This window comes from Mesoplodon densirostris, chromosome 1, assembly GCF_025265405.1.
Source record: "Mesoplodon densirostris isolate mMesDen1 chromosome 1, mMesDen1 primary haplotype, whole genome shotgun sequence".
In the NCBI taxonomy this organism is placed as follows: Eukaryota; Metazoa; Chordata; class Mammalia; order Artiodactyla; family Ziphiidae; genus Mesoplodon; species Mesoplodon densirostris.
The window spans coordinates 147,122,897-147,256,124 of record NC_082661.1 but is presented as its reverse complement, the minus strand read 5'-3'; the positions used below and the strand labels follow the sequence as shown (position 1 = coordinate 147,256,124).

At 42.2% G+C, this 133,228-nt stretch overlaps 1 protein-coding gene across 6 annotated transcripts; it reads left to right on the top strand.

Moving 5' to 3' along the window:
* The first annotated feature begins 11,602 nt into the window (after positions 1 to 11,602).
* On the top strand, positions 11,603 to 82,143 carry DCUN1D4 (defective in cullin neddylation 1 domain containing 4). 6 transcript variants are annotated; one of them, XM_060110073.1, is made up of 13 exons: positions 11,603 to 11,736; positions 25,546 to 25,664; positions 30,276 to 30,331; positions 31,028 to 31,098; positions 31,274 to 31,313; positions 40,059 to 40,173; positions 43,293 to 43,384; positions 51,341 to 51,411; positions 57,464 to 57,555; positions 64,071 to 64,179; positions 76,109 to 76,213; positions 78,388 to 78,490; positions 78,599 to 82,143. In XM_060110073.1, the coding sequence occupies exons 3-13, from the start codon at positions 30,316 to 30,318 to the stop codon at positions 78,652 to 78,654; spliced, it is 870 nt and encodes a 289-aa protein (XP_059966056.1). In that variant the 5' UTR covers positions 11,603 to 11,736; positions 25,546 to 25,664; positions 30,276 to 30,315; the 3' UTR covers positions 78,655 to 82,143. The 6 variants fall into 6 exon arrangements, with proteins under 6 accessions (XP_059966056.1, XP_059966048.1, XP_059966040.1 ...); XM_060110065.1 differs by having other exon boundaries at positions 25,546 to 25,685; XM_060110082.1 differs by lacking the exon at positions 11,603 to 11,736 and adding an exon at positions 12,104 to 12,202 and having other exon boundaries at positions 25,546 to 25,685.
* Positions 82,144 to 133,228: the final 51,085 nt, after the last annotated feature.

Below are 133,228 nucleotides of genomic sequence, written 5' to 3'. Positions count from 1 at the left end.
GATGCTAAGTGGCCCATTTGAGATCATATGTCCACTGGGAGTGGTAGGCACCCTGACTGGCAATTCCTATCAAAGCTCTTTTTGGTGAATGGTAGGGTGAGCAGTACCTCCAAAAGAAGAGGAGACTCTTCCCGGCGAAAGAGGGGAAGGCTGGGCAGAAACAACTCTGATGGCCCCCATACTGCCATTGACTTGCCGTGGGCTGGTCACTTCTGTCTTTGTTTCCTCACCTGTGAAATGAGGGAATGGGCTGAGCTCATCTCTGAGATCATCTAGCCCAATGTTCTCTTCCTTTTGTTCTGCTTCTGGTTTTGGTTCTGTTTCCTCCTGCCAAATTCTGTTCTAGTGCTGCGCGTGTTAAGTGGAAAAAAACATGACTGTGGGCAGCCTCAGTCAAGGAAGCCTTAATGGAGGTGAGCTTTACGCTGAGTGGGAAGGGTAGGGGAGTTGTATATGGAGAGAGAGGGAGGAGGGGAAGTTTTTCAGGGTGAGAGGCTGGCTGGGAAAAGTCTGTTACGGATTGGTGTTGAGCCATTTGTTTGCTAGAAGTCTTTTTCTTTTTTAAGAGTAAATAACTTTGTAAGGGGTACCATGTTAACTCAACTATATTTTCTCCTGAATTAGCTTATCCAAGAACAGCAAGCCGGTCATCCACAAGGATCTGAGGGAATGAGACATTGGACGGGTAAGTTTTGATCATCAAAATAGGTCCTGGGTACAAGCATTTCTCACGTGTATGAATTAGGCTGATCACCATGGGGTCGATGTGTACAGTTGACCCTTGAACAACATGGTTTGAACTACAGGGGTCCATTTTTATGTGGTTTTCAATAGATATACAAAAATATACATGTAGAATATTGTGTGCAAGACTTGTATTGAAGTGGACAGCCTACCTTACATAGGCACGAGGTGAGTGATAGTATAAAATTCATAATGTGTTAGTTTTCTTACTGTTTTATAACTCTGCTCTCAAAGAATTACATTACTGTACAGTATGCTTCTCTCTCTCATAATTGGAGACACTACGTATCAGCCTATCATCACAGGTAAGTGGTTTTTAAAAAACATGTAACAATGTTTCCGGCACTGTGTTATGAATATGACACTATATGCCATAAAAATTTTATAATGATTCATTCATTAGTGCATAGGTTAGGCTACTGGGAAGCCATCATATCAATTACACTAGGCTACCATAAAGCAATCATAATGCTGCTTCTTCATTATCAATGCATGAATCGTTATACCTGTAAATATATACAAACTTCTTTTTCACATTATCTCTTCATTTTTGATGCCTAGTGTTAGTAATACACATAACATCTACAGTGTTTTATATTATATGACAATATTGATGTAGGTGCTGACAGATGACTTGTAAACAGATGGTATAAACTTATAGTATAGATAAATACAGTACTGTAAATGTATTTTCTCATCCTTATGATTTTCTAAATAACATTTTCCTTTCTCTAGCTTACTTTATTGTAAGAATACAGTATATGTTACATATAATATGCAATATATGTTAGCCAACTGTTTATCAGTAAGGCTTCCAGTCAACAGTAGGCTATTAGCAACTAAGTTTTGGGGGAGTCAAAAGTTATATGCAAATTTTTGGTGCCCCCAACCGACCCCACCCCCAGTAGTTCAAAGGATAACTGTGCTTTGTACGTGTGCTGGTTGGGGGTGGAGGATAGCTTTGCTCCAATAGTGGGAGAGGGGACTCAGGGGGTCAGGAAGGAAAGAAGTGTCTCCCTTTCATGAAGCTTAAAATGCATGAGGCTCTTACATACACAACTAGCCCTAAACCCTTCCCATGATCATTAAGTACAATAACCTCTCGGTGCCTGTCTGTTCCCCTTCTAGGTTTTCAAGCAACCCCTCTGGTTTTCCTTAAGGATGCTGTTTAAGCTCACTTCAATCTTTGTCAGTCTTGTTCCTATTGGGGAACAGCGAGGTTTGCCTTCACTCCCTAAGGATGGGCCTTGTCCTGAAAGTGGGAGCAGTCTGTCCAAGAGGGCCATCCACCAGGCACCACAATGGAAGCTCTGGGAACCTGGGAGCGGGGCTGCAAGAGGGAGAGAAGGCTTCCAAGGGGATATGGCAAGAGGGGGGACAAGTGCACAGTTTGGAGCTGGGTTCAGTGGCAATCCTGTAACAACACTCTGCTACTTTGGGCCCTGCTCTCACACACCCCAACACATAGTCCTGTTGCCGCACCCTTGGATCTGTTACACAAGTAAGAGAATAAAATTCCATACCCTGGGGCTTCCCTGGTGGCGCAGTGGTTGAGAGCCCGCCTGCCGATGCAGGGGACACAGGTTCGTGCCCCGGTCCGGGAAGATCCCACATGCCGCGGAGCGGCTGGGCCCGTGAGCCGTGGCCGCTGAGCCTGCGCGTCCGGAGCCTGTGCTCTGCAACGGAGAGGCCACAACAGCGAGAGGCCCGCGTACCGCAAAAAAAAAAAAAAAAAAAAAAATTCCATACCCTGGAACTGGGGAAACTGTGTTTCATGTTACCACTAATGATGGACAGAGTGAACACAGGACATTGCCTGGACCCCAAGAACTATGCAAGATGTGACTGCCTACTGGTACTAGAAAAATCGGTCCAGCTTCCACATTAGAGGCCCTGGAGTGTGTGCTGGGGGAGGGGAATGGGTGGGTAAGCAGCCCTCTGTAAAATGCTCTACAAAGATGCAATACAGCAGTGACTGAAAATATAGATCCGAAGCCAGTCTGCGAGGGTTTAATTCTCCTGGTCCTGCCACTCACTAGCCGCAAGACTTTGGGCAAGTTACTTTACCTACTTGTGCCTCTGTCCCCTCATCTGTAAGATGGGTTTAACACAAGTTTCTAACTTGTGGCATTGTTGGGAGGGTTAAATGAGTTCATACAGGTGCTAGAACAGTACCTGGTGCCAAGTGAGTGGTACTTAAGTGTTTGCCAATATTTATAGTCCCCCCAAAATTGTCTGTGGGTTTGAAATGTTTCCCAAAGCTGAAGTTATAAACTTTGAATGGAGGTTTAGAACAGACTAAGGTTGTGGTGATGGAGCTTGGAAGCCAGAAAAAGTGATTGTGAGGATGGAGGGATGGAGAATAAAATGGAAGCCATTGTAAGGGCTCGAGGCTGGACTTTCAGGGTAAACCCACCAGACCGCGTGGGGCAGTGGGGGCAGGGTGGCTGGGAGGCCTAGAGCTCAGCAGGGGCTGAAGAGGGCCTGGGGTCCGGGAGGAGGGGAAGAAACAATTAAAGGAGAGACAAGGCACTGGGCGATTGTGGGCAGGGTAGGGCCCAGGGTCTGGGTGTGGCTGGCTGCAGAAAGAGCAGTTTTGACTGCAACCAGTTTGGAACTGGAGGTGAGCAAAATCTGAAAGAAAGGAAGTTTATTTTTGGCATCTCCTCTCCAGAGAACACTGCTCCTCTTTTGCTCTATGTCTGATACCTCCACACTGCCTTGAAAATGCTGCCCTCCAGAGCCAAGCCTCCCCTGTCCCCACCTGAAACTGCTCTCCTCCCCCTCCACTGCCCTCACAAACCTCCCATTATTTGAGCGCAGGCTCCCAAGTCAGCCTGCCTCGAGGAAAGCTAACAGAGTGGAACTCGTCTCTCACTAACAAAATTACTGATAGCCACGGACTAGTCCCTAAGGTGCCTTGATTTTAAAGAGTTCAAACTCGTAAACTAAAATGAATTTCTAATCTAGGAATTCTTAATTTAGGGGGCGATAGGGTGGGCATTGGTAGGTTTCTGGCCTTTGACAGTCTTCATTTTCAATGATTCTTAAAGGGAGTCTGTGATTCCCCAAATGTTAAGGGCATTTGCTTTGACCTGTTTTGGCTGAGGCAGCGGAATAAAGCAAAACGTAAGCATTCAGCTTAGTTGGAAGAAAACAGTTTTCAATTCTGTAAGTTAGTGGTGTGTCTGTGTGTGTGTGTTGTGTGTGTGTGTGCGCATGTGTCTCCAAATGCTTTTCTGTTTTGGAACCACAGATGTTTTCCTTAAGTGCTTGGATTCACTGCTTTCCTCCCACCAACGTGGCTCCGGTGGTAGCTTCAACTGGGGTTCAGGCGCGACTGTTGGGAGGTATGGGGTAGCCGAGGCAGGTGTATCTAGGTTGTAGGGCCTGGAATCGGCTTAGTCACGGGTTTTCGACATCCTACATCATCTTCCTTTCTAAAACAGGAAGTTCATACTTCCACAGCATGCTGTCATCACCAAGGAAGTGGGCATGTATTTCCGCAGCGCGCGTGCCCCTCTTCCCTCCCCCATTTCCTATTGCTGTCTGCCGCTCCACCCACTCTCCCAGAATGCTTCCCTTTGCCATAATGAGATGCTCGGCAGCCACGACGTCTGGAGATGGATGGGGCCTCCTGTACTGCCCTGAGAGGGATGTTAAAGATACTGTATTCATGGAAGCAGGCTAGAAAAGGCGAGGAGAAATGAAGAGCCTCCTTTCAACAACACACAGGAGCCGATGCTGGAGTAAAATGATTTTTCCTTCTGCCTATGCCCTGCTAGCTGGGGTAACTGAAGCAATGCTGTACTTATGAAAGTCACTCTAAAGGTCATGGATTGTTTAGATTCTACTGGAAAATTATACCTTCTGAGATTGAATTTAATGCGACATCATTAGGACTTGATTAGCTCAATGCGGTTAAGGTGGAAACACCCAATTCAGGTGTTAATGAATGTTAATGAACATGTGGTAATGAATGAATACATTTTAATTCAAATATCCTGTTAAATCTCTAGACAGGTGTGATTTCCATAAAATAAAAGGCCCTGGATAAAAAAGAGAGGTGTCGGTTTAGGCATCTTATAGTTGTGCTGGAGAAAAGATTAGTTAAAAAAAAAAAAAAAAGGCTTATTAATGCTACCCAAATAGTCATGTGTCAAGAAATCTTGAAGGTTAGAAATAGTTTCAAAAATAAATGAAATTTTCTCTACATCTAGGCGAGGCAAAAAAAAAAAATTCATTGTTAAATGAAATTGAAACACTGATGTCAAATCTCAGTGTAATTGAAAAATTCTTAGCTTTTCTGAGAGATCCCTAAGATGGCTGCTTCATAAAGGAATAAACTAGGATCTTCTAGATATTTAAACATACAGACTCATTTTTACCCGAAATAGTCCCAAGCATAAAAATTAGCCTACTGCATCTCACAAGACTGCATTAGGTTCACACAGAAGTATGTGATGCCATCACATAATTGGTGCTCAAGCAGTCATTCCTGCTCCCCTCCTACTTTTATAAATGCTTTTATATATTTTATCTTATTTATCCCTTGAAGGTATTACTCCCATTTTTTTATAGATGAAGGAACTGAGGCCCAGACAAGTTTAATGCCGGTTCAAGGGTTTAAGTGTAGGTAGGGCTTGAGTCTTAATTCAGGCTGGCCCAAGGGTAATACTTAAAGACATTTTGCCTTTGACTCTAGTATAGCAGATTTAAAATCTTTTATACCAGTAACTGTGGCTTTCAGGGAAATGTAGTATTACATCAAAGTACAAGGAAGAGAAATTATTCATTATGGGAACACAATATGTGTCTCTATTCAGGTAGAATCCCCTGTAATTTATTACGATCTGTTTACTCGTTTGGGATACCATCTTTCTATAGTCCCAGGAATTTCCTATATCCATTTGAACTTCCAGTATCAATCAGTTTTCATTAAGCAAGTTTTTAAAGAGTTTGAATGGCGGGCATTGATATTGGGTACTCACTTTTTTTCTTTACTGTATAAAGTCTCACATGTCGGTTCCAAACTAGACTAATTTCACACTGGTGGCATGTCCTAGTGAAGGACGCTCTTGTACGCTAATTCAATGTTCACCGTAAACTCTAGAAGGGAGGAAAGAAGCCCAGCTAATAGAACATAGTGACTGCGGAGTCAGGGACTAGCTCAGAGGAAAAGACAGATTTGGGATGACAAGCTGACTGCGAGGGGGAAGAGTATATTCCAGAATGTGCTGAGTTCCGGAGAGTGTCACACCGACCACAGCAGCTATCATTTATTGAGCATTACTATGTGCCAGGCACTTTTAAGAGCTTTACTTGTATTTACTCATTCATTTAATCCTCACAACACTCCTATGAAGTAGGTCCTACTATTTTCACTATTTTGTTGATGAGGAACCAATACAATTTTAATCCAGGCCATCTGGCTCCAGAAAGCCTAAATTCTGCTTCAGAAAAAAATGGCAAAAGCGCTCCAAGGCTAAAAAATGTCCAGTGTAGAGGTGGTTCCAGAAAGTTCCATCTGTTAAGGTTTTTTTATACTGGGACGCATGTTAGAGCCCCAGTGGAGGCAGATGAAAAAAATGGAAGTCTCTTGAATGTGCATTATAAGCCCACATGATAGAAGCATATCAATTTTATGAAGTAACCAGTAGTGACTGTTACTTGTTTGTGTTTAATAGTCAGTGTTCTGACCTCTAGTGTAAGAGCAAAGATTGTCCTTTTTGGTAACAATGAGGAAAATGTCTACTTCTATGCTTTTTCCTTTAACCTGATAATTGGGACCTGACTATATGCAGGTGTTGAGAAATGAAACCAACATTTTTATTACCCTAATAGCATCTGGCAAGTGGCTATTTGCAAAACTGTTCTATGTATGTATGTGAAAAGCAACATATGTTATAGTGACGTACGTAATTAAATTAAGAGCTGAAACTGGTTCCCAATAACACAGGCCTCAATGATTAAAAGGTTAATTTCAGTAGGCTGAAGAGGCTGCCCCCTCTCACTGATATATATTTATTACATTTAGTAGGACCTCATTAGATACTCTGGATAAATAACCTCAATAATAATATACCATGAAGTAGACAGCTGCTTCTGAAATAAGATCAAAAGGATAAAATAGATAAGAAAGGTGTAGTAACCTGGAAATAATCTTTCTGACTCATATTTTTCATAATATATATCTACAAAGGCAGCTTGAGTGGCTAGATATTCAACTCCAGAAAAAGGCCAGGTTTCACACACTATCTTTTAAAAGCACATTCATATCCATATTATTATATCCTTATAAATAAATCTCTTATGTATGTAGGGCATATATTAACCTGATTACGAAGAGCGAGAACTGAAGCCCAGCATGAGAACACTGTAACACAGGGAGTTTGGCTACTTAGGGGGCACTATTACTTACTAGCTGAGTGGCAAGTTATTGAAGTTCTCTAAGCCTCAGTTAACTTATCTGTAATTTGAGGATAATATTAGTACTCCATTGGGGGTGTTGTGAAGTTAGGTGGAATAATTAACAAGCAAAGCACTGTAAGAGTAGAGCTTATCACACTGGAAACACTAAAAAAAGCTGTCATCCTTTGGGTCAGCAAATTGTCAGTTGGTTATGAGTTTGGAGAAATAAACCATCCTGATCTCTATGGATATATTTACTCCTCCCCCCACCCCCCATATCCTGGAAACCCACTTAGCTGGACTTTTTGTAACTAGTGGAGTTCTACACACTCTCTCACTGTAATCTGAGGCTGAATTAATTCCTTCCTGCAGCTTGTTTTCTCATTCTCTTCACATCTCCACGGGGCACATTTATCTATTTGTCTGAGCAGGCCCAACTTTATTTCAGTCCTAAGGACTATGCCATTCTCCATTCTGTAACCCCAACCCTAATACATGCAGGAAAAGCAAGCTATAATGGAATTTGTGGAATTTGGGGAAAAGTTCTAAAATTTTATTAAAGAGCACTGCTATTCTTCCTCACTAGACTCTACCATATCAAATTTCAATCTCGGCTTAAGGTATTTAAAAATATATGATTAAAATTAATGTTGGGCAACAAATAATATGGAAAGATTCCAGTTAAATTAGGTATCAGTTGACACAAAGTAACTTGCTTTAATATTACCTTAAAGCAGCAACTGGGTGAAGCAAAATGGCATAGAGACTGCATTCCCAAATATCTCTACCCACCACAGTCCCAAGACAATTATTAACTTTTTTCTCCAAGGATATGAATATAAATGCACAGAAGCGTAACATTATTATCTCAGTAGATATACCCACAGGGATCGAGTGATTTGGGAATGCTACCAATGAGAAAAAATAGAAATGTATTATATATTTAAAAAATTCCGTAATGAACTTCATAAAAAAGAAGGCAATATTCCAGCTCTGGGGCCTCCCTGGTGGCGCAGTGGTTGAGAGTCCGCCTGCCGATGCAGGGGATACGGGTTCGTGCCCCAATCTGGGAGGATCCCATATGCCGCGGAGCGGCTGGGCCCGTGAGCCATGGCCGCTGGGCCTGCGCATCCAGAGCCTGTGCTCTGCAACGGGAGAGGCCACGAAAGTGAGAGGCCCGCATACCGCAAAAAGAAAAAAAAAAAAAAAAAAATTCCAGCTCTGAAGTGCAGAATTTGAAGTAGACTGATATAATAACTTTCAAATGGAAAGGGAGAGTTGTTTACCCACCTTTGGAATTTGAAGCCTTGCTAATTGGACAGTGCGGTGCAGGGGAAAGACCTGGTCTAGGAGTTGGGATACTTGAGTTTAATTAATGCTTTGCTATTAACTAGCTGAGTGACTTCGACTACATGTTTAACTCTTTTGTACCTCAAGTTTCATATTCCTAAAATGAGGAAGTTGGATTTGATAATCTCCAAAGTTCGAGATCTAAAATTACAGTCAACATTCAGTTCACTTTGAGGAAGAGTTAACTAGTGCCTACTATTTGAAAGCACTGTACTAGATGCTAGGGACATAAAGATAAATACAACAAGCTTCCTACCCTCAAAGGTTTATAATCTTATAGATTATTAAAATGACAGGGTAATATCTGCAGAATATTATGCAGTCATTTAATTATACCTGTTTTATTACTCATAACACATGTGGGGCAGGGAGGCTTAGCAGACTATGAGCTTTGCCTCTCAATCCTCAGGCTATAGCTGACTCACTAGAAAGATCTGAGTAAATTACTATCTACATCGGTTTTTTTCTTTGAAAATAATCATACTGACCCTGAAAGTGATGCTGGAAAATCACAAAGGTTGTATATTCTATAAATTTTTATGGACCGCATGTGCCAGAGGAGTGTTGGGTGCTGGGGCAAAACAGCTGGCAGGTACCTCATGTAGATTAACCATTATATATATTATTATACAGTTTGCTGCAAATAAATCAATATAGCAAATGACTACCTAAAGTTAATTGTGGCCTTATTTTAATTTAGAGGTCTCAAGAAACAAGTCCATTTCTGTGCAAAATAATGTGTCTCAGCCCTTGAAGTACCATGATAAGCAGTAAAAAGCCATACAAATATTACATATACAAAATATTATAAACTTGTGTAAACTATAAATGTTTCCTAGATGTAGAATAGGTTGAAAACACAAATGCGGTAAAGAATGCAGGAGTAGTTTTTCTGCTCAGACTAAGGACAGACATGCTGACAATTAGATCTGCCCCAAAAGATCTAATTTTTTTTTTAAAAAAGAAAGGGGTGGAGGGGGGAATCAATGGGTCTCTCTTTTATTTGGCGACAAGCAAGTGCAAGAAAGTTCATCTGTAATTTGTTCAGTTGTCTATCTTTTGCACATCTGCGTTCTGGCCGGAAGGGACTTTGAGGTTTTTCTGCAGCACATGAGCATCAGCGAGCTCTATCCTCTTATAGTAGTTCTTCTTTGTCTCAATAATCTCAAAGCCAAACTTTCTGTAGAAGTCAATTGCAGACTCATTGCTGATCTGGACATGCAGACAGATGTTGTCAAAAGTGCCATCTTTTTCACAGATGTTTAAGACATGATTTAACATTTTAGTTCCTATTCCTAGCCTTCGGTATGGTGCCAGACATCCTAGTGTCATGACGTAAAGCATCTTCTGATTCTGTGAATGATCCACCCTACAGCATACTGCACCTACTGCAATATCATTGAAATAGGCAAGTATTTCAGAGTCCAGTGGTACCTACCCACCTCTGCAGGGCCCAGCTGATGCTCTGTCAGGTTAAAGGTCACCAATGATGAGATGAGATTTTTGTCTTGTCTGAACTGAACCTGAAGTGGATAAATCAGGTTCAATTCTGAGAATCTATGATTAGATGAAGTGATCCATAAGTGTTTGAATGACAGAAACATGATAGATATAAAATTATAAGGATGTAACTTATTAATGAGACATTAGGGATTAAGAGGGATGGAGTATATTACAAGGGGAGTGGTGTGGGACAGAGGAACTGGTTTCATATTGTTCTTTCAAATATGTTGCTTTTAGTCGTAATATTTATGCCCTGATTTGAAACTTAAATTTCAGAACCCTGAAACTCAAAAGCCTTGGCTGTATAAGTCTAAAACGAAAACGACTGTTTTGTTACTGGTTGTTCTCAGTGTCATCCATCCTCTGAGGCAGGAGGGTGGATTGGCCGCGCTGCAGGATGGCGCAGGGCTTCTGCATATAGAGAAGCGGTGTTTGTGTGTTGTGGCTGGGATAGGAGGGGGGCAGTCCTCCGTTAATATCTCAAAATATCATTCCGCTACAATAATATGGTTGAGTGTGATGAGTTGGTTTGAAAGCCTTAAGAAAAAATGGTCGGAACTCATGAAAATGGTGCGTATTCTTGACTTAGGAAACTCAAATGGTCAAAAGTCACCTAAATTAACGCCTTCCTCTGCAACTAACAGCCAGTTTTGTTTTCTGGGCCGTTTCTTGGCGTTACTGACTTACGCGCTTACGCTAATTGTCCTTTGAGGGCTGGTAACTCGGCCCCTGGACTCGCCCCGACGTGCCAGACTGAGCCCGAAGCTCAGAGGGTGGCCCTGGGTTTCCTGCACGCTGTCGTGGGGGGCGGCGCACATTGTGTTCACCGACAACGCAGCATTCGAAGCCTTTAGAACAGCCCATCTGTGACGAAGGAGGAAGAAATGTGCTGTCTCTGGAAAAGAAGTGCATTTCGAAAACGAGGAGAGGATGGGTTGTTGTCCAAGAAAGAATTTGTTCCTCACCAGAGGGTTTGCTGGAAATGAAGACGCGGCGATGCTTTATCCAGTTTCTAGCTGTACGAAACGGCTAGCAAGAGAAGTCCCAGTTCAAGTTCGGGGCGGACTGGGCTCTTGCAGAGAGCCGCTCGGAGGCGTGGAGACAAGCAGGAGACTCCGACGCGTCGCGCCAGGCGCGAGGGAAGAGCCGATCCCCCTACTCTGTGCAGCGGGATGTAAGCCACCCCAACTGCTCTTCCCCTTCTCGGTTCTTCGGGAAACACTTCGCGTGCTTTGTTTCAGACGCCAACCCATCTTTCTCGGTTGGTCTACAGCTCCACCAATCCCGCCCGCCCAGGGCGGGGCTTCAGGGTCAAGGTGGACCAATTCCCCATCCTCGCCCCTACACGCGCTTTCGGACCCCCGGGGCTGAGTGACAGTGGTCGGGTCCAACCTGCTCTCCCAGAACGTGGCCTCCGCCAGGGGCGTTAGGGAACGAGGCGTCGGGACCAATCGCATTGAACCTCGGGGGGCGGGGCCTCTTTGCCAGCTCCAGACCGGCGCTCTCCGCACTCCTTTTGCCAAATGAGAGATGAGGGGGCGGTCGCTCAGTCAAGGTTCAGCCAGTGGAGGAGGAGAGGTGGGCGGGCCGGGAGTGCCTGGCGGCGGGTCCTCAGCTCCTAGCCGAGGTGCGGCGAGCCGGTGGGGGGACCGCGAGGCGAGCGCGGGAGCCTGGGCGGCGAGCGCGGTGTGAGCTACCCGAAAATGCACTCGGATGCCGCCGCTGTCAGTGAGTAACAGAGAGCTAGCCGGCCGGGATCGGGCGGCTGCCAACACTCTCCGCTGATCTCCCACAGTCCCCGCTCTGCGCCTCCTGTCCCAAAACGCACCGGGAGCCCCTGCCCGGGAGCCACCCCTTCCCCTCCCGGGGCCGGGGCGGGCGGTGACGCTGCGGGCGGCGCGGGGCGGGGGCGGGCGTGGGGGGAAGGGGCCGGCCTGCCGGGGGAGGGCGGAGGTGAGGGGGGGTGGGGGCTGGCTCCATTTCAGTGTTGGGGGAAGGGGGGGCGGGACGTGCGATGAAGGGCCGGGACCAGAGTGTCCCGGGTGAATGGAGGTGGAGGCGGCGGCGGGCGCTAGCGAGCAGGGCTGGGGGTTGGCACCGGCGGCGGGGGAGAGAGAGGGAGCGAGCGAGCGGAGCGCAGGGGTGAGGATTTCCTAGGGGCCGAGCGGTGCGGGCGGCTCCGTGAGAAAGGCGGGTGAGTGTTAGGGGAGCGCGGGGGCGGGGACAATGGGAAGAAGGGCTGGATGGCGGGGGTGGGGGGGGGAAACAATGGGGTGGGGGATTGGGGGCAGCGGCCGTGCGGGGCAGGAGGGCGGGCGAGGAGATGAGGGCTGATGTAATGGGAAAGCGAATGGTGGGAGGGATTGGGGTGTGATGGGATAGTTGGGGAGTCCGGCGGGCGGGAGGGCCTTAGGAAGCGTGGAGGGGTAACTGGGAGTGGTGAGAGGAGGCAGACGTCGGGGTAATAGGATGGAGCAGGTGTTGGGAAGGTAGGGTAATTGGGAGTGGAGAGGAAGAAGGTGGAGAGGGTTTGGGGTGACGGGATGGAGGTAGGGTAGAGGAGGTGCAGTGGGGGTGAAGATCTGGTTGGGAGGGGCCGGGGAAGGGGTAAAACTGTCTTGTCCAGATTCGGTCCGCGTGGGGCTGGGGGGAAGGTGTCAGACTACGTGTTCGGGGGAGCTGTATCCTCCCCCGGATTAGGGCCTGCCTCCTTGAGGGGGAGCTCTGAGGTTTGGGGTGCTTGGAAAGGAGGGGGCGGGGCTGAGGTGGAGGGGACGGGGAGGTGCCCAGAGGTTGGCGCTGGCCGCGGTTTCCCCCGAGCGGCGGGAAGCGAGGTCAGCGCTGGCGCGGGCTCTGGCTGCGGGAGTGGGAGGCGGGGCAGGGGAGCGGGCTGCGGGTTTTCCGTGGCGGGAGCCGGAGGGGTCGGCCCTGGAGGCCAGGAGCGTGGGGCGGAGGGTGGTCCCTGGCGGTCCGTGGATTTGGCAGTCTGTGACGCAGTTGTCTAATTTCTGGTCGTCAGGTGTGGAGGCTGGTGCCTCGGGACCCGCTTCCCTGCCGGGAGGGCCGGACCACAGGGCCAGCGCAGCGCCCGTGGGACGCGACCTCTCCCAGCCTTGCGGAGAAAGCGCTTTAGGGGCTTCCTTTAGGGTCTGGCTCCAGTCGCCGGGTGTGAGGGGAAAGGCAGTCCCGCGGAAAGGGGAAAAGCAGTCCTGCGGAATTCTGGGACTTGTAGTCCGGGCCGCGGTTGGGTTGGGTGCACGTGGGTAACTGTGGAAACGAGTCCCAGAATGCAGCGCGCCCCTCGGAGCTTCCCAGCTCTGCTAACTCGTGCTTTATTCCCCGCGGACCCGAGCGCGTTGTAGGGCGGTGCTCCAGTCCCCTGGGACCTTCTCCCTGTGTCAGCGGCTGGGGGAGAACCAAGCCAGACGCAGTCCTTTCGCACTTAGGTTCTTGATCCCCGAGTTGACTACTTCCCTCTGCGTTTGGTGGCCTTACTTGTAGAATAAATGCTTGGTTTTGAACCATCTAGTACATAGGTTGTGGAAAAACATTCAAGATGCAACACAATCTAAAGCAGCGTTTAGGATGGTGTATATTTGTGACATCCAGTGTATATAAACACTAGGTTAAAATGTTCCGTCTTAGACAAATCTGGGAATGCAGTGGAGACACACGTAAACCTTGTGAAGATAGTATAAATGATGTGTTTGTAGTTCTTGGGCTGTTTGGATTGCCAAAGGATAAGGGGACTTTTGGAAAAAAGATGGTCTTGAAATGAATTGACTGTTGGAGGAGGCTTAATGGAATTGAGGGTGGCCATGGTCCCATTCCTTTAAACCAGCGTGAAAATGTGAAGATGAGCGAAGGGAATATTTGATGTCTTCAGTTTTCAGAGAAGCATGGGAAGCAGATGAGACTAGAGGAAGGTAAACTCAGTGCAGGACCTTAAGAGGTTTCCATGTTTTTTCGTTTCTGTTCTTTAATATTAGAAACCATCCATTTAGACTGTAGACTCTCCAAACATCACATCCTTTGCCAGATTTCTTTACCATTTATATGCGATGATTCCAAAACCTGTAATGATTAACTCAGAGATGACAGTGTATTTTTATGTGTTGTATAGGGTATTTTGAAACTGTTGGTAGCATGGTCACTAGAAGAGTATTATGATGACCCTAATGATAAAAATTTTACCAAGAAGTCCAAAGATTTGGAAACTGTCTGGTATGGTTACAAATAAACTGAACTTGAGTACTTGTGTGATTTTATCAGGAAAAGATTTATATCTATTTTATATTTTACTTAAGCTTATGGTGAAATACCCAGGAAATCTTTTGTGATATGTAACATGGTCATGTTTGTTTGTTTGTTTTAATGTGCATGTATCACTGGAATTTGCTCCTGTAAAGGGTGAAGTGTATGAGGTTGAAAACAAGAGCTGTACAAGATGGTGTTTTTAAAGAAAATATTGGGCTAGTCATTTTTTCCCCTTTTCTTTTTTTTCAATTTCATCCCAAAGGGCAGGTGCCCTATACACACACACATGACACTCCCACTCCCCCAGCCCCCAAACCCTGGGTTCCTGTACATAATCACCTTATACTTTCTGCTCTGGTTTTTAGGTTCCTCTTTGATTTTTGGCCTTTGGGGGAGGTTCTGTGTTTTCTTATGAATAAAATTTTTTGACTGTTTTAAACAGATGGTTCCAACTTAATGATGGTTCGACTTTCCAATGGTGCTAAAGCAATATGCATTTGATAAAAGCTGTACCTCGAATTTTGGATTTTGATCTTTTCCCAGACTGGTGATGTATGATAACTCTCGTGATGCTGGGCAGCAAGCGGCATCTAGTCAGACACAGCAGCTCCCAGTCAGACACAATACGCTTATTACCATTTTGTATCCAGACAACCCTCCTGTTTTTCACTTTCAATACAGTTTTCAATAAATTACCTGAGATATTCAACATTTTATTATAAAATAGGCTTTGAGTGAGATGATTTTACCCAAGTATATGCTAAGGTAATAAGAGTTCTGATCATGTTTAAAGTAGGGTAGGCTAAGCGGTTATCTGTAGGTTAGGCATATTAAATGCATTTTTGACCTAGGGTATTTTCAGTTTGCAGTGGTCTTACTCAGGGTAAGTGGAGGAGGATCTGTACTGGTAAGGATTTTCAGGTTATCTTATCAATAACGTTGCCAGGAAAGAAAGCCCCTCATTTTCTCCACTTCAGAGGATTTCTGTATTTGTACTCTTTTCTTCCTCAGTTCTTGCCTGCAAGAATTACCCCTGTTAACACTTGATCACATTTTTTTCAAATGTTATTTATCATCATATCCTTTTCTCTTTTCATCTTTAACTGCTCCCAGAAGGTCTTATTAGCTTATTGCTTGCTTCCTGACAATAATATATGCTTGCATTTTTCTCATCTCGATAATAACAATCTTGCTTAATCAGCAGTGTAAAAATCATGGTTTCAGGAACTGACCTCATGATGACTTTTGTTGTATCAGTTAGGATGCCTCTGGCAAATAACAGTACTCAATCAAAAATGGCTTAAGTAGTAGAACTTATTATTGTTAGCAAGAAGTTTAGCGATAGATGGTTCTAAGGCTGTTGCAGAGTCCTAATGATGTCTTAAGAATCTAGGCTCTTTGTATACTTTTTTCCTCTCTTCTTAGTATTTGGTTTATCAAGAGCCTCAGGCTCATTGCCTCATGTTTGCAATATGGTTGCTGCAGCACCAGACATCATGCCTATGTAAGAAAAGGAGGGAAGGAACATACTTCCTTACAGTTCCCTCTTAACAGAGTGGAGTCTTTTTCTCACCTTGGTGACTTCCTCTTTAGTCTCACTGGGTAGAATTGACCTCATGCCACTGCTAGTTGTGAGGGAGGTGGAGAAAGTGAAAGTCTGGCATTTTCAGCTTCTGTTGTGGGATGTGGACTTTGCTAGGGTGGAAGAAGGGTGAGGAGAATGCCCTGGTTTGGTAGCCTGCAGTTATTTCCCTGAATCAGCTACTTTGTCCAATTGTCTCTGGGTTGGACTCAGTTTTTTTTTATCTGTTGATTTATTTTCTGTTTCATTCTAAAATAGAGGTGACTTACTAAATATAGATAAAATTCTGTCGAGAGAAAGAAAATATAGATTTACAGGCTACACATAAATGCTTGCCATATGTTAGAAATGGGCCATATATTTGGCTCTGAGCTTCCTAGTAGCCAAAATAAAGAGGAAAACAAGACCAATTAATTTTATTCATTTGGTTAATGAAACTGCAGTTCATTTAATAACCCAAGCTGGAAGCTTAGACATTTCTCATCCTCTCTTTCCCTGGTCAGTAGCGAGAGAGAGGCTGTATCTCTTCCCATGCCTGTCCTTTCTTTTCCATACCTATTGCCATTGCCCTAGGTCTGATGCATTCTTTCTTATATTGTAATAACCAGTAATTCTTCTGCCAGGCTCAGCCTCCTTTTTATCCTCTCCATCACCAGTTGAATATCTTTGTCCTTATGATCCCCCTACCCCAAAACCTCAGAGGCTCCTAGTTGCTTACTGAAATAGACTCCTCAGAAGCTGGGGTTGAACCTGTTCTGTAGTTTAAGCTCAGTTTTGAATTCCCCCAGTACTGCTCCCTCCCCACTGCCTTCAGTGCTACTTCTGTGGAAGTTCTGTGTTCCTTGTTCCCTCTCTCAAGGCTCTCCTTCCATTGAATCTCCAAAGACTGTTTACTTCTATTCTCAGTTTTATCTTATTTAATAGTAGCTGCTTGTTCACTTATTTGTCCCCTCCCCAATTAGATAATAAGCCCCCTGAGATCTGGGACTGTGTCTTACTTAGTAACCACTTTATGGTCCAGCAGAATGCCTCGTTAGGACCTCAAATATGTAATGAATTGAACTTAAATGGTCAACTCTTGAGCAGTTAGTGAATTATCTGGAAAATTTTAATGTTTCCCCCTGCTATCCTGCATGCTTCCGAGGTGTCTTTCATTGTCTTTAGATTTTTCTTCCGGGCATACAAACTTCTGCTTATTCATTCTATGCCCTTTTTTGACAAAGTTGTCCTGTGCAAACCAATTTAAGTAATATATATGTTTAAATACATGCAGATACCAGTTTTGAAGAATGACTGTGGCATGGAGCAGTTCTCGGGGAGGGAGCGGAGCGCTGGTGATATGCTGAGGGGCCGAGAGCGTGCGTGACAGTACACAGCGGGTCTGCTTCTGACCTGGTGTGTAACAGGCCGCCGAGGTGGGGAAAGCTTGGGCAGGGCTTGGACGGCCTGGATGTGTCTGTTTTTCCCTTCTTCTTGTTTTATGACCAGATTCTGGTCCAAAGGGCTTATTTCTTAATGTTAACAATACATTGAGGCTCACTAAAGGCTTGCTTTCTTTAGAAAGTGAACTATGTTAGTTGGAGGTGAAGTTTCTGGGCCTCTGACATTAATGCTAACATCTCTTCATAGGTGGTCAGCTTAAATTAGACTTAATAGCTCTTCGCAGCTTCTTCTTTGTTCTTATTCTGAGATTCAAGTTAGGAGAAGTACCTCTTGAGTGTTATTCCTTTAAGCAGAATGTACATTTAAAAATATTTGTGGCTATAAAAGAGGCTATAATTTGTGGCTTATGTTTTAAATAGAAAAAGTATTGAAATACGTTTTAAATAGAATCATATATTTTAGTAATCGTTGCATGACTGTTTCAGATCTAAGGATCTTTTTTCTATCATGTTCAGTATTCTAGTAGACAAAGTATCTGCTACTTTAGATTTTAATTGTTTTTCTTTTAATCAGAAGATGCCATTAATGAGTTATTTTCCATCTAGGAAGGTAGGCTTGTAGTTTTTGAAACTACTAATTAATATATTGAGTAAAACACTAACTAATGCAGAAAAAAATCCCCACCCTCCCCAAATAACATTACCTCTGGGTATGATTTTTTTTAGTTCCATCTTTGGGGATTTTTTTCCTTGTGAATATTTTTTGAAAACCTTTCATTACTTGCTGGCTGTATCAGTAGTACTTGCAGAGATGGTGTGTCATCCTTCTGTGTCCGTGATGGCCTTTGCCAGTCTTCGGGGCCCAGGCTCTTCCTCTGATTGGGGAATTCTTACCATCAAAGGCAGAGCTGCCCAGATACACCCACACCAGGGTGTGAATCTGAAGCTGAAGGCAAAACATGGGAAGAAATTGGAAGTGCCTGGGGTCCATTAGAGAGGATAGACAGTGGTGACTGATGTTTCTAGAGGCTGTGGGAGCTACAGTCCAGGCAGGTCTGGGCTGTGTCAGTGGTGAACTCTGCAGTATGCCCTTAGGCATTGTTTTGGTTGTACAGCTGATGTGCTTGGTCCTCTGGTTTTCCTAGAGATTCTGTGAACTACCCAATAACCTTTTAAAAAAACAAATCGCTGTTCAAATAGCTAGTTGGTTTCTGATGCTCGCAACTAAGAATTCGGACAAATCCAACATCCAGACCCGTCATGGGTTGGTACTTGGCTGAGGCCCTTGTGGAGAAGAGCAGTGAGCTGCCTTTCTACCCTGGTTGGACTCTGTTCAGAGTCCAAGAGTCCTGGCTCGAGGTGACCCAAAAGGCTAAAGGGGGACACAGGCAGTGTCAGTGGGAGCTGCCTTTGCCAGTGGTCAGGCAGGATTCTGAGGCACGCATCAGTCCCCCCACCGATCGCACTCTATGGAGCTCTTACTGCTATCTTTGCCTGATTCCATCTTTGTCCCCCCGCCCCCTCCCCCAAATTCTTGAGAATATTACGTATGGAAATAATATTGGTAGAATATTTATTTTGTTTAGCCAAAATTATATCTAATAGTCCTAATTGCTTTTTAATTGACTTTATTGAGTATAATTTACATTCTATAAAATTGTACCCATTTGATAAATACGTGTGTGTGTAACTACTATAATTAAGATATAGAATGGTTTCATTACCCCCTAAAGTTCCCTCATATCCCCTTGCAGCCTGTACTTCTCTACCTCCCACCACAGTTTTTTTTTAAAAGATTTTTTTGATGTGGACCATTTTTTTTCAAAGTCTTTATGGAATTTGTTACAGTATTGCTTCTGTTTTATGTTTTGGTTTTTTGGCCACAGAGGCATGTGGGATCTTAGCTCCCCAACCAGGGATCGAACCTGCACCCCCTGCATTGGAAGGTGAAGTCTCAACCCCTGGACCGCCAGGGAAGTCCCCCACCACAATTTTTGGCTTTTAATATATATCATCTTAGGCTTCCTCTGTGTTAGTTGATGATTTGTCATTTTGCTGTTCATGGGGATAGTACAGTATAAAAAGGTGTAATAATCTCTCTGTCTTTTTACTGAACTGTTAAATCCAAAGAAAAACTATCAGTGCTGTATAAATTATAAATCTGGTAATTAATACTTTACTACATAGAATGGGCTTGAATTAGATGACTTGTTCCCTTGAAAGATTTTTCTGGTGGCTGGCTTTTCTTGCTTCTCTGTGGGCCAAAGGCATACAATGCTAGGATTTGCTCCTTGGATACCACGATTTCTTTTAATTGTTATCTGGGTCAGGTTGAGAAGCAGGAAAGCATAGTAGTTAAGTGTGGGCCCTGGTTCTGGGTTCTGCCTCTGTTAGTTGTGTGACCGTAGATAAATTAACTCAACTACTCTGTATAAGCTTCAGATTCCTCATGCATAAAGAATACCTCCTGTATGGTATGGAGTTGTTTAGTCAACAGTGTTTATTGAACACCTACTACGTACCAGGCCGTCTTCTTCATCTGTCATGAAGTTCCCCTTCCAGTGTGGGGGAAGATGCAGATAATAAGCAGATAAATCATGTAGTATGTCAGATGGTGAGCAGTTCATTTGAGAAAACTGAAGCAGGGAAGGGCAGTGCACAAGTGCCCCTGTGTGTGCAGGTGGGAGAGGAGCAAGAGCAGGGACGCTGTAATTGTACAAGGCTGGGTCAGGGAAGGCCTCACTAAGAGGGTTGTCAGATAACCCTCATGGAGGTGAGGGGGCATTCCAGGGAGAGGGGACACAAACTCAGAGACTGAGGAGGGGAGCAAGGCTGTATTTGAGGAACAGCAAAGAGGCTGGTGTGCTAGGAGTGGAGTTGGGGACTGGGCAGAGAGAAAGAAGTAGGAGGCAAGATCAAAAGTGATCCTGGCGTCTGGAGCCTGTGCTCTGCAACGGGAGAGGCCCACGTACCGCAAAAAAAAAAAAAAAAAAAAAAAAAAAAGTGATCCTGAGCATTAAATTAGATAGAACACAAAGTATTTAGAGAAATGCTGGCCCTTTTCTAATGATTACTGTGTAATGACAATTCCTTCATTAGGCTTTAAAAGGAGACCCTTGAGAGGAAAACAGGTTATAAGAAAGAAAAGAAGCAAGTGAAGCGTTCCCTCACTTAGTCACTCACCAAACCTATTTTCTTGCTGCTGGGTGCTGCTTTAACAGCATGACTGAGCCTGGTCCTCGTGTTTAAGGAGCTTCCTTCCAGCAGGCTTAGTGGTGGATGCAGAGAGGTCCTGGACAGTTGAAGTATGGGACAGGGCAAGGTTATTTGGGTGCCCAGGGTGCTTTGGGAACAAATAGGGAGTCATTAAAATTAGACTTCAGGGAAGGGTTAGCTATTGTCATGTGGGTTTAGCTTTTGAAGTTTTATCACGTGAAGAAAAAGATAGGTGTGTGTGCCTGAGGGGTGAGGTGGGAGGGTGCTTTCCAAGCAGAGGGAACAGCCTGGCAATAGCATGGGAGTTGGATAGGTCAGAGCGAAGGGGGGCGAGGTGGAGGGATGGTCAGGAGCCACGTGAGAAGGGCTGAAAAGAGGCACCAGGGAGGGTTTATGAGTGGAAAGGAGGTGAGGGGAGAGAGATAAGTTAGAGGAGGTGGGGTGTGGGGAGAGAAGAGGAACAAAGTGGGATGGGGAGGGGAGGGACTGACACATGTTTATACACAGTGATTATCCTTGGGCTGCTCCAGCTGCCGTGCCTGCGTTAACTCATGTAATCCTCACCACAGTGCTCTGAAGTATGTTATGTAGGTACTGTTATCCCCATTTTACAGATGAGGAAGCTGAGATACAGAAAGGTTAACTAACCTTCTCAAGGTCACACAGCTGATAGGTGGTGAACTGAGATTCTAACTCAGGCATTTTGACTCTGGGGTTTAGGTTCCCACCACTGCCTATGAAATAATACTCACTGTTTTATCTGTGCTTTTCATTTAATCCTTATGGTAACCTGGCAGGTATATTGGAATTCCATATTTTGTCACTGTTATCTTTGTTTTGCAGTTGGTTCTTTTCTTCTTGGAATGGGTCCCAACAGGATGAGGTCTAGGATGAATTCCTCCTTTCCCACTGCTCTTCTTCCCCTCATTTCTGCCATCTCACAATGACAGTGGGCATTTAAAAATGGATTCTCGCTGGGCAACTGATTGTTGAGTATTTCCATACTTTTTCTTTACTCACTAATGAAATAGTCATTTTTAGTCTTAGATTTTATTTTAAACAGACATGTGTATTAAGAACTTTTTAAACACATAATTTTTATATATAGGAGATACCTAACAACATTGCAGAAAAGCCAGAAAGCTTACCTTTCAGTAGAGCTACTAATGTAGTTTTTGTGTAACATCTTTGAAATGATTCTTTCCTTTTCCTGTAGTTGAGGGTGAGTTTAAGTCTTTTTCCCCTTTAAGATCTCTTTCTACAGATTCCATTCCCAAAATTATTAGACCGCAGATTACTTGTTCTTAATTAAACAGGAAGCTGAGAAGGAGTGTTGTACATTCAAGTCCAGGCAACTGGTGATTGAAGTGAGAGTTTTAAACAAGAGTTTTCCTCTTGTCATCCCTTCTGCCCCGTCTTTACTTTTTGATCTTCTGGGTTCAGTCTGTCTTAGTCTCTTCTATGTTGAATAATAATAGGGATTAAAATAATAAACCTTCATTAGTGCACAGTATGGGCCAGCGCTGTGCTGAGTGCTTGGCATGCACCGTCTCAGGAGCCCTCACAAGCCCTTGTGAGGAGGGGCCTGCTGTTCTGGTCTAGTGAGGTTGGGTTATAGGCAGGGCCCTCAGCTAGGACGCCGCAGAGCAGGGACTCTAACCCAGGGCTTTCCGAGGCCAGAGCTGCACTCTTTACCCTAAATCTGGCCTCTTCTGACATTAGTGAGATGAGAGGGTGATTTTTACTCTGAGCAATGGAGTGGACGGATCTGTGTTCTTCCGTGGGTAGGGTGGGGTGAAGAGAATGAATCTAGGGCCCTGTGTACCTTGTCACGGTGGGAGAGCAGCCAGACCGGCTGTCCTGAAGTGGCCGACTCCGTTGAGATGGCACCACCAGCAGGCACAGGCTGTGCAGTGGATGACGGGTGCTAGGTGGCACGCCGCCTGTCTTGGGCGGGTGGCTTCTCTCCCAGCCGCTTCTACAGGTCCTGTGAGAGTTAGGAGGAAAAAGCCAGCAGCAGTGGTGTGCTTGGTTGGTTTTAACTTCAGATCTTGTGTTCTGTGAAAGCGCCGAGTCACCTGTGATGACCTGCTCCCATTCCTTGTCAGTTTTCCCCTTTCCATGCTCCCCTTTTTGGCTTTGTGCCTTATAAATAGCAAATATTTATTGATGAGGAGAATGATATTAACACCTTCCTCACTGCTACTTTGCTTCATTTAGTTTTCACCTAGCTTTTCGACCTTGAAAAGCCTGGATCTTGATCTTTTCTTCACGCTGCAGGGCTTGCAGTGAATGAGTTGAACTCCCCTCTGGCCCATGCTGAGATTGTGACGTGGATATGGATTGGCTGCGGCGGGCTGGGGATCGAGGCGAGGGTGGGGACGGAGCTCTCCTCTCTGGTTGCACTGTAGAGTCACCTGGACTGCTTGAGAAGCCTTTGACAACCCCACTCCTATTTTTATTTAGTTGGTCTGGATTGGGGCCCGGGCCCTGGCAATTATTCACACTGCCCAGGTGACTCTGATGTGCAGCGGCTGGATTAATGCTCAGGAGCTTCCTGGGTGCTTGGGGTTTGGTTTGGGCTCGGGGGCAGAGGACTCCAAAGCTTGCGGCTGCCCGCCTCGGGCCCTGCCCTGGGCGGAGAGCACAGGCCACCCCGCTCGCCATGCAAGTGAAGCAGAGTGCCGCGGAGCCGCCGCTCAGGTGGCGCCTGCCGTGTGCCGGACACCGTGCTGGGCACCTTGCAGCACGGGTTAGTTTGATCCTTACAGTGTCCTTAGGAGGCACGCACTATTACCATCCATTTTATAGACCAAGAAATTCCTACTTCTGACAAGTTAGACAGGCGCGTGGTATGAAGCTGACCCACAACCTGGCTTTCGGTTTTTTCCTAGCTGTGGAAAACTCGTTTCGGATCTTTGTGTTTTAATAATTTGGCCTCAAATGTGAATATGTTTGTGTTAACGAATGAGACGTGTACTTGTGCCATCTCACATAGCTAAATGACGATCAGTTGGTATGCAGAAGTGTAAATTGGTGTCTGTAATCCCAGTTGAAAATACTACTTTTTATAGCGTCAAAAGTAGACTTCATTTTATGGTGGATTTTGTCTGTCAAGTTATTTTGAGATAAAACTCATTTCTAATGACCTTTTTTACTTAAAATTGCATTTTGTATTTGTCTTTTAAAATGACTTATACTCTGTATGCTTGAGCTCATGTATAGATCCTCCCTGACTTGTAAGCTGACCCCCTCTTTACACTCTGGCTTCTGTAACCTTCCAGGGTACTAAGCAAATCGAATCTCAGCATTTTAAATGCGCTCCAGTCTCGCCATCACAAAGCCCAAACTCAGCAGTCCCTCAGTCCCCCACCCGCACCCCAAAAGCCATTACTGATTTAGTTCTTCATTTTCATTGTCATCAGAATGCATTTATTAGTACATATCTGTGCATAGTGCTTATTAAAAATTTTTATACCCGAGAGCATTGCTCACTGACTGGCCACCTGGAGCTTAGCTAATAATAAAATACTTTTGTGAATCTTTAGTGACAAGAGGAAAGAGGTGTACTTAATAGAAATAATATAGGCGTTATGTATCTTTTCTGAACCATCTTTTCTCCAAAAAAGAAAAAAAGAAGTTGGTAGGTTGTTTTAGATTTTACCAGTTTTAGTATCTTTTTATTTAATATTAAAGTTCTCTAACTTTGTGTGCTTGCTTATTAACAACCTTGGGTGGGAAATGCTGCTGCTTTTTACCCCTGATGGAGTGTGAAGATACATGGACACTTGCTCCCATCAGAAATAAGCTAGAATGGAGGAAGGGGCTTTGGATTGGGAATTAGAAGATGTGAATTATCCCCAGCTTGGCCACAACTAGTTACCTGACCCTGCTTGGGCTAATTTTCGTAGCTCAAGGAGAATTTTTGAGACTTGGACAAAAGGACATGAAATGTTGAGCTTCCTTCTCAGCACCTGAAAGCAATCTTGTTGGTTTTCCTCCCAGTACAATCACATTTTGTGTAGGGGTTAGTTCTAAAGTCCACAGGTAAGGTGAAAATCACCTGTGTGAAAAATATCACTGGAAATACTTTCAGAAGGTGCCCCTCATCAGAGATTGTCTCCAGCACAGCAGTTCTTTCCTCTAGCATTGGGACAGGTCGCTGGCTCTTCAGGTGAGCACCAGTTGCAGCAGCTGGCTTATGTTTAGGGACTGTGTTTTATAAAGAATACATTTCTTTAAATACTTGACTCATACAAGGTTGTGAGATCCACGTGGCAACTGAGCCGACCCCAGTGACTGTCAGATTCCTGTTGCCCAGCTCCCACTCATTAAGTAGAGGCCTTGAGGGCAGTTACTGGGACAATTGACTTTTCTTCTCTCTCCCTCTTCATTTTGCCAAGCAATTGAGTTGAATTTGTGTGAGTTGAATGTGGATGTCCTGCAATCCCGTTGTACTCAGGATGTCTTCCCTCCACTTTTGCTGCCACAGTATACCTTAAGACCCTAATCATTTCCCACCTCAGCCACTTCCAGTAGTCTTCATGAAAGGCCGCTCTAAATCCAGGCCACACACTCGCGTAGGGAAGTTTATCTAAAAAACTGATTAAAACACTTTCATGGCACCCAGGCTCACAGCAGTGCTTCTCAGACTTCTCTGCCAGCGTTCTGCTATGGCAGAATTAAGGACTCTTGGGATTCTGGGAGCGTAACTTGGTCTGGTGAAATTTCTTTCAAATTTTGTGCCATAGTCATTTTTTTTTGTTTTCATGTGAAAACAGTTGTACATGAATTACCTTTGAGTAGGACTGATACTGCTTGAATGTGCCGTGTTTATCTGTTACATTTGCATACCCTCTGATGGTCCAATTGGAAATACAAGTCCTTAGGAGATTAAACTCTTAAGCAGGATTCAGAGCTGCCTTTTTCTGACCTTGCCTGCCTTTTGAGTCTCCTGATACCATGCTGCTTCTCACATATGAAGATCTAATGGTGTGAATGCACTGAAATACCCTGAACATATTGAATTTAAGTCTTGATGCCTTTGTACCTGCATTCATTTATTTCTTGAGTACTTATCGAGCACCTGATGTTTCCCAGGTATTGCTTTAGGTACGAGGGATACAGCAGTGGACAAGAGCAAGCAAGTTCTCACCTTTGTGAAGCTTACATTCTAATGCGAGAGGAAGATGACAGACAAATATGACATATATGAGGAGGTACTAATGCCATAAAGAGAGGTAAAGCATGGTAAAGTGATAGTGAAGAATGGGTCCTATTTGTTGGGTCTGGCAAGGTTCTGTAAGAAGGTGATATTTCAGTGGCAACCTGATTAAGTGTGAGAGCAAGCCATGTTATTATTAGAGGAGAGAGTGCTCAATACAACGAGAATAGCACGTGCAAAGACCCTGAGGTAGGAGCATGCTTGGAGTGTTCACAGAATAGCAGAAAGCTCACTGCAACTGAGAAGAGTGAGCAAGGGGAAGATGAGTAAGAGACGAGATTGGGTACATGGGTAGAGGTGGAATGTGCAGAGAGAGCCCTGAGTCCATGATACGGACTTTTCTTTTGCTTTGGATGCCTTGCCCTTCCATGCTTTGGGTGAGGTTGAAATTAATTTTAATTTGTTCCACATGGTAGTTGGTTGCCCCTCTGTTTGCGAAATAATTATCTCTTGCCCATTGATTTGAAAAAAAAAAGGCAAAAGATTTATTCGATCTGAAGAGAAACCAGAGTATTTCATTGATTTGAAATGCCAGTTAATCATATTAATTATATGTGTTTATACATACGTACAAACATACAGACATGCTTGCAGGCATATATACAGACATATGTTTATTAGCTCTCTTCCATTGATTTGTATTATAATTATTTTTATAATTACCTCTATACCAGGCATTGCCAAACTACAGCCCATGGCCCCAGTCAGGCCCACCACCAAGTTTTTATAAATAAAGTTTTATAAATAAAGTTTTATTGGAACACAGCCACACTCTTTTGCTTGTGTATTGTTTATGGCTGCTTTTGAGTTACAATGCCAGGGTAGTTATAACAGAGGTCGGATGGCCCACAAAGCCTAAAATATTTAAGATCTGGCCCTCTGCAGAGAATTTACCAACCTCTGCTTTATATTATGTATTGTATTGTCTGATAGGGCAAATTCTTCCTCATTCTTCTTTTTCAACAATTTCTTGGCAAGTCAGGCATGTTTGTTCTTTTCAGATGAACTTTAGAATCAATCTGCTAAGCTTGCCTGACTCCCTTCCTTTTCCCCCACTTCTTTTTTGGGGTGGGGAAGTGGGAGGCAGGGAGAATAGGAATTTGACTGCATTTAATTTGTACTTTAGTAAAGGGTGAAGTGATCACCTTACAATACTGGGTCTTGGGCCTCCCTGGTGGCGCAGTGGTTGAGAGTCCGCCTGCCGATGCAGGGGATACGGGTTCGTGCCCCGGTCTGGGAGGATCCCATATGCCGCGGAGCGGCTGGGCCCGTGAGCCATGGCCGCTGGGCCTGCGCATCCGGAGCCTGTGCTCCGCAACGGGAGAGGCCACAACAGTGAGAGGCCCGCATACCGCAAAAAAAAAAAAAAAAAAAAAAAAAAATACTGGGTCTTTCCATTCCAGGAATATAATATCTCTGTGTTTTTGTCTTTCAGGAAACTTTCATTGTTTCTTCATTTGGTTGTTGCATGTTTAAGCTTATTCCTACGTGTATTATTGCTTTTCATTGCTGTTGCAATTAAGATCACCTCCCAGCTATATTTAACAAGTGACTATTTATGTCATAAAAGAAAGGTTTGGATTTTTATGTATTTAAATTGTTTCTGACCCTCTTACGGAAGTAAACTCCTTAGGACTGTTAATTCTGAAATTTGATTCTTTTGGTTGATGGTCATTGTCTGAACTTACCAATAATTGTTTTATTCCTAATATTTATGTCTCTGCCTATGTTGTGGGATTCTATACCGAGAGTAGTTTGGGGGAAGTGAATTTTGACTCTCATTGGCGTTCACTTTCTTCTATTATGTAGGCCACAGCAAATGGTAATTATGTAAAAACCCAAACAAACAAACCAAAAAAAACCCTGGAAAACTTTATGCCCAGTCAGCACTTGTTGATCATTTTTAAGAATGCCCAGAAGATAATTTAGGCAGACCATTTATCAAGCAGGCTGTGCCTTTCTGCAGAGCCATTTGTCGCTTTTAATACAGAATGTAGGGTTCGCATGTCACACAGGAGAGTCAAACCCAGTGACTACTGTGGAGGGCCTTTTGATCATGGACTAAAGTTGACTTAACTGAGCATTTATACTTTGGAATTAAAATATGAGCAGAAGGGCTTCCCTGGTGGCGCAGTGGTTGAGAGTCCACCTGCCGATGCAGGGGACACGGGTTCGTGCCCCGGTCCAGGAAGATCCCACATGCCGTGGAGCAGCTGGGCCCGTGAGCCATGGCCACTGAGCCTGCACATCCGGAGCCTGTGCTCCACAACGGGAGAGGCCACAACAGTGAGAGGCCTGCGTCAGCACAAAAAAAAAAAAAAAAAAAAAAAAAAGAGCAGAAGGAGATTTTATGAATGAGTTAGTACTTTCCTAAATATGTTCTCTATAAAGCATTTGATCTTTATCCTTAACATCTATTCCTTAAGGATGTGAAATCTATTTTAGATTTCAAGGTCTGTTACTTGCCCTGAGCACTGAACAGATGAACCGTAAATTCAATATGTGTTAACCTTTGTGGATTTATCTTTTAATGCCATTTTGGTCTTTTTTTCCTGAATTTGTGTCTTCTCCCCAGCTTCTTACCTTGGTGAAACTAAAGAAGAACTATTCTGTTCATGCTGCTGTTCCTTTTCTTTTTCCCTTTCTTTTTGGTGAAGCGATGATAAGGTGGTTATGGTAGTAGATGCTGGATATGGAAATAGAGAATTGCTGACATATACTATGTGACTTGTGAAATGAACCTTGTTGCTTGTGTTGTCTGTAAAGTGAAGCTTCATGTATAGAACCCGATCTTAAATGCTTTTGTATATTTTTTCCACCATCATTATGAACGTCAGTTGGTGATATGAATATAGATAGAAATGCCATCATACACAGTAGAGATGAATCAGGCCACATGCCTCAGTCACAGAGGGAGCTTCAACTTTGAGATCTTTGATGTGTGGCTTGACTTGGACCTACAGAAAGTAGAAACCATTGTAGATAGCTGTGTGGTGTGGAAAATGGTATAATCGAATAGAGTGATAATTGATGTCTTTTATTCGGCACTCGCTGTGATCCAGGCATTACATTGGCTGTCTGCCACATCCAGGCATTGTAATCTCACTTCACAACTGAGGACATTGAAATTTAGGTTAAATAACTGGTAGGCCTGAGATTCAAATTGACTGTTAGACTCCAGAGTCAGGTTGTAAAGCTCAGTGAGTGGTATTTTGGCAGAAACCGTGTGTGTGTGTGTGTGTGTGTGTGTGTGTGCGCGTGTGCGCGCATGCATGCGCGTGTATGTGTCTAGAAGGATTTAGCAGTTTTGTTTTGTTTAGATTCTCCTGTGTGAATCTTGACAGTTGAATTAACATCAGGGTAGTATGGCATGAGTTCTGGAGACCTCATTGCTTCAATGATCTTTGGCAAACCCCTTCTGTGTGGCCTCAGTGAGAGAGAATCTAGACCCTTAAGTTTTCTGGTTTTGTTTTTTTGGGGGGCCCAGGAGCTTAATTAATATTTCAAGATGTTAATGTAGTATATCATTTGTCTTCCAAATTTTAAATTGAGAGAGTACAAAAAGGGGGTTTATGGCTTGGTTGTAGGTGCCAGGGGAGGGGGGCAATGTAAGATTAAGCTCCCAAAGCCTTTGCAGGTCAGGAGGAGGCTGTTGCTTCTAGTTTTAGAGCCCCCTACCCAGCTTTATGAAACAGAAGCATAAGTAAATAAATACACACACATATACACACTCGGATACCCCAAATGGTTTTTAATCCTTTTCTGTGCAGTCGCACTAATTAAGATGGAAAATCAAGGTCTGTGCACATTATGTCATTTACCTTAAATATAGCTAAACCATTCAGATGCCAAATAATTAATAATGCAAAATAGTTAACACATGTCTATATTTGAAGCCCTGCTCTGGTTGCCTCTCAGCCAAGAACTCTGATTCTTTGGACCATTCTCGGTGGCTGTGCCTGCGGCGTGCATGTGCCAGAGCTGTGCGTGTGCGCATGTACACGTGCAGCCCGCTGCTCCCAGCAGCGGCATGTGCATGTCAGGGTCTCCGCTGCCTGCTGGCCCCTCTGCCCTCCAGGCAGCCTAGACCTGGATTCCTGGCACAATTTAGAAAAGAAGGTGAAGCTTTCTAAATGCTGGCAAGTCCGCTTGCTTTCCAGATTCGGAGCAGCAGCCCAGAGAGTCCAGCCCCAGCAGAGACAATTCGTGTTGTGGTGTCCGTGCTTTGCATCTGATATGTGTCCCACATAAAATTCCAGTGAAGGGAGATTATTTTCTTTTTTATCCAAATGGCATAACTTGGAAAGTTACAGTATCTTTTCAAGGTTATTTTCAGACTAACCTTTACTAGTCTTTATGATAGTAAAGAAAAGGAACTACTGTAAATCTTGATATTTTATGAAAATGCTTCTATTGCTTGTTCAAATATGAAATTATTCATAGACTTTTAACCCATATTCGCATAGCCTAATATGTAGGCAAGCATACTTTATAAAAGACATTTGAAATTGGAGATTCAAAAGCCTAACAGTTTAAAGTTTTATGTTGTGCAGGATTGTATGATGGAGCAACTTAATTCGCCTTGTGTGTATGATTCATTGTGCAGTTACTAGAGACGGCATGTGGAGACAGTCTTTGATTTGGCCATGTTTCTCTGCGAGTGTGAGTTCTGCCTCTGTGTTTCTGGTTCTGTGGCACATTTTACTGTTGCCATGCAGGTAACTATAGACTACATCCCAGAGCCCTGGCCTTTCAGACTGGGAGCTTGCAGGATAGTCCTTTGATCTGTCTGTGTTTGTTAAATTAGGAAGAGGAGGGGCTTAGATTCCATTTCTGCTCTATGTTATATAAGAGCCAACAAAATAAGTATATTGTAAGAAATGCTGAATGGTTGAGATGCTTTCCTATTATTTTCTTGCCAGGAGCTTGATATTGTGCTTGTAATTCTGGGGAAGAGAAAGAGAAAGTGAACAAGTTTCATTTGAGATCTGTCTTCTATTTTTGTGACTTGTTTAATTTGCTAGCATTATTGATATTTTTCTTTTAAGCTCAAGTTTATTGCTGATAGGCTATTGTAACTACTGAAGTATTTTTGTTTTACCTTACAATTCACATGAAAATTTCATGAACTTTATTTTAACATGTGGTTGGGAATTTAATTTTATTGTCAGACTTCATTTCTAGCAGATAGGTTGGTAGTTGCATGTTGTATCTTATTTAATAAGTATCAAATTAATGGAGATAGAATTCAGTTGTATCAAACCATTTGTTTATCTTCACTTCTGAGCTTTCTTTTTTAATAGTCTTTTTGCAATATGAGAAGTAAATGACACTGAATTTTCCCCTTTTCTTTTAAAGACTTTCAGCTGAACTCTCATCTCTCAACACTGGCAAATATTCATAAGATCTACCACACCCTTAATAAGCTAGTAAGTCAATCTTTTAAAGACAAAACTACCAGCTGTTTAAAGTAGTAGTTTTAAATGGATTTGATAAAATTTAGATTATGGATATTAAGATATCAGCTGTTTATGAAAATATTGAATTTTAAAGCTTGCTGTATGGTATGTGATTTCTTGGTAATGATGAACATATTTCTTGCAGAATCTAACAGAAGACGTTGGCCAAGACGATCACCAAACAGGTATCTATAAATGCTAACACTACTTAATTTTAAATAAACTTCCTAATATAAAGTTATAATGCATTCCATTAGCAAGTTGTTACTTGGTTGAGGGTTGTTTTTCAGGGTGTATGGAGGTAGCCATCTCACAGCTCCTTCCCTGGAGGAAATCTGTTCTAGGGCTCTGGTTTACAACAGAGTACTTCAGTTCCTTTAAAGGGGCTGGGGAGTCTCCCCAGTGGTTTCAAAATAATCATTTCTCTACTGAAGTGTTTTAGTTTATACTAAAAAGTTGCTACAGTTGTGCAATTTGGAAGGTATTCCATAAATATTTGTCGACTTGAGATGTAAAATGAGTTGATAGGTCGGTAGGGGCATGTGTGTGTATATGTTGTATAGGTCTTGAGGATTTATGAATGGGAAAAGTGAAAGTTGATAATTGTAAACAATTCTCTAGCCCTGTGGTTCTCAAACTGTAGCTGGCATTATAATCACGGGGGGCAGGGGTAGTTCCAATGGATTGCTGGGCTCCACCCCCAGAGTTTTTGATTCTGTAGGTTCGGGGTGGGGCCCTAGAGTTTTTGCATTTCTAACCAGCTCCCAGATGATGGTGATGCAGCTGGTCTGGAGACCACACCTTGAGAACCACTTCTCTAAACTGTAATGATCATAAAGTTCAGAAACTTGCACTTGATCTGTAGTTATGAAAACTTCCAGCAAAAATGATTAAAATATATTTTAAAGTTTTTGAAAATTACTACAGTAATACATGAATACATGGTTGTTAGAGAATTGTGAATAGCACAGAAGCAAATGAAGTAAAAAGCCACAGTCCTCTTTCACGTCTCCCAGTCCAGCCTTCCCCCAGTTTGCCACTTAATGTTTGTTCTTTCAGACATTTTTGTACCTGCATATATTTTTGTAGTAGTGTTTTTTTTTTATTTATCATTGATGAGCTCATACTATACATACTATATAGCATCGTTCTTTTTTCATTTAATTTTTTAACTTAATGGTGTATCTTAGAGGTTGTTGGGATTTAGAACTCTCCCCACCCTTCCCCTCCAGATTGGTTCAGGATCAATTGGAAATTAGGCACAAGATGGAGCTTGAAGTAAGTGTTGTGTTGGAAAACACAGCTTAGAAGAGCAATAAAAATGCAGAGCCTTTTCAGTATTTCAACTTAATTAGATAGCCTTACACGCAATCACTGCCACAGCTAATTAAGCACAGCACACCTCCCGGCCCCTCTGTAACCCACCACTTATGGTGGAAGGATATCAGCTTCTGCTGGCAAGTTGATCTGAAAGGGAGTTCAGAAGGGGCTGGGCCCCTCTGCTCAGTTCCTCCCCGCCCCAATCACCAGTTAGATCAGACATTCCTTCTTCCAGAGGAAGGAATGAGAGAAGGGGGAATGTATTCTAGAAGGCCAGACCACGGAGGGTCCCTTCACCTGATCTTTCTGTTTTAGTAAATATAGGTCAGCTCAAGGCAGTCAGAAACAGTTTGCTTAATAATTTTATTTATTGATTGATTATAGCTCCTTAATTTTAGAAGCAGTGTATGCACGTGGTTTTAAAAGAAATGTCAGAAAGGTGTAAAGAAGCGAAGGTTGCTGGCCCATTTTATGAGCCCTAGCTCCCATCCCCACTAGTACTACACCCTTGACTCTCCAGAGATAACTCATATATTCTTGTATTTGTTTCCCAAATGACGATGATCTGTGTTTTTCCCCAAATGCAAGGAAATGTATGTGCCTCTTGTTTTTGTCACTCAGTATATCTTGGAGATCTTTTCATTGCAGCACATTTATAAAGCTTTATTTTTCAATGACTGCATGATTTTCTGTTTCATGGATGTATCATAATATGTTTCTATTGATACACATTTAAGTGTGTTGAACTTTTAGCTAGTTTTCAGGGCCAGTTTTAAAAGTTTAAAAAAAACCCACATTTCTCTCTACTATTCTGGAACAATATATTGGTAGACATCAGAGATTTTTTAAACTTAAGAGTTAGTGTAGTTTTGATTTTTTAAAACTGAATTTTGTGTTTGTAAAGCCTTTAGGTTGTCTTTCCCTTGGCTAAGGTAATAAAACATCTAAGTGCTGAGTCTTGTACATTCTGTACTTAACGTTGAACTTTGGATTTAAATGAGTATTGTTACTGTGGTAATTTCACATTTAAATATTTAACCTGAATGTGGCAATTTAATAACTATAAGCTATAATTAAGGAAAACGAAAGTGGAGAGTGTGTTTGGCCTCATGCCTCCTCTTTCACCCTTGGGGACAGTGGATGTGCCTGATATTTGGTATATGACTTGCTGGTGCAGTGCCTGGTACCTCGTATGTGCCAGTCAATGTCAATTAACAGTAGTAATTTCTCAGAGTGGTCCATTTCCCCATCTGGTTATAGCATCACTTGTGATTACCATACCTGATAGAGTATACTTTAAAAATTAAGTAACATAAAATCCATAGTGTTTGGAAATCTGAGAAAGTTAATCACTATAGCGCCTCTTTGTAGTACCTCTTTGAATTTCTTGGCCCATCAGTAGTCTGCGCCATTTTTATAACAACTGTATACGGAAGAGCCAAACTAAGTGCAAAAGAGGCCTGTATCTTCTTCCTGCTCTGTTTCCTTTAACACTTTTCTTTGGTGCTTTCAGTCTTCCACCAAAAAAAGAAGAAAGAAAAAAAAAAAGAGAGAGTGTGTATGTTAAAATTGGAGAAGTAGCACAAAATACTAGGAGTGAATTTAAAAAGCCAGAGAGGACCAAAAAAAAAATGATGAAGGAGGATGGTAGATGTCAAAAGTCAGTATTGTTTAGAGAGAAAGGAAAGGAAATTTTTTGGTCTTAAATAGTAGGATAAAAATTGCGCATTTGGACACTACTAGTTTTACTGAAGCAAGCAAGTAGTTCAATGCTCTGTTTAAGAAAATGAAATAAAATATTTAGGTACTGGTAAGATGTCTTAAAATGCATACTATTTACCAACTTAAATTACTATATTGTGACATTATTCAGTGAAAAGTGAGGCGAAATGGCTATATGAAAAGTATTGAAATGGCAGAATGAACATGTAAAATGTTATTAAGTGAGTCAAGGCTATATGATACAACAAACTCATTATAATGAAAATTATAGACAGTGAGATTTTTGTATTGGAACATGCGTTTATACTGAGTTTGGAAAAGTCAGAAAAATTCTCTAATTGTATAAACCTCTTTGGGGATGACTAGAAACTGGGCACACAATTTAATATGTCTTACAAAAAATGAATCCTGAACAGGACCTTTTTTTACTTGAGGCCCACAGCAGGAAGATTAAATTAACAAAACAAAACAAAACAAAACAGTGGAGCAGTGACTTAGATACCATTTATTAAGAATAACATGCTTAGTTAAATTATTATCAAAACAGCCAGCTGCATAGGCATTAAAAGGCCTTTGGTTTGATCCAGGTAAACTTAAATTGCTCTTTAAAATTGATTTTTCTGGGACCAAATATTGGAATAGATATGTTAAAAATGTTGGCGGGGGCCTCCCTGGTGGCGCAGTGGTTAAGAGTCCGCCTGCCGATGCAGGGGATACGGGTTCGTGCCCTGGTCTGGGAGGATCCCATATGCCGCGGAGCGGCTGGGCCCGTGAGCCATGGCCGCTGGGCCTGCGCATCCGGAGCCTGTGCTCCGCAACGGGAGAGGCCACAACAGTGAGAGGCCCGCATACCGCAAAAAAGAAAAAAAAAAAAAAAATGTTGGTGGTATTTCTAGTTGTTTAATGTAAGAAGAATAGCTATATTCATTGACTACCTGATTTATTTGAAAATATAGTCAGTTAATAGAATAATTTATTTGTTTTTCTTAAAAACTGAACCAAAAAGAAACGACCCTGAACTCAAATCATAACCTTTGGTTAAAAAATAGAAACAATTTTTATTGCCTTCCTAAGGATCATTTAAACACTTCAGCATCAAGAAAGAGCTTCTAACGATGGGAGAGGTGATTTCAGAGTCACTGTCACAACGTAGAAATATTATAGACTGAACACCAGAATGTCTATCACGATAATGTGAAGGAGCCTGAACCATAGTTTGGGGTTACTAGTTGAGATTATTCATCTCCTCCTCTTCCTACTTCTTTTTTAATTAATTAATTAATTAATTAATTAATTAATTAATTAATTAATTTTATTAGTTTCTGCTTTATAACAAAGTGAATCAGTCATATATATACATCTGTTCCCACATCCCTTCCCTCCTGAGTCTCCCTCCCTCCTAATTAAGGTAGATAAAGTGATATAAGTTCTCAAGCAGTAAAGTCTAAATTTAATGATACGAGTAAATACAAATTTGTAAAACATTCATTTAGGTCTAAGTGTTTTTATTATAAAAAGACATCACAGAGTTATTTTAAGAAGCAGACATTCTAGAATATTTGTGTTTAAAAAAGTCCAACCTGCTAGGAAACTTAGAATCAAGTGCTTGTCTTAACTGACAAATGGGAAAGAAAATCTGAAATGGTGGTGTATTATCTATTCATAGATGTTTCAAATTTCTGGAAACATACTGATCTCTAAGCATAACTTGATTTACGCTTGTTTTAGGAACACATTTATTCAACAAATATTTGCGAGTCTACTGTGGGACTCTCAGTACTGTATATACTGTATTACTGCTGTACTAAGATGATATATTAGCTGCTGTGTCTGCACAGGTGAACAAAGCAGAACCCTGCAAACCAAGGTGTACTTTTGTGCATGAACCTAAAAACCTGAGTTGTTGCTCTTGCTCAGGTAGAATCCCTGGAGCCATGTGGGGTTGGGGGAGCAGCTTCCGGGCCACCGAGCCGTGAGTTGTGTGCTCTTTGTGTATTTTTGTTGACTTGGTTCATGTTGGCAAATTATTTTAGGTAAACTTGTTTTCCTCAGCGTTAAAAAATTGCTTTTGAGATAGCCTGGAACTTTTCACTGTCATAATGGGTTCCAGGGTTCTACCTGTGGAGCTGTGCTGTGTCGTGCGAGTTGGACTCGTCCTTCCTGTGAGGTGGGGGGATGGCAAGAGGCTCAGTGAGCCAGTGGGTGCCTGGGCTGTAATGGGCACCGGGGACGAACAGACGCCGTTTCATTATGAAGGGTGGCCCCTAACAGTCACTCGCTTATGCCGATGATTAGAGCAGAGAGGTCTGAACGAACGCCATAGGAATAAGTGAAAGAACAAAATGCCAAATTTGGGATGCTTTGGCGCTAAAATGCGAGTAAGTTTTACACCAGGAAAAGCGATTTGTGGAACTTCAACAGTAAGAAAAAAAATAAAGTTGAAAAAGTTAGTTACTTTATGATGTTTGTATGTTTACCAGAAACATGATACTCTTGTCAAGTAGGAATCCGTGAAAGCAAGACATTATGCTAGTGTTTCTATGAAGAGGCAAATAGTAGAGGAGCCGGTGGATTGATCTTTATTGGTGAATATTGGTGAAGACATTATTTTATTTTATTTTATTTTATTTTATTTTTTTATTTTTATTTTTTCCCCCTTGTATACCCATGAACTCATCCAGCTTTAATATTTACCAACTGATGGCTGTCATGTTTTATCTATACCCCCACCTGTTTCACCCCATTCCATATTATCTTTTTTTTTTTTTTACATCTTTATTGGAGTATAACTGCTTTACAATGGTGTGTTAGTTTCTGCTTTATAACAAAGTGAATCAGCTATACATATACTTATATCCCCATATCTCCTCCCTCTTGTGTCTCCCTCCCACCCTCCCTATCCCACCCCTCTAGGTGGTCACAAAGCACCGAGCTGATCTCCCTGTGCTATGCGGCTGCTTCCCACTAGCTATCTACTTTACGATTGTAAATATATGTGTATATATGTCCATGTGTATATATGTCCATGCCACTCTCTCACTTTGAAGACATTATTTTAAATGGTGTTCATCTTCCCACGCGCTGAGGAGATGAGTACATTTCCTCTGTGTTCTGCAAACGCTGGTAGGAGGGAGAGGTTCCTCCCGGAACAGATGCTCAGAACCCGACCGTGACCAGTACCAGGAGACAGTGTCTTTCCTTCAGACGTGCACGTCCAAGGCGGGAGAAGCAAGCCTCGAGGTTGAAGGCAGACTCGCTTCTGAGCAGCGTGGCAGGCTTTCCGGCAAGGCGAGACCCACTTTTTCATTCTGCAAGCCCCACCCCGAGGCATTAACGGACAAGAATAAATCTTGACCGTTGGCAGTCTGCAAAAGCTTGGGTCTCCGTGCACCTCTTCAGACCTTTCTGCACGCTTCAGTGTAAACAGGACTGCCGTTTCCCTGGGAGGACGAGCGGGGCATGTGTGGTGGGCAGCACGTTCTCTGGCTCTTTCTCTTCCTGATTTTGCTGCTGTTGTGGGGAGAGAGATACGGGCGTGCCTTGTGTCTCTGAAGAACCTCCTACTCCCTCCGTTGTTGGGCCCCGGGAAGGGTGGCTGAGGATCATCGTCTTTTCAGCCTGGTGGGCGCTGCCTCTGGCTGAAGGAGCAGGCAGGGTCCAGTACCCGGCGCTGTGCCCATGCCTCGTTCACGCTGTCATCCTGGTTTGTGGCAGAAGAGGTGCTTTCGGCTGTTCTGTTCCTGAAGCGCATCGCCCGGGAACTTAGCGTGTTGGTGGAAGCCTGAGTATGTCCTGAGATTGAGGTTCCAGTCCCGACCATTGCGCTTACCAGGTTGGGACTGTTAGCTACTGACAACTCTCTCCCTGCCTTCTGTACAGCTTTCTAGAGAGAACTGTCCACATTCACTGGGATCACACCCTCCTCTCACATCCTTCCCCAGCCTGTTGCAGCCCTGTCCCCAGCCTCTTCTGCATCTGACTGCTGCCACCGCCCTGTGCATTCCTCCTGCTTTGGCTTCCGGGAGTGCACACTCGCCCAGGTTTTCTCCCCACCCAGGTCTTCACCCTCTTTTCCCAGCCCCTGAATATCCACACTCCATGGGCTTTGGCCTTAGTCCCCAGCTTCTCAGTCTCTGCTGCTGAGGCTGCATGGAGGCGGCAGTGAGTGGTGGTGGGGAGCTTGGCCTCGCCGCTGAGCTGCTTGGGTTCCATCCTCGACTTCACCTACTGCCTTCCAGCTGCCGCTTCATCTCTCTGCCTGAGTTTCCTCATTCCTAAGAATGGGGTGATTGTGAGGATTGGGTCAACACGGAGGTCCAGCCTGAGCACGCACCTCCCTGGTGGCACTCAGATCCCAACATCTGTCTACTCGCAACACTTGGCCACGTGAGCACGTGTTGAATGGATATTTTTCCCTCATAAAACTCCGGAGAGGTAGATCTCATAGCTCTCATTCTTCAGATGATACACCAGAGACCCAGAATCGGTCACTGGCTGACTGAGCCACGTGACTAGGTGAGGAGCTGGAGCTCATCCATTGAATGCAGAGCACTCAGACCCTATCACCCGGTGCTGCCCTGTCCCAACGGCACCAAGGCACCAGCGGAAGGAGGAGGACGCGCAGTCCAGATTTCTCCACTTAGCACTTCCGAGACCTTGGAAAGTCTCTTGAATGTCTAAGCCTTACTTTTTACCATCAGTCAGTAGAGATAATTAACTCTGCCCTGCAGGTCATTCAGCGTTATTGTGGGAACCAAATGACATAATATCTCTGATAGTACTTGTGCCAAGATGGGTATTTTAATTATGTTATAATTGTCTTGTAATTTATAATGGTTTAAGACAGTCTAAAGTGAGACTGTCTGGGTTTGAATTCCAATTTTGCCCCTTACCTGACCCCACTCTGCCTCCGTTTTCTTATCTGCATAAGCAGTAATGATTATTCTTTTTTTGTAAGCTTGTTGTGAGGTTAAGTGAGGCGTCATACGTGTAAATGTTAAGAGCAGGGCCTGGCTCACCATAAGGTTTCCATAGGTGTTCCATGTTGTTGTTACATTTTAATATCTTTTACCAAATGAAAGTTAATGCTTCCGAAAACCCTGACTGAAAGTGGCAGAAACAAATTAAAAATTTTTATGGAAGTTTTGCTCAAGATCATGTCAGGCTTTTGCCCCCAAAATCCAAATTCTGTTTTTTTTAAAATTTTTTCTTTCTTTGCGGTACGCGGGCCTCTCACTGTTGTGGCCTCTCCCGTTGCGGAGCACAGGCTCCGGATGCACAGGCTCAGTGGCCACGGCTCATGGGCCCAGCCGCTCTGCGGCATGTGGGATCTTCCTGGACCGGGGCATGAACCCATGTCCCCCGCATCGGCAGGCGGACTCTCAACCACTGTGCTACCAGGGAAGCCCTGTTTTTTTTTCAAATCAGATATTCCTTGAAGCTTAAGAGTGTTGGGACTGATGTACTTGTATGTATTTTAGACCCAAGGTCACCAGTCGAGCTGGCCTTGCTTAATGAAGTACAGAAATGAGATAGCAGTGCAATTCCTTCTGAAGGAACATTGTCGTGTAAAGGAAGCTGGAAGCTTAGATGATTTATATTAGTATTTTTGGAGAGTAGACTGAAGTTATGATAACTTCATTTCGGGTGTGTGTTTTGGGGGGACTATTAACTTATTTGTGTCATTGCTAGGTTTATTTCTTGACTCTAACATTTTCTCAAAGAAGAACTGAAAACCAGTTTTTCACTTTTCATTTTTTCATGTTTACAGATAACGTCTAAACCCTTTGCAGTGTAAGTTGTGAAAGCTCTTCATTTAGCGCTGATGTTCTTTGGAAGGGTTTCAATGTGGCATTCCTTACTTTTGTGCTCTTCACTCTGTTTTGTAGGAAGTCTGCGGTCTTGCAGTTCTTCGGACTGCTTTAGTAAAGTGATGCCGCCGAGGAAAAAGAGAAGACCTGCCTCTGGAGATGATTTATCTGCCAAGAAAAGTAGACACGATAGGTACGTCGCAGAGACAGTGGAACCACATTGATGGCATATGTGTTGAAGAGGCACCTTCCTACCCAAGCCCAGTGTGGGTCTTCTAAGTGTACAAATGCCAACCGGAATATTGTTTTGGTTCTGCCAGGAAAACTTTCAAAGTGTAATTTTTCGTGATACTTACTTAACGTGTGGGCTCGTGAAACAAAAACAAGTTAGGTAACCTGAGTTCTTAGAAATTCAAATTTTATCTCAGTCCATTGATCCACCAGAACTGGTGGAGAGTTTCTTTCTTTGCTTTTAAGAGCTTGCCCTCTGTGCCTGTTGAGGACCTCAGGATTGGTACTTATCTCTTCTTTAAGAGGGTCTCACTCACTACCTACAACTGCAGGAATCCTGTAGCTGCCTTTTCCAGGACCTGGGCTGCGTGCCTGGAGAGAGCTGCCTGCACCAAGTGCTCTAAGCCTGCCTGGAATATTAGCTGAGCTGACATTTCTTCTCAGAAGAGTGAGCATTTGTTAGAAACCATGAAAAACAAGACTGTTGAAACCACTTCTCTTTCAGACAAGTGAACTGTTAATTTTGGTAACTCCCAAGGTCCATTAGACTTGCTTATTTTAGGCATCTTTACTGTTTCACCCAGATTTTATTAGACATTTTTTGGTTCTTTCTCTCTCTCTTTTTTTTTTTTTTTTTTTAAACAATGAACAAACATCGTAGTTTTAATCTTTTCTGCCTTTTCCCATCTTCCTCCATTCTGGCTCTATAGGTCACTTCACTTCACTTATGTGGCCTGAATTGCCACATCGATAAATCAAGGGAATTAGATGAGATTTTTCTGCTTCTTTCTCTTTTTTTTTTTTTTTTTTTTTTGCGGTATGCGGGCCTCTCACTGTTGTGGCCTCCCCCGTTGCGGAGCACAGGCTCCGGACGCGCAGGCTCCGGACGCGCAGGCTCAGCGGCCATGGCTCACGGGCCCAGCCGCTCCGCGGCATATGGGATCCTCCCAGACCGGGGCACAAACCCGTATCCCCTGCATCGGCAGGCGGACTCTCAACCACTTGCGCCACCAGGGAGGCCCGTCTCTTTTTTTTAATAAATCAATTTATTTATTTATTTATTTTTGGCTGCGTTTGGTCTTCGTTGCTGTGTGCAGGCTTTTCTCTAGTTGCAGAGAGCGGGGGCTGCTCTTCGTTGTGGTGCGTGGGCTTCTCATTGCGGTGGCTTCTCTCGTTGTGGAGCACAGGCTCTAGGCGGGCGGGCTTCAGTAGCTTTGGCACGCGGGCTCAGTAGTTGTGGCCCGTGGGCTGTAGATCGCAGGCTCAGAAGCTGTGGCAAACGGGCTTAGTTGCTCCGTGGCATGTGGGATCTTCCCAGACCAGGGCTCGAACCCATGGTGGATTCTTAACTACTGTGCCACCAGAGAAGCCCTGAAGCCAGTTTAAAAACTGGTAATTGAGTTGCAGAAGGGTGCGAGGTACTCTCATTGATAGCATTTCATCGATCACCTAGGGGATGGGGAGCTGCAGCGTTATCCGAGTTTCATTCTTGGTCTTTTTTGAAAAACAACTTTATTTACATACCACAATGTATACGATTTTAAGTGAACAGTTTAGTGATCTTTACGGAGTTGTTGGAGCTGTGCAGCCATGACTGCAAACCAATGTTAGAAGAGTCCCATCACTCCATTTGGAGCCTTGACGCCCATTCACAGTCCATCCCTGTGCTTATTCCCAGCCCCAGGAAACCACAAATTCACCTTCTGTCCCTACGATTTGCCTTTTCTGAACAGTTCACGTCAATGGTCTTTTTGTGCCTCGCTTCTTTCACTTAGCATATTTTTTTTGAGGTTCATCCATGTAATAGCATGTATTGGTATCTTTTTTTTGTAATGTTATTCCATTGTCCTTTTTTATGTAGAGTATTTTTAAGTGATTCAATCATTACCGTGTCATATAGAGGTCTCCAGGATATTGACTAGTTACAGACTTTGAGCTAAGATAGGATGTCCAGGCCCAGGGTTGGAGCAAATCTGTTTGAACCCCTGGGCAGTATCCACCTTTGTTTCCAGGTGGGATGGCTACTTTTTATAGAAGAAATACAAAACTGGTGGTTTGCGGTTTCAGTATCTTAATACTTTATAACCATGTTTTGGGGGTTTTCTGGGTATTAAAACCCAGAATCTCTGATCAGCAGTATATACAGATATTCTGGTGAAAGCCTTGATCATGAATAAATGCTCTTTTAAAAAGAATTATACATGATTTTATATTATATGCTATGTAAATAAAAACTGTATTCATAATGTTTATATAACTATTTAGACAGTTTATATATAAATACTCATAATTTTTCTATCAGAATCACTGTTTTAAAAGTACTGCTGCTTCTCCCCTCCCCAAGTAGGGCCTATCTTGGTTCTCAGCCCCGTGTCATCATGAAATAAGGAATCCCTGCCAAGGGTCACAGTGTTGGCAGGAGGAGGCTGCTGTGCTTGCTGACTCAGTTCTCCAGCTTATGTGTCTGTTTCCACAATGCTAGGGCATGATAGGAGAAGGGCAGAAGCCAAGGATTCTCTGTACTTCGTTTTCGTGAGGTTTTTTTTCCTGGAGGCTTGGACATAATTTGATGTTTCTTTTTATTTGCTTGACAAGTTCCTTGGTGGTGTCTAATACTGCCAGGTTCTTCCTTAGACCATGTGCTGCCCAGCCTGACTCGTATGGCACGGGAGTCAGGAGAACTTGATGCAGAGACATGAGTGAGTCCTAGGGTCACCAGTTGAAGAAACACCATCCACATTTCTTGCTGTATCACTAGTGTTCTGTAGTTAGTTCTGGCTAGAGAGGTAGAAAGGAGAATATTAAATATTTGTTCTCTTCAGTTTTTACTGATTATTTGTTCATCAGAGAAAAACCTTTATTAAGTGCTTACCACTTAATTTTATACTGGGTGTGACTGTGTTTAAAACTATAGTTATAAAAGCTGAAGCTTCCAAATGCAAGAAGTGAAGTATTTTAAATATACATGCAATAGTGACTGAATAGATGTTTGGTTGGGTAAAAGAATAAAAACTATTTGCTACTTAAAAAAACTCAGTATCTTTACTTTAAATAATTTAAAACCCCTTTCTTAATTTCTAGCATGTATAGAAAATATGATACAACTAGAATAAAGACTGAAGAAGAAGCCTTTTCAAGTAAGAGGTGCTTAGAATGGTTCTATGAATATGCAGGTAGGTAATCATTTATATCATCTAAGACTGAACCTCATAAAAATAAGGAGTGCCTTAGAGGAGATTAAAGAATTAAAAAGGAGTACTTTTCGAATTTGGGGTGTGTGTGTGTGTGTGTGTGTGTGTGTGTCTGTCTGTCTGTCTGTCTCCCTGTTTTCGGGAGGGAACACAGTTGAAACAAATCACCAAATGTCCTATTTATAGCCAGCAGCTAAGCCAAAGAATTCAGAACACTAGAAGGGAACTGAAAAGATGAAATGTACTTGGGAGAAATACTTTGGATTGCTAGGAAACCTCTTGAGAATGCTGGTAATGGGTGACTATTTGGTTTATGCATCCAAGTTAAAATAAGCTTTGCTGCTTTGAACCTTTATGTAGCGCAATGGAATTTCTTATATTGTGTCTCTATTTTGAAAGATAATTTGGCAGACAGTGTTTGTTTTGTCATTTAAAATGTCTTAAATCCAATCCCATTTTTGCAACTTATTATAATTGGTTGGATAATGTAATACTGAAATAAAGGGTTTGTTTGTTTTTGTGGCTGTGTATGTGTAAAAAAGGGGGAAAGAAAAATTTTCAGACAAGTTTGAACTGAAGGCTCTTTTACCTTTCCTCTTCCCCACCATATTTCTGGCCCTATCATAACTTATCAACTTGACAGTTCCAGTGACCTTCAAACTAATTTTCTTGACATCAGCCTCTACTCCCAGTCAGGTTCTATGTGTTTCCTGTTGTATTATTTGAAAAAATAAATAAATAAACTGAACAGATCATACATGTCATTCCCTAACAATCCGCTGTGCCCTTGCCCCCCACTTAAAAATCCCTGCTACCTACAGGATAAAAGACAACTAACTCAGTGCCATCCCTTTGCCTGGAGTGTTTTTCTCCACTTTTCCATATGACAAGCTGCTATGCATCTCTTAGCTTACTTAGCTTAATAGCCTTCTTTGTACTCTTACAGGAAGGACATTGTTCATAACTGGTTTTGATACCCTTTTATTGGGTATCAAAATGAGGATTCCTCCTGGGGCCAGTGTTTGCCTCCTACCCCTACCCTACCCTTTTTCTGATAAAAGTCTTGCCCCTTTGGCCACAGAGATTTTTCCAGGGGCTGCCAGGTAACCCAGGTCAGGACAATCAGATAAAATTTCCTAGGGTTTTCAGATTGAAGCTGGGAGAAGAGCATCTTTCTCTTCTGGTGGTAGACTTGAAAGGATGCGATCCTGATTCCTGTAGTTTTTTGGATTTTTGTGAGCTACCCCAATATCCTTCTAGTGAATTCTCTTTCATTACTTGAACTAGTTTGAGCTGGATTTTGTTTGCAGGGCACAGAGACATGGTACAGACACTAACATAGTATTAGAATTTATCTGTTTTTAGGTCTTGAGAACATGAATCTCTTGAAGACGTTTTGTGAAAGTGGCTAGCACGTTTCCAGGTGTTCAGTACTTGGGTCTGAATGATGGAACGTTTTCTCATGTTCATATCACTTTGATTATGAAGATCTCTTGCTTCCTCATATTGGTTCACATTTATTGTTATGAAATATATTATAAAAAGGAAAGTTTAAACAGAAAAAGTATACTTAATCCCACCACCATAGCACAGCTATTTTGATATTTTTGTGTCTTCTTTTATAAGCAAATATGAATTTTTCCATAGTAAAAGCCACACTTCTGTTTTCTTTTAAAAGGAAGCAAGGTACAGTTTTCCTTCTTGTTTGCTTTTCTCTGGCTCAGAAAGGTGACATTTGGGATAAAGATTAAGCCACATTCTTTAGGTTCCTTGAGGCCCCTGCCAGGTGGTTCCTTGGGATTTCATCACTGTGAGAAGTTTATGTGGGTGTGGCTATCCCTATTTTTATTAATGCCCTCACCTTTCTTTTTTTTTTTTTTTTTTTTTGCTTTTTTTTTGTATTTTATCAGGGAAAATAGCTTGAAATTGAGAACAACTGGCACCTGCTTTCTTTTTTCAAAAATTAATTAATTAATTAATTTTTGACTGCATTGGGTCTTCGTTGCTGGGCGTGGGCTTTTCTCTAGTTGCGGTGAGCGGGGGGCTACTCTTCTTTGCGGTGCGCAGGCTTCTCATTGTGGTGGCTTCTCATTGTTGTGGAGCGCGGGCTCTAGGTGTGCTGGCTTCAGTAGCTGTGGCACGCGGGCTCAGTAGTTCTGGCTCACGGGCTCTAGAGCGCAGGCTCAGTAGTTGTGGCGCACGGGCTTAGTTGCTCCGCGACATGTGGGATCTTCCCGGACCAGGGCTTGAACCTGTGTCCCCTGCATTGGCAGGCGGATTCTTCATCACTGTGCCACCAGGGAAGTCCTCATTTTTTAATATCCCAACTACATGAATAAAAACTGAAGATAAGTATTATTCAAGAAAAATGCATAGCAAGAAGTCCCTGGAAGGTTGTGCTCTGGGCAAGTCTGTGGGAGCAGACAGTGAGGCCGTGGGCCCCCTGTGCTAGGGTGAGGGGTGCTCCCTCGCTGTTCTCCTCTTCCCTCGGAGAGAGCCACCTGCTTTTGGTTGACTCCCTGCACTGAATCCGGAGTGCAGTGGAGGGTGGTAGGGGTCTTGGTGCTGCAGTTGTGCTACACAGATGGACCTTAGTTCTTTCCAGAGTCCTCAGTTCCACACTTGCCCTGTCCTCTGCGCTCTGTCCTCTGCACTCCTTTAGCCTGAGCCCAGCTCCTCCCAGCTCCTGCCTGGCCAGTTACTCCCAGCCCTCTTTTGCACATCCTGTGCTGCAGCTTCTCACCTTTTTAAATCCCTGTCAACTCAGTTTCTGATTCTCAGAGATTTAATAAATGAAATGCTCTCCACTGGGGCTCTTGTCCTGTTCTCTGTGGTTATAGGCTTACTCCCTTTTGTACTTTGGTTCCTGAGTCCTCTGTGACTTTAGAAAGGATTGCTGGGGGCAAGATTGGGGGAGTGTCTTATTTAGACCTCCGTCTGAAACTGGAATCCCATTTCTTTTCATTAAAATAACCAGTTTTACATAAATGATTTATCTAATAACTTCCACTTTCTGAAATATATCTAAGAGTAAGAGATGAGACCAGATACACAGGTGCCAGCATTTCAGAGTCACACTGAAGCTCACACATGTAGGTCATAAAAGTTCTACAAATCCTGACTGTAGGCCCTTCATCTCTACTTTCGATTAGGTTCTATAGCAGAATTGTTTCTTGGTTTACCAAAGTGAGATTTGGAACCAGGAGTAGGTGCTAAGTGACAAAGGAGACAAAGGTTTTGCTGACAAAGGTTTCTTGGCAAAGGAGACAGTGTGGCCCCATTTGCCCCAGAGATGCAGCATGGTGTGATTATGGAAACTCTGCCACGAGCATCTTGGGCTCTCATGAAAGGGTTAAGTATATTTAGTTAGGGGCCCCTGCTTAAAATGGCAGTGAAAGTGGGAGGACCACTTTTTTCTAGATTATTGTCAGTACATCCGCCTTCTAAATGTACCTCTTCTAGTATCTTTCACCAGGGCATTCTATAGCTTTTAAACCATCTCCCTCAAACCTACTTTTAATCCACTTTGTGTTAACCAGTGGCCTATTTATTAGATTAAGATTGTTCAATTCTACAGGTAAAATGATAATCTAGTGTAAATATACCCATAGTCCCAATGAACAACGCGATTACAAATAGATCTAAATGTGTACATGGGAATGATAATGAGAAGAAAGGAAAAGTTGTTGTAGATATCAGGATTCTGGGTAACTTTTAAGTAATGTTGACTGATAAGCTATATTTAATATTTTTAGGATAAAATATTAAAGTAATGTGAGTCATGCCATTGCAGATCATATTGTTAAAACCATGCTCTTTTCAAATACACAGGTGCATGTGTATATAAGTAACATGACAATGGCATCGCATAAAATGTGGAAAAAAGAAAAAAGCATGGCTAACTTAATGTTTACCACTGCCCAGTGTACCTCAGCCAACCTTTGAGGGCCTGCTATGTGCCAGGCTCTGGTGTGTGGATGACAGAAGCACTGTACTCAGAGCTTATTTTCTGGAGTGGCAAACAGACAAACAAATGAGAAGCGTCGTCATTGTAATGAGCACTGGCAGGGAGAGGAGGCCAGGTTGGAGGGGGTGTGAGTGGGACAGCCAGCTGGGAGACCCCAGGGCCCTGTGCACAGGCAGGGGAAGGGCAGGTGACTTGCCAGGCTCAAGAATAGGTTGCAGTAAGAGAGCTTTTTTAAATCACGAAGAATAGAAGCCAAAGACAAATTTTTTTAAGATTATAAAGTACCTTTTTTTTTTCAGCTCTGTGCAGCCACCTGCCAATGAGTCCTATCAGTAGATACCAAAGAGTCATCTGTTCCTACAACCAAACGTCTTAGCAAAATAGTAATAGATGGATACTTCCATATGAGAATAACTACTCTTTAATGTCACAGCCTAAATACTTTACAGTAGTGGAATGAGGAAAAGAACGATGAAACATGGGATACACACACACACAGTCACCTACAGGGGGGTAATGTAAAGTATGTCAGCTAGGTGCTCTCACAGGAAGATTATCAGACACAGTTGGTGAAAAAAGCAAGGTGTAGAATTTATAGGTACAGTATGAACCCATGTGTATAGATAAACAAATTCAGGGCTACATTTCACCGTATATTTGTACATACATAAATACACAGCAAAAAGGTCTGGGAGGATACATGCCTGTCTCGTAAGGAAAGGAAGAAGGCAGTCTTTCTCTTTTTACTCTATTTTACTTGGACTTCTTTATTTGAACATTTCATCATGTGAATGTCTTCATATATCGTTTGTGTAATATACACATGAGTGCCCACATGCGGGGCTGTGCACACGCAAACCCAAGTGATAAAATGCTAACTGTATTTTCATTTGAGTCAAGAATGAGATAAAGATGCCCACTCTCACTCTTCTTTTTTTTTTTTTTTTTTGCGGTACACGGGCCCCTCACTGTTGTGGCCTCTCCCGTTGCGGAGCACAGGCTCCGGACGCGCTGGCTCCGGACGCGCAGGCTCAGCGGCCATGGCTCACGGGCCCAGCCGCTCCGCGGCATGTGGGATCTTCCCGGGCCGGGGCACGAACCCGCGACCCCTGCATCAGCAGGCAGACTCTCAACCACTGCGCCACCAGGGAAGCCCTCTCACTCATCTTATTTGCCATCGTTTTGGGAGTTATTAACTAATGCTGTTAGGTAGGAGAAAGAAAGAAGGGGCATGAATACAGGAAAGGAGGAGGCAAAAATGATCATTCATTGAAGGTGAAATGATTGAATTGTTGTGTACCTGGAAAGCCAAAGAGAATTGCCTGAAAAACTAAATAAATATGTATATATATTCTGCAGGTAGAATTTATAAAATGGCTTATTTGGGGAAGGGTTCTTAAAGAAATTCTTTTATTTATTTATGGGCTCTGTAGCTTGCGGCACGTGGGCTGTCTGGTTGAGGCGCGTGGGCTCGGTAGTTGTGGCGTGCTGGCTTAGTTGCTCCGCGGCATGTGGGATTTTAGTTCCCTGACCAGGGATCGAACCTGTGTCCCCTGCATTGGAAGGAGGATTCTTTACCACTGGACCACCAGGGAAGTCCCAGAAATTCTTTAATAAGTGGTTGTCTCTGGGGAGTAGAGAGAAGTTAGGGGAAAACTTTGGCTTTTTTAACATTTTTATTATCAGTTTTACTTTTAAATGAAATTTTATATCATGTTCATGTATTAATGTTGCCCAAAAAACTAAGTTAAAAATTAAGTAAACTTTTATTTGATTTTCCCTCCATAATTAAGATTAAAAAATTAAGAATTCATAGGAAAACATGTAAAATAAAAGGAGAAAAAAGAAAGTCCCAGAAAAAGGTAACAAATTTGAATATGTGAAATAAAACTTTGTAACAAAGTAACACATTTCTGATTAAAAGGAAAACAACACATGCAGAAAAAGTATTTGCTCTGGCTAGATTATGTGGAAGAGCCTGAGTTTGGACTTCAGGGGAAGCCAAGGATTAGAAGCAGAAAAGTGACACGAGACTGTCCAAGGTGATTTTAATGGTCACCCTTTGTTGAGAACAACCACCTTACACTTTTATTGTGATCTAGTTATTACTGTATTGAAATTACTCTTATGCTTTGTCTCCCTTCCTGGAGGGCAAGGACCATGGATTACTCCTCTTTAGCCCCTTCTATGGTGCATCGCTCCAGGGTGTGCCCAGTAGATAATATTTGAATGAAACTGAGACATTTTCAGATGGTGGATCCTGCTGGTCTTGGCAGCTTGCTAGATCTGAAGGCTATGGAAGATTGTAGAGTGATTCTTGTGTGGTCCAGTGGCTAAGACTCTGTGCTCCCAATGCAGGGGGCCCAGGTTTGATCCCTGGTCAGGGAACTAGATCCCACATGTCGTAAGTAAAAGATACTGTGTGCCACAACTAAGACCCAATGCAACCAAATAAATTAATTTTTTTTTTTTTTTTAAAGAATAAATAGCTCTTACACTTGAGGAACTTAGAAGGAAAGGTAGATGAGTTGGGACTTAATGCAAATGTGAGAAAAGCATTCCTAGCATTGCATAGGGTCACACAAGACTGCCTGACCCAGCCTCCACTGCTGGGGGTGGGGAGATTGGGAGGACTGCCTGTGTGGTTCCTGTCTTAAAGATTGAAGAAGCTGGCATGGGAAGATGGTGGGAGGGGAGAGGGAGATGGGCTGAGGCCACAAAGAGTTAGTACTGCATTGGGTATGTGTCAGGATGTGTGTGCATAGCAAACAATGGGTAGGTGTTTCTGGATCTTAATTTTTGTTCATTCAGCAGTATCTATTTGATTCTTTTATTTCCAAGAAACTTGATATGAAGGTGGAAAGCTATGAGGCTGAAGAGGAAGGGATGCAGTAGATCATAGAGAACCTTATTTGATATGCCAGAGACTTTGGACTTTATCCGTAGGTAGTAGGGAACTTAAAATCGAAGGAGTTTGTGTTTGAGGTGGACCCTCCAGGTGGCTTTGTAAGGGATGGGTCCGAGGGGAATGAGGCTCTGGAATTAGGGAGATCCTGAGGAGACTGCTGTGGTCATCTAAGTGAGAGAATGACATCTGAACAGGTCAGTGCAGTTAAGAAATATTTGGAAAATAAAATTGGCAGCACACTTGGTAACTGATTGGCTCTAGAGAATGTAGGAGAAGGGGGGACTCCAGGATGATGCCTCAGTTTCTATTTCTGGTGGTGCCCCCGTTGAGATGCTACAGGAGGATAATCTCAGCTACCACAGAGAAGCCACATAAAGATTGACTGTGTCTACTGGATGCGATTAGGAGTTTATTGGTGACCTTGGCAAGAAGAGTTGCAGTGGAGGGAGATGAGCAAAAACCAGATTGCAGTGGTTGAAGAACGAATGGGGGCTACAGTGGAGCTGGGACATGTGGACCGTTCTTTCAGGAAGAAACAGAGATAATGTGGAATGTGAAGAAAGGGGTTATTTCCTTGTCTAGAACAAGAAGACTGCTTGCTTTTTTTTCTGTGTAAAAGAAACAATTATGTTATCTCCCAGTTAATTTTTAAAAGAATATTAAGTGGTTCTTTGCTGTGTTTCCAAAAATTATTGTATGTGTTGAAATTATTACCAAACTAAGAGTAGAGATTTAAGCTACTTTAAAGAACAGGAATTGAATGCCTGTAGCTTTATCTTTAGACATAAATTATGTGTCCATCTATTCACAGGTTGAAGGACTTGGCCATAAACTGAATTAAATGACTGTGCAGAACAGAGTCCTTTAAAGATAGAACTGAAATTCTAGAATATTTTTCAATATATTCTTGGTGATTTCTTCCTTCAGAAAGGATTTATGGTCTTTAAGTGTTATTTGATCTAAGTTTACTTTAATAAGTATTTTAACAGTATAATACTACTATAGTAGTAATAGTGTATGTACATGGTTAGATTTAATTTCTGTAAATTGCATTTCATCACAGGTACTGATGATGTTGTAGGTCCCGAAGGCATGGAGAAATTTTGTGAAGACATTGGTGTTGAACCAGAAAATGTAAGTCTAACTTGCTAATTTGGGTAGATCAGTTGATCTGATTTTGTCTCTTGGCAAATAAAGCAACAATGAAGAAGTAAGGGTGCATTAGTTTTTATGAGGCAATCTAAGAAATAAGTTCCAATTCTAAATTGGTTTGTAAGCAAAAGTTTTTTTGCAATTGGTATGGTGTAACTACAGTCAGTCATTTTTTTCTCTCATTTAATTTCTTGTCTCTAAAAGGTACATTAATAAAGTAATTAAACTACATGTTTAAAAAGTGGCGTGGGCATGTGTGCCTACCATGACGGATAACTGGGGACTGGGGGACTGAGGGCTTTGTGTATCTTTGTCCCCCTCCGTAGTTGTTCCAGCCTAATGTAGAGTTTGTCCAGGACTTTGAATAATTAATTATTCATAAGAGTTTTGAATAGGTTATAATTAAAAAGGTTTTTTCACAGTTCCTTCACTTCCAGGTGAACTTAGCTCAGAAAGTGATTGCTTTTTAGTGTAAAGCCCCTAAATATTTCCTTTAAAACATTTAATTAGAAGTTTTTTTATATGCTTCATTATTTTTGCTTAATTCTTATCATCATGTTATTTTTGAATATTTTTTCCTATTCCCACATTTGTCTTACTGCAAAATGAAACATACAAATGCTCTGACTCATTAACTATGCAGTTTAATATTACATCAGCCTCCAACTTAAATATCTCTTATATCCTAAATGAATTTATGCTCTGGAAGAGCTCTCAAGGGATCATCCCTTTCATTCAGACTGTTGGTGAGATATCTGGTACCCATGCATATCATGCTCTTCGAGACGTCACACTTTTTTCTTTAAAAAAATTTTGTTGGGCTTCCCTGGTGACGCAGTGGTTAAGAATCCGCCTGCCAATGCAGGGGACATGGGTTCGACCCCTGGCCCCGGAAGATCCCACATGCCACGGAGCAACTAAGCCCATGCGCCACAACTACTGAGCCTGCACTCTAGAGCCCGCGAGCCACAACTACTGAAGCCCGTGTGCCTAGAGCCCGTGCTCTGCAACAAGAGAAGCCCACGCACCGCAACAAAGAGTAGCCCCTGCTCACTACAACTAGAGAAAGCCCGTGCACAGCAATGAAGACGCAACGCAGCCAAAAATAAAAACAAGTTAATTAATTCAAAAAAATTTTTTTTTGTTACCATTTCTATGCCTCCATCCTCCCCACTCCCCCCCGCCCCAGTAACACTGTAAATTTTCTAAAGAGCCTTTGGACTGTCTTTAACTTACTACATGGATTTTAGTCTTGTATTTTTATTTTAATGTAATCTAGTTCAGGTGTCTTGATAAATTATTGAGTTTGGTACAGAGGTTTGGGGACAGCTGGGTCAGTAGTATTTTGCCTGATCTAGTCCATAGCCTGGTCATAGACAGACAAAAACATTTCACGGACTTTCAGAAGGAAGTTTTCTGACGGGCTGGGCCAAGGTTGGCAGTGTTTTCTGGACAGTAGTGTAAAAGGGGCGAGAGTGAGCTGGGCCTGAGAGGAGATCCAGAGGTTCCACCCAGGGGACAGTAATCAGCATGTGATCAAAGGGGTGGGTAGCAGGGCCCAATGGTGGGGAGGCTGGGAGGCATCGGGCCGCCAGTGTGAGAGGGATCAGGTGGGCATCTACTCAGGGCCAGAAAGGCCTGTCAGGTGGGAGGAGTGCTGACACTGATTCTAACCGAGAAAACAGGGAGGCCCAGCTCTTTAAAGTTCCTCAGCCCCAAATACCAGTACTCAATAAAAAAATAGCTACTGTTATTATCGTTTTTTGGCAATTATGAGTCTTTGGTTCTCTATTTCTGTAGCAGTAGAAATAGTCTTGAAATGTTGAATCACATAGAAGATTGAACGACTGAATTTAGACTATTATTCCAAAGTATTGATTCCTGTACTTCAATTCTAAGATGCCACTAATAGAATTTTTATTATTTTATTCATCACTAAAAAGGAAAAATGTTAAGTAAATTCTGATAAGCCATCCATTGTGGATACATCCCAGTTTCAGAAATTGTTTGAAAAACCAGCACAAAAATAGTTTTTTAGAGGCTTGCCTGCATTGATGAGTGAGCACTTTAAAGTATTTAAAACCCTCACCTTGCCTGATATTTATAGCTTATGAAATTTAAGTAGGCTTGTAAAATTCAGTTCAACTTCCATTTACTAAGGTAACAGCAAAATCCTTTAAGTAGCTAGCTTCCTTTTTAGCTGTGCTAGGGAAAGGTCTGTTTGTGTAAAGAAGTACTCATTGTGAATATCTGCTTTGGCTGTTTGGCCACATTACATGCATACTTGTATGTGTGTTCCTTTACCATAATGGTTTTTTTTTTTAACTTAACAGGTATTTATGTGGAATTTTTTAATCCTTCTGATAGAGGATTGAGTATAGATAATGTTTGAGAACATACGAAGTTTGAATTAGAAAATATGTAAATAGATACATAGGAGTCAGAGTTCCAAGAAAAGCTGAGGGATGAGGAGAAAATCCACCAATGTGTGAATAGTTTGAAGAACATGTAACGCCTTCTTTTTGGAAAATCCTTCCTAGTAGGCCCCTGGTCTCTTAAGTCACCATTTTCTTTTTTTTTTTTTTTTTTTCCTTTTTGCGTTATGTGGGCCTCTCACTGTTGTGGCCTCTCCCGTTGCGGAGCACAGGCTCCGGATGCGCAGGCCCAGCGGCCATGGCTCACGGGCCCAGCCGCTCCGCGGCATATGGGATCCTCCCAGACCGGGGCACGAACCCGTATCCCCTGCATCGGCAGGCGGACTCTCAACCACTGCGCCACCAGGGAGGCCCTAAGTCACCATTTTCTAACCAATTTAACAATCGTGTTTTGTGGTGATGTGCATAATATGTAGAAAAATAGGTTCACTTATCAGTTCTAGTTATCTACCTAGAAATCTAGATTTTTAAAATCTAAAAAACCTAGTGACTTAAAAAAAATGGGTAAGTACTGATTGAATTGATATTTGATTGATATGTCCTAAAGATTTACTGGGTTCTCACTGATACTAATCTCCAAAGTAGAAAACCATAAAGTCAGCACCAAGAGAAAGCTTTGCATTAATCTTCCAGTTATAAATTAAACAAAGCTGGAGATTTTTAGTCTACAAACGAGCTCATTGGCAGTTGAAAGGACAGACCTTCTGAACCTCCTGAATGCTGTTGTTCTGGAGTCCTTCATGTGCCTTTTGGCTCTCAGGGCCTAGTTAAATCATCTAAAGTGATTTCTGAGTGGCTGCTTGCCTCATTATGGTGGGGAGTGCTATGCTTTTATTTTGCATTTTGTTGTTTGGGATTTTATAAACTTTGGTTCTATTACAAAAAATAATATGAGGCAGGTGTGAAATTGTATTTTTTGATTCATTTTCAGGGATAACAGCCTAAAAATATGTTGATGCTCTTTTTTTTAAATTTTATTTTATATTGGGGTATAGTTGATTTACAACATTGTGTTAGTTTCAGGTGTACAGCAGAGTGATTCAGTTGTACACATACATGTATCTATTCTTTTTCATATTCTTTTCCCATGTAGGTTATTACAGAATACTGAGTAGAGTTCCCTGTGCTATACAGTAGGTCCTTGTTGATGATCTATTTTATATATAGTAGTGTGTATATGTTAATCCCAAACTCCTAATTTACCCCTCCCTGCCCCCGCCTTTCCCCTTTGGTAGCTGTAAGTCTGCCCTCTGTGTCTGTGAATCTGTTTCTGCTTCATAGATAGGTTCATTGGTGTCATACTTTAGGTTCCATATATAAGTGATAGCACATGATATTTGTCTTTCTCTGTCTGACTTACTTCACTTAGTATGATGATCTCCAGGTCCATCCATGTTGCTGAAAACGGCATTATTTCATTGTTTTTTATGGCTGAGTAGTATTCCATTATCTATATGTACCACATCTTCTTTCTCCATTCATCTGTCGATGGACATTTAGGTTGCTTCCATGTCTTGGCTTGCCTCATTTTTTTTTTTCTTTTTTCTTTTTTTTGAAGATGTTGGGGGTAGGAGTTTATTAATTTATTTTATTTATTTTTGCTGTGTTGGGTCTTCGTTTCCGTGTGAGGGCTTTCTCTAGGTGTGGCAAGTGGGGGCCACTCTTCATCGTGGTGCGCGGGCCTCTCACTGTCACGGCCTCTCTTGTTGCGGAGAACAGGCTCTAGACGCGCAGGCTCAGTAGTTGTGGCTCATGGGCCTAGTTGCTCCGCGGCATGTGGGATCCTCCCAGACCAGGGCTCGAACCCGTGTCCCCTGCATTAGCAGGCAGATTCTCAACCACTGCACCACCAGGGAAGCCCCATGCCTCATTTTTTTATGTTATATCACCCTGATTCCTTTCACTGTCACCACCCTCTGACCCATTTGGGCACATGGATTGTAGTTTAATGGTTTGGGGCAGTTCTTCTGTTAGTTGAAATGAAGCATTTAGGTCCTGGGTAAAGAAATCAGATTAACTGCCAAATGCAGAGTATGCTAGTCCCCGGCCAACTGTATACAGAAATATTTATTTTCTTCCCATTGCCTTCTTTTTTTTTATTACAACAAATGGATATATAGCCATTCAGCAGTGTATGTGTGAGCTCCCCTTTTGTACTCGGGTTCCCTTTTGTGTGAATGACTGTCCAGAGATAGCCAGCCTTGCAGAGTGGCAAAGCTTCCTAGGACGGTCCTAGGAAGGCCCTGTCCCTCTTCTTTACCTCTCTAGGAGTGGCATACTTTCTTTTTTAGTTACCCCTCACCTTGTCTTGGGTCTTTGAGGTAGACAGGATGGGAGAGCTTCCTCCTCATCCCCCAATCCAGGCGGCCTCAGCTCTGTCCCGGTGTAAGAGCCCTGGAGAGCTTGCAGTTGGAGGCATCTTGGAAATGTAATTTTGTCTTTTATACCTTTAGGTATTTATTAAACTCACCATCACTGTCTCGGTGCCACCTTTTCTCTAAAGCAGCTGAGTGAAAAAGTGACAAGTGGTGCCAAAAACCCTAGTTGTCACACAGTTCCTTATGTCTGCCCAGTTTCAGAAGATGCACTGATGAAAGCAAGGATGGCGCCCCACTGAGAAGTGATTGAGTGATTGTCCGCTCATCCTGTGCTCACTGCAGGCACAGTGCTATCGAAGTGGAGTGTTGGACTACTTTAAAATCATTTCCCCAGTGTATGTAGTTGAACTCACAAACATCGAGTCCACTGTCCGTGTCCCACCACCTACCATTTGGGTTTTTGTTTTTTGTTTTGTTTTTTTTGCAGTATGCGGGCCTCTCACTGTGTGGCCTCTCCCATTGTGTGGAGCACAGGCTCCGGACGCGCAGGCTCAGTGGCCATGGCTCATGGGCCCAGCCGCTCCGCAGCACGTGGGATCTTCCCGGACCGGGGCACGAACCCGTGTCCCCTGCATCAGCAGGCGGACTCTCAACCACTGCGCCACCAGGGAAGGCCAGCCGTTTGGGTTTTTAACACTCTGTTCTGCACCTCACTCTTTTCATTTTCACTTAATAAATCTTGGAAACTGTTCCATATTTGTACTGATGGCTCCACTTCATTTGTCTCAGTGGTGACAGTATTCTTTCGTATGGAATGTGTTTAGCAAAGAAGTATTTAAGTAGTCCCTTATTCGTAGATGTTTGGTTGTTTTCAGTCTTTTGCTACTACAAATAGTACTGTAGTCAGTCTTGTTGACTATACAGCTTTGTGTATATGTGCAGGTGTATCTATGAGATAACTTTCCATAGGTGGAACTGCTGGTTTCAGTTTTGATACATACTGCCGAACTGCCCTCAGGAGAGGTTAATGGCTTTACACTTCCACCATCAGGCATAAGAAGTCATGTTTCTCCAAACCCTTGTCAGCAGACTGAATTATCAAACTTTTAGATGTTTGCCAAACTAGAACTCATTTTTGAAGTTACCTTGTTCATATTTCAGTGACTAAACTACTGTGAACCGAAGCATTTGGCTGATGTTAATGTATTTAATTACCGAGGTCTGTCCTCCTTATTTGATTGGTCTTTCTGCTTTGTTTTGTTTTGTTTTTGTTTTAAACAGGTAGTTATGCTCGTCCTAGCTTGGAAATTGGATGCACAAAACATGGGTTATTTTACTCTACAGGAATGGTTAAAAGGAATGACGTCTCTACAGTAAGTCCTGAGGCTACCCTGGGGCAAGGGTTGGGGGTGGGTGTCCTTGCCCTCCCCTGGCTGCCTGCCTTCCCCCTGGGGTCTCCTCAAGCCTGGCTTGGGTGACTGGAGGACCGCCAGGGGATCTGGGCAGCCTTCACCTGTGCATAGGGGTGAAGACCAAGCCCCATTTTCCTACGATGAGGAGGGCTATAACGGATGAATCTTAGAAATTAAAGTTTTTATATAATGTATATCGTTTATTTTAGTATTCTTCTAGAGCAGCTCAATAGAAATAGGCCATCCTTTTCTCATATATGTGAGCCACATATATAATTTAAAATTTTCTAATACCCACATTTAAAAAAGTAAAAAGAAACAGGTAAAATTTATTTTAATATATTGTACTTAATCCAGAATATCCAAAATATTATCATCCCAACATGTAACCAATATTTTTAAAAGCTGTTTTACCTTCTTTTTCATATTGAATCTTGAAAATCTGGTGTGTATTTTACATTTATGGTACATCTCAATCTTCATTAGCTGCATTTCAGGTGCCCAGTAGCCACATGTGTCTAGTGGCTACCGTATTGGACAGCGCAGGTTTAAAATCAAAGTATTAGCATCTGGTTTATAATTAGTGAGAAAAGTTGAGTAAAGTATAACTTGTAAGTAAAGATATTCAATATCTTTTATTTGATATATTCTGATATTAGCTTTGGGCAAAGTTAGAACTTCATTACTCTAGTGATTAAAAAAAAATGATAATAAAGATTCTGTTTATATTACCTGGGCCAGAATTGAGGGGAAAAAATCAGTGGTTTTATGTGTTCACTTCGTGCTTACATGCATGTGTGTCTGTGTGTGTGTGTTTACCTGCGTGTGCTTGCTAAGAGTTTCACTCAAGAAAACAAATTGTCATTCTCTGTTACTCATTGAAAGATACACTTGAGGTGGATGATGAAACATTTCAAATGATATTTGAAGAGGAAGTGCTAATTCTTAATATAGTAACTGATCTAAAGTACTTGAATGGCTTCTCTTTTTCTTTTTCCTTTAACTAGGAATAATAGACTTAAGTTTTTAGTGGATTAAAATTGGAATTGAAATGGTTTTATGGTTTTATTTAAATAATTTCGTAATTTGTCAACTTTCAATATCACTGTCCCTTTGTCATTGGTAACAGTGCTTCATTTTCATTGTGCTCTAGTAGTTTTATGAGGCCTGTTCACTGTTCTTTCATTTGAGCCTCACGGCTACCTAGGCAGATCAGGCTTTACCCTGCACATTTTACAGATGGGGAAACTGAGGCTTAGAAGGGGTATGTGATTTGTGAAAGAAAGTGGTAGGATGGGAGGAAAACCTAAGACTTCTGATTCTTCAGTCACATTCTTCCTCTGACAACTATTGTCTGATGACAAGTGCGTTTTAGGTAAAAGCCAAATCACCCTTTTACAGATGCGCTTTCCTCTCAGCATGCTCTAGAATTTTAGGGTTAAGTCTCTGGAATCTCCTGAAATTGTGTATGTCCTGTAGGGAAACACCTCCTTACAATTTTCAGCCTACTAACTCCTGCATTGTTTTCCGTGCTGCCCCCCTTTGTTGCTTTCCGGATAGAGCACGTGATGGCTGCTCCTTTTTAAGTATCCTTGTAATGATGAATGCACAGCCAAATCAAGATTTTATTCATGGCTTTAGAGAAGGCACCATCAGCATTTCTTCAGGCACAGTTTCGTGTGTCTTAAGAGGGTGTAGTATCCATTTTTGGACAGTTCTAGATTCGTTTTTACATTTGCCTTTACAAAAGAATATTACCCCGTGCCAGGCCTTGCCCATGTTTTGAGGATTGCGTCGCCTGGGAATTGAAATAAGCAGTTCCCTGGAAGAGGCCTACGTGTATGTTCATGGGCTGGGGGGCGCTCCACAAGCTCTTTGTGGGGAACTCTGCTTGCCACTTTGTGTGACACGGGTAGTGGCAGGTGGATTCCCATAGAATGCTGCCACTTGGCCCTCGCAATTTACAGTATAGTAACAAACCTGATCCACTGTTAAGGAATTGAGGAACCTGCTTTCTTTTGTGAGATGAAACTCTGAGATTAGTTTCCTCATCAGTGAGGTGAAGATGATTACTCACAATAACCTTTAAGGTTCTTTGTAGTTCAAAAATAGTACAATTTCAAGGTTTAAGAACTTCCTCCCCCTTTCGCTCCTGCCTCCCTAGATTCGTCATTTGTCCAGCAAATATTTGAGTGGCAGTGGTGTGCCAAGCACAGAATTCTAGATCCTGGGGAAACAAAAGCCATGAACAAGACAAAGTCCATTTGGGGCAGGAGCTTGGAAGCAGTGTTCAGGCAAAATATCCAAAAGTAATAAGGTCACTTCTCTTTATGCTACTTGTATTTATAAGGTATTTGCACCCAATAAATAAGAAAACTCAGAGGCTAATCCTTTATGTGCTCTAAAGGTGGAAAGTAGTCCATCTTTTGAATGATCTATTTTGTCTTCTATTTGGATTTTTTCTTTTTTTTCTCATTTTTGGCTTTATTAAACCTGTCCAGTGAAGTTTTACAGACTCAAGCTGGAATTAAAGTGTATATAACAAAACCTCTTGTAAAAAAATTGTAACTGTACAGTGAGCGCATGGTAGCAATAGGAAGCCCATGGGTTTTGGAACCAGAGTTTTGAATCGGTTCTGCCACTTCCTGGGTAATGTCCCTAAAACCAGGAACGTTGAAGTGATGAAATGTGGCTTTCCCCAGGGCACCCAGAAATCAGTCTCCTGGATGCCATCTGGAGTTGTGTGCTTGGCCTCTCCAGTGCCATGTTTTGTGACCCTCGGGAGCAGTGACAGCAGCTGGTAGGCAACATCTATTCCCAAGTTCCCGCAGTCGTTCTCAGAGAAGGCACAGCTCTTGATTGATTGATTTATGTATTTATTTATTGGCCACACAGCTTGTGGGATCTTAGTTCTCCGACCAGGGATTGAGCCCGTGCACTTGTCAGTGAAAGCGCCGAGTCCCGACCACGGGACTGCCAGGGGATTCCCAACTCTTGTTTTAATTGACTGTTTTATTTACTACCTTGTTCCAACATGTGGTTTAAGGTTACCTCTGATGAATTAAGCTTATAGAGTGTTTAAGCTAAACAAAACCAAACCCCAAAAAAGTGTGTTAGAGTTGTAGCTAACTTTGCAGAGAACTGATGATGGGCTGGAAAAATACCTTTGGGCTGACCAAGTGAAGGGGCAAAGGCTGTCCCGGGGTAATGGGAGAGAACTACCTTTGATTTTATAACCTGTGAGGATTATTATCCTGATTCCTGTTGCTTCGGACTGTGTTACAGCAGCAAAGTTCAAATAAGCAATGATTTCATTCCACAGTATATGCGTATTTTCTCATGGGAAAAGATGCCCCTTAGCGGTGTGGCACTGTCACTGTATGACTACCACAAGTTTTCTTATACGTGGTACACAGAAAAGCAGGGGGAAATGTATTGAATGATGTGGCTGCTTTCTGAAAAGTCTCAGGCCACGCCTGTTTCTTCACAGGCCCTTTGTTTGAACTGAGCCCCTCTGCAGATGGCCTTGTTGAGTGGCCACTAGATGGCAACCTGCTGTTCAGACAGGGTGTCTCAGCGGCCTGTCTCCCTGATGGGGGTTAGTCCACAGTCTCCGCAGGACAAGACCCCTTTTAAAGCAGATTAAACCCTTTATTGACAGTATCGTCTCTAACCCATCCTTAATAGATACATGAAGTGAAAATTTTACTTAGGGCATTTTATGCTTGACACTCCAGATGAGCTCTCTGAGCATCTTTCAGACGTAGGGACGTCTTTGCCAGTGTGGCTGGACTTGCTTCCAGGCACGCTGCAGAACGTCATATTCACCTTGCAGCGTCTTTATTTTCTTTTAGCTATGCAGTGGTCATCTAAATGAGTGGTGCCTGCTCTAGAATCTGTTGAAACAAACAACTGCTCTTCTTCCTTTCACTGGTCAGGACTAATTAAACTAAACCACTGGCCCAAATCTGACCAGTTTCCTGTGGTTTTCATCCTTAACCTTCTTTCCAAATGAAGAGGGGAACCTTGGCCTTAGATGTTTTGGGGTTAGCTGGTTTCCCTCCTTTTTGATCCTCCCCCATATTATTACTAATAAAATATTATTCGTTATTTATATACCTGGTAAGAAAGTCGAGCCATACAGTAGGGTGCCCAGTGCAAGGTAAGCCCTGTTCCCATTCCTGCCTCGCAGGCTCTGCTTACTGCTTTCTTGTGTATCCTTTTAGCCTCCAGCAACCCTCATTTGGGTTCTGGCAGTAAATCTCTATAACTAGGCTATCAATCATTGTCTCTTTTTTTCCTTCCCTAACCTTTCTCCACAGAGATCCAGAGTGGGCTTTTCAAGATGGAAGCCTGATCACGGTCTCTCCCATGATAGGAGGTGGCTTCCATTGTTTCTAGGATTCAAAAAAACCTCCCAAAACAAACAAAAAAACCCACTGTGGACCACAAAAACCCTTTGTGGTCTGGCCCTACCTCCCTTTCAGCTTCATCTTGGACCACTTACCCTCTTATTCTACCCAATCTAGTCACAGCGGTTTTCTTTTAGTCTTTGGACTTGGCATGCTCCCTTCTGCCACTGGGCCTTTGCACATACTGTTCCTTTAATGTGGAAAGCCCTCCCCTCCAAAAACATCTAGTTTCCACCTATCTTTCAGCTCTCAGCTTACATGTCAGTCCCTTAAAGAAGGGTTTTCTGACTTCTAAAATAGTCTAATTTTAATCTTTTCTAGTTTTCAAAAACATCAGGAAGAAATAAAGCACATGCACTGTGCTTTATTTCATTATAGAATCATTAAATGATTCTAAACTGTTGTAGACTCATAGAAATGAAATATTTACTGTAGCTTTTGACTTTTAGATATTTTATCATCTCAATAGATCTTGGGGAGTTTTTTGTAGATAGCTACAAAAAAAAAGCTTTCAAAATTTATTGCTAAAAATACATTAGTATGCTCTATTATGAACCATATTTTAGTTTATAAAGTATGTAAAATATTTACATTGATAATACTTGTAATATGTATTGTCAATACTTAGTAGGAGGTAAAAGCTCTACAGAGAAACGCAAGGGTACACATGCAGCATTGAAAAGCTTTAATATTGTCAGTGAAAATGATGACTCTTTGTTCTCATTTTTAAGGGCTAGATGTTATGAACAGAAAATTAGTTTGTAAAAATAACCAATCAGTCTACTTAAGAAAACTAAACAGTGTGTCTCTTACCTGTGAAAATAGATGGTTATCACTAGGGGCTCCCTGGAGAAATAGCTGATTTCAAATTTAGGGTAGAGAGAGTACAAGGTGAGCTAGAATATCGTGTGCCGGAAAGTGAGGACGTGCTCAGAGACTGACGGGGACTTGTCAGAGGGACACTGGAGCCAGCTTGAAGGGGCCACTGCCCAAACAGGGACAATTTATGCATCAAAAAGAATGAAGACAGTAGCAGATTATAACACTGAGTAAAAGGCAAAAATCCTTAAGTCCAGAAAGTAAGAAAGATGGTGAGTAGAACTCTTTATAGAACAATTCCAGCCTGTAAGTGTAAAAGCATGATAGAATTAGAAAAATCACCATTTTGTACCTTCAGATGTAAAACTGATTCAGGCAGTGCTCTCCAACAGATGCTAAAATGTTTCACCTGGTGAAATGTTGTTGAGGAACAGGATTGTCGGTCTCAAGGTATCATCCCCCAGATTACACACCATTTCAGAAGGGCGAAGAGTACCATTAAGTGGAGAATCTGGTGGATGCTACCTTCACCAAATGAATCAATTTAATATCACCAGTAATGGGACAGACTGACGTTATGAGCCTCCTCACGGGGTATACTGAGAAGGACATCACGTGGAGAGTTCTTATCATGAGTACTTAATCTAAATATAATCATAGTGAAATTATCTGACAGACTGAGATTCTGCAAAACAACTAGTCTGGTCTTTTAAAAAATGACATTGTCAAGAAAGACAGAAAAAAGGCAGGACACCTTCTAGATGCTAAGGAGATAGATACCTGAAAGCAGTGCATGAGCCTTGATTGGATCCCGGATGAAAAGAAACAGCTGGGGGAGAATTGGGAAATTTGCGCATGGGTCATATATTAGCTCAGAAAGTGAACATTTCTAGGATATTAAGAGTGATGATGGCATTGAAGTGTTTAGGAGTAAAGTGGCATTATGTTGGCAACTTACTTTCAAATGGTACAGAAAACAGTGCATGTATGTGAGAGAGCGAGCACAAATGTGACAGTGCTCCTGGTGAACCCAGGGGATGGGTGTATGGGTGTGTATTTACTAGACCTTCAGCTTTTCTATACATTTGAAATTTCTTAAAATAAAAAGTGTAGGAAGAAAATAGCTCATCGTGGGCATGTTCCAACTCCAGGGTTTTTATTGTCTTTTGGTATTGTGTTTTATATTACTGCCCCACGTTAAAAAAAAACCTCGGGTTATAATTTGCCTTTATTCTGTTTTTCTAGATGTGATACAACAGAAAAACTCAGAAATACTTTGGATTACTTAAGATCATTATTAAATGATTCTACAAACTTTAAACTTATTTACAGATATGCATTTGACTTTGCACGGGTGAGTTCTCTGGAGCCTATCCAGATGTTTCCTTCTCTCTCCCTCCCCTTTTGAGGTTTGTTTTACATACTACAGCAAGGAAGTTGAATAAGCTACTCCCAGGATGCTAGTTAGAATTTCTCTCTATGTGCACCCTTTCTACACTAACTGATTCTGGGCAAGAATGTAGTATGTCAGCAAAAAGCTCTAGTGACAGCCTATTAATAGCTCTTGAGATTGGCTTAGAAGTAACTTGTAAATGGGCATGTAATAGACACTGTTCTAAATGTCTCTTAGGTAAGCTTGACAAATCTTTTCCTTCTCACGAAACGGCAAAGCTTCACCCATTGAGTTTACTGGAATAAGTTAGATCAAAGCCAGTTTCATTTTGGGTGCTATATCGTATCTGAAAATCGTTTGAATTTCAAACATAAGCTAATTTCAGTGGACGTTATTCAAACATAGTTTCTAGTCATCATTTTGAAAAGTGATCATCTTGTTTGTCACGTAGTGAGCCAGTCCAAGTAGGTGAATAGGTGGTTCTACTGGAGTGACATAAAGCTGTATTTTTCAGCCTGGTCACCGTAGGTAGCGAATTCTGAGGTATAAGTTGGCATTGTGTTCATTCACTGTCCACGGCCCATATGTACAATTACACTTTATTGCAGAATGGTGGTTTCTGTTATGTTTGTGTGTTTGGTGGGTTCAGGTGACTAGGCTTTCTTGATTGATGATTTCTTTTTAATCTTTTTTTTTTTTTAAGCATAGAACTCAGTGACAAATAATACTTTTTTCTTACCTCCGTGTTGATCTTTTCACTTTTTCTTCGCTTTGGCTCTGTTAGCTCAGCCAAAGGTTCACTTGCTGATGAGTTCCGGTGCATCTATAATAACACATTAGTAGTTTGCTGTGATGTCCTCACTTGTGAATTTTTGCAACCTTCAAGTAAAATCAGGACATGCATGAAAATTTATAGATGTTAGAAGTAACATGGTGAAATTCAGTTGCAGTGTTTTACTAAACAGCGTTTGTGTAATTGTATATAGAATTTGTTTGCCAGATGCTTTTAGAATAGATGCATAGTTTTTAGGATTAAATGTTTTGTTTCATGAGATTTTTTTCCTTCCAAAGTCGGCAGTGTCCTATTGTATGGGCAAAAGTTTGTTTAGAAGCACCTCGCCTTCTCACGAAAATATTTTCTAACTTCCTTGTTTGAGGGTCAAATTTTCCCACATATCCACTGCTTTAGAACTGGGTTCCATTTTCCTCCTCCCTGGCTTTCCATCCCCTTCTCGGCTGGTCACCGAGGCCCCTTCTGTTGCCTCTTTCTCGGTGCTTCCACCACAGCCTTGGGGTTGAGGCCGTGCTCCTCGCCTGTACTGCTGCCGTGGCCTCGCGTCCACATTCTCTCCCTTCTCACCCACACTCACACCGGTAGGGTGTCCTCCATCTTCCTTCATCCTGGGGCCACTCGGGCACCTTCAGCTCACCAAGCCACTGCACCCGTCGCCTCCACGTGAACGTAGTGCTTCACCCACCGTGTGGGTGGTACGGTTGCGCCCCCCGCAGCTGAGGGAGATGGGCTGGTTTGTCGTCCTTCACAGGGGAGCGGGTAACTTGGGGCAGGGCTGCCTCGTTGCTCAGCAGTAGGTTCAGGACTCAGACTCAGGTTCTGGCTCCAGGTCGCGTCTGCGGCTCCTCCAGGCCCTCGTAGTCCAGTCCCAGGCTTCCTCTCCCACAAAGACGCCTGTGTCGTGCTGACGTCGAACGAGCAGTTCGCTGAACCTGCCGCCTGACCCCGCCTCGCTGCTCTCTGCCTTTTGTGCCGCCAGGCTCTGCTTGGAGCCATGTCTCTCCCCCGACTGCTCTCTGCAGCGTCGGGCTTCTGGGCCCAAGCCACATGCCTCCGCTGTCACACAGAATCATCCTGCCCCGGAGAGAACATGTGCCCTCACTTACATGGCCCTCGTATCCCTCTAGCTTCGCCTTGGAGTTTGGGTACCGGCCCGCATTTTTTCTGACAGGTTAAGGGAGTGCGTGTTTTCTTTCGTCATATCCCTGGGAGCAGCCCACAGAGATCTTTGCCGTTTAAGGAGAGTATCAGTAAGTATCAGCAAATTAAGCCCCTTTATGTAATGATGAATAACAACCACCCGTATTTAATCATTACCAAATAGATTTCAATTTAGCTAAAATATGCTCTAAGATGAGTTTGTTATTGAATCCTTTGTTTTGTTTGGTTTTAGCTGTATCCCACAAGTGTCGAGGTGTTGTGTATACATTTGCATTCAGTTCAGAATATTTTCTAGTTTCCCTTGTGGTGGTTTTGGACTCATTGGTTATTTAGAAGTGTGTTGCTTGTGTTATTTGCCAACTATTAGGACTTTCCAAGTAATCTTTCTATGGTTAATTCTGCTGTGGTCAGAGAACATACTCTGGACAGTTTCAGTCCACTTAAAATGCAGGGAGGCTTGATTTGTGGTCCAGAATATGGTCTGCTGTGATGAATGTTTTATGTGTACCTGAAAAGAATGAATATTTTGCTGCTGTTTGGTGAAATGTTTTATAGATGTCAGTTAGGTCAAGTTGGTTGATAGTGTTGTTGAGGTCTTCTGTGTCCTTATTGATTTCTGCCTACTGTTCTATCATTTACTGAGGGAGGAATGTTGGACTCTCCGACTATAATTACTTCTGTCATTTGTATCATTTCTTGTTTCATGTATTTTGAAGCTCAGGCATTAGGTTTAGATAGACTTAGTATTATTATGTCCTCTTGAAGAATTGACCCTCTAGCATTATGAAATGTTTTTCTTTATCTCTGATAATATTCCTTGTTCTGAAGTCTACTTTGATACAAATACAGCCATTTCTGCTCTTTTTTTTTATTAAAGTCTGTATGATATATCTTCTTCCATCCTCTTTAAAAACCTATTTGTGCCTTTATATTTAAAGTGGGTTTCTTATATATAGCATATGCATAGTTGGGTCTGACAGTATATGTCTTGAGATGCTTAAACCATTTACATTTAATGTATTTATTGATATGGTTAAGTTTACATCTCCTAAACTGCTATTCATTTCTTTTTGTCCCACTTTTTTTTTTTTTTTTTTTTTTTTTTGCGGTACACGGGCCTCTCACTGTTGTGGCCTCTCCTGTTGAGGAGCATAGGCTCCGGACGCGCAGGCTCAGCGGCCATGGCTCACGGGCCTAGCCGCTTCGCAGCATGTGAGATCTTCCCGGACTGGGGCACGAACCCGTGTCCCCTGCATCGGCAGGTGGACTCCCAACCACTGCACCACCAGGGAAGCCTTGTCCCATTTGTTTTTGTTCCTTTTTTCCTCTTTTCATGACTTCTTTTGCATTGAAGGGTTTTATTAGATTCCATTTTAATCATTCTTTTCCACTATTGTCTTATTAGCTGTGTCTCTGTTTCATTTTTTTTTTTGGCGATTGCTCTAGGCTTTACGGTATACATCTTTAAATTTTCACAGTCCATCTTCCGATAATATTATACCACTTCATGTATAATGCAGGAGCCTTTACAATAGTGCACTTTCATTTTGCCCTTCCATACTTTTTGCTGCTGTGTCATACATTTTACTTACACATGTATTATACATCTCACAGTCTATTGTTTTAGTCTGTTCAGGCTGCTGTAACAAAATACGAGAGACTCAGTAGCTTATAAATAATGGAAATTTATTTCTCATAATTCAGGAGGCTGGAAAGTCCATGATCACAGTGCCAGCAGGATAGGTGTCTTTCTGCCGTAAGCTCACATGGTGGAAGGGAGGAGGGAGCTCTCTGCAGCTGAGGACCCCACCTCCTATTACCATCATCTTGGCGATCAGGGTTTCAACATACGAATTGGGCGGGGGGGCCAGACACATTCAGATCATAGTATATATTAATATCATTTTTGCTTTAAATAGGCAAAAATATCTTTTACATTTACCCAAATATACTCCACTTGTGTGCTCTTTCTTCCTTTTGTGTGGATCCAGATTTCTATCTGGTATCATTTACCTTCTGCCTAAAAAAATTCCTACAGCATTTCTCATAGTACAGATTTTCTGGTGATGAATCTCTAAGCTTTTATTTTGCCTTCAATTTAGAAGGTACTTCTCTGGATAAAAGATTCTAGATGGACCATTTATTCTTGTAGTACTTTAATGATAGTTCTCCATTGTCTTCTGTCTTGTGGAGCTTCTAATGATAAGTCTGGTGTCATTCATTATTCCTTTGAGCATACTGTCTTGTTTTGTTTTCTGACTGCTTTTATTCTCTTTTCATTGCTTTTCAGCAAGTTGACTGTGGCGTGCCTTGGCATAATTTTCCTTATGTTTATTCTGGTTAAGGTTTGTTGAGTTTTTTAGGTCTTTGGACTTACAGTTTATATTAAATCAGGAAATTTCTCAGCTGTTATTTCTTCAAATATTTCTTCTGTTCTCCCTCTCTCTTCCTTCTGGGACTACAGTTACACCTATGTTAGATGCTTGATATTGTCCTGCAAGCTACTGATACTGTGTTCAATTTTTTTGTTTTCCCTTTGGCTAATATTTATTACTATATCTTCTAATACTAATCTTTTGTTCTGCTAATCCTAACCCCAGTATACTTTTCATTTCAGATACTATATTTTTCATCTCTAGAAATTCCATTTGTGTCTTTTTATATACATTTCTCTAATCATGATAATATTTTCTTCTACCTTCTTGAACATCTAGAATGTGTTTATAACAGGTGTTTTAATAGCATTGTCTTCTGGTTCCATCATATCTGTCATTTCTATATCTCTTTCTCTTGGTTAAAATTTTTATCTTGGTTGTGGGCAATATGTTACCGCTTCTTTGCATTCCTAGTAGTTTTTTTTTCCTTTTTTGTTGGAGGCTGGGTATTGTGAGTATTATGTTGTTGGTTGCTGGGGTTTGTTGTATTCCTTTAAATAATGTTGGATTTTAATTTTTTTCTGGTATATAGTTAAGTTACTTGGAATCAGATTGATCCTTTGAAAGGACTGGTCCAGAGCAGCCTCAGTCTAGGGATGACTTAGCCCCACTAGTAAGACAATAATACCCTTCTGAGGATTCTATCCAAGGCCCTGTGTATTATGAGATTTTTTCCACTGTGGCTGGTGGAAATAGAAACTATTCCCAGCCCCATGTGAGCTCTGGGAATTTCTGCGTACTCTTCTGCAGTGATTCTTTCCCAGACTCGGGTGGTTTCCTCTCACATGTGCACAGACAAGTCCTCAGCCAGCGGCTGGGGAGACATTCTGCGGGTCTCCAGGTCTCTCTGTGCAGCTCCCCCATTGCTGGTATTTTGCCCCACCAATTATATGCCTCCTTGAACTCCACCAACTCTGTCCTTTCCAACTCAGTCGGTTGGGGTTCCACTGGGCTGGGGCTGGGTCCCCCTCCTGTGCTGTGGCCCGGGAGCCACCCCTGCACAGTATGCTGCTGTCACTGGGGACTTATCCTTTTTCTCAGGGGTCACACTCCTGTTCTGCACACTGACCAGTGCGTGAGAGCCATTGTCTCATGTATTTTGTTCAGTTTTCTGGTTGTTTGACGGGCACGGGGGTGGGAATCTGGTTTCTCTAACTCTGTCTTGGTTGGAAGCAGAATTCAACCACCCCCTTCTTCCCTCCAATCCTTTTCTTTTCCTACTAGAAAAATGACTTGTAGCGGTAATAACGCATAATTACACAGCAGACCTTTTAAAATTAAACCTTTAGTAAGAACTGAACTTTGTTATAGTTTTAATATCCTAAATATTCTCGATTGGAAATAGCAATGACATATGTTAAATATTCTGAATTACCCTTTAATATACCAGGAAAGAAACTGTAGTACCAGAAAGTGATAAAATGCCCCTTTAACATCTCTCCACCAAAATTATAATCCTGAGTGTGATTGTTTTCCCCTCACCTTAGAACCTTGTAGGCAATTAAAAATAGTACTTGGTTGTAAAGTTATATTATTTTTCTCCTAATTTTACTTTGACTTGAACTTATGTGTAGTCTTAGGGATGGCAGAGAATCGTGAAACTTGAAAGTTGAAAGAAACCACAAGAGGACACTTGGTCCAGTCTTGTCACAACGCAGACGACAAGGCTGAGGGCCAGAGAGGTGGGGACAACACGAGGGCCCGGGCTCTGTCCCTGAGTGCAGACCGTGTCCTCTCCATGGAGCCACACCACATTCCTGACTCAAACTGTCCACTGTCCTGTGGTGTCCTGTTACAGGAAGATGGTGGGGTAGAGACTCAAGAGCGGAAATGGCCAGTTCCTTCTACAAGTGGAATTTTGTCTGAGTACTTTTATGCTTAGCGTTTTCCCCCTAATGTAGATTTTATTTATTGTATAAACAAATATGGTTGTATGGATTCCTTAAGTAAAACAGCCGTTTTTGCCTTGAGTCCTTTAAAAGGACCTTAAAAGGACCTGAGAATAAGATTGGACAAATAGAATGAGATAAAAAGACTAAATATAGTGATTTTGGGATTGATCTGGGACTAGTTACTAAATATGAGTTAAATTTGTTTTTTCTACATTCTCTGGGTCAGAGACAGGGTACTGTGCTGAAAGCCACAGAGAGTCGCCTCTTGGGGTTCTGAGAAGGATGAATGTTGGGCTGAGTGAAGTGCTGATAGCAGCAGCATCTTGGCATCTGGCTGAGAGTGGACACCACGAATTGACGGTGATGCCGCTATCGGAGATCTTCCAGCGGTGCTGCATCCGACAGCCTTGGTGTAGGAAGGCGAGAATGATGGGGAGGATTGAGGCAAGGCCTCAGTGGGCTCGGAGGTGGGGTGGGGGAGATGGGAGCTGAGTGGAGCCCTCCCACGTGACTGAGGTGGAGAAGCGCTGGATGGAGAGAAGGGAGGCCTTCAGGGTGAAGGAGAGGAAGGGCAGTGAGCAAGAGAAGAATGGGAGATTCCTCTAGGGGCAAGTCCTTGTTTTTCATTCCTTGCAGTAAAGCTTGAAGAAGTTGTAATGGAGGGTTTTGTGGAGGCCGAAGGTACCAGTGGGAATCCCCCCTTCCTGAGAGGTGATCAGTTAATCTCTTGTTACAAGTCAGTCCTCACAGCCTGTCCCTTGATGGCGCCCACTTTTCCAGCTACCAGTGCTTTTATTTAGTTTCTGAGGAGGTGTTTCAAGAAAGTGTAGGAGGTCACAGGTGAAAGCTAACGTCTACGTCACTTCCATTTAATGGAATGGTTGTGGATGTTACTCATAGAATTTGCGAAGGAAAATTTTGCTGGGTCTTGTGTTCAACACCCCCTGTTATCAGAGAACTCTGCCTGGCTCTAATCTGACGTCTGCTCTGACCATTTGATTCATTTTTCTCTTCTAACCTGAGTCAGTTTCTTACTTCTTAACGGTTGTGTTTGTCTAATTTCCCTTTCCACACAACCCCCAACGCACCAGACACACACACGTATGTACTCCTCTCTACTTCTACCTTGTACTTTCATTGTAAATTATGAGGAAAACAGAAGGTGGGCCTGGGCGAGGACAGAAGTAGGAAGACTATGTGGTCATCTAATCTGAGGTCTGTTACCCTGGACATCTTGTCAGCTTTACCTTTAAGATTACTGTTTGGTTATTGCCCAGATTTGCTCAGCAGTTGTTTGTGAAGCGAATTGGACTGTGTGTCTCTTAACATTGAGAGCTGTCTTCCCCCCTTCCTTCTCGGGGAGGTGGATTGGTGGTACACGATGAAATGCTCAGGCTTGGAATCAGACTCCTGGTTCAAGCCCCAGCTCTTATCGATTGTCATTTCATTCCTGTGCCTCAGTTTCCTTATTTATAAATTGGGGGTTATAACAATGCCTATCCAAATACGGTTGTTGTATTAAATGAGTTTGAAGTATGAGGCACTTAAAACAGTTTCTGGCTCAGTTTAAGTTCTCAGTAAAAGTTAACCACAGAATTAGAAATAGTTGTTGAATTATTCTTCGCTGACATTACTTAGGTTTCAAATAATAATTTACCTTCCAAGAGTAGTGCATACAGTAATAGAATCTATGCCAAACAAAACACTGTGGAGAGGCTACGCCTGTTGGCAGATCTTTCTTTTTCTTCTGTTTTAAAGGAATTGTCAGTAGTTGAGCTTAATCAAGTAATTGCCTTGCAAACATTGTTATTTGAAAACTATGCTGGGGTAAGTTCTAAGAGCATCATGGTTTAGTTTCACTTTTCCCAGTGGGAGGGCACTCATGGGTTTTATGACCTTTTTGCTTGTTTCTAATGTGTATTAAAAAAAGAAAACAACTCTCATTCAAAAAACTGATTTGCTGTATTTTCAGCTTTGTAAACAACCACTTGAAGATTTGAGTTCTTTAGCGCTCTCTATTTTTGCCTTATGTTTGTTGAACTGTGGTAAGGAAGACTGCATTTTCTCTATTTTGTAATCCTGTGGTCTCAAATGAGAGCTCCATGACCTATATATTACAGGTCTTCAGTGAAGGCCTTTTGATTTCATGTACTGATTTCTGACTTGGTTGTCACCATTTAAAATGTTTGTGCTCATGGGCATTTATATACTGTTTCTCAAGTTCATCTAGTCTCTCTCGAAAATCTTAAGGATTTCTTTTTGAATGTTGAAGATTTTTTCTTGATAATTTTAGTAATTCAGCATTCCCCTTTTCAAGTGCAAGCCTTTAAGCTATTAAAACTTTGTGAAAACTGGAAGTAGATCATTTGACACAAGGGTCGGTGATACGGCGTATCTGGATACCTAGATGTTTGAAGATTAATTTTTGTAATATCATATTTATATTTGCATATTGACAATTAACTGTTTAATTACTTTGATTCAGTTTGTGTCATTGGTGCCATTTAAGAAAAAAAGTGCTTAGTTTTCACATGTTACAGGGAGACCTGTGTTGGAACAGTCTTACATAAACAAAGGCAATATTTGTTTTCATTTTTGAACGTCAAATCAGAACTTGGTAAAACTTCATTATTCTCTACTCTACATTAGGTGTTAGTAGTCTTTAGCTTGAGTAGTGCATTCCATATACGAAACATAACTTCATAGAATATTCAGAGAAGGATCCTTTGGTCTCGCAGCTGCACATAAGAGGACTGATCTCATCTGTAACTGAATTTTAAAACCTGTGTTTAAGGAAGACCACAAGGCAGAATCTAGTTGTGTATTGTAGGGGGTTAGTACGTCTTTGGTGTGTGTATAGAACCTGTTCAGTTCCTATTATTATTTGAAAAATAAAATTGCTTTTTATTTTGTTATCTTAGAAAATGAAAGTTGGGTTAAGAGGTGGGCAGGGAGAAAAGTTTCACTTCTCCCTTAACCTCAGTGGGCCTTCAGGGGATGCTTATTTACCCTGGACAGCCTGTCTTAAGGTCCTTTCTGCTTAAATTCTGACCTTGAGATGCAGAAATCTGCCACTTGCTCCCTGGTGCTCCACGAGCAGAGTCACAGCGTTGGTGTTGACAGTGTACTATTTGAATTTCCTGCGAGGGGGTTCTAGATGTCTTTGCTGTATTCCTTGAATTTGTTAAGGTGATTTTTTTAATACTTGTAATGTTGATGGCTGCTTCATAGCATTCTGGGAGATTCATTTCACTTTTAATTGGGAAGCCCTTTGAGAATGCCATTAGGATCATTGTCAGAGCACCCCCTGGGCATGTCTCCACTTTGCTGTTTAGTAGCTGTTTGCTCTGGGGTCTCTCAGCTGTGCTGTCCCCAGGAATTCGGAGTGCTCCGAGTCATGGTCATTTGCACGTAGCCTCACATCCACCCACAGGCAATGTTGGTTATCAGCGAGATGCCACTGTTCAGATCGCAAGTGCATCCATAATATCTCTCTCTTATTTGCTAGGCAGAAGATGGTGTTAGTGATTGCGAGCTGCTGGCTGGCACCCTTGCAGAGCAGGAGTAAGTGAGTGCTGTTCAGCTTTCCAGTCCTGTGAGTCTGATGCCTTTCATCCATGTTTTGGCATCGCTGCCAAACACATGCATTGAAATCCTTCATGATCATCAGTTTGTCAGATGATTGCACTGTTTCAAAGAGTCTGTCCAGGTCCTTTGTATCTTTTTTTTTTGTCACCTTAGTGTATGTCCATTGTGACGGGGACATGGATGATGTTGGAAGAAGGCACAGTATGTTATCAGGGCAAGACTAGGGACTTTAGGTTGAGTGAAGGATTACAAACTCCTCGAAGGGAGAGCACTTCCAGAGCGCCCATGCCCTCAGCCCAGCTGTTGTTCAGCAGGTGAGCTGGGGCCCGGTCCTGTGGTGCCGCGTGTGTTTTCAACAGTTCCCTCGTTTCCCTTGTGGATGCTCCATAGCGGGCTGTGCCGTTGCTGCCAGACCCATGTGACGCGGTGAGAGGACGCTTTCCACTTCCTTGCACAGGGCACCGCAGAAGCAAGAGCCCGTCCAGTGCAACAGACCTGTGAGGCTTGGTGGCAGAAGGTGGGCCCCCTCGAGGGCACCTTTCCTGCCCTCATCCTCTCCACGGAGTGAGTACTGCAGCCCTGAGCAGGATGATATGCGTGGCCGGGGACAGCAGAGCAGGCTGTAGAGAGGAGGCCCCTATTTGCACTGAACTGTGGAGTTGGGGTCCCCCGCCATCCTCAGACTTCAGTTGTGTGGCCAGAACAGGGAAGGGTGACTCGGAGCCATCTGGCCTGGTCTGTTGGTGAACGGTCGTTGTGCTGTACAACCAGGACCAAAAGACAGACCCATCACACATCTTCCCGAATCTTCATCTACTTTGTTGGCTGTTGAGTTAGGCCCTTACGTTTGCTGTATTGTTTAAGTCCATCACTTTAAAATTCAGTGTCACGGCCAGAAATTCTCTGTATACTAAAGAGCACTTCACTGTTAGAAGCCTTGCGGTAACAATTTTTGGGGGAGGTGTGTGTAGCTGCATATGTGGCTGACAGTGGTGGTCACGGCATCACCCCGTAATTTGGTGAACATCTAGATTCCACCCCACGTGGGATAGCCAGGCACTTTTCCTTTTCCCTCTGTAGAAAAGTACTTTTGCAAACTTTCTTTGAAGTTGAGATGATACGAGGAGGCTAGCTCTGGATATATGTAGTTACCACCTAGGGTCCCACGTTCTCTGTCCTTTTGCATAGAAACTGCCCACCTGTAGTTCCCGAATGGAAATTTGTAAGAAAGATCAGTGAGAAATTAGGATTCTTAATTGCAAGTATAAGTAAAATGAGCTTAATCTGCCCATATTCAGGTTTATGTAAATGTCTTTCCTGGATTCCTTATGCAATGTTGTCTTTCACTTGGCTGTTAGTTAGGGGTGTTCTGCTAGGAGATTTCACATCCAGCGACTCCAAGGTAAGAAGGACTGTAACAGGTAGACAGACTGCTTTCCCCCAGAGTGGGGGAGTGAATGCATCCTCTGATTTGGGAAGACCCTCCAGAGCCCCAGCATTCATTATGAGCTCAATTTAACAACATTTTTAGGTTATAAGAAAAACATTTACCAAAGAAATAAAAAGGGGTGGAAAAATGATTTTTATCAAGGAAACCTGATTCCTAAGCATGGAATTAGAAACCTTTAAACTCCATTTCGTCAAGTTATGGGCTTTGGGATCAGTAATTATGATGTTGATAATAATCATAAATGTCAAACAGCAAGTTACAGATTTTTATTTATCGCATGAAATAATCATAGAGATTGTTACCATGTAACTAATGTATTTTGCATTGGATTGATCATTCCGTTGGCATGACTCTTTCTCACAGTAAAATTATATAGTACAAAACCGTTTACTCTTCCCACTGTGTCCTGACTACCTCCCCTCCCCCACCTTAGTCTGGATTGTGGGGTTTTATAGTGTATGATACACGAGCTGTTTACTAATTTTTTGTTGGAAGTAAAACAGAAATTTGGATTATTGGGATTTATTATTTGGGGGCACCTGGCTCATCCTTGTTTTTGTTTGTTAAACAGGAAAAGGACCAGCGCAGCCTAGACATAAACACTGCCAAGTGCATGTTGGGACTGTTATTAGGAAAAATCTGGCCCCTTTTTCCAGTTTTTCACCAATTCTTAGAGGTACTAAATCGTTATTTTATGGAATGTATGTTTGCTTGCTTAGAACAACCAAGTATACTTGATTTAACTCTTTTATGTAATTTTCTGTTTGTTGTACTTTTCTGCCTGTAGGAACTGTGGTGACGTAATTGCTGTCAGTGAGCCCTTCCCTGCGTTCTGAGTGTGCCTGTGTGTGCATTGCATGTGCCGCATCGCTCCCCAGTGCAAATGCATCAGAGACAGCGCGGCTCTGTCCTTTCCTCTCTTGTCCCCATTTTAAAAGCTGCTTTTTGTTTAGATTTCCTGCTCTTTATAAAAAGAGTAAAACAAGATTTACTTTCTTTTGTGGCTTTAGGTGAAGTTCTACTTTTATGAAGCAAAGGTTAGAGGACAGCTACCTGCCTTCTCACTAACTTAAGTTTGTAATGTATTCTTATCTACGCTTATCTCCAAGTAACTTGGGGACCTAGATCAATCTAAGTGGCAAACTCCTTCAGACAGCATCTCCTGCAGTTTAAATTTTCTTCACATTTGTGTTAGAAGTAATCCAGCACTTTCCTCTCTCATTGTCGTTCGTTTGCTTTAAGTATTAGTGATAGAAATTTTGAGCTGTTGGTTATTAAGAACTGGCTTTGTTGCAGTGTAATAACTCTGCAGGACCTGAAAGAATCTGAGATGTAAGTTTGAGTTACATGGGTTGTCATGTCATATAGAGCATCCTTCTTGCCCTCTAGTCCCAGGCCCCTTTAAAAAATGCTTTCTGCTTGAAAGGATTAGGGTGTTGCATCTTTGAGAAGATCCTGGGCCTTCCCCTGACTCCAGCTTCACTCTTGAAATGATCTTCCTTACAACTTACTTGGTGTAATGGTCCAGAAAAACCTCCAACTGATAGGATTCTTTGAGAACTATTATTAAAAATTGCTTTTAGCATTATTAACTGGGATTCCTGAAGAAAGGTATAAAAACTAGTTTTTAATATAAGAAGTACTTGTTTACTTGTACTTGTGACAACCCATATTTACCGGTGATCTGTTCCAGTTTCTCTGACAACCTTCAGAAGTGTTAGCTTTGTTTGGAAAATGAGTAGAAACAGGTTCCTATTCTCATAGAGTTGGGCAGAATTTGAGCCCGGGTGTGAAGGGTTCTGTAGCTGAAGACCTTGCCGCCAGCAAAGTTGACTTCGCACAGTTCCAGGAGCACCATCAACTGTTTCGGTGACTGGGTTTTGCTTTTAGTTGCTTAGAAAGTTAAATTTGTGGTCTGTGCTTTGTTCTCTCTCTTATATTAGTTTGCATTTTTCTTTGAAAAGGGCACAATAATCCTTTCATTTGAGCTTTTCTTGTGTTTGCATCCTCCAAACTGTTGGTGCAGCTCTCTTTGCTTTTAAGTAGTTGTCTTGTTTTCCAGTGTTCCTGATTTTGGTGGCGAGGATTTTTAAACATTGTTGGACTGGGTTTTATTTTTAAATCTTTGTACAGGAATACTGTATTTTAAAATATGCATGTGGCGTATTTCTTGTCTGGGAGGAAGAGAAAAACTAGTTCATCGCTATTCTGAGTTCTTTTATGATCAAACTCAAGTTCTGAATTATTAGAGCAGTAACTCTTCAGTGGCTAGACCGCCTGGTCCTGAGACCGCTTGCAGCACTTAGCAAGGTCTTGTGGAGTCAGCCCACCACTGCGTGCGCTGTAAGCTAACAGCTTGACAGTGAGCATGCCGTTCATGTCAGGGGATGTTAATGGGAGCAACTCTTTATTTAGCACTTACTGTGTGCCAAGCACTAAATAAAGTACTTTACGTGAATTAGAGAAGTTATCTCTTTAAATCCTTGCCACATCTCTGTGGGATAGGAATTATCGCTCTTTTACGTAAAAGGGTTTCTGCCGTTCAGAAACTTCACTTCTGGGGATGTAAAATTGTGTTTCTTTGATGTATTTGTTGTTTTGTGTTGAGCCCCCATAATATTTTTATAATGAAAATTGCCATCTGAAGCCCCCCTCTTGCTCTCTCTCACCCTTCTCCTAGATTAGTGCTGACTTCCCTGGTGGTCCAGTGGTTAGATTGGTGCTTAACGTACCTCAGATGGAAAGAGTTAACCTTCGTGAACTTTATTAAGTTGATTGTTACAGCAATTGAAACCATCTCATTTGTTAATTGTGTGTGTCAGTAATTCATACTACTTTTCCCTCCATCAGCAATCAAAATATAAAGTTATTAACAAAGACCAGTGGTGCAATGTGCTAGAGTTTAGCAGAACAATTAACCTTGACCTCAGCAACTACGATGAAGATGGAGCATGTAAGTACCGGGCAGGTGTTCCCCCGCCCTCCCCCTGCCCCTGCACATTTGCTCATCTGCCTCATTGTGAGAAGCCTCATAGCCGTGTTGTTCTCTCTCTCTCTTCAGGGCCAGTTTTGTTGGACGAGTTTGTGGAATGGTATAAAGACAAACAGATGTCCTAGGACTTTATGCATAGCAGCGAGAGAGTCACTGTTACCACAGTTATGTCAACCATTAGCCATAAATTGCTGTTTGTATCCAAGCGCATGCTGCTTTTCTTGCACTGTCTCCCTTTGGCAGGGACGTGTTGGTGTTTGCTATTGAATGGGCCAGCTCTGCTTGCTGTGTAGCATTGTTCTCTTGGAAGGCTGCTTTGCAGTTTGTATTTACACTACAGATTGATGAATTTGCCAACGTCCTCACTGTGATTATGTGTATATTGCTGTTTAAATTTTGTATATGTGTATAAAAAGAAGAAGCTTCACCTAGAGATTATTTCTGCAAAAATGTATTGTAAAATAATTTTTGTGGCATATTTCTAGTCCCTTTTTTCAGATGAACCAATTATACATTTATTTGGTCTCAAATGTAGCATTTCAGAAAACAAGACAGAACAACTGTTACCATATGCAAAAGTTGCCAGAATTAACCTTATTGTTTAAGAGGCCAACTTTGGAAGGAGGTGGGAGTCATAACTTTTCAGAGGCATATGCCAAATATAATTTGGTTTACTTAAGAATTAGTATTTTTAGGGCTTCCCTGGTGGCGCAGTGGTTGAGAGTCCGCCTGCCGATGCAGGGGATACGGGTTCGTGCCCCGGTCTGGGAAGATCCCACATGCCGTGGAGCGGCCAGGCCCGTGAGCCATGGCTGCTGAGCCTGCGCGTCCGGGGCCTGTGCTCCACTACGGGAGAGGCCACAGCAGTGAGAGGCCCGCGAACCACAAAAAAAAAAAAAAAAAAAGAATTAGTATTTTTAAATGCTGGAAGTTAGAATAATTGAACATACAGACACATACTATGCCACAAATCATTTCTACCATGCAGGGTATAGGTTTTGATTTTCTAATGTGAAAGCTAGCATGGTTTGACTATAGGTACAGATGAACAAATTAAAATTGCATCTTTTTTTTTTCATTGGTTTAAAACTTTTGTAAACTTTTTTAGTGTTTTTTTTTTTTTTTTTTTTCCTTTTGCATTCTTCTAGTCAGTGTTTGGTCTGCTGATGCTTTCTATGCCATTCTAAGTAAAATTTATTTTGCCACCTCCATGAAAACCTAATCGTTTGCTGGCAATTTATAACTGCAGAGCACTTTTAGTTGTGGCTTGAATTTTTAGTTAAGCTTTCATGGTGTTTAATTCTCTAGTTTTGAGGCGGAAAGAACTATACTATAAGTGAGAGGTGTTTTGTTTTGTTTTCCATTTTTGTTTCTTTCACGCTAGGCTTTTACTGGCAGAATGTCCATTGCAGGCAGTGGACACAACACCACCAGCATTGAGCTAAAATCTCTATTACACGGTAGGACCTTTCCTGGAGGGGCTGCTCATCATTACCTGAGTAATGTGTACAGAGAGGTGATAGCCATTATTTATGTGGATGAGGAAACAAGAGTAAACAGGACGGTAGTTTTAGGTTTGTATTTTATGTCTTCTTTTTTTTTTTTCCCCTTGTCTGACCCTTCTCAAGGAAATGTATAAATAACATGTTTCTCCCTCAACTATCTGGTGCTATTGAATGACTAATTTAGTCCCTAAAGTTTTGTGAAAACACAAAAGTCTAATGACTTAAACCAAGTGAAAGCTAATGGTGCATTTAAACAAGTGAATGCCTAGTTGTGAGCAAACTCCATGATTGAACATGCAGCGGTTGGAAGAGGTTCCGATTATTTCAAAATCTGGCCCCAAAACCTTTTGGGTCAAATGTGAACCTCTAAATGGCATTAAATGAGTAAAGCACACAGACAGTGCTACTCTTGACCATGATTTCACAGTTTCTTTGCCAACAGTGTTCAGATTTTCATATATTATTTTTTTCCCTAACTGAACCACCAAAGACAGGAATTTTGTATGTATATACAGTGTGTGTGCATATACAAAATCATATGGTAGAATGAAATTACTTCCTTTTTCTACTGAATAGAAAGGTTTGGTTTGCTGTGAAATAAACCAGAAGTTGGAAAAACTCTGTAGTGATTAAGCATACTTAACCATTCCTTGTTGAGAAGTTGTAGACTCCCTTCTACCTTACACATTCATACCAGTTTGCACCAGTTTGCACAAATTCCTATCTGCAAAGGATAGAAGATGTTGAGCAAGCACTGCTCCTGAGACCAACGCGTTGAAAGGGCTTCCGTTCTGACGGGCGCCTGCTACTCCAGTGGCGATTGGCCATAGGCAGGTTCCAATCTGTTGAAAACTTGAGTCATTTTCAAAAGGATCCCATAAAGTTAACAAATTACACTTTAAAGGCAGCAGTTCTTAAATTTGATCAACTCTAGTTTTGTTTAAAGCAAATATAAATCATAGATGAAATTGGTTTAAAAGGTATTGTTAGAAACTGGAGAATTTTTTAAACACTAAAGCACAGTTAATCCTAAAATAAAAGGGTTGTTACAGGGAAGATGTTACATTTTAACCACAATGGACATTTTGATGATAGGGGTTTTGGAAAAGCCAAGTGAAAACTATTTCATGATGTACCTAATATGGAAATAAGTATTCCAAAGGGATAATCTTGCGTATTTAGAGAAGTCCAAGTAATCTTTGAACTCCCTTGAAAAATAAATCATTGTGACTGCAGAGTGCTTGCCCTTGGTTTTCTTGATTCTGTGCAGTTATTTTTAAGGGGAAGAAGAGGGGCCAGGGTAATAAGATACTTTTTCTTAAAAATGTCCCTCAGTTACATAAGCACTTGTTTATGGGTGAATGCCAAGTGAATGAGGGTGCCTTTTTCTGGTTTTTCTTTCTCACCTACGTCTCCCCACTTTCTCTTTCCATCATGTTTTGAACTCCACGTTGCAATACTCTGTCATAATAGAATGCAACTTTTAGATGTTTACTGCTGTGGTACGTTGGAAATTTCCTTATTTGATTTGCCATAAACACTTTCTATAACATTACATGCAGCTTATTTGAAGCATGACCTCTGAATTAAGTTTTTATAAATCTGACTAGACAGACCTCTAGATTCTGGATTAACAACAAACTTCTGTTGCCTCTCAGTCTCCATCTTAACAGTGCTTTTGAAGTTTATACAGAAAGCTTTAAAAGTTAGTTTGTGCCCTTGGTTTTTATTCTTACAACTGCTAAAATACCTCTGTACGCCTTATCTTTTATTCTTTCATACGTTGTATAATAAATGTGTAGAATTCATTGACCAACTGAAAGGTTGGGTGTCTGTAAATGAGACCAAAACGTGGGTTGCTTTTTTTCATGAAGTCATTTCTCTTGGGGGTTACTGTTAGTGAACAGCAGCTAACCTGTAACTGTGAATGCTTCGTGTCGTCAGTATTTGCATTACCTTCATAAACGTGTGCAAGTCCTGTGACTCCCAGCTTAACTGAAATACTGTTATGCCATCTAACTTGAGTACAGCAAACTGGTTTTAGGTTTTAATGGAATTGATGTAAAACAATACCCCATAAATAAAAAGTATTTGTGTTTGGTTTCAGAACTGATGTGTCAATTCTTGCTTCTCTTCTCTGACTTTTTCTTTAAAAATCACTTAAGGTAGTTTCAAAGTATTTCATTTTTTAATCTTTTTTGCTCTTCCCCAACTTTTTATATGGAAAAATTTCAAAGCTACGGAATAAACGCAAGAATAACATAATGAACACTCATATACCTATCACCTACGTTTTCCGTTGTTCACATTTTGCCACATTCTCTGTGCCACTCTGAGTGTGTGTGTTTGTGTGTGTGTGTGTGTGTGTGTGTACTTCTCCCTATAGATACAGAGATGGAATTTTTTCTGAACTATCCTAAAGTAAGTTACATTATGACACTCCATATTTTGAAACAAGGACATTCTTATAACCACAATACACTGCTCACACTCAAGAAACATAACATTGATACAATACTATTACCTAATATACAGTCCAGATGAAAACCTCCCCCTTGGTACCAAGAATGGCCTTGAGAATTATTTTTAATCCAGGGATAAGCAATGCATTTAGTTGTCATGCATCTTCAGTTTCCTTTAACCTAGAATAGTTCCAGATACAGTATTTTATTTTATTTTATTTTATTTATTTATTTGCAGTACACGGACCTCTCACTGTTGTGGCCTCTCCCGTTGCGGAGTACAGGCTCCAGACACGCAGGCTCAGCGGCCATGGCTCACAGGCCCAGCCGCTCCGCGGCATGTGGGATCTTCCCGGACCGGGGCACAAACCTGCGTCCCCTGCATCGGCAGGCAGACTCTCAACCACTGCGCCACCAGGGAAGCCCATACAGTATTTTAATAAGACAGTACAAACAGTCCTCAGCCAAAGAGGAAAAAAAATTGAAAATTTTTAAATAAAATTAAAAATTTACTACTGTAGAGTATTTCTAAACATCGAGCTAATAACCTAGTGCTTACCATGTGCCAGGAGCCAGGTAGAAATGACCATTTTTACTATCTCCCAAGGCTACCACCCACTTAGTTTGTAAGTGTGTGTCAGCATTGGTCACCACTTTCTAAAATTGTCCTACGCTAGAATCTTACTTCCCTGTGGCAGGACCTCCAGCTCACAGTGGATGCCCAGAAAATGGATGAGGAAGGAAGCAAGTCACATGGCCAAGAATTGTCAGGACCTAAGAAACCTCGTGTAGAGATCAGAGAATCCAGGAAGGACTGATACAGATGTTAAGATTTTTAGAAGCTTGAAAGCAAGAGAGGAGGTAGAGAACAAGATTCCTAAAAAACAGGATCCAGGTACACACTTTTATTTATTTTTTCCTTGGGGGCCATTTTCTTTAACATATTTATTGGAGTATAGTTGCTTTACAATGTTGTGTTAGTTTCTGCTGTATAACAAGGTGAATCAGCTATACGTACACATATATCCCCATATCTCCTCCCTCTTGCGTCTCCCTCCCACCCTCCCTATCCCACCCCTCTAGGTGGTCACAGAGCACTGAGCTGATCTTGTGCTATGCGGCTGCTTCCCACTAGCTATTTATTTCACATTTGGTAGTGTATATATGTCCATGCCACTCTCTCACTTTGTCCCAGCTTACCCTTCCCCCTTCCCATGTCCTCAAGTCCATTCTCTACATCTTCACCTTTATTCCTGTCCTGCCACTAGGTTCTGCAGAACCTTTTTTTTTTTTTTTAGACTCTGTATGTATGTGTCAGCATACAGTATTTGTTTTTCTCTTTCTGACTTACTTCACTCTGTATGACAGTCTCTAGGTCCATCCACCTCACTACAAATAAATCAATTTTGTTTTCTTTTGATGGCTGGGTAATATTCCATTGTATGTATGTGGCACATCTTCTTTATCCATGCATCTGTCAGTGGACTCTTAGGTTGCTTCCATGTCCTGGCTATTGTAAATAGTGCTGCAGTGAACATTGTGGTACATGACTCTTCTTGAATTATGGTTTTCTCAGGGTATATGCCCAGTAGTGGGATTGCTGGGTTGTATGGTGTTTTCATTGTCATTTGTTTCTAAGTATTTTTTGTTTTCCTCTTTGATTTCTTCAGTGATCTCTGGGTTATTAAGTAGTGTATTGTTTAACCTCCATGTGTTTGTATTTTTTACAGCTCTTTTCCTGTAATTGATATCTTGTCTCATAGCGTTGTGGTTGGAAAAGATACTTGATATGATTTCAGTTTTCTTAAATATACCAAGGCTTGATTTGTGAACCAAGATATGATCTATCCTGGAGAACGTTCCATGAGCACTTGAAAGTGTATTCTGTTGTTTTTAGATGGAATGTCCTATAAATATCAATTAAGTCCATCTTGTTTAATGTATCATTTAAAGCTTCTGTTTCCTTATTTATTTTCATTTTAGATGATCTGTCCATTGGTGAAAGTGGGGTGTTAAAGTCCCCAACTATGATTGTGTTAATCTCAATTTCCCCTTTTATGGCTGTTAGCATCTGCCTTATGTATTGAGGTGCTCCTATGTTGGGTGCATAAATATTTACAATTGTTATATCTTCTTCTTGCATTGATCCTTTGATCATTATGTAGTGTCCTTCTTTGTCTCTTGTAATAGTCTTTATTTTAAAGTCTATTTTGTCTTATATGAGAATGCTACTCCAGCTTTCTTTTGACTTCCATTTGCATGGAATATCTTTTTCCATCCCCTCACTTTCAGTCTGTATGTGTCCCTAGGTCTGAAGTGGGTGTCTTGTAGACAGCATATAGATGGGTCTTGTTTTTGTATCCATTCAGCCAGTCTATGTCTTTTGGCTGGAGCATTTAATCCATTTACATTTAAGGTAATTATCGATATGTATGTTCCTTTTACTATTTTCTTAATTGTTTTGGGTTTTTTATTGTAGGTCTTTTCCTTCTCTTGTGTTTCCTGCCTAGAGAAGTTCCTTTAGCATTTGTTGTAAAGCTGGTTTGGTGGTGCTGAATTCTCTTAGCTTTTGCTTGTCTGTAAAGGTTTTAATTTCTCTCTCAAATCTGAATGAGATCCTTGCTGGGCAGAGTAATCTTGGTTGTAGGTTTTTCCCTTTCATCACTTTAAATATGTCCTGCCACTCCCTTCTGGCTTGTAGAGTTTCTGCTGAAAGATCAGCTATTAATCTTATGAGGATTCCCTTGTATGTTAAGTGTTGCTTTTCCCCTGCTGCTTTTAATATTTTTTCTTTGTGTTTAATTTTTGATCACTTGATTAATATGTGTCTTGGCATGTTTCTCCTGGATTTTCCTGTATGGGACTCTCTGCATTTCCTGGACTTGATTGACTATTTCCTTTCCCATATTAGAGAGGTTTTCGACTATAATCTCTTCAAATATTTTCTCAGTCCCTTTCTTTTTCTCTTCTTCTTCTGGGACCCATATAATTCGAATGTTGGTGCATTTAATGTTGTCCCAGAGGTCTCTGAGACTGTCCTCAATTCTTTTTTCTTTATTCTGCTCTGTGGTAATTATTTCCACTATTTTATCTTCCAGGTCACTTATCCTTTCTTCTGCCTTAGTTATTCTGCTACTGATTCCTTCTAGAGAATTTTTAATTTCATGTATTGTGTTGTTCATCTTTTGTTTGTTTGTTCTTTAGTTCTTCTAGGTTGTTGTTAAACGTTTCTTGTTTTTTTCTCCATTCTATTTCCATGATTTTGGATCATCTTTACTATCATTACTCTGAATTCTTTTTCAGGTAGACTGCCTATTTCCTCTTCATTTGTTTGGTCTGGTGGGGGGTTTTCTTGCTCCTTCATCTGCTGCATATTTCTCTGTCTTCTCATTTTGTTTAACTTACTGCGTTTGAGGTCTCCTTTTCGCAGGCTGCAGGTTTGTAGTTCCCGTTGTTTTGGTGTCTGCCCCCAGTGGGTAAGGTTGGTTCAGTGGGTTGTGTATGCTTTCTGGTGGAGGGGACTGGTGCCTGTGTTCTGGTGCATAAGGCTGGATCTTGGCTTTCTGGTGGGCAGCACCACGTCTGGTGGTGTGTTTTGGGGTGTCTGTGAACTTAAGATTTTAGGCAGCCTCTCTGCTAATGGGTGGGGTTTTGTTACTGTCTTGCTAGTTGTTTGGCATGGGGTATCCAGCACTGGAGCTCTCTGGTCATTGAGTGGAGCTGGGTCTTAGCATTGAGATGGAGATCTCTGGGAGAGCTCTTGCCGATTGATATTATGTGGGGACAGGAGATCTCTGGTGGCCCAGTGTCCTGGACTCGGCTCTCCCACCTCAGAGCCTCAGGCCTGACACCTGGCCGGAGCACCAAGTCCCTGTCAGCCACACGGCTTGATGAAGAAACACCACGATGCAGTGATGGCATGACCAGAAGTCCTCACTCTTAATTGGTGATGCAGTTGGTTCATTCAACTATAGCTTGGGCCAAAACTATGGGTCAGACCAGGAAAATCTCTGTTCTTCCAGACATCCACAAAGACTGGGGATGGGTGGTAGATGTAGATAAAGGAAAATTCTGACCCTAAATTGATGGGAAGCAGTGGGAGGTGACAAATCTTAAGACAGGGAATTCTTAACCTGGGCTACAGCAAACAGTAGGAACTCATGAGGCAATTATCCACTAATAGAAAATAGGAACACGAGATGTATTCTCCAGGCAATACTAGTGGTCCACCTAAAAATTAACAGGAATTGAAATAAAATTCTCCAGCAAGGTGATTGGAACAAGGTAGACTGGAGAGAGGTTAAGTCACTAATGCCTGCTCCAGATGAAAAACCCAGCTGAAGTGCATTGCAGATAGACCTATAAGGGAAAAATTTACAGGAAGGTCACTCTAAAGGAAGGGTGTTTTTAAAGATAGCTTTTTGAAATGGTGGAACAAAGAGGAAAAAGAACCAAAAGATGAACCACATAACCCCCCGCCCCCCCCCCCAAAAAAAAGGGAAAATTATTGAGTCAGTTCCAGGGCTATAAAAGTGAGGAGGAAAATAACTACTTCTGGACTTTCTTCATATGTCTGAACCTACAGGAAGGCAGGACCTGTTTTCCATGATGCTGTAAGGTGGGTTACATCATACTGAAATGACTCATTTGAATGTTATCCCCAAATTCTGATGTGAAAAATAGCTTTTAGGCAGAAGCGTAGAGAAAAGCTTTTGTGATTCCTTTAGAAAAGAATTGCCTGTGGAACTTTGCTATAGCTAGAAGGGAAGAAAAAAACTATCATGTGAGGAAATAATACATCAAGCTTTCTGGCCCTGTCTACTTAGCTAAGCTTGTAAGGCAGAAGATTATCCAAAATAAGGCACGTTCGCCACTTCTGGCACATTCAGCAGAAAATAGTTTGTTTTTTTCCCCCTGAATTTGTTCCTAACATTTATCTTCGATTGCCTTAACGAAAAATCATCCCAAGTATAGAAGTACTTGCTTAGAAATTATGGCGAGTGAGTAAGTAGGCTGTGCTGAGAATAATAATTGGAAACTGAAAAAAAAAACTATAGTAATTAAATGGAAATTATTTTTAAACACCATTTTAAATGTAAATCTCTTCTCCCAAAGAAATGTATTCAGTCCTTTGAAGGAAATTCTTTTGTAATCACTCTGAAGAATGTGGATTGTGAAGAACCCTGGCCATGAGAAGGTAAGCTGAGGAAGTTTGATTTTTTCTCTGACACTTTCCATCAGAGACATCTCAGAATTGCCTAAATTTGAATATCTGAAATTCAAACTACTGTTCTCTAGGAGTCTTAGGATAAATGTATGGTGATTAAAGAGAGCTGCAGCTGTACTCGTTACCAATGAACTAACTCACCAAAGAGTTTTGGACCAACTTTTAATAGTATATTGAAAGCCGCTGCATTTTGCCTCTAATTGCTTATTATTTATTTTGCCTTCATTACCTGTCATGGCCCCTACATGTTCCGTCTCAAGAGTAGGACTTGGACAAGGGTTATCCTTCGCATGTACTCCCAGAGTCACCACATAAAATAATAGGTACCTTTTAACAACCTATTCTGCGTGTCTTAAAGTGCTCGTAAATCCTTCCAAACCTTATTCCTCCTCCATCAAGGTTGATTTTCAGATTCTCAATATAATCATCTTTATTAACTTTAATTGTATGTTTAGGCAGAATTCCTATATGAAATTGGGACCATAAGCATTAAAATGTATAAGCGTGCAGAGAGAGGACCAGGGTAAATAGAAAATCAACAGACTGAAGAATTAGGAAGGACCTCTGGACGGGTGGTCTTCTGCTAATTGGGCATAAGTGGCATCAACCACTTATAAATGGTAGACCAGAAAGACACTGACTCAGTTGGAGCTGAGAGTTCCTTTTGGAGAGTTGAGCATTATAGGGACAGATGGGGACTCATCCAAGGACTGTCCCTAGGGAGGTACAGCAGTGCACACAAAGATAGCGATGGAGGTGGCAGAGAGGTTGACTGAAGAGTTTGTGGTTGTCACCAAGAGATAGCAATATAATTGATGAAAAGATGCCAACAGAAGAAATCTCCTTTAATGGTAGAGCATATGGAATGTACTGAGGCAGCTGCATAAAGCAAGAGATGATAAAGCATGTTCCCTGGTGGTCCCTGGTGGAGGAACTGCTTCCCAGATCCCCAGAGTTCACCATGGGGATGTCCAGCTCTAGTTAAGTGCAAGGATTCCACCAGGCACGAGCTGCTTTCTTTGCCCTCTCAAGGGAGGCAGGGGGTGCATAACCATCTGCTGTCCTCTGGAGCCTTTGGCCATAAGCCTGCCCACCCACCTGATGGGAGGAGCTGATGCAGGACACCCAGCACGTTCCCTGCAGGAAGGGGTGGAAGGCCAGTTGTCCAGGAGCACCTTCCCCAGGCCCAGCTGCTAGGCATTTCATAGAGGGGAAGACACACATGAGAGGAAGACCCCAAAGGTTCTGGAAGGGGAGTGGGGAGCCGAGGTGCTGGGAGGTGAGAAGGGTCAGACAGCACAGCTTAGTGGAGGGCACCTCCATGGGGAGAGGTGGGGAGCAATGGGAGACCAGTGCTGGGTGAGAAGCAAGTTCACCTGAGACCCAGAGCTTGTATTGTGTTTGGGTCAAACCTCCCACAGAGGCATTGACTGCCCGCATTCAGTTACAGAGAGGGCATGCAGGCTAGCAGAGATCCTGTGCTCTTCCCTCTTCATCAGAAAGGGCATAATTTTCATACAGCATATGTTTTTCTGTGCAATGATATCAAAATCTTTGCAGCTAGGCAGCTGCATTGCTGAGAACTCCCCCTGCCCCCAGCCCCACCCTCCCTGCTATTATAAAAGAATAGGTTGCTGAAGGCACCTGTAACCATCTCTTGCTCCAGAGGTGGAGATTCGGAGATAAGGGAGCAGACTTCCATGGGTCTTTTTAGGCAGAGTATTTTTAAAATTCTCACCACGATGAGATGACATTGCAGGATCCTGAACAAGAGAAAATGAGACTTTTCGTCTTTCTGGTTCATCGCGGTCATCGTCGTGACTTTAGCACACTGATACCAAGTGCATACACGTGGATTTTGTTTTGAGAGTTGGTTGCCAGCAGGCTGTAGTGGATTCGAGGGGTGCAGTAAAGAAGGCCAGTTGTTGGCTTAATAACATCGTGGAGCTCCTTTCAGAAGATAAGGCGGCCAGCCAGGCAATGTGCTCTACACTGATCTACATTGAAGATCTACTAACTGATCTTCCACGAGATCTGTTAGTCTCTGAGTAACTTGTCCTAAGTGACATAGCTGGAAGGTGGGGGAGCTGAGGTTTGAGCCCAGGTGGATGTCTCCACCCAGCAATTTGCTGGGGTGCCCACGTTGTGTGGAGAAAGTTGGCCAGGAGGAGGATGGAAGCGTGTAAGCCCTACGTGTGCTGCTTGTTTCTCTGATGGATTTACTGTTGCCCCTCTCCTGCTAATTTTATAGAGTTTTGGCCAATTTTTCAGAAGTGGGGATGTTTAGGGATTGGCTGAGCATCAGCCACGGAATTGAAGTCACTGGAGTGAAGCTGTTGCTGACTGACCGATTTTAGAAGTTTGGGGCTGGCTTCCCAAGGCATGATCTGATGTGTGGCTGTTTGCCAACATCACCAAGCAACTAATTCTGACACTGTCTACCCAGAGACAGCATCCGATCCTCCAGGTTAAGGGCTCAGTCCCACAGGACTGCACCCACACTTCAGATGCTAATCCCAAGTCCAGGTTATCACCTGTGCTTCTAGCCAACTGGCTATAAATTTGCTAAATTTCCCACACCGCTTCCTTAGTTTCGATTAATTTGCTAGAGTGGTTCATAGAACCTAGAGAAACACTTACTTATATTACCAGTTTAGTATAAAAGAATATAACTCAGGAACAGCCAAATGGAAGAGATGCTTAGGGCAAGGTATGTGGGGCACAGAGCTCCCATGCTTCCTGAGCACCACCGTCCCCAAATCTTCACGTGTTCATCAACCTGAAAGCTCTCTGAACTCTGTCCTTTTGGGTTTTTAAGGAGGCTTCATAATAATAGGCCTGATTGGTTAAATCATTGGCTATTGGTGATTGAACTCAATCTCCAGCCCCTCTCTGAAGATGAGGGGGTAAGTCTGAAAGTTCCAACCCTCTAATCACAGGGCTGGTTCCCTTGGCAACCAGCCCCTCCTTAAGTTACCTAGGGGCTTTCTAAAACCCATCTCATTAACATAGCAAAAGACATAATTTCTAGTCACCTAGAGAAATTCGAAGGATTTTAGGAGCTCTGTGTCAGGAACTGGGATGAAGACCAGATATATGTTTCTTGTAAATCCCAATATCACATGTGGATCCTGATACAAGGCTGTCACTGATCAATAGAGACAAGTTTAAAATGAGTTCTAGCAGTTACACGTTCCTATGGCCAATGAACAATCCACTTCTCCCTCCTGTTTCAAATCCGGAGTATTTTCAAGATAAAGAGGAGAAAAGAGATGGTGATGGAGTGAAGGACTGAAGGAAGAAGGAGGAAGGACCCCAAAGCACAAGTGGAGGTTTAGGAAAGGGACCAGTTTTCCTGAGACAGCAGATGTTTGTAAATGGGTAGGACGTAGTAAGGAGTTCTCACCTTACGGCCTTGATTTTCTCAGGGACTGACTCAAAGATTTCTACTGAGAGGGAGAAAGAAGAGGTAGGAGTTTAAAGGAAAGAGATGAAAGTTTGGAAGAGCCTCTGGGGAGAATGAGAACAGATTATTAAGGAATAGACCTCATTGCCCTGAGAGAAATAAAAAGTAAAAATAAGACTAAGCTCTGTAACTGTGGCACAGGAAGAAGTGAAGGATCCAGGACATTAGGTCCAGGTGGCATGGCCAGCAGGCTCCAGCCCCCAGCTGGAATTGATATAAAAGGCGGCAGGATTTGGACGTTGGGCTCCTCTGACCTGGGAAACTCCTGTCTTTTTGCAGACTGCTGAGACTACCCACCTCTGCACATGCCTTTTAAGAAATAAGGGAGACCCAGTGAAGCCATGGCCCCTGACATCCTTGAAAGCTTGCATATACTTTGCGTTGTTTTCTAGGTGAAGGGATGGCGAAACAAAGTAGAAGTTTCCATAGCTGAGTTGCCATTCCTACCAGTCTTCAAATCCAGACCAGCCCTGTGGTCAGCCCTGTTCCTGTGGAATGGCCAAAAGACTGGGGCAGAGTGACCTCATGCGTAAGAAGTTAGCAGGGAAAGACTGAGGCAGGCATGAGAAACTTCCTAAGTTCCCGGAGTGCTGTAATCCAGCCAGGGCTTTCTGTGGCTTTTGAGCTGCAGACACAATGGAAGATGGCATCTGTGTGATTATTTGGGGGCACTGGAGGGGATCAGCTGGTGGATTAAAAAGGAAAAGTGGGACAAGGGGCATGCTGTGCCTCAGAATTACAATTCCAGGAATACCAGACTACTCCTTACTAATTTGGAACAAACATCAGAGGAGGTCAAATTTTTCCAAGGCAGAGAGTGAGATACTAAGGTAGAAGGACAATTAATGACCACTTAGGTAAAGAGGACTCATCCAGTGGTGCTCCAGTGGGCCATCTCCAGGGCTAGATTCCTGCCTGGCATCTAGGAGATCTTGAAGGATGTTCTGGAGGAAGGAAGTGTAGGAGACCAAGACTCTAACTAGGTAGGAGACAATCAGTCTGGTGGGGAGCAATCTAGAAATGGAACTGACGGTCAGTGGGAGGAAATGGAAGAATGGGTCTGGTGGCCTGACCCCAGGACTATGACATCGTCATAAGCATGACAACACATTTAAGAAATATAGAAAGAAGAAACAAAGCTTGTCCTTCTCCATCATTATCCCATCCTGTACTCTCCAAATCCAAGCTGGATGAGACTAGCTGGATGAGCTCCATGGACCCAGGTGGTCCTAATATCAGGCCCATCAGAAGTTAGGAGACTGTACCTCTTTCAAGGTGTTAGTAAAGTGGAGGGGTTGGAAAACATATTCTGGGTTTTTTTTCAATATGAGAAGTCAAATGATAGCTGAATAACCCCTGTCATTTTCAAGATGTGTCTCCTATTTGATGACAAGCTGAAAGGACACATTGCATAAGAGCCAGATTGTCTGGAACCCATTATCTGGTGGTTGTGATTGTGGGAGGCCAGCCAGAATGCATTGTGGACCCTATTAGGGAATGAGCGGGGGAGTGAGAGTTTCTTCTCTTACATGAAAATCCATGTCACAACGGTGGGTCAGGTCCACTCAAAACTTCTCACCTTACCTCAACTGCCCCATTAGTTTAACATTTTGTCATTACCTATACAGCAGGCAGAGTGGAGGAAATCACAGCCCTCATCAAAAACAAAAGTGGTGGTTGTGTAGAGGAGGATGTATATATCACACTAGATAACACTTCCATATTCATTCATTCATATTCATATTCCATATTACACATTCATTCAAGTGTTCACACTAGATAACACTTCCTGCACTTGGGGTCTCTCTTTGAGACAATGGGACAAGAGCAGAGAATGTGCCATATTGGCCTATGTTTTCAGAAAGCTCTTGAGAAAAACCATCAGGTGCAACAATTAGTGTAAAAGTTAGCTATAAGACCTTTCATAATATGGAGGGACCAAAGACCCTGAGAAATAGGACCAATTCTTATTCTAAAATGATAACACTCTAGGGAAGTATGTGGATATCATATGAAGTTTGGCTTCCTGCAGTGGCTAAGTTGTTTTGGACAACCTCCTGCTAAGAATAACTAGAAAAGTTAGGCAAAATATTAAAAATCTGTTTGAAGGGATTGAAAAGCTACTAAGGAAGTGAACATTTGTTAGGTAAGATCTAGAGGAAGAAAGAAGCCAAGAGAAATGAGCCTAGTATCTGAGGCTCATCTTTTTCCTTTCAGACAATTGTCAATTCTGAAAGCGAAAGCAGAGGCTGAGGGGCTCAGAAGACCTTTTTGGGGTTTCACAGGGACAAGGGTGACAAAACTAGAGTTTGGAGTGTCCCAGGGAGGATGGGCTCTGGTAACCAGACTTATGGTTAGGACCCTGAGAAGCTGGGGGCATGGTGAGGTCTATGAGTAAGGATGAGCTAGAAATAGACCAGTACCCACAGGACTAGAGCTCAGTTCCAAATCAATTCAATCCCTCATGGGATTAGGTTAATTGCCTCAGTCTAACTGCCTGACAGAACCAGAAGTAAATTCTCTGGAAAAAATACGTCATCCACAGTGATACATATATGAAGTAAAATTCTATTCACTCATGAAAAGAGAAATAAAACGGAAAGCCAAGAGATGTAATTTATCTTCAGGAAAGCTAACAGATGAAGAAAATAACACAAAATCTAGTGATGCTGACATTGGTGTTTTCATACTAGATATGAGTATCTTTGGTTTCTGCTGAGACTTACTACTAAGCTTGATCTTGCTGCCTTTTTGGAACATGTGAGTTCACACCTCTCCAGCTACAGTGACTGGACCTTGGGTGCAAACCTGTCCCGACAGGTACCAATCCACCACCTTGGCTGAGTCTTTCATATTCTTTTCCTCAAGAATTTGAACTAAGATATATTGAATCAGTCAGGAGGAAATAGGTGAGTATGAGATCTATAATATCATGAAGATTTGGGGTAGCTTGACATTTTATACTGTTTACATGTCAATAAGTCAGAAGTAAAAGCCGTTTAGCAAAGAGCAAAAGTAAGAAACAGGTATGGGATGTACAGTTGCCTGAGAGATGGATGGGGCAGCTTTGTGCCCACAGTTCCAGGTCCACAACCCATTTTCCCAGCTCTTTGTTCTGCTTTTCCGTGTCTTTTTAATATCCATAAGACTACTGAAGACTTGAAATAAACTTTCTTTTATTAGTTAAAAAATATCATACAGAACATCATACTATGTCTACAATTTCTTGTACACAATGTTAGCAATCAGTAAAAAATAACCAGGCCTACAAAAAGGACGAGATTTTTTTAAGGGGGAAAAATCCATATAAAAAAGATACATAAGAGATTCAGGTATTAGGGTTATCTGACATGGAATTTAAATAACTATAAATGAATATTTATAAGACAGAATTTCAGCAGAGAACTGGAAACTATAAAAAGAATCAAATGGAAATTCTAAAACTGGAAAACTTAATTCGATGAAACTAACAACTCAGTGGATCGGATTTAACAGAAGATTAAACATGACGTAGACAGAATTAGTGACTAGAAGTTGATGTCAGAAAAAATCTAGATGAAAGCACAGAGAAACTTAAAAAAAATGTAGAAAATATAGAGACGAGTCAAGAGATTTATGACACAGTGAAAAGCTCTAAAATACACATAATTTGAGTCCTAGAAAAAGAGGAGAGAGAAAGCAGAAGAAGCACTATTTAAAGAAATAATGTTCAATAATTTCCCCAAACTAATGAAAGATGACAAGCCCCAATTAAAGAGTCCTACAAACACCCAAGCAGGACAAATATAAAGGAACCAGACTTAAGTACATACAAGGAAAGCTTCTGAAAAAACAAAGACAGAAAATCTTAAAAAGTAGCCACACCTGTAGGTAGCAACTGTAAAATATTATAGACAAATTAAAAACAAACAACAACCAGAAGGCACTGGAGAGTAAGCAAAAGCAGAGTCTGAAGGGAAGTTGATGCCATTTTTTATAGCGTTTAGTCTAGGGCATGCCAAAGTCTGTACCACGTGGGGTGAGTAAAACTTTGTTAGAAATCCTGCAATCTTTCAAGTAACCAGAGGACAGATTTCAGGGCAATCATAGCCCCTAGAAGTAAGAGGGGAATCCCAGAAACAGAGCCAAAAGGAGAAAGCCCAAATTCTGAGTATAAACTCTGCCCAAATCTTCACCTAATCCCTGAACCATGCGTGTGCAGGGCAGTTTGCAAGGGGCCCAGCTCAAGATAAAACTGCTGAAATGAATTTTGAGTTGCCACACAATAGACAGAGTTTGCCATTTGAATGGAAGCAAGTTAACACTCTATGGAGGAACTTAACAGAACCCAGAGTTTCCACAACAAAACAGTCACAATATCCAGGATACAGTCTAAAATTACTTATGAAGAACCCAGAAAATATAAATGAATCTCAAAAGATGACTATCAGCAGAGACTGGTCCTGAGATGATCCAGATACTAGAATTGGTAGACAAGAATTTTAAAGTAGATATTATAACTAGCTCAACATAAAAGAAAATGTGGTCTTAATAAGGAAAAGGATAGGAAATTGCAACAGAGAAATTAGAATATCTTGTAAATATAACAAAATGAGAATTCTAGGATTAAAAATATTCAAAACTGAGGGCTTCCCTGGTGGTGCAGTGGTTGAGAGTCTGTCTGTCAATGCAGGGGACATGGGTTCGTGCCCCGGTCCAGGAAGATCCCACATGCCGCAGAGTGGCTGGGCCCATGGGCCATGGCTGCTGAGCCTGCGTGTCCAGAGCCTGTGTGCTCCGCAATGGGAGAGGCCACAACGGTGAGAGGCCCAAGTACTGGAAAAAAAAAAAAAAAAAAGTACTGTATCCTTTTGTGCACTTTCCTGTATGTTCTTCTCAATAAGAAGTCAACAACAGAAAAACCTTCCTACGAAAAAAAATGAAGCAAACCTTCAAGATTGGATAATGCCACCAATGAATTCTTCCCAACATTTGAGAAAAGATTACACTAACATTTTGAATCTTGTTTTATAATCAGTGTAATCTACGAACTTTACAAGAAAGAATACTATAGGTCAACTTCTTTTGTGGCATATGTGCAAAATCTTAAAATATTACATCAAATTTGATAAAGAGTATAAAGTTGGGTTTATTCCAAGAGTGAAAAGTAACTTTTGAAAATCAATCAATGCAATCTACTATATTTACAACATGAAGGGGAAAATCATATAATAATCTCAATAGTTAAAAAAATTTCACTCAAGCATCTGAGGTTCATTAATTATGTATTTGATGATTCATACAGCTAATCATCTGAGAAATACAAATTAGAACCCAGTGAGATGCTTTTACTCAAACCCTGGAGTGGCTACGATGAAACATAAAATGACTGACAATCCCCAGGTTAGTGAGGAGATGCAACAACTGAAACTCTTATCCATGGCTGGTGTGAGTAAACTTGGTACAAATACCATGGAAAATCATTTGTCATTATCAATTAAACTTGAACATACACAATCCCTGTGATTCATCATTTCCCCCCCAGGTATAACTCACCAGACATGCTCACGCACCTGTGCCAAATGATACTGAAATGCAAGTTCAGAGCAAACCACCCCTACGTGCAACAGCATTGGTGATTATTACAATTCTACTACCAAGTGAAAGAAACAAGATGCACTTCACTCTGTAATTCCCTTCAAAACCAGGAAAACTAATTTGTAGTGTTAGAAGTCAGGACAGTCGTTACCTCTGAGGAAGAGGGAAGGACTCGTCATTTGGAGAGAGAATAGGTGGTGGGCGGGGATGAAGTTCTAAGGTTCTGGTAGTGACTTGTTTGTCTTAGGATGGTTGTCTTTTTTCACTTGGAATAACTCGTGGAGATGTACACAATATTTGTGCCCTTTTTAGGTATCTATATTCTGCTTCAATAAAAGAACTTATATTAACATAATAGCATAGGAAATTGTCCATTTTACTGAAGTTCTAAAATCTTTGCATTGCCATACAAATACTATCTTGGTTTCTTTTTTTTTAATTAATTAATTTATTTTTGGCTGCGTTGGGTCTTCGTTGCTGCGTGCGGGCTTTCTCTAGTTGCGGTGAGCTGGGGCTACTCTTCGTTGCGGTGCACGGGCTTCTCGTTGCGGTGGCTTTTCTTGTTGTGGAGCACGGGCTCTAGACGCGCAGGCTTCAGTAGTTGTGGCACACGGGCTTAGTTGCTCCGCGGCATGTGGGATCTTACCAGACCAGGGATTGAACCGTGTCCCCTGCGTTGGAAGGCGGATTCTTAACCACTGCGCCACCAGGGAAGTCCCTATCCTGGTTTCTTTTTCTGAAAGGCAGCAACAATTCATCCTGTGAGTGTATAAACCCTAACATAGCCCAAGAATCAAGCCAGTGGGCGCAATGTATGTGGAATGTGAAGCATCCAGATAGATCCCTTGGCTGTCATAACAGAGCCACAGGGCTGCCAGGAACCTCAAGGACCAGAAGATGATTTAAGAAAATCCTTTATGGGCCAAGAGCTTCGAAGAAGTCTCAGTTAACATATATCCTATGGGCACTCTCCTCCTCTGCTGACTGGTCGTCATGGATCACAAGCAATCGAGGCATGAAAAGTTTGCTGCCAAAATTACGGCACGTAATATCTGCTGAGCTCTTTTTATGATCCAGGCCCACTTTGCAGGCAATAACTTTCTTAGTCCTCACTATAACCTTATTATTCTCAGGACATGGATGAAAATATCAGAGGCACAGACTGGTGTAGCTATTCCCACAGAGTGAAGAGACAAGGTTTGAACCTAGGCAATCTGGCCACAGGGTCCCTATACCTAACTTCTATCCACGTAGCTGCTCCAGGCTAACTAGCAGCTTTACAAACTACTCTTGCACACATCTCAGTAATGGGATGGAAGGAATACAATTTTTTTTATGCACTGGTAGAATGTTTTTCCTTCCCAAAGAAAATATTATATATTTTTTCCTCTGTTGGCTGTGGTTAGAAACTCATCTGCGTGGAAAGCCCTTGCTTTAGCAGCTTTACAATAGAAAACTCACCCTCCTAGTCGAGGCGGAGGCTTGGGATTAGGGGAGGCTGCTGACCCACTAGAAGCTTCTGACCTCAGGAGAGCTTGCTGTGACAGTGAGTAACTCTACCCGTTTCTGGAAGCAATAGAAACCCTCTCTTTACAAAGCCCTGTTCTGCTCAGCCGCCTGTCCAGTTCAAACCCTAATTCTTCAGGAAGAAAAGAGATTATAGACTGTAAATCATTTTGTAACATCAGAGTTTCCTCAGTGGAACAGTGTTTAAGTGTTTTTTGTTTTTTTGGTCTGGGCTTTTTTGGTTTTTATTTATCTCTTTATTTTGAAGATACATGAAATTCTGTGAATCTATTTTTTGGTTCTCGGATGAGCAACTGGGCCAATGTAGGAACCAGAAATCCAGATTTTGACACTTTCCCTCCTCCTTTAAGCTGTTTAAAAACATTCTGCATTTCTAAAGTTTCACATTTTGGCTTGATCAGACTTTATCTTATAGTAACTGAAAGCTAGTTACTTCAAATTAAGTTCTAAGCAAGTAAGTGTCCCAGGATACACTAACAGCTAAAATATTATGCATCATGTCCTTATGACTCATTTCTTTCTGTAAATGTGTCTCTGGAAATAGTTGATTAAAGAAAGTGACTTAAGAGAAGATAAGTCAACCCTGACACAGTTCAGATTGTTTAGGGGTGCCGGGCTGTCTGGGAAGTCTGATTCCAGCCCAGGTAACTGTTGGGTGTGAGCAGATGCCGGGATGAAGTCTGACTGAAGCCAATGTGAATTGTAACTGCTGCGGTGTTTCTGCTTGTCCGGGCAGTGATCTCAATATGTGAGACCTGCTAGTCTGGCTCATTTCATGCAACTTAATTATATGAATACTAATTGTATGGATTCTCTTGGATGCCTACTTGGTGCCACAAACAACTCAAATGTTGTTAGTCATCAAATAGGTTAAGAAGAGTCATAAAAAAAAAAAAAAAGAAGCGGCATAGAGGACTTCCCTGGTGGCGCAGTGGTTAAGAATCCACCTGCCAATGCAGGGGGCACGGGTTCGATCCCTGGTCCAGGAAGATCCCACATGCCGCGGAGCAACTAAGCCCGTGCACCACAACTACCGAAGCTTGTGCGCCTGGAGCCCGTGCTCCGCAGCAAGAGATGCCACCGCAATGAGAAGCGCGCGCACCGCAACTAAGAGTAGCCCCCGCTCGCCGCAACGAGGGAAAGCCCGTGTGCAGCAACGAAGACCCAATGCAGCCAAAAATAAATAAATAAGTAAATAAATTTATTGAAGAAAAAAAAGAAGAGGCATAGAATGACAAGTTTACTATGAGCCAGCCCTTCCTGGATTCTAGTTTCTGTTTCTTGGAGAAGAGCTGATTCCAGTGTTCTCAGTGGAACAGAATTTGGATTCTGTTGTTTTCATGTTGCGTCCCCAGATTGCAGCAGCAACCAAGAACATACGACTGGGATGCTTCGCTTATTGCTTATGACCTAGTGATAAAATGTTGTCCCTTCCCTAAATTAAAATTTTTTTAAATAATAAATGAGCATGGTTATGAATTATATATAATTCAGAGAGGATCCTAATGAAAGCCAACAGTCACCTGCATCACTCATTCATTCCCAGCTCAGTTCAAGCCAAACTGTGAAACTTTGCAAATGCAAGAATGTTCTTAACAGCTTAATATACAGGAGTTAATATGCAAGAGTGTTCTCCTGCTGTTTGATGGTTTGTTCTCCAATTTCTCTGTTTACTACTGAGTCATGTTATTCAGTTGGTTTATCATATCTTTCTCTTTAATGTTTTGGGCCTTAATCAAATACGAGATGACCTGGCAGAAGATCTGCAAATTCCCTTTTCTTGAACCTATCAGAGAGCTGAGATTGCAGGTCAACCAACTAACTTGAAATCTAGGGAATTCCCTGGTGGTCCAGTGGTTAGGACTCTGTGCTTGCACTGACATGGCCTGGGTTCAATCCCTGGTCGGAGAACTAAGATCCCGCAAGCTGCGCAGTGCGGCCAAAAAAGAAAAAAAGAAATCTAAGGAAAGGCAGGCACCTCCAAGGAGGAATGGGCTGTGAGCACTTGCTTGGCCAGGGCAGTTGCTTCTAGATCCAGTACAAGTTGGTAAGAAGAATTCAACTAAGATTTTTAATGAATTGCTAAGGGCTGAATGCAACTAGCATAAAAATATGAAACTCCTTGGAGCTACAGAATTTGCACTGATTTGCAGGTTCTTCACTGGAGCTCACCAGGTGCTCACAGAAAGGCTGGGGACAGGACAGTGACGATGGTTTGGGTCACGGCCAGGAATACTGAGTTTAGGGAGTCACCTCCTTCAGAGCAAGCCTGCTCTTTGTCTTCGAGGAGGCGTCGCCTCATTCCTTGAGCTGCTGCCTGCAGACACAACACTGAGAAGTGCCCTGGGAAAGGGGCTGAGAGCTTGCATTCTTGGTACGCCCAGTAGGAACTTGCAGGCATCCACATGGCCGAGCACCTCTCCCGACAAGGTCAAGAACCAGTCTCAGAGGACCCGGCCCAGAGAGTTCTTCCATCGAATAGGGAAGATCCCTTTCCTGCCCACCAGGCCTGGGCCACGGGCTTACTGTTTGAGCAGGAGGATGTGAAATAGTGGAAATGAAAGGTCAGAACCTGCCCCTCTGGCCTTGAAGGATTGTAGGAGGGGATAAGAGACGAAGAAGGAGGAGAAAAGAGAGGTGAGGAGGGAGGGACGTGGGTTACACGAGACCAGGGGATGCTGAGGGCATCAGGTAGGATTCTGGGAGGGGGTTGCCTCAGACACTACCCCCTCCCCCCGACCCGGGGCCACCAGAGCCAAACTGCCTCAGCCAGGCCAGGAGGAGGGAGCTGGAAACTAGCTTTCCAGAGCTGTTCTCTGTACCACTGTGCTGTGGCTCAGACCAGGCAATCCCGCAACGGCCCAAGAAGGGGGTGCACTGGACCTAACTTACGTGCCTCCCTGGATTGCTTTGGCCACGTGCTCCTGGGCCCAGTCATGGGGCTGCTGCCAGCCATGCTGGACACTTTCCACCCTCTGCTGCTCTTTTCTCATGGTAGGCAGCCTGGGCCAGTAATGCACAGTTCCAGCAAGCCTGTTATTGTTAGTGACCTGTTACTGACCTCACCCCATAACTGTTGAAACGTGGGCCCCATGGGAGCCATTGTGGCTGAAGCCAGAGCCCCACCATTTTCAAGTTCAGATGCAGCATGATTTGACAGGGATTTGGCTTCTCTGAGTGCTGAACGGAGGGGCCAGGAACACAACGCAGAAGCGCAGGAGAGTCTTGGCTTGTGAGGTAGAGTTTGAACAGGGAGGGACAGGAAGTGGAAGCAGCCAGCGGATGCATTCCTTGCCTTTCCTCCTTTCCCCTCAACCCACCCCCCTCCCCGCCCCACCTCTTGACTAGTTCATGACTCCAAGATCCAAACAGCCACTCTAGAGATGTCCATGTGCCTGGGCAACCAGCTGTGTTTCCTTGAGCATTGTCTTGTATTTACATTCCCTGTCCCTTGCTTCAGTGACCTTTTCCTCTCACTCTGGTATCCCGGGGATTGTTCTCCAGCCCCATCCCTCCCTGCCAAAAATACACTGGCTTTTAAGTTTTCCTGCATACTCTTTTTTCTAGGGACCCCAGGCTCAGGCAGCAAGTGTAGAGGTTGGTTAAGGTTTTTCCTGGGGATCTTGCCCCAAAGCAGATCATAGACGTAGGGCTGGGTGGCCCTCGGTGGAGGGCTTTAGGGCTAGAAGTGCAGGCAAGTAAAGCCGACCTCAGTGTTTGTGAGAGCCTGGGTGAGGATCGGCCTGTGAGGGACAGACCTTGACAAAGCCAAGGAAGGGACAGCCAGAGAATGACAATAAGATGTGCAGCCACTGGGCAGTCAAGGGACACCTTCTGCAAAGCCTAATGTGAGAATCCTTTCTCCCAAAAGCCCCAAAGACAGAGCGTGTCCCTCATATACCCAGACACTGACAGGAGGAAAAGAACAGAGAGGAGACAAAAATCAGAGAGATGAAGTCATTCTAACGAGGCTGCTCAAACCAGTCCTGACAGAGAGTTCAATTACTTTTCAACAGACTAAAATTTTATTCAGAAAGAAGACAATTTAGATTGGAAAAAATATAAATTTTTTTTATTGGCAAAGCTAAGTTGTTCCTGCTAGCCCAGGAAGAATATCAGTTACAGATGAAAGAAAGAAATCGCATTTACTCTCCAAGTCTGCATGGCTTTTGAATGATTTTGTGGCCCTGCTATAATTCACGGGGGTACTAGGTGAGAGCCAAGATTATAGGTCTAGGAACACCAGAAGTGGCCCTGGATGGGCAGACAACTGGCCAGCACTGCTGTTCACTAACTTCGTGATTGGGAGGTCATTCTTTCTTGTCTTGAAATGTGGCTGTTTGGCCAGATCTGTGGTTCTAAGGCAGAGGTTGCAGACTGCAGGTGCCCACAGGGGCCAGGCAGGTAATGAAATGGGTGAAGAGGACCCGGTGGGAAGTGTGTGAACTGGAGTATGTTTGGCCCGTATGAGCAGGCAGCCACTCCTCGACTCCCGCAGAAAACAGGGTGTGGTGTTCCCAGGTAATAGCTTACATTTACTGAGGCAAATAGATGATCTCATCTTAAGCTCACAATAACCCTATGGGGGAGCTACTATCACTATCCCTATTTTTCAGATGGGGATGATAACTTGAGTTGCTCTGAGTCCTGAGGCACAGAGAGGTGAAGTAATCTGAAGGCCAAACAAGTAGAAAAGTGGCCGAGCTGGGCTTCAGACTCGAGCAGTCGGGCTCCAGAACATGACCGGTAATGAGAGCACAATTCTGCTGATTTTCCATGATTATTTGGGAATGGAGATTTAAAAAAATTTCCAAAAATGATACAAATATTTAAAAATGAACTTATTTACAGAATAGAAGCAGACTCACACACTTAGAAAACAAACTTATGGTGACCAAAGGGGAAAGGTGGGGAGGGAAAAATTAGGAGTTTGGGGTTAACAGGTACACACTCCTATATATAAAATAGATAATCAACGAGGACCTACCGTATAGCACAGGGAACTCCACTCAATATTCTGTAATAACATACATGGGAAAAGAATCTGAAAAAGAATAGATACATGTATATGTATAACTGAATCACTTTGCTGTACACCTGAAATTAACACAACGTTGTAAATCAACAATACTCCAATATAAAATAAAATTTTTTTTAAATTAAAAATAAAACATTTTAAATCTCCCAATTTAAATATTCAGAGTTTAAAAAAAAATACTCTGCAAGCCAAAGAAGCCCAAAGTGTGGGCCAAGATATGACCTGTGGGTCGCCAGCATGTGTTTGGCCTTCCATGAGAGTAAGTTAGGCAGTGTCCTTGGAAAGCAAAGTTTTCGTTTTTTTTCCTCAGATATTCATAGCAGTGTTTAAACTTGTGTGTTTCTCTTCAGAGCAGTCAAGTTGGGCACCTACATGCTTTTACCAACAATGCTTTCATTGCTCAACACATTTCTGGAATTCTTCTTTTGGAATTGCCTTCAGAAAGGTTTACAAACCAGCTATATTATTTTGTAACCATATCTCCTTTTTTGATGAAACTAGCACTTCCCTGCATGAGTCCAATCATCTTCACCAGATGTGGCTCTGAACCACTTTTAGTTATTTCCAGAAATCACATCCATTCCTAATGCATGGCAACTTACTGCCAGGGGAATCATTCAAAATAATGTGTTTCAAAAATCATTAAAATAAGTTTATAGCCTTCAAGATATCGACATTCAAAAGGACACACCAATTCACCCCTACATGTTCTTATTGGTTAAAAAAACAGCCACTAATATCAGGCTTCATCTCATTTATATTAGCTGGGTCAGACATTTGGAGAGATGATATGATATTATCCCTTGTAAATTCTGCCATATGCAATCAATCATCTCTCTTTCTTTCTCTCTCTCTTTGGTGCTAAGAATTATGACAAGGTACAGATTTAAATGGTTTAGGTCTACAACAGGATAATATCTGAGATCTTGAAAAGCTGAACAGTGTGCATTAGATTACTTTTTCTAGGCTTTTTGCTATGTACGAGGTGGCTCTGTGTAGCACAGCATTTCTAAATGCACCTGTTATGTGCAGTTTTCCTTTAGTTCCTGTGATCTGAAACAAATTCCAGTGTAGTTACTAGCCGCATAGAGAGTGCAGTTTTCCATAAGTTATTTAAATGGGAAAAAAACTACAGAGGAATATGAAATAAAGAGGAACAGCAGCAGTGGCCAGTTGGACAGATCATCCTGTTTCTGTTTAATCCATTCTCAACTCACAGCCTCCCCGGAAGTGGGGTAGGGGAGGCAGGGCGTACTCCGATTCGATCTGCTACCCCTTCTGGATTAGAGTAAGACTGCTTTCCAGCTAGGAGATGTTATTCTGTCTCTATTGCATCTATGCTAGAATCCATTTATTTTCTTTTTGTATTTTAAGCCCATCCTCTTCTTACCCTAAGCAAGTATTAGTGCATTTATTGCTGTTTCCTGCCCATTCGTTTCTAGACTTGGATGTTATGACCTGAAATTTTTCTTTTAATGGCAGGGATTGACATAGCAATGTCAACTTTTAATTTTTCCATGTAAGGATATTAAAAAAAATACCATCTATGATTGCTGCCATTTGAGGAAAGATTTTAACCTTTAAAAAAGTAAAAGAAGACACAATCCTAAAATAAAGGATGATGAAAGAAATTTATCTCTTCACACCCTACGTGATCACACCCATTCTTGAAAAGAAAATAACAAGTGTTGGTGGGAATGTGGAGATATTGTAACCCATGTTCCCTGTTGGTGGGAATGTAAAATGTTTCAGCTGCCATAGAAAACAATACAGTGGTTCCTCAAAAAATTAAAATTTTCATATGATCCAACTATTCTACTTCTGGGTAAATACCTATAAGAATTGAAAGCAAGGTCTTGAAGAGATTTGTATACCCATGTTCATAGCAGCACTATTCACAATAGCCAAAAGGTGGAAGCAACCAAATTGTCCATTGATAGGTAAACAGATGAAGAAAATATGGTATATAGATACCAAATTATATATATATATATATATATATATATATATTTTTTTTTTTTTTTTTTTTTTTTTTTTTTTTGCGGTATGCGGGCCTCTCACTGTTGTGGCCTCTCCCGTTGTGGAGCATAGGCTCCGGACGTGCAGGCTCAGCAGCCGTGGCTCACGGGTCCAGCCGCTCCGCAGCATGTGGGATCTTCCCGGACCGGGGCACGAACCCGTGTCCCCTGCATCGGCAGGCGGACTCTCAACCACTGCGCCACCAGGGAAGCCCCCAAATAATATATTAAAAGAGAATGAAATTCTGACACATGCTACAACATAAATGAAGCTTGAGAATATTATGCTAAGTAAAATAAGCCAATCACAAAAAGACAAATACTGTATGATTCCACTTATATTAGGGACCTAGAGTAGTCAAACTCAGAGACAGAAAGTAGAATGGTGGTTGCCAGGGGCTGGGGAGAGGAGGATATGGGAGTTGTTTAATAGGAACAGAGGTTCAGTTTTGCACGAGGAAAAATTCTGGAGATGTGTTGCACAATAATGTGAATATATTTAACACTACTGAACTGCATGCTTAAAAACGTTAAGATGGAAAATTTTATGTTTTATGTATTTCATCACAATTAAAAATAAAAAGTAAAATAAAATAAATGAAACCATCATTCTCCTCTTCAAAACAGAACAAAAACCACCCTATATGAGTGTATCTCTTGCATCACTCATATCTCAGCAGGCTGGTAAAACTTCATCACAGTTGGGCACTGATCCTCAGTGACTGTTTGGGAATCATTGGGCCAAGAGGCCTCATGCTTCTAGGAGGGAGCCGAGGTTCTATGCTAGAAACAGAGAAGGAGCAGTGAAATGTCCCTTGCCTCAACCAACAAGGGAGTTTACCTGGGACAGGGCAGCTCTGTGGGAGGAGGCTGGCTATGTCCCCCAGGCAGTGGAAGTCTGCCAGTCTCTAGACACTCAATTTCAGATGAGGAATCTGACTCTGGAATGTGTAATCTTACTTATTTCCCTTAGCATGGGGTAGCAGTCAACTATTTTAAGGACAACCATTCATCAGTGGAATGGATGCTGGCTGAGTGTTGGGGCAGGGATCTGCAGCGCCCCCTGCTGCTTTACCGGGTGCTCTGCCTTTGCTGGAGGGTTTCAGGAGGCTTGGGGAAACTGCTGAATGAATACCAGTGTTTCAATATCTTACACGTGCCTCCCCCCCAGCTTTATTAAGGTAAAATTGACAAATAAAAATTATAAGTATTTACAGTATACAGTGTGATGTTTTGATATATGGATACATTGTGAAATGATAACCATGATCAACTCAACATATCCATCACTTCACATAGTTACCATTTGTGTTTGTGTGTGTCTGTGTGTGTGTGTGATGAGAACATTTTGCCTGACCAAATTTCAAGTATATGATATTGTTACCTATAGTCACCATGCTATACATTAGATCTCCACAATTTACTTATCCTGCATAACTGGTACCATTTTACCAGCATCACCTCATTTTTCCTTCCCCACCCCACTCCCTGGCAACCACCATACTCAGTACTCTCTGCTAGTGAGTATGACTTTTTAGATTCCACATATAGGTGAGATCATGCAGCATTTGTCTTTCTGTGCCTTGCATATTTCCCTTAGCATAATGTCTTCTAGGTTCATCCATGTTATCACAAATGACAGGATTTCCTTCTTTTTTTTTTAAGGCTGAATAATATTCCATTGTATATATACACTATATTTGCTTTATTTATTCATCCATAATGGACACTTTGTTGATGCCATATCTTGGCTATTGTGAATAATGCTGCCATGAACATGGGAATGCAGATATCTCTTCAAGATCCTGATTTCATTTCCTTTGGATATATACTGAGAAGTGGGATTTCTGGATCATAGTGCCAACTAAAAATAGGCACTTGCCATCTGCTTCTACAAGGATTAAGTCACAAACTGCTGTACTGCTGACCTTCAATGCACTCTGAAAGGAGTTCAGGGTGGAGATCAGGAATGAGGCACTCTGCTCTGGGAAAAACCGGCAGAACAGGCCTTCAGATAGTTAGATATTTTCAGGAGACGATTTTATGAGCCCCATTCTTGCATCTCCTCATATCCGGAAAAGCACTAAAATCATTAATGATGACCTCTGCTCCTCGTGACTACTAGCAAGCCTCTGCCAACATGTGTGCTTGATTGCATATAACCCCCTTCACTAAAATCGGATATAATACTGACCTCTCCCCTACCTCTTTGGAGCAGTCTCTCAGAGCTATCTGAAATGCTGTCTACTGGGCTATAGTCCTCATTTTGCCACAAATAAACTTAACTCATAACTCTCATGTTGTGCATTTTTTTTCTGTCGACAACAGATAGTTAAATTTTTAACTTTTTGAGGAACCTCCATACTGTTTTCCATAATGGCTGTATCAATTTACTTTCCTATCAACAGTGTGTAAGTGTTCCTTTTCTCTACACCCAAAACTTGTCTTTTTTCTTTTAATAATAACCATTCTAACACCTGGAGGTGATACCTTATTGTGGTTTTGGTTTGTATTTTTCTAATGATAAGTGATGTTGTATTTTTTCATATATGTCTTCTTTATGTCTTTTTAGGTCCTTTGCCTTTTTTTTTTTTTTTTTTTTTTTCTGTACGCAGGCCTCTCACTGTTGTGGCCTCTCCCGTTGCGGAGCATAGGCTCGGATGAGCAGGCTCAGCGGCCATGGCTCACGGGCCCAGCCGCTCCACAGCATGTGGGATTTTCCCGGACCAGGGCACGAACCCGCGTCCCCTGCATCGGCAGGCAGACTCTCAACCACTGCGCCACCAGGGAAGCCCTATTTTTTTTTTTTTTTTTTTTTTTTTTTTTTTTTTTGCGGTATGCGGGCCTCTCACTGTTGTGGCCTCCCCCGTTGCGGAGCACAGGCTCCGGACGCGCAGGCTCCGGACGCGCAGGCTCAGCGGCCATGGCTCACGGGCCCAGCCGCTCCGCGGCATATGGGATCCTCCCAGACCGGGGCACGAACCCGTATCCCCTGCATCGGCAGGCGGACTCTCAACCACTTGCGCCACCAGGGAGGCCCGAAGCCCTATTTTTTAATAGAGTTATTTGTTTTCTCGCTATTGAGTTGTTTGGATTCCTTGTATATTTTGAATATTAGCTCCTTACCCATACAGTTACAGCTCCTTACCCTTACAGTACAGTTTGCAAATATTTTTTCCTGTTCCAAAGGTTGTCTATTTACTCTGTTGATTTCTTTGTTATGAAAAAGCTTTTTAGCTTGATGCAATCCCATTTGTCTATTTTTGTTTTTGTTGCCTGTGATTTTTGGGGTCATATCCAAAAAATAATTGTCCAGACCAAGGTGAAGAAGCTTCTCCCCTCTGTTTTCTTCTAATAGTTTTACAGTTTCAGGTCTTATATTTATGTCTTTAATCCAAGTTAATTTTTTATATGGTATGGTACAAGGGTCTAGTTTCATTCTTCTGTATGTGGCTATCCAGTTTTCTCAACACCACGTATTGAAGAGATTATTCTTTTCCTATTGTGTGTTCTTGGACCTTTGCCAAAGATAATTGCCTGAAAATGTGTGGATTTATTTCTAGAGTCTATTCTGTTCCACTGGTCTATTTATCTGTTTTTATGCCATTACCATACTGTTTTGATTACTATAGATTTGTAGAATATTTTGAAATCAGAAAGTGTGGTGCCTCCAGTTTTGATCTTTTTGTTTAAGATTGATTTGACTATTTGGGGTCTTTCATGGTTCCATATAAATTTTAGGATTGTCTTTTCTATTTTGGTGAAAAATCCCTTTGGAATTTTTTTAAAATTTAATTTTATTTATTTTTTTATACAGCAGGTTCTTATTAGTTATCCATTTAATACATATTAGTGTATACATGTCAACCCCAATCTCCCAATTCATCCCACCACCACACCCCACGCCACTTTCCCCCCTTGGTGTCCATACGTTTGCTCTCTACATCTGTGTCTCAATTACTGCCCTACAAAGCAGTTCATCTGTACCATTGTTCTAGGTTCCACATATATGCATTTATATACAATATTTGTTTTTCTCTTCCTGACTTACTTCACTCTGTATGACAGTCTCTAGATCCATCCACATCTCTACAAATGACCCAATTTCGTTCCTTTTTATGGCTGAGTAATATTCCATTGTATATATGTGCCACATCTTCTTTATCCCATTCATCTGTTGATGGACACTTAGGTTGCTTCCATGTCCTGGCTATTGTAAATAGAGCTGCAATGAGCATTGTGGTACATGACTCTTTTTGAATTATGGTTTCCTCAGGGTATATGCTCAGTAATGGGATTGCTGGGTTGTATGCTAGTTCTATTTTTAGTTTTTTAAGGACCCTCCATACCATTCTCCACAGTGGCTGTATCAATTTACATTCCCACCAACAGTGCAAGAGGGTTCCCTTTTCTCCACACCCCCTCCAGCATTTGTTGTTTGTAGATTTTCTGATGATGCCCATTCTAACTGGTGTGAGGTGATACCTCATTGTAGTTTTGATTTGCATTTCTCTAATAACTAGTGATGTTGAGCAGCTTTTCATGTGCTTCTTGGCCATCAGTATGTCTTCTTTGGAGAAATGTCTACTTAGGTCTCCTGCCCATTTTTTGATTAGGTTGTATGTTTTTTTGATACTGAGCTGCATGAGCTGTGTATATATTTTGGAGATTAATCCTTTGTCCGTTGATTCATTTGACCATATTTTCTCCCATTCTGAGGGTTGTCTTTTCATCTTGTTTGTAGTTTCCTTTGCTGTGCAAAAGCTTTTAAGTTTCATTAGGTCCCATTTGTTTATTTTTGTTCTTATTTCCATTACTCTAGGAGGTGGATCAAAAAAGATCTTGCTGTGATTTATGTCAAAGAATGTTCTTCCTATGTTTTCCTCTAAGAGTTTTATAGTGTCCAGTCTTTTTTTTTTTTTTTTTTTTTTTGCAGTATGCGGGCCTCTCACTGTTGTGGCCTCCCCCGTTGCGGAGCACAGGCTCCGGACGCGCAGGCTCCGGACGCGCAGGCTCAGCGGCCATGGCTCACGGGGCCCAGCCGCTCCGCGGCATATGGGATCCTCCCAGACCGGGGCACGAACCCGTATCCCCTGCATCGGCAGGCGGACTCTCAACCACTTGCGCCACCAGGGAGGCCCTATAGTGTCCAGTCTTACATTTAGGTCTCTAATCCATTTTGAGTTTATTTTTGTGTATAGTGTTATGGAGTGTTCTAATTTCATTCTTTTACATGTAGCTGTCCAGTTTTCCCAGCACCACTTATTGAAGAGACTGTCTTTTCTCCATTGTATATCCTTGCCTCCTTTGTCATAGATTAGTTGACCATAGGTGCGTGGGTTTATCTCTGGGCTTTCTATCCTGTTCCATTGATCTGTATTTCTGTTTTTGTGCCAGTACCATATTGTCTTGGTTACTGTAGCTTTGTAGTATAGTCTGAAGTCAGGGAGTCTGATTCCTCCAGCTCCATTTTGTTCCCACAAGACCACTTTGGCTATTCAGGGTCTTTTGTGTCTCCATACAAAGTTTAATATTTTTTGTTCTAGTTCTGTAAAAAATGCCATTGGTAATTTGATAAGGATTGCATTGAATCTGTAGATTGCTTTGGGTAGTATAATCATTTTCACAATATTGATTCTTCCAATCCAAGAATATGGTATATCTCTCCATCTGTTTATGTCATGTTTAATTTCTTTCATCAGTGTCTTATAGTTTTCTGCATACAGGTCTTTTGTCTCCCTAGGTAGGTTTATTCCTAGGTATTTTATTCTTTTTGTTGCAATGGTAAATGGGGGTGTTTCCTTAATTTCTCTTTCAGATTTTTCATCGTTAGTATATAGGAATGCAAGAGATTTCTGTGCATTAATTTTGTATCCTACAACTTTACCAAATTCATTGATTAGCTCTAGTGGTTTTCTGGTAGTATCTCTGTGTATAGTATCACATCATCTGCAAACAGTGACAGTTTTACTACTTCTTTCCCAATTTGTATTCCTTTTATTTCTTTTTCTTCTCTGATTGCCATGGCTAGGACTTCCAAAACTATGTTGAATAATAGTGGTGAGAGTGAATATCCTTGTCTTGTTCCTGATCTTAGAGGAAATGCTTTCAGTTTTTCACCATTGAGAATGATGTTTGCTGTGGGTTTGTCATATATGGCCTTTATTATGTTGAGGTAGGTTCCCTCTATGCCCACTTTCTGGAGAGTGGGTGTTGAATTTTGTCAGAAGCTTTTGCTGCATCTATTGAGATGATCACATGGTTTTCTTCTTCAATTAGTCAATATGGTATATCACATTGATTGATTTGCATATATTGATCCTTGCATCCATGGGATAAACCCCACTTGATCATGGTGTATGATCCTTTTAATGTGTTGTTGGATTCTGTTTGCTAGTATTTTGTTGAGGATTCTTGCATTTATATTCATCAGTGATATTGGTCTGTAATTTTCTTTTTGTGTAGTATTTTTGTCTGGTTTTGGTATCAGGGTGATGGTGGCCTCATAAAATGAGTTTGGGAGTGTTCCTTCCTCTCCAAAAAAGGAGTGTTCCTTTTTTGGAAGAGTTTGAGAAGGATGGGTGTTAGCTCTTCTCTAAATGTTTGTAGAATTCACCTGTGAAGCCATCTCGTCCTGGACTTTTTGTGTGTGTGTGTGTGTGGTATGCGGGCCTCTCACTGTTGTGGCCTCTCCCGTTGCGGAGCACAGGCTCTGGACACGCAGGCTCGGCGACCATGGCTCAAGGGCCCAGCCACTCTGCGGCATGTGGGATCTTCCCGGACCAGGGCATGAACCCGTGTCCCCTGCATTGGCAGGCGGACTCTCAACAGCTGCGCCACCAGGGAAGCCCCTGGTCCTGGACTTTTGTTTGTTAGAAGATTTTTAATCACAGTTTCAATTTCATTACTTGTGATTGGTTTATTCCTATTTTCTATTTCTTCATGGTTCAGTCTTGGAAGGCTATACTTTTCTAAGAATTTGTCCATTTCTTCCAGGTTTTCCATTTTATTGGCATAGAGTTGCTTGTAGTAGTCGCTTAGGATGCTTTGTACTTTTGTGGTGTCTCTTGTAACTGCTCCTTTTTCATTTCTAATTTTGTTGATTTGAGTCCTCTCCCTCTTCTTCTTGATGAGTCTGGCTAAAGGTTTATCAATTTTGTTTATCTTCTCAAAGAACCAGCTTTTAGTTTTATTGATTGTTGCTATTGTTTTCTTTGTTTCTATTTCATTTATTTATGCTCTGATCTTTATGATTTCTTTCCTTCTACTAACTTTGGGTTTTGTTTGTCCTTCTTTCTCTAGTTGCTTTAGGTGTAAGGTTAGATTGTTTATTTGAGGTTTTTCTTGTTTCTTGAGGTAGGATTGTATTGCTATAAACTTCCCTCTTAGAACTGCTTTTGCTATATCCCATAGGTTTTTGGATCATCGTGCTTTCATTGTCATTTGTCTCTAGGTATTTTTTTATTTCCTCTTTGATTTCTTCAGTGATCTCTTGGTTATTTAGTAACGTATTTTTTAGCCTCCATGTGTTTGTGTTTTTTACGTTTTTTTTACTGAGGCTTGATTTGTGACCCAATGTGTGATCTATCCTGGGGAATGTTCCATGCACACTTGAGAAGAAAGTGTAATCTGCTGTTTTTGGATGGAATGTCCTGTAAATATCAATTAAATCTATCTGGTCTATTTTGTCATTTAAAGCTTGTGTTTCCTTATTAATTATCTGTTTGGATGATCTGTCCATTGGTGTGAGGTGTTAAAGTCCCCCACTATTATTGTGTTACTGTCGATTTCCTCTTTTATAGCTGTTAGCAGTTGCCTTGTGTATTGAGGTGCTCCTATGTTGGGTGCATATATATTTATAATGGTTATATCTTCTTCTTGGATTGCTGTCTTTATCATTATGTAGCGCCCTTTCTTGTCTCTTGTAACATAGTTTATATTAAAGTCTATTTTATCTGAAATGAGTATTGCTACTCCAGCTTTCTTTTGATTTCCATTTGCATGGAATATCTTTTTCCATCCCCTCACTTTCAGTCTGTATGTGTCCCTAGGTCTGAAGTGGGTCTCTTGTAGACAGCATATAGATGGGTCTTGTTTTTGTATCCATTCAGTGAGCCTGTGTCTTTTTTTTTTTTTTTGCAGTACTAGGGCCTCTCACTGCTGTGACCTCTCCTGTTGTGGAGCACAGGCTCCGGATGCGCAGGCTCAGCAGACATGGCTCACGGGCCCAGCTGCTCTGCAGCATGTGGGATCCTCCCGGACCGGGTCAGGAACCCATGTCCCCTGCATTGGCAGGTGGACTCTCAACCACTGAGCCACCAGGGAAGCCCAGCCTGTGTCTTTTGGTTGGAGCATTTAATCCATTCTCGTTTAAGGTAATTATCGATATGTGTGTTCCTTTTACCATTTTCTTAATTGTTTTGGGTTTGTTTTTGTAGGTGTTTTCTTCTCTTTTGTTTCCCACTTAGAGAAGTTCCTTTAGCATTTGTTGTAGAGCTGGTTTGGTGGTGCTGAATTCTCTTAGTTTTTGCTTATCTGTAAAGCTTTTGATTTCTCCATTGAATCTGAATGAGATTCTTGCCGAGTAGAGTAATCTTAGTTGTAGTTTCTTCCCTTTAATCACTTTAAGTATGTCATGCCACTCCCTTCTGTCTTGTAGAGTTTCTGCTGAGAAATCAGCTGTTTAGCCTATGGGAGTTCCCTTGTATGTTATTTGTCGTTTTTCTCTTGCTGCTTTCAATAATTTTTCTTTGTCTTTAATTTTTGCCAAATTGATTACTATGTGTCTCAGCGTGTTTCTCCTTGGGTTTATCCTGTATGGGACTCTCCGTGCTTCCTGGACTTGGGTGGCTATTTCCTTTCCCATGTTAGGGAATTTTTCGACTATAATCTCTTCAAATATTTTCTCTGGTCCTTCCTCTCTTCTCCTTCTGGGACTCCTATAATGTGAATGTTGTTGCGTTTAATGTTGTCCCAGAGGTCTCTTAAGGACATTTCTTTTTCATTCTTTCATTCTTTTTTCTTTATTCTGTTCATTTCTTTTCATTCTTTTTTCTTTTTCCTGTTCCACAGCAGTGAATTCCACCATTCTGTCTTCCAGGTCACTTATCCGTTCTTCTGCCTCAGTTATTCTGCTATTGATTCCTTGTAGTGTATTTTTCATTTCAGTTATTGTATTGTTCATCTCTGTTTGTTTGTTCTTTAATTCTTCTAGGCCTTTGTAAAACATTTCTTGCATCTTCTCGATCTTTGTCTCCATTCTTTTTCCGAGGTCCTGGATCATCTTCACTATCATTATTCTGAATTCTTTTTCTGGGAGGTTTCCTATCTCCACTTCATTTAGTTGTTTTTCTGGGGTTTTATTTTGTTCCTTCATCTGGTACATAGCCTTCTGCCTTTTCATCTTGTCTATCTTTCTGTGAATGTGGTTTTTTTTCCCACAGGCTGCAGGATTGTAGTTCTTCTTGCTTCTGCTGTCTGCCCTCTGCTGGATGAGGCTATCTATGCCATTGGAATTTTGGTAGGGATTGCATCGAGTCTGTAGATTTCTTTGGATAGTATGGACATTTTAATAATATTAATTCTTCCAATCCATGAACATGGATATATTTCCATTTACCTGTGTCTTCTTCAATTTCTTTCATCAATGTTTTATAGTTTTCAGTATACAGATACTTCACCTCCTTGGTTAAATTTATTCCTAAATATTTTTTGGTTTTGATGCTATTGTAAATGGGATTTTTTAAATGTTATTTCTTAGATAGTTTGTTGTTAGTGTATACAAATACTACTGCTTTTTGTATGTTGATTTTGAATCCTGCAATTTTACTGAGTTTGTTTATCACTTCTAATAGTTTTTTAGTGGAGTCTTTATATAAGACTATATATAAGATCATGTCATTTGCAATATTTCAATGTCTTTATAACCAGTAGGATCACACTGGTGAATACCAGCTCAATACTAGCTTGTCCATTAGTTTCTTAATAAAGGTGTTTCAAAAAATTACCAAACTCTGCTGCACTGAACTGAGGAGGGAGGAGATTTGTTTGTATCTGGAACAAGTTAGCTAAGGAAAACAAAGTGGCTTAGATCAGGTGTATGGGCTTAGTGGGGAGTCAGGGAGGAGGGATGGTGAGCAGCTGGCCAACTGGAAAATCATGGAAGAGCTAGGTAAGCTGTGGTAAGGATGTGGGCAGAAAGGATAAGCTGGAAAGAAAAGTGGAAAAACACCTCTCCCTTCCCTCTTTTCAAGCGAGTGTACAGAGCTTTGGCATACATGATTAACCTTGCAAACTCTAATAAAAGTAAGGACAGTTAATGTTTTATCTTCCTTCCACCACTCTGTTAGAGCTCAGAGCAAATCACAAAGCAGATTTTCTGAAGCCAGCAAACTAGATAAATGGCTGGTTATTTCAGGGAAAAGTTAGTTTTTGTATACAATCAGGCTCAGTAGCTTTTTGGCATCACATGGGCACATCTCAGTGTAACCTCCTTTCTCTTCTTCCATCCGGAGGTGATGATATTGACAAACGAGAAAAGCTGAAAGCCAAACAGGAAATAGAAATAGCAGCAAAAGGCCTGGAGAGCATCCATGAAGACTGAGTGTCAGGCAGCACCTTCCATCGGAGAAGCTTGACCATCACAGTTTAAACCTGAGAATCCTCCCACACTAGGGGTGGTGGTGAGCCCCCAGTTGGGAAGAGAGGCACAAAATGTGCTCCCCTTTCGCCACTGGAGCCAGCACTAGCACATCTGCTTAGAGGAGTCAGGCCGCTTCCCCCAAAGCCCTTCCCTGGGCACTAACAGCAGAGCCAGAGCTCCAACCGAGATCTCACCCCGGAGCTGCCCTCCTCACCAGTGCACCAGAGCACATTGTGATTTATCACCCAGAGTGTAAAAAGTATCCACTTGGAATGGGGGGTTGGGACAAAGGAGAGGAAAGGATGGTGAGAAAGATTTTTGCAGAAAGCACTCCAAAAGACAAATGTTATTCATTTTTCTCAGCCCAGCAGTCTGAAAAAGCATAGTTCAAAGATCAATGACCAATTAATATCCAGCTGCTGAAAGAAAACAGTGCGTTGACCTTAGCAGAAAGTTACATAAACTCTCCTCAGGGCAAGAGACTTCTTAGGGAGAATTAAGAGGTAGCATAAACACAGCTCATTTGGGAAGAACAGGAAGAACTTTCCTGTTTAATCCCTAGAATTCCACTGAAAGCTGCGGTGGGTGGGGCAGCCCAGAGGGGGACTCAGCAATAGCTCAGGAGATTCTGGGATTAGGGGATCAGGTTTCTAGAGGTATCTCAAGCCAAAGACAGTGGGATGGTGGTGGTGTTGGGGGTGATTTCCAAATTCTTCCTCTATGCTTCTGTGTTGCTTTTTGGACCCAAGCTTGATTATTGCAGTAAAGGCTCTGGCTTGCTCAGGGTCCCTGGCACATGGTGCTTTGTTTGATAAGCACGGATGCGGTGTGGCATGTTGGAGAGAACTCTGAACTTCTGAACTTCATTCTGGTCCCAGCCCTGAGTTATGGGCTCGTTGACCTTGGCTGTGCTACTCTGAGCTGACTTTTGTCCTTTGAAACACAAAAGTGTTGGGCTTGACAAATTTTAAAAAATTCATTCCAGCTCTAAAAGGCTATGATTCTGTGACACAAATATTTTCATTTCCTAAGTGAAATGAAACTTTCCTAAGTTTCACACAGAAACTTTGATGAAGCAAATCTAACTTGCAAGTAGAATAACAGTAACAATAAACATTTGCATGGTGCTTATTAGTGCCAGACATGGTTTAAACGCTTTATAAATGTTGCATCATTTAATTCTTACATCAGTCATTTGAAATAGATAATATTATTATCTTCATTTTGCAGATGAGGAAACCAAGGCACAAAGTGGTTATGTCAGCCTATGGGGTGGGTGCTATTCTTATCCCTATTCCATGGATGAAGACACTAAGGCATAAAGATGGGGATGTGCTGCTAGCTTTTGGCAGAGGGTGGAAAGGGTCCAGCATGGCTGGCAGCAGCCCCATGACTGGGCCCAGGAGCACGTGGCCAAAGCAATCCAGGGAGGCACGTAAGTTAGGTCCAGTGCACCCCCTTCTGGGCCGTTGCGGGATTGCCTGGTCTGAGCCACAGCACAGTGGTACAGAGAACAGCTCTGGAAAGCTAACTTCCAGCTCCCTCCTCCTGGCCTGGCTGAGGCAGTTTGGCTCTGGTGGCCCCGGGTCGGGGGGAGGGGGTAGTGTCTGAGGCAACCCCCTCCCAGAATCCTACCTGATGCCCTCAGCATCCCCTGGTCTCGTGTAACCCACGTCCCTCCCTCCTCACCTCTCTTTTCTCCTCCTTCTTTGTCTCTTATCCCCTCCTACAATCCTTCAAGGCCAGAGGGGCAGGTTCTGACCTTTCATTTCCACTATTTCACATCCTCCTGCTCAAACAGTAAGCCCGTGGCCCAGGCCTGGTGGGCAGGAAAGGGATCTTCCCTATTCGATGGAAGAACTCTCTGGGCCGGGTCCTCTGAGACTGGTTCTTGACCTTGTCGGGAGAGGTGCTCGGCCATGTGGATGCCTGCAAGTTCCTACTGGGCGTACCAAGAATGCAAGCTCTCAGCCCCTTTCCCAGGGCACTTCTCAGTGTTGTGTCTGCAGGCAGCAGCTCAAGGAATGAGGCGACGCCTCCTCGAAGACAAAGAGCAGGCTTGCTCTGAAGGAGGTGACTCCCTAAACTCAGTGCTCCTGGCCGTGACCCAAACCATCATCACCGTCCTGTCCCCAGCCTTTCTGTGAGCACCTGGTGAGCTCCAGTGAAGGATTTGGTGGGGGGTACTGATTTGGAGCATTTACCTCTTTTTTCATTGTACGCAGCTTGAATCAGTGCCTGCTATGGAGCCTGAACATGTACAGAGCCAAGTGGCTAAGTGTTTCTAGAAACAGTCAGCTATTTATTGGCTTCCTGGCTCCAGGTAATCTGATTTGTGATTTCATAAGATCTCCAACAGAGCAGTGGGAGGAGGATGAATTATTAGCTGTCCTTACTTTTAAAGTTTTTAAGATAATTTTTTATGCCAGGGTTGTACATACTTCCTTGAAAAGATATTTCGAAGTAAGAAGACAGATGAAAAATCTCACAATTAGATGCAGGGAGGCCCTCGGTTGCTGGCTGTCCTCACTGTCCCGGGTTTGTAGACTGAGGTGCTGAGACCCATGGAGGATTATAGAAACCTGCTCCTGGCCCTTGAGGAGGAATTCAACACATCCTCCCTGATGGGAATGACGGAGATTTATAATAAAAGGCTCCTACTGGGGCATGACTGCATTAGGCACATGGGTCATGTAGAAATCAAGGTGGGGGCCCGGTATGGGTGGGAAGTCAGAGCAAGTTCAGGGCTTTGGTTGAAGCACTGAAAGGGACCGAGGAAGGTATGTCAGACTCAAGAGATGAGGGTAGATACCACCGGGGACCTAGAAATCCCAAGAATCTTTACCCAAGCCCTTTTAAAATACACTCACAAGTGGCTTTCCATTTACCAAAGCATAGAAGAGTTGGGTCCAAGCAGCCCTCTTCCAAGGGTGAAAATTGTCAGAGAGATAGTACTTGGTCACTCTATCTATTGAAATTTTATGAAAATATTTTAAGTGAAGAGAAAGTTAGACTGAAAGTCAGGGATAGTTAACATTCATCTAACTACAAAAATTTTTAGAACATGAGGATGCTTCCCAAGAGATCACATAAAGTTATTATTAGAGGAGATTGACTGCATTCTTCTTTAGTGATTTCTGCAAAGTGAACAGTCTAGGACCTCCTTCCCATCACTAACATGTGTGTCCTTTCTCATAGAAGTATGTCAAAAATCACTTTTTTTGGCTTCAGTTGAAATTTATTTGTTCAATCAAAAATGTTTATTGAGGGCTTCCCTGGTGGCGCAGTGGTTGAGGGTCCGCCTGCCGATGCAGGGGACGCAGGTTCGTGCCCCGGTCCAGGAAGATCCCACATGCCGTGGAGCGGCTGGGCCCGTGCGCCATGGCCGCTGAGCCTGCGCGTCCGGAGCCTGTGCTCCGCAACGGGAGAGGCCACGACAGTGACAGGCCCGCGTACCGCAAAAAAAAAAAAAAAAAAAAAAAATGTTTATTGAGACACCAAGGGGGGAAAGGGGAGGTGGGATGAATTGGGAGATTGGGATTGATATATACACTAACCAATATGTATAAACTAGATAACGAATGAGAACCTGCTGTATAGCATGAGGAACTCTACTTCACTTCGCTGTACAGTAGAAACTAACACAACATTGTAAAACAACCATACTCCGATTAAAAAAAATGTTTATAGGACACTCACTCTGTGCCAGGCACTGTCCCCAGCCCAGGGAATGCTCTAGTGACCAAGACAAATCCAATTTTTGCTCTTACTGGGAAGACAGGCAATAACACAAATATTTAAATAAACAATAATTTTATAGATAATTTTAGGAGGTATGAATGTGATAATGCTTTGGGTGGGGTGTGCTACTTTATTTTTACTTTTTTTTTTTTTTTTTTACTTTTTTTTTTTTTTAATTTTATTTTACAAATTAAATCAGTTATACATATACATATGTTCCCATATCCCCTCCCTTTTGCGTCTCCCTCCCACCCTCCCTATCCCACCCCTCCAGGCGGTCACAAAGAACCGAGCTGATCTCCCTGTGCTATGCGGCTGCTTCCCACTAGCTATCTACCTTACGTTTGGTAGTGTATATATGTCCATGCCGCTCTTTCACTTTGTCACAGCTTACCCTTCCCCCTCCCCATATCCTCAAGTCCATGCTCTAGTAGGTCTGTGTCTTTATTCCTGTCTTACCCCTATGTTCTTGATGACATTTTTTTCTTAAATTCCATATATATGTGTCAGCATACAGTATTTGTCTTTCTCTTTCTGACTTACTTCACTCTGTATGACAGACTCTAGGTCCATCCACCTCATTACAAATAGCTCAATTTCATTTCTTTTTATGGCTGAGTAATATTCCATTGTATATATGTGCCACATCTTCTTTATCCATTCATCTGTTGATGGACACTTAGGTTGCTTCCATGTCCTGGCTATTGTAAATAGAGCTGCAATGAACATTTTGGTACATGACTCTTTTTGAATTATGGTTTTCTCAGGGTATATGCCCAGTAGTGGGATTGCTGGGTCATATGGTAGTTCTATTTGTAGTTTTTTAAGGAACCTCCATACCGTTCTCCATAGTGGCTGTACCAATTCACATTCCCACCAGCAGTGCAAGAGTGTTCCCTTTTTTCCACACCCTCTCCAGCATTTATTGTTTCTAGATTTTTTGATGATGGCCATTCTGACTGGTGTGAGATGATATCTCATTGTAGTTTTGATTTGCATTTCTCTAATGAGTAAAGATGTTGAGCATCCTTTCATGTGTTTGTTGGCAGTCTGTATATCTTCTGTGGAGAAATGTCTATTTAGGTCTTCTGCCCATTTTTGGATTGGGTTGTTTGTTGTTTTGCTATTGAGCTGCATGAGCTGCTTATAAATTTTGGAGATTAATCCTTTGTCAGTTGCTTCATTTGCAAATATTTTCTCCCATTCTGAGGGTTGTCTTTTGGTCTTGTTTATGGTTTCCTTTGCTGTGCAAAAGCTTTGAAGTTTCATTAGGTCCCATGTGTTTATTTTTGTCTTTATTTCCATTTCTCTAGGAGGTGGGTCAAAAAGGATCTTGCTGTGATTTATGTCATAGAGTGTTCTGCCTATGTTTTCCTCTAGGAGTTTGATAGTGTCTGGCCTTACATTTAGGTCTTTAATCCATTTTGAGCTAATTTTTGTGTATGGTGTTAGGGAGTGATCTAATCTCATACTTTTACATGTCCCTGTCCAGTTTTCCCAGCACCACTTATTGAAGAGACTGTCCTTTCTCCACTGTACATTCCTGCCTCCTTTATCAAAGATAAGGTGACCATATGTCCGTGGGTTTATCTCTGGGCTTTCTATCCTGTTCCATTGATCTATCTTTCTGTTTTTGTGCCAGTACCATACTGTCTTGATTACTGTAGCTTTGTAGTATAGTCTGAAGTCAGGGAGCCTGATTCCTCCAGCTCCGTTTTTCGTTCTCAAGATTGCTTTGGCTATTCGGGGTCTTTTGTGTTTCCATACAAATTGTGAAATTTTTTGTTCTAGTTCTGTGAAAAATGCCATTGGTAGTTTGATAGGTATTGCATTGAATCTGTAGATTGCTTTGGGTAGTAGAGTCATTTTCACAATGTTGATTCTTCCAATCCAAGAACATGGTACATCTCTCCATCTATTTGTATCATCTTTAATTTCTTTCATCAGTGTCTTATAATTTTCTGCATACAGGTCTTTTGTCTCCTTAGGTAGGTTTATTCCTAGATATTTTATTCTTTTTGTTGCAATGGTAAATGGGAGTGTTTCCTTGATTTCACTTTCAGATTTTTCATCATTAGTATATAGGAATGCCAGAGATTTCTGTGCATTAATTTTGTATCCTGCAACTTTACCAAATTCATTGGTTAGCTCTAGTAGTTTTCTGGTAGCATCTTTAGGATTCTCTATGTATAGTATCATGTCATCTGCAAACAGTGACAGCTTTACTTCTTCTTTTCCCATTTGGATTCCTTTTATTTCCTTTTCTTCTCTGATTGCTGTGGCTAAAACTTCCAAAACTATGTTGAATAAGAGTGGTGAGAGTGGGCAACCTTGTCTTGTTCCTGATCTTAGTGGAAATGGTTTCAGTTTTTCACCATTGAGAATGATGCTGGCTGTGGGTTTGTCATATATGGCCTTTATTATGTTGAGGAAAGTTCCCTCTATGCCTACTTTCTGCAGGGTTTTTATCATAAATGGGTGTTGAATTTTGTCAAAAGCTTTCTCTGCATCTATTGAGATGATCATATGGTTTTTCTCCTTCAGTTTGTTAATATGGTGTATCACGTTGATTGATTTGCGTATATTGAAGAATCCTTGCATTCCTGGGATAAACCCCACTTGATCATGGTGTATGATCCTTTTAATGTGCTGTTGGATTCTGTTTGCTAGTATTTTGTTGAGGATTTTTGCATCTATGTTCATCAGTGATATTGGCCTGTAGTATTCTTTCTTTGTGACATCCTTGTCTGGTTTTGGTATCAAGGTGATGGTGGCCTCGTAGAATGAGTTTGGGAGTGTTCCTCCCTCTGCTATATTTTGGAAGAGTTTGAGAAGGATAGGTGTTAGCTCTTCTCTAAATGCTTGATAGAATTCAACTGTGAAGCCATCTGGTCCTGGGCTTTTGTTTGTTGGAAGATTTTTAATCACAGTTTCAATTTCAGTGCTTGTGATTGGTCTGTTCATATTTTCTATTTCTTCCTGATTCAGTCTTGGCAGGTTGTGCATTTCTAAGAATTTGTCCATTTCTTCCAGGTTGTCCATTTTATTGGCATAGAGTTGCTTATAGTAATCTCTCATGATCTTTTGTATTTCTGCAGTGTCAGTTGTTACTTCTCCTTTTTCATTTCTAATTCTATTGATTTGAGTCTTCTCCCTTTTTTTCTTGATGAGTCTGGCTAATGGTTTATCAATTTTGTTTATCTTCTCAAAGAACCAGCTTTTAGTTTTATTGATCTTTGCTATCGTTTCCTTCATTTCTTTTTCATTTATTTCTGATCTGATTTTTATGATTTCTTTCCTTCTGCTAACTTTGGGATGTTTTTGTTCTTCTTTCTCTAATTGCTTTAGGTGCAAGGTTAGGTTGTTTATTCGAGATATTTCCTGTTTCTTAAGGTGGGATTGTATTGCCATAAACTTCCCTCTTAGAACTGCTTTTGCTGCATCCCATAGGTTTTGGGTCGTCGTGTCTCCATTGTCATTTGTTTCTAGGTATTTTTAAATTTCCTCTTTGATTTCTTCAGTGATCACTTCGTTATTAAGTAGTGTATTGTTTAGCCTCCATGTGTTTGTATTTTTTACAGCTCTTTTCCTGTAATTGATATCTAGTCTCATAGCATTGTGGTCGGAAAAGATACTTGATACAATTTCAATTTTCTTAAATTTACCAAGGCTTGATTTGTGACCCAAGATATGATCTATCCTGGAGAATGTTCCATGAGCACTTGAGAAAAATGTGTATTCTGATGTTTTTGGATGGAATGTCCTATAAATATCAATTAAGTCCATCTTGTTTAATGTATCATTTAAAGCTTGTGTTTCCTTATTTATTTTCATTTTGGATGACCTGTCCATTGGTGAAAGTGGGGTGTTAAAGTCCCCTACTATGATTGTGTTACTGTCGATTTCTCCTTTTATAGCTGTTAATATTTCCCTTATGTATTGAGGTGCTCCTATGTTTGGTGCATAAATATTTACAATTGTTATATCTTCTTCTTGGATTGATCCCTTGATCATTATGTAGTGTCCTTCTTTGTCTCTTCTAGTAGTCTTTATTTTAAAGTCTATTTTGTCTGATATGAGAATTGCTACTCCAGCTTTCTTTTGGTTTCCATTTGCATGGAATATCTTTTTCCATCCCCTTACTTTCAGTCTGTATGTGTCTCTAGGTCTGAAGTGGGTCTCTTGTAGACAGCATATATATGGGTCTTGTTTTTGTATCCATTCAGCCAGTCTGTGTCTTTTGGTGGGAGCATTTAGTCCATTTACATTTAAGGTAATTATTGATATGTATGTTCCTCTTCCCATTTTCTTAATTGTTTTGGGTTCGTTATTGTAGTTCTTTTCCTTCTGTTGTGTTTCTTGCCTAGAGAAGTTCCTTTAGCATTTGTTGTAAAGCTGGTTTGGTGGTGCTGAACTCTCTCAGCTTTTGCTTGTCTGTAAACGTTTTAATTTCTCCATCAAATCTGAATGAGATCCTTGCTGGGTAGAGTAATCTTGGTTGCAGGTTTTTCTCCTTCATCACTTTAAGTATGTCCTGCCACTCCCTTCTGGCTTGTAGAGTTTCTGCTGAGAGATCAGCTGTTATCCTGATGGGGATTCCCTTGTGTGTTATTTGTTGTTTTTGCCTTGCTGCTTTTAATATGATTTCTTTGTGTTTAATTTTTGACAGGTTGATTAATATGTGTCTTGGTGTATTTCTCCTTGGATTTATTCTGTATGGGACTCTCTGTGCCTCCTGGACTTGATTAACTATTTCCTTTCCCATATTAGGGAAGTTTTCAACTATAATCTCTTCAAATATTTTCTCAGTCCCTTTCTTTTTCTCTTCTTCTTCTGGAACCCCTATAATTCGAATGTTGGTGCGTTTAATGTTGTCCCAGAGGTCTCTGAGACTGTCCTCTGTTCTTTTCATTCTTTTTTCTTTATTTTGCTGTGCAGCAGTTATTTCCACTATTTTATCTTCCACCTCACTTATCCGTTCTTCTGCCTCAGTTATTCTGCTATTGATCCCATCTAGAGTAATTTTTATTTCATTTATTGTGCTTTTAATCGATGCTTGATTCGTCTTTAGTTCTTCTAGGTCCTTGTTAACTGTTTCTTGCATTTTGTCTATTCTATTTCCAAGATTTTGGATCATCTTTACCATCATTATTCTGAATTCTTTTTCAGATAGACTGCCTATTACCTCTTCATTTGTTAGGTCTGGTGGGTTTTTATCTTGCTCCTTCTCCTGCTGTGTGTTTTTCTGTCTTCTCATTTTGCTTATGTTACTGTGTTTGGGGTCTCCTTTTTGCAGGCTGCAGGTTCGTAGTTCCCGTTGTTTTTGGTGTCTGTCCCCAGTGGCTAAGGTTGGTTTAGTGGGTTGTGTAGGCTTCTTGGTGGAGGGGACTACTGCCTGTGTTCTGGTGGATGAGGCTGGATCTTGTCTTTCTGGTGGGCAGGTCCACGTCTGGTGGTGTGTTTTGGGGTTTTTGCGGACTTTTTATGATTTGAGGCAGCCTCTCTGCTAATGGGTGGCGTTGTGTTCCTGTCTTGTTAGTTGTTTGGCATAGGGTGTCCAGCACTGTAGCTTGCTGGTCGTTGAGTGAAGCTGGGTGCTGGTGTTGAGATGGAGATCTCTGGAAGATTTTCGCCGTTTGATATTATGTGGAGCTGGGAGGTCTCTTGTGGACCAGTGTCCTGAAGTTCGCTCTCCCACCTCAGAGGCACAGCACTGACTCCTGGCTCCTCAATTTGGGATGATTTGTTGTCTATTCATGTATTCCACAGATGCAGGGTACATGAAGTTGATTGTGGAGCTTTAATCCGCTGCTTCTGAGGCTGCTGGGAGAGGTTTCCCTTTCTCTTTGTTCTCACAGCTCCTGGGTCTCAGCTTTGGATTTGGCCCCGCCTCTGCGTGTAGGTCGCCGGAGGGCGTCTGTTCTTCGCTCAGACAGGACAGGGTTAAAGGAGCAGCCTCTTCGGGGACTCTGGCTCACTCAGGCCGGGCGGGAGGGAGGGGCACGGAGTGCGGGGCGAGCCTTTTGGGAGGTCTGGGGTCTTCTGCCAGCGTTCAGTAGGTGTTCTGTAGGAGTTGTTCCACGTGTAGCTGTATTTCTGGTGTATCTGTGGGGAGGACGGTGATCTCCGCGTCTTACTCTTCCGCCATCTTACCCGGAAGTCTGGTGTTCTTAAAGAAGAGAAAACTTTTCCACCAGCCAGGTTCAAGTATTTGTAGATGCCTACCTTGCTCACACCTGTAGTTTTCCTGAGGCCAGAAGCGTCTTAATTGTCATACCTCAGAATCCCACGAAGGTAACAATTTTACACATCTACTTCCTGGAGAACTACAGAAAGAGCAAACAGCATTTATTCATGCAGAAGTTGCAGGTCTTTCATTCAGGCAGCTTACTCATGTGCTGAGCAGCACCCGCCGCTTGTAACCTTCTCCGGAGGGATCGAATCAGCGCATGTCCCCGCGCCGGCTGCCCCGGGGCCGCAGTGCCGCCGCGCCGGGTCTGTGCTTGGTCAGTTCGGCCGGCCCCCACCCCACCTGCCAGCTGCAGCAGCTGCTCCCGCCGCTCCCGCCCTATTTTTACTTTTTAAAATAAATTTATTTATTTTTGGTGGCATTAGGTCTTCGTTGCTGCGTGGCCTTTCTCTAGTTCCGGGGGAGCGGGGGCTATTCTTTGCTGTGATGCGCGGGCTTCTCATTGCAGTGGCTTCTCTTGTTGCACAGCACGGGTTCCAGGCATGTGGGCTTCAGTAGTTGTGGCACGTGGGCTCAGTAGTTGTGGCTCGTGGGCTCTAGAGCGCAGGATCAGCAGTTGTGGTGCACGGGCTTAGTTGCTCCATGGCATGTGGGATCTTCCCAGACCAGGGCTCAAAGCTGTGTCCCCTGCATTGGCAGGCGGATTCTTTTTTTTTTTTTTAACATCTTTATTGGCGTATAATTGCTTTACAATGGTGTGTTAGTTTCTGCTTTATAACAAACTGACTCAGCTATACATGTACATATATCCCCATATCTCCTCCCTCACGCGTCTCCCTCCCACCCTCGTGGCAGCCATTTGTACTGCTGGTGAAGGAAGCTTGTCTTCCTGAGTCTTTCCCTCTGAATTCTAAGCAGTCTGAGGGCAGGACGGCGTTGCTGTGGGTCCAGCCCTGGCCCCCATCCTCCCTCGGTGGCCCTCACTGCATTTTGCACATGAGAGGCTTTACGCTGAATGGAGGGGTAAATCCAAGCGCGTTCCCGTGCCTATGCGTGTACAGTTTAGCGAGCCAAAGTCGGCCTGCCATAAATACCATAAATACTTAGGGGATTTAAAAATGTGCCACCGAGTTAACTGAAAGTAATTCACCCCAGGCTGTTGAGTCAGCCAAAGTAAAAGCTGATACATTTTGAAGCCATGAGGTCGGGGAGTTGGTGGAGTTACATGCGCGCTGTGACCTACCGCTGATGGTAGGATTTACCGAACGGAAGGATCTTAGGAGCTTCTCCTACGGAAACTGCAAGCTTTTACAGAACCCACTCTCCCTACAAGTAACTCTTTGCTTCTGTGCAAGGAAATGCTTTTGCATCTATTTGGTTTTATCACGTTTCCCTCCCACCCCCCGCCCTTGGCAACAGCGGGCAGGACTTGTTCTAGGTTTTCTGCTCCCTGGATTTGAGTGTGAGTGAATTTCCATTTTTACTGCTTGTAAATCATTGTCTAGGCTTTGACGAGACACTTTTGCTGGCATGGGTGGCATATGCTTAAATGCCCCATGCAGGACATACCAGACATCTGATCACTGCCTCGGAGGCAGCAAACGTAGCTCACCAGTGTTCACTGTCTCACACCCTTGCTGGAGTTGCAGACTCTCTCAGGACCTTGCGTGGAAGATATTTCAGCTCCTTTGTATTTGAATGTTAAACTAGGGTTGCCAGGTAAAACACAGGTCACCCAGTTGGATCTGAATTTCAGCTAAACAACGAAGAATATTTTAGTAAAGTAAGTCCCAAATATTGCATGAGACATACCTACATAGGAAGAGAGTATTTGTTGTTTACCTGAAAGGCAAACTCAGCTGGGCGTCCTGTATTTTTATTTGCTAAACATGGCAGCCCTAATTAAAGAGAAAGACAAATATCATATGATATCACTTATATGTGGAATCTAAAATATGGCACAAATGAACCTATCTACAAAACAGAAACAGACTCACAGACATAGAGAACAGACTTGTGGTTGCCAAGGGGCATTGGGGAGGGAGAGGGATGGAATGGGGGAGTTTGGGTTTAGTAGATACAAACTATTACATTTAGAATGGGTAAACAACAAGGTCCTACTGTAGAGCCAAGGAACTATATCCAATCTCCTGGGATAAACCACCATGGAAAAGAATATTAAAAAGAATATATATGTGTGTATAAATGAGTCACTTTTCTGTGCAGCAGAAATTAGTACAACGTTGTAAATCAACTTTACTTCAATTTAAAAAAAGAGAATAAAAAAAATCACAGTCCCAGCCAGCTCTGCGGGCGGACGTGCTCCCTCTGTAAGTGAGGCGCTGAGGGGTGAGTTGATCTCACATCAATCTGTCCTGCGGCACCAGGTCCCTCCGTGTTGGGAGCGAGGCCACGTGGGCAGCCACACCTGGGGCTGGCAGAAGGCAGGGAGGCTGCTCTCAGAGCAGACGGCCTCTGCCAGCCGGGTCGCGGCTGTCTGTAGCAGGAATAACTCCAGAACACACAAACACACTCAGCTGCTTGAGTTAAAAAAAAAAAAAAAAAAAAAAAAAAAGAGGGTGGGGAGCGATTTAGCAACCTAAGGCTGTTTTAGATTTTACCGCTCTTTGGGGTTGTAGAGTGTCCCGGTTGCCCCCAAGCTGAGTGTGCCCAGCCCACATGAGGGAAGGAGCGGGGCGAGAAGGGATCCAGCCGGAGGGAGAACCATCCAGAGAGGGAGAACCGCACGGCTCCCCTGGATCCAGAGGGAGCAATGGAAGGTGGGAACGAGGAAGCCTTGACCCTTGTCTGCTCATCTGCAGAACGTAGGAAGGTGAAGTTCGGGGCTGGAACTGTGGAAAGCCCAGGGCTACACCCAGCTGCTGGGTACCACCCCCTGTCCCCGTGCCCAGAGCAGCGAAGACAACAGGCGTGGCGTCTGCTGCAGCAGGCGGCCGGTCTTCTTGGGAAGGAGCGTCTGGAAGATGTTGTGACATCCTGAAAAGAATGTTTTCTAAATCTCCTGGGTGGCAGGGCCCTGGGTCAAGCAACCCAGCCAGCGGGGGAGGCAAGGATAAGGATTGTCCTCAATGGTGCGGGACATCCGAAGTGAATTCTGGTTGGAAACAAGGACTAGCTGGGTGACCTTGGGCACATCAATTTACGAATCTGTGCTTCAGTTTTCTCCTCTACAACATAAGGTTGGAATCAATGGTGGGCTCTGCCAGCTCTGATCCGTCATTCACCAGGAAACGGCTCCAAACTGGAACAGTGCTTCCCCGAAGTCAGGTCAGTTACCTACGTCAGCTATTAGAAAGAAGAGAATGACAAAGCTGGAAAAAAAAAAAAAAAGAGGGGAAACGGATTTGTTATTTCCTGCATAATTATCAACATTATTTCTTATCATCCAGCATCAGAAGTTTATTCCCCTTGCTGAGGGATGGCATTCTGAACGTGACCAACATTAATAATTCAATGCTGAGGCAAAACAAAACTATAGTTATAGTGATTTTGGCATCTAAAGATGTCCATAGAGTCTGGAATCATAGATAATACTGTTTTACTTTAAAAATATTTGGCAGATTGAAGATATCTGTGATATTATTCACCCATGTTTCTGGAATGTATATATATGTATGTATGTATTTAGTGTGTTCATGTGCATGCATGTGAGAGAAAAAGCAAATATGGCGAATGTTAATAATTAGTGAATCTAAAAGTCGTCAATGAATGTGTATGTAACTCTAGGTTTTTCACAGGTGTATTCAGGTAACTACTATTTAACCAGTTAAAACATTGCATTTGAATGGAAAACGAGCTTTTAAATCAATGAGATATAAGAAATGACTGCAATATTTACATTAGTTATTAAGGGCATTAAGTATATAGAAAGATGACTTTACATGAATGTAAAGAATTTATGGAAGGGACTTCCCTGGTGGTGCAATGGTTAAGAATCCTCCTGACAATGCAAGGGACACAGGTTCGAGCCCTGGTCCGGGAAGATCACACATGCCAGGGAGCAACTAAGCCCGTGCACCACAACTACTGAGCCTGCGCTCTAGAGCCCGTGCTCTGCAAAAAGAGAAGCCACTGCAATGAGAAGCCACCGCAATGAGAAGCCAGCACATGGCAACGAAGTGTAGCCCCTGCTTACTGCAACTAGAGAAAGCCCGCGTGCAGCAACAAAGACCCAACACAGCCAAAAATAAATAAATAAAAAATAAATACATTTATTTTAAAAAAAAGAATCTATGGAAACATCTAGTCTTATTTTTCATTTTTGTTCATTTTGTTACTTTACATTTGATTTGAAAACATTGCTAATTTCTACATCACATCTTAGGCAAAAATTGCAGGAACCCATGGGTTCACTCCTTCTAGGTACATCTGCTATTGAATGAATGGGTTACAAAGCTCCACCCAGAATTGGTCAAGGCCTTGCTAATTCTCTTTGTTTATGAGCTACCCAGATTACTTTTCATTAAAACTGAAGCATCACCTAAGTGTCCATCTACAGATGAATGGATAAAGAAGATGTAGCATATACATACAATGGAATATTACTCAGCCATAAAAAGAAACGAAACTGAGTTATTTGTAGTGAGGTGGATGGACCTAGAGTCTGTCATACAGAGTGAAGTAAGTCAGAAAGAGAAAAACAAATACCGTATGCTAATGCGTATATATGGAATCTAAAAAAAAAAAAAATGGTACTGATGAACCCAGTGGCAGGGCAGGAATAAAGATGCAGACATAGAGAATGGACTTGAGGACGTGGGGTGGGGAGGGGGAAGCTGGGGCGAAGTGAGAGAAGCATCGACATATATACACTACCAAATGTAAAATAGATAGCTAGTGGGAAGCAGCCGCATAGCACAGGGAGATCAGCTCGGTGCTTTGCGATGACCTAGAGGGATGGGATAGGGAGGGTGGGAGAGAGGCTCAAGAGGGAGGGGATATGGGAATATACATATGCATATGGCTGATTCACTTTGTTGTACGACAGAAACTACCACAGCATTGTGAAGCAATTATACTCCAATAAAGAGGTATATAAATCAAATCAAAACAAAACAAAACAAAAAAACTGAAGCATCAACTCTGTGTTTAATTATTTTGATGAAATAATTCACCAAGTAAAGATTATTTGAAATCTGCCTTTTCCTTAATTTCTGTTCACTATTTAATGCTGGAACGTAGGGGTGGGAGTTATATATAAATCATGACCCTTGCTCTCAGTGAGCTTGCAGTCCAGATGATATAGGACACGGGTTGCATAAGGACTGACGTTCCAGTTCTGGGGATGGAATTGGAAGCAGGGTCTTTTTTTCTCTAAATTAGAGTGGATCTTTACGCAGCCCCACGAGGTGCAGGTAAAACACCAGTAAGCTTCAATGCCATCTCCAGCCCTTCTGGGAAGAGCAAAGCTTGTTGTCAAAGAAAAGGAAGAAGGGGGGCTCCCCTGGTGGCGCAGTGGTTGAGAGTCCGCCTGCCGATGCAGGGGATACGGGTTCGTGCCCCGGTCTGGGAAGATCCCACGTGCCGCGGAGAGGCTGGGCCCGTGAGCCATGGCCGCTGGGCCTGTGCGTCCGGAGCCTGTGCTCCGCAATGGGGGAGGCCACAACAGTGAGAGGCCCGCGTACAGCAAAAAAAAAAAAAAAAAAAAAAAGAAAAGGAAGAAGGACTTGTTCTGATGGCCTGGAGTCTCCGGGTGGTACCCAGTACACCACCCAGGGCACATCCTGTTGCCTGGGGCTACCCTGCGGAGAAAGTCAGAGGGCCCTGTTTACTGCAGTCAGTGATGTAGTCCTGACCGTATCAGGAGAGGCCAGCTTTCAGGGCCTGGGCTGTGCTGCCACCACAGCCCACTAATCCTATAAAAATACATGGCTGAAAGTCCCACGCTTACATTTCAAACATAATATTGGGGCCTAAATTTAAGCTGCTATTTAGCAATCGAGTTTCATCAGCCAGCTTTTTGTCTCAATACATTTGGAGAACAGTCTGATGACTAAAGAAAGCAAATCTGAAGTCTTGTAACATGGTGTTGTAGGGAAGCTCCTGAAGGAGACCATCCAGGGACCGCTGCCAAGACACAGCCAGGTCAGAAAAACCATGCGGTGCAAGGCAGAGTGGACTAAAGGCTAAAGAGAATTGTAAGGTATGCGTTTGGGGAACACAGAGAGAGAAACGAGGAATGTTGATTCTGGAAAAATCAGAAGAGTCTTCATAAAGAGGGGAGCAGCTTTTGAGGTGGGTTCTGAAGGGTGGGTGGGATATTCACAGGGAAGTAATGGAGAAACATAATTCTTGCACTCAGGAACAGCCAGAATTCCAAATACTAGATGGCATAAAATACTAGGAGGAAGCAATTAGCCAAATCCAGACTGTAGGTCACTCTGCAGGACAATTTACCCTGTGTCTTTAGCAAGTCAAGGGTATGGAAAGAGGTGGTAGTGGAGTGAGGATTAATCTAGATTTAAAAAGACCTACTGCACCTCATTAGAGCAGAATTCTCTGCCTTCCCTTCTTTCTTCTGCTCCCCCATTCCTCCCTCCTCCCTTCATCCCCTCATTCATGTATTTGACAAATATTCATTCAGCACTCACTATGCGACATGCACTGGTTTAGTCAATCAACTCTGTGGATTCTACCCTCATGATGTCTCTCCAGTTGGTCCTTTCAGTTCCTCTCCCTCCAATCTTCTATCAATACCTTTCCCACAACCTGTAAAGCTAATGTGAAAATTGATTTGGAATCAACAAATCCCACAGAGCCTGGACAGAGGCCATCTGCCCAGGGGAGGGCAGATGCGTGGGACCTCACGGAAAGGGCTCCATAGAAGAGAGCTCACAGACAAAAATTATAAGACATGTGGGGAAGTTACATGGCAAGAAAGACAAATAGAATGTTATACACCCCAGAGTAATATAAGCTCCTTTTTGAGAGAAATAGGGAACAAAAAAATTAAGTCTCTTTAAGAAAGGAAAATATTTTAATTAAAAGGAACTGTGAAAGACAATTCCTGTTCTGAGAGTAAAGTCCCTGAAGATTTTTGAAAAGAGATATGACATATTTGTTTGTATAAAACATCCCACTGAATGTAAGAACATGAGTCATGAGTCTGGATGCTTGGGCAAGATTGTAACTAGTGGAGATCAAGAGAAGGTAGTAGATTTCAGACAATCCAGGAGATAAAATGGACGAGAATTGGACAATTAGTTATGGGAAGTAAGGAAGAAAATAATAAGCAAATAATAAGCATTAATGATGGCTCCTAGGTTTCTGATTTGGGTAACAGGTG

What these genes read in the sequence shown, in the direction of transcription:
- DCUN1D4 (XM_060110057.1), top strand. Translation starts at nt 11,712, where the DNA reads ATGCACTCGGATGCCGCCGCTGTCA. An exon ending in CCAAGACGATCACCAAACAG is followed by an intron (nt 31,314 to 40,058) that starts GTATCTATAAAT and finishes TCTGTTTTGTAG; the next exon opens with GAAGTCTGCGGTCTTGCAGT. An exon ending in TTGGTGTTGAACCAGAAAAT is followed by an intron (nt 51,412 to 57,463) that starts GTAAGTCTAACT and finishes TGTTTTAAACAG; the next exon opens with GTAGTTATGCTCGTCCTAGC.